Genomic DNA, 144,179 nt, shown 5'->3' on the forward strand with positions numbered 1-144,179 from the left:
CATATATATACACATACATACACGTAAACATGTGTGAAAAGTGAGCTTATTTTTCCCCCCAATTTGCTCATGTTTCCGTATTTTTTGACTTAAGTAAAAATATCAAGATGGCTCATATTTCCAGACCTGAAAAGTTTGGATTCACTGAAAATTGAAGCTAACAATGATGATGCTTGGGGATTTTTTTCACACTACATTCCTATGTGGAACTCTCCCCTGTTGATTAGTTTTAGCGTCTGCACAGGGGATTTGTATTGAGGGCCCAGGGTCGGAATGCTTCCTCTATACTGTGTGTGTACATGCGCTGTCGCGAGAGCCTTGCTAGATCTCGACTTGATTTTATCTGCATGTGATTTAGACTGTGAATGTGAAGTGGTGAATCTCTGACATGGAACTCTAAATTTCATGGAGATGAGTTATACAGATACAAAGAATCCATGTTGGATAGAAATGCTATGCTTTATGACATGAAGCCAAATTCAGACGTAAAACCGAATATAAAATGTTTTACCAATATAATACATTAGCTGTTACTATGGGAATCGGAGGAGAAGAAATTCAACTCGCTCTGGCCTTGTTAATTTCCATTTGGAGCTGCTGTTAATTTGGCTACATTACATACTGCAAACAAGGATCATAATATTTGGATATGACTTTTCATGACCAAAAACTCTGGAAAATTAAACTGTATATAATGTTTAATAGTAATCTCATCTCATCTGGGCAAGCACTTCACAGAGAGGTTAAATCACCACTCACAGATTCCCTAAAAGCTAGGGTCTCAGGAAGATCTTTGGGTATAAAATTCGGCAGGTTTAGTGCAGTCCTCACGGGAACTTTTTTGCTTAATTTGGAGACAGAATAGAGAAATACAGCTTTTGGATTCTGTCAAGATGTAAGATAGTTTTCCCGTCATGGTTTCTCTGCTTTCATAAAAACGATTTATTTTCACTGAACCTCTTAAAGCTTTTTTTTTTTTTTTTTTTTTTTGAGATTCCTGGATCATACGTACTGTTCAATTGGAAACATCAAGCTAATAAGACTGATCATTTTGACTCAAATCATACAAAAACCTTACGGGATTTTTCTTATGCTCAGAAGTTGCATTTTCTGTATAACTGACTCTAGTGCTGTCCTTCTACATCAGTAACTGTTAGCACTGTTCAGCATAAAATCAAAGCATGTTTAAGATATGTTCTTGGAGAAGTTTCTTCAAACTCAAGGCTAACCTAGTACAAAGGAAACCTTTGTCTGTGGCATTTCAGAAACAAATGCTGACAGCCTGAAAAAGGTGACACCCTTAAGATGACAAATAGCATGGCAGCTACAATTGCATTAATGTTTTAAAAGGCATCATTCTCAAGTTTTTAATGGATGGGCTTCAGATCCACCAGAACCCTTAAAATTAGGCAGTATTCTGAATGCAACAGGGAGGTGGATCAGATCAGCTCTAAAAGAAAAAACACAGAATTCTGGTTTTGTTGTATACAAGAGATCTAAAGCAGCAGAGTGCAAAAGAGCCCCCATCCCCACCCCACCTCAGGTAGATTGTTCCTATATATCCACATGAGAGGTCTTGGGTTCACTCTTCTCAAGTCTTACCTTGACGGATTCCCTTGGGAATGCTTTTCCACTATTAAAACATCTGTTTGCCCTCCCCCTCTTTCCGCTTCTCCCTCTCTCTCTCCTTGCCTTTCTTCCTTCTCGTTGTTCTTGCTTAAATGGATATTAATTTATTGCAACCCCCCTGAGTACCAAGCACGGTGCAAGGTTCTTGGGATACAGCCACGATCCAGCTCGGGCTCTTGAGCAAGCATGTTCAGCACTGAGCTTTCTTTTACAAATACCATGAAGGTGCAGAGCCAGGCATCCCTCCTACTCTATGTGAATTTGTTTATCAGATTGCTTCTCTCCATAGCGCCGGTAGCTGTGTCAGGACAGGTGAGTGGATGGAACAGGGCATGAGTACATGTGTGTCCACAGATGTGTGTGTGTGAAGGACTGTGACGGGTCCAAACCACAGCGGGTTTGGAGGATTTCCACCCGTGTCCTTTGGGGACCCTCTTTCTCATTCATGCGTGCCTTAAAACAGTGTCTGGCACAGGAACAAGTAGCTGCTGAGTGCCTGGAGACTGTGGGCAAAGCCCTGAGGTCAGCAGCCTTCCAGAATGACCTGTTTCTGTTCCAGCAAATTTTTATTTCATTCTAAATGCTTTAACATACAGATCTTCAGACCCCCTCAGTTTCTTTTTCCTCTCCTCTCTTTAATCAAGGTCTACACTCAGAAATCACTTACCTTGCCTCCTAAATCATCATCATAATAAAATAGTGACTGATGAATATCAGTCCCTTCCCAAATATCCCTTCCCAAAGGTATTTGCATCATAACAGGGAGAGGGATTTTCAAAACAAGGGCCAAGAGGTGGTACTGGATGTGACCCAGCATTCCTAACTCCTGGGAGCCTCCTGGGACAAGGTTGTCACTTCAGTCTCCAGTGTCTACTGGAAAGGCTCAGGGCTCCATGCAACACATGAGCCCGCATGCAATTCCCATTCTCGCAGCTAGTGGGGTTTCCACGGTGAATATTTGTATTCTTGATCCTCGAGTTCTGATTACAGCGTCAGGTTGAGCCTCTCCGTAACTTTGATTATACTTCCCTTCATCCTGTGTAATCAAGCTCAGATTGCTCCAGATGCACAACAGAACAAGCACAAGCACAAGGTGGGCAATGTACACGTGCGATGAAAAACTCTGCTTCCCAGCCTTTTGGGCTCCTGTTAACAACTATCTGGGAAAAATATATAATTTCTTTTTTGGTACCTCGGATCAGCAGGCTGCCCCTCTCCTGCGGCCAGATGCTGCACTATATATGCCATTGTTAAATACTAATAGTGAAACTTAAAAGATGTTCTCTTGCGAGACAACAGGTGGCCACTGCAACCTCCAGCTCTGATTGGTGGAAAGGCCACAGGCGCCCAGTGGCCCAGAGAAAGGGCCTCCACTTCTGCGTTTCAAGAACCTGCTCAATGGGGTGTTGTCCTGATAATATCTCAGCTCGCTGCCAATTTGTGCAACCCGCTGGGCCATTAGGGAGCGCCGCTGGGTTGTCAACGTTAAATGGAGACCGGGAAGAGAGGACCTAAGCTTTTTCGGGAGGGGGGATTGGAGTCAACCCAGGGACAATGTGAACAGTTGTTCCTTCCCTGAATACACACCGCTCTCTCCGGCGGTATCCAAACACACGTTTCGGCTAAGAGAAGAGCAAATACACACACTTTCACCTAATTGACGTTTATTTTTCCTGCTTGGTTCCAGAAACGTAATCTTGGGTGAAGGTACATACGCAGGTGTCACCACGCTGGAGAGCCTACTTTGGAGAACAGAAGAAGTGAAAAGCAACCCATTCGGTGCTTGTCTGAAAAAGTTCAGGCCGCGGGCCAGCAAAGTGTGCTCGGGAGACGAAAGTGTTCGCGAGTGTCCGCTAAGATATTGGAGAATTTCTCCCTTCCGGTTAAAGCAGCTTCCAGATCACCAAATTGGGGAGGGGGGCTAACTCTCACCGCCTCTCCCTAACGTTCTCGTCTGGCAATAAAGTCACTTCCCTTCGCCAAGGCTGAGGGCCAAACTCTCAAATTAACCCAAAGCAATAAAGGGGGGGGGGGTGGAGGGAAGGAGGGGGAGGGAGACACACACACACACACACACACACACACACACACACACACGAGATGTAGCTTAAAGAAAGAGAAAGAAATAAAGAGGAGGTGGGTGAGTGCAGTTTGAGGAAGTTAATCACCCAGAACCTTTTAGGAAAATGGGGACATTTTCTCTCCGAGAGCAGTGAATGATCCGCCTAGATCCAGTTACTCAAATGCCTTCCGAATACAAACAAGAGCAAAGGAAACACGAAGAGAACCGACACGAGGCTTAACCCGGGAAGCTTCGAGTCTGCCTACCTGTGAAAGGTCAGGCCCCAACACCCCTCCTGGAGAACACCACAGGTGTACCTGGGGGCCCGGCCCCGGCCCCCGGGAGGCCCTCCCGCGGGCTGGCTGCCGGGGAGGTGCCGCCGAGCAGGGGCCATTCGCGCGGGAGGGCGGCGGAGGGCAGGCGGGCCGGGGGCCGGCCCCACGAGGGACAAACGGGGCGAGGGGCGACAAGGGAGCGGACGGCGAGGGGACGCCGCGACGGGAGCCGGGGGCCGGGCGCCGCGGGGCGCGGCAGGGGGGCTGGGAGGGCCACACCGGGCACCGGGCCGGCGGCCGAGGCTTGGAAGGGAGCGAGGAGCGCTCCGAGGCATCGGGGACAAAGAGGACCGGGAGGAAGGGAGGGGGGCGAGGTGGGGAGCAGAGGGGCCCGGGAGGGGGAGCCGCGGCGCGCGCGACGGGCGCTGCCGGGCTGCGCGGGGCGCGGGGCGCGGGGCGCGGGGCAGGGGCCGCGGCGGGGCGGGGCGGGCCGGGGCGGGCCGGGGCGGGGTCGGCGCGCCCGGGGGCGGGCCGGGCCGGGGAGCGCACCGGCGGGGCGGGCGGCGCGCCAGCTGCCCGCGGTGGGAGGGGCGGAGCGGCGGCGGCGCGGGGAGGGGACCGGCGGCGGAGCAGGAGGGGGGAAGGAGGGGAGGGGCCGGGCCCCTTGTCTCCGCCGCTCCTCTGCTCAGTCCGCCCGGGAGGAGGAGGAGGAGCGGGGCCAGCCGCCGCCGCCGCCGTCCCAGCCTCGCCCCGCGCACCTGAACTCGCCGCGCCGCCCGGGCCCCCGCGCCGCGCCCCGCGCCCCGGGCGCACGGCCCGCGCGCAGCGCTGCCTCGGTGCCCCGGCGGGGCGCGTCCCCCGGGCCGCCTCCCGCTCTCCCGCGGCTCGCGTGGCCGCGCCTTTGTGTGCGGCGGCCGCGGCTCCCGGGCTCCCCGGGCTCCCCGGGCTCCCCGGGCTCGGGTCGCGGCGCCCCTCCGGCCGCGAGCCCCTCACGCGCCGCCCGCGGGCAGCCCCGGCCGGGCGCCCCCGACGGTGGATCTAGCGGCTGCGAGGAGGCGGGCAGCGGCCCCGGCGAGCCCCAGCCCCGGCCCCCCGGCCCCCCGGCCCCGGGCCCGGCTCCGGCATGGATGTGAGGTTCTACCCCGCGGCGGCCGGGGACCCCGGCGGCCTGGACTTCGCGCAGTGCCTGGGGTACTACGGCTACAGCAAGGTGACCGACCGGGCCGGGGCCGGGGAGCCGGGGGGCCGGGGGGCCGGGGGGCCGGGGCGGGGGCGGGGGCCACCTCCCCATCCCGGGCGCGGGCGCGCCCCGCTCTCCAGCCCCCGCCCGCTGCACTTTTCTCTCCTGCTCCGCTCCTTTGCCTCTGCGCCCTCGTCCCTGTCCAACTCTCCCACTCCACTCTTTCTGCCCCCTTCCCCCCCCCTTTTTGTCCCTCTGCCGGCGCTCGGCGCTCCCTCCCCGCGCGCCCCCACCGCCAGCCCCGCCGACTCCCCTTTGCTGCCCCAAAGAAGCGAAGAGCAGCCCAAGGACCGAAGGAGGGGACACGCTTGTGATTCTTTGTTGTTGTTATTAGTAAACACGGTCCCAGCGCCCCTGAGTTGGGGAGGGGGGTGCGACGCAGGAGTCCCCGATCTCGTGGTCCGACGACCTCGCCGCCCCCTCCCCCCTCCCCGCCCCTCTTACCTTCCCCTCGCACTCGAGAGCTGGACCCGGGGCCGCTCGGGGGAGGAAAGGAACAAACTTTTGAGCGTGCCCTGGATTGGGCGGGGGGCGGGGGGGGGCGAAGTGTTGGGACCCCCGCAGGTGGCCTCTGCTGCCCTCTGGCTCGGGCGCTTCGGACCGCGGGACGGAGGTGCCGGCCCCTCCCTGGTTAGCGCGAGCGGCTTCTCATCTTTCGTTTTTTGGGGAGGGGTAAGTTTTGCATTTCGGGGAGATCGGGTTTGGAGACGTCCACACCACGCGCGGGGTCACCCCACCTCCACCCGGTCCGCCCCGCCCCCAGCCCCCGCGCCAACTTCGAGGACCGCGCGTCTCAGGTGGGCGAAGGTGGGTCTCGCCAGGGCAGCGGGCGCAGCTCGGACCCGGCGAGTCGGTGCGGGAGGCGCAGCCCTGCGGCCGGGGCGGCGCGGACTCCCCTTCCCGGTCCTTCCTGAAGCCCCCGCGGCCAGGCTTTGGAGGAAACATCACCCCGAGGGCGATGTTCAGAGAAAGAGCTGTGCTCTGGATGGCCTGTGCCTTTTGAATGTGGTTTTTCTTTCTCCTTCCCCCCTGCTCCTCCCTCCTCCCCCCCCCCTTTTCTTTCAAATCGTAGTTTGTTTATGATTGCTTGGATAACAGAGGAGGAAATAAGGAGCCGCTGAAAGAAAGGTGCTATACAAAACTAATGAATAAATAACAGGAAGAGGAGGAATTGTATCTAGAGAGTGAGGAACAGTTTGCTGTGCCCCGTGGCTGATGGAGGCTCGTGTTCCTTTCTATTTGTTTATACTCCGTTCCCAACTCCAGTGGTGAAGTTTGTGAAAGACCATTGGGGTCTCTGTGCCTCACCCCTGTGTCCCCGTCCCCCAGCCCCGCGCCTGGCACCGCGGGCCTCCCCACCCCCCCACACACACCAAGTATACAACGGAGGGACATTATTCAGGGTGATTTAACCCTTTGGTGGTGCTGGGGGGCGGGGGCCGGGAGGAGGGAGTTCATTCTCTCAAAATTCCCAGAGTGGTAGGTTAAGCGTTGAAAGAGAAGCAAGAAAAGGCCTATGGCAGGGGCCTGGGTGAAGGTTTTCGTTTCTGTCCTCTGATTTTGGATTTACTCAGGTTATTAAAAGCGTTAAAAAGTCCCCCTTGTATGCTCAGTTAGGGACTTAGGCAGCCTAATTAAGTATGTCGTGTTTCTGAGAATCCACCTAATTGTTCCAGTGGGGTATTATTTATCTCCTTACAACTTGGCCTGTGTATGCAAGCCTTGGAGAACCGGGCATGCTCTTATTTTTGGAAGCCATTACCTTGCTTAATGTAACTACTTCTTTCCCTGATTTAAGATCAGCAACACTCGAATGACACCAAAATAGAAACCTTTTGTACTAATCCAGTCACTGCAGTGCGTGGCAAATCTCTCTGTTCGCTGAGATCCCAAGGGTACTTCAAGGGACCAGAGGAAATTGTGGGTGTTTTGTGTGTGTCTCTTTTTATTTATTTATTTATTTATTTATTTATTTATTTATTTATTTATTTTTTTGAGAAAAGCTATTTTGAGTCCATTTAAAGTCAGAACATTTCCTTCAGGAGGGTATAGAAAGCTCGAAACCTGCCGTTGTTTATTGAGATGCTTGTTCAACTTCAGGAGTGAGGATGCAAGTTGGTTTACTGTCATATTTTCTTGATGTAGCTTTTTGCCTGAAATAACCTGGTTTCTTAGTAATTCAGCAGTCTGGTGGTGGTACGTGCTGCGTGTACACCAGATTTACAAAAGTCAGGCACAGCACTTAATATTGGTAGAAATTAAATTGTACTTAGTCTAAGGGGTGTTTGCATTTAATTCCTTGCAGGTAAAAATACAATAATCTTTCATTCAAGTCCCAATACTTTATCTTCCTACTCTTAATTTCAGCAGTGAAAAACCCAATTTTATTCCCGGTAATTTTTCTTTATAGGGAGAAAGTAGTAGAAGAGGAAGTATTAACTTTATGGGTATAAAGCAGCAAGTGCTAATTAACGGTTTATAGCATTTTGTTTCACAGCTAACTTGTGTGTCTGAAGTGGTACTATTCAATGCAGATCTGTATAGAAAATGTAAAAACTAGCATACCAGGACATGCATCTATTTTGTTTGGAAATACCTGTAATTATTAATCTCTGAAGTCTTAACTTTCGATGACATGTATTATCATTCTGGAAATGATGGGTTTCAAAGCAAGTATGTTTCTGCCCTTTCTTGTTTTAATGACCATCTGGGAAACTTTCGAAGAAGAAATACAGAACCCTCTGCTCCAGGCTTAACAAGTGAAAAGTTAGTGCTTATCTTTAAATTTATTTACAAACCGTGAATAATAGGGTTTCATTCATTTCTGTCTTTAACAAACGACCAGAGTCCTTTGTATAAATTATATGTATGTATTATCTTTACATTCTGTGAGTATATGGATCCTTTTTAAATGTCAGCGTACAGAAAGTGTACTGTCTATGGAGAATGGATGAAAGAGTTTTGAGGGTTCAAAAGTCGTTGAAAGTAGGAGAATAACTTCAAATAAAATATAGCCAGGATCATTAAAATCAGTTAATAATTCATGAACCAGCCACTGATGTATAAACTTACAGTCATCTCTGCTTTCTAAGGGCTAATTTCCATTTTAATTTCAAGTGGAAAATCTACTGTTTGAACATTTCTTTTTCTGATGTGGCTAACAAACTAACACCTATATTTAAAAAAGGGGGGTTGGGCTTATGTTGCTCAAGTGCATTAGGGACCCACTCTGTATATACCTGGAAATTTTTCTTTCCCGGGGTCCTTTCACCTGTAAGAAGATAATATGCATCGTATCAATAAGCATGTAGTTGTCAGAAGTCGGCCACCCCAAAATAAACTATTGTGTTGAAGGTGGGTGTGAGCCAGGTGAAGTCACACAGTGTGGGTTACTAATGACCAAACTTTAGTTACTAGCTTTTCCTGCATATTCTTAGGTTGTTTTTTTTTTTTTTCAAAATCTGGCAATTGACTTCTTATCCTATGCAGAATAGTCTTTTTGTTGGTTTTACTCCATCAGTCCCAAAGCTTGCTTTCTAAATACTATATGTGTTATTGATCACTCTGCTTAATTAAGATGTTCTGATGTGAGTGCTTTTACCCTAACCCTACCTCCTTAGGGTTGGCCTCTCTACCTTGGTTGGCTTGAAGATGAGAAGACCTGAAGGGTCATTTGTCATTTGTCTATCTTATTGGAGACCATGGTTCGCATTGAGAATACACTGAGAGGGGTATTTGACTGAAACTCTTCTTAAGTTGATACCTTGCTCTGGCGTGAAAACCAATGATTTCATATCTAGGGCCTTGGTGTCTGGAGGTGTTGAATTTTGAGAGCAGATGGAGAGATTTTCATATGAGGTCTTCCAATGAGATATTGAAGCCATGTTGTGAAAGAGATGTAAGAGATGTAAGGTTTTTCTAAGGCCCATAGAGAAGGGGTCATAAAAGCAAAATGCCTCTAGGGACATCCAGTTAACCTATCCGAAGATAGGATTTGTGGTCAAGTGGAGAACATGGCCCATTTAAAGAGGTAGCCTTGTTCAGCACTTGCAGATTGTTGCCATGCCAACGTTCGGGCCCAGTATCCACATTTTGCAGTTATTTTTCCAAGAGAATGATAATCTGAGTTTTTATGTGAAATATCCTGAATTTTAAATGTTGGCAGCAAATTAACATATTATTGAAATCCTTATGTGGGACCCTTAAAACATGCTTGTGTACTGCTTCTTTACAGTTTTTGCAAACTCCTATGCAGATGAGGTTTGGAAAGTCATGTTTTAATAGGTCATTTATGGTTTATGTTCAACTATGTGGACAGTTCCACACTCCATGTCCCAACTACATGGACAATTTAGTTGAATGAGTGAAGGATGTAAATCTGACCACTTTTGATGTAGTTCTCATTGAATAATTTGAATTCCGTCATTCATTAATTTTAGGTCTGCAGTGGAATAGTTCTAGGTCAGGGGTTGGCAAACTGTGGCTCACGGGTCCCACTGGCCCGGTGCCAGTGTTCCTGTTTAGTTTAGAGTGAAGAATGGTTTTTACATTTTTAAATGGCAGAAAATCAAAAGAAATGACATTTCATCACTGTGAAAATTACACAACACTCACATTTGTGTTCATAAATAAAGTTTTATCAGAACGCAGCCCCACTCATTTGTTTATATATCATCCGTGGCCACAGTGTCAGAGTTGAATAGTTGTGACAGAGACTGCATAGCTTGCAGAGCCTGAAACATTTAGTATTTGTCCTTTTACAGAAACAGTTTGCTGACCTCTGTTCTAGATAATCAGAACACTTGATGGTACCAGGATCTTCCTTTGTTCAAAGACTTGACAGTAGAAAGAAAATCTAGTTAACAAGATGGTGTAACTGGGAGATTGCTATTCCAGAGACTGTTTTCCTGAATGTTTCTAAAATGTTTCTAAAATGGCTAGACTCTAGCTATGGTAGGAGTGGGGATGGAGGATTCTCAGGCTCACAGCATTACCCCAGACTAGTTCAGTAAGAGTCTTCCAGGATGGAAACCAGGTGGCAGTGTTTTTAAAGCTCCCTAGGTGATTCCAATGTGCGGCCATGGTTGAAAACTTTGTTTTTAGGCTGAGGATCCTCCTTTGGAGTAAGCAACCTTGAGGGGCAGTAGAAATAGGTAAGGAGATTGGTGATTGCTCTAAAGTAGACAAGACTAACAACAGAGTCATTGGTTCCAGGTTGAGAATCAGGGCCTTTTCAGGACCTCAGCAGGTCCCAAGCACTGTTGATGTGGTTCCCCTCCACATCATGTCAGTCGTTAAAATGGCTTTATCCACATCCTGCATTTACTGTGCTATGACATACTAGTAATATACCCTGTTGGAGTTGATGCTCATTAGTTGACTTATATTTACATTTTGTAGGCATCTGTTAGTTTTAATTTTGTAGTGTGTGTGTGTGTGTGTGTGTGTGTGTGTGTGTGTGTGGTGTGGCCAATTAACTTTTTCTCTCACGTTTTAAACATTTTCATAGGCCCCTGAGAAGCTCATACTTATAAGTGTCTAGTCTTCACCAACTAATGGATAAAATAGTCCTTCCAACACTAACTTGAAGGTTCATAAACTGACTATTTGCCACCCATTTTGCAAACAGGGAATAAATATTGATGAATACCCTGTGTCCACTAGAGGCTAATACATAATAAGCCATAGAAAATTAATTTTAGGCTTTTAAGATAAAGTCAATGAATGTATGTGGCCACAACATTTAAAGTAAGGTGTAGATATTTTAAGAACTATCTATTTTGGGTCACAGCTGTCAGGGGGATGCTAAATACTTGAGGACTTATTTTATCTAATATGTACCAGTAGTTTAAAAAGTTCCATTAGTTGTCTCTCTCTAAAAATCTTTGCATGTAAATCTAGATTTTCAGCCTTTTCCCTCCCTCCCTCCCTCCCTCCCTCCTTCCTTCCTTCCTTCCTTCCTTCCTTCCTTCCTTCCTTCCTTCCTTCCTTCTTTTCTTTCTTTTCTTTTTCTTCTTTCTTTCTTTCTTTCTTTCTTTCTTTCTTTCTTTCTTTCTTTCTTCTTTTCTTTCTTTTTTCTTTCTTTTCTTTTCTTTCTTTCTTTTCTTTCTTTCTTTCTTTCTTTCTTTCTTTCTTTCTTTCTTCCTTTCTTTTCTTTCTTTCTTTCTTTCTTTCTTTCTTTCTTTCTTTCTTTCTTTTCTTTCTTTCTTTCTTTCTTTCTTTCTTTCTTTCTTTCTTCCTTTCTTTCCTTTCTTTCCTTTCTTTCTTTTCTTTCTTTTCTTTCTTTTCTTCTCTCTCTTTCTTTCCAGACATAATCATAAATCTGGCAGTCCTGGACCTGTTCCCTTGCATGGCAACATGTTCCTCTCCACTCTGACTTTCTCATACTCCCTTGGAGTTCCTCTCAAGTCCCAGGAGGCCTTGAGCTTGAAAACTTTAAGAAGAGGTAGAGTTAAACAAGTGACAGATGTGATGCTCAAACCTAGCGAAGTGGGGTTGCCTTCACTGGAGAAATACAGACCCCAGTATTCCTTACAGTATATAGGGTAGTAGGTGAATGGAAAAAAGTAATTTGTTATCATATTACAGAGCAGTGTTTCTCAAACTTCAGTGTGCTCAAGAATCATCTAGAGAGCTTTTTTAGAACACAGACTGTTAGACCTTACCCCTAGAGATTCTGAATCCTGGGGTCTAAGCTGGGGCTCCCACGTGATGCTGGTGTTGTGTTGTGAGTAGCATGGCACAGAGGACTTCCCAGTGGTAAGGTAAAGAGTTTGTTCTAAGGGTTTGTCAGAATGTTTTGGGCTGGGATGCCTGGGTGGCTCAGTGGTTGAGTGCCTGCCTTTGGCTCTGGGTATGATCCTGGGTCCGGGGATCAAGTTCCGCATCAGGCTCCCCATAGGGAGCTTGCTCTTCCCTCTGCCTGTGTCTCTGCCTCTTCCTCTCTCTATCTCTGTCTCTCATGAATAAGTAAATAAAATCTTAATAAAAAAAAGAATGCTTTGGGCTGTAGGTAACAGAACACCCAACAAACACTGGCAGATAGCATTAGGACTTTTGTTTACTGATAAAGAAGTCTTTAGGTAGGCAGTCTCAGGTTGTTTTGGTTGAAGGCAATCACGTCTTCAAGGACCCTCTTTTTCTTTTTATTCTGCCATTCCTGAAGTTTCAGCAACCTCCTCATGGTCACAAGTTCGCTGCCACAGCTCCAGACATCATGTCCTCACATGATAGCATGGAACATGGAAAGCAAGGTCATGGTGGGGGTGGGAGTGATAGCAAACCTCTGTATATCTCTTAATAAAGAGTAGCTTTCCTGGGAACAGTTCTATTGGGCTCTTTTATTTATTTATGAGAAATGGATCACATGACCACTCTAGGCCAGTCATTGACAAGATTGCCATGATCAGCTTAGACTAATCTCATGTCATTCCCTGGGGGCCAGGCACATTGTCACATGAGCATCAATACTCTTATGCTCTATTAGCAAGAAAGAAGGCCTTTGGAAAGACAATGGCTCTACTACTGAGCACACATGAAGACTTTGGAGTGGGCCAACGGTTTGGTTGGAGTGAGTAAGAATCTGAGCTTTTGCCTAGATTAGGGTGGAGCCCGAAAAGAGGTTGGGGGTGGGGGGACCAGGGAGGATGCCACAACCAATGGAGTGGTGTGAGAGAATTTGAACTAAGATGTGAAACATGGATGGAAAGGAGGGGTGTGCACGGGCACTAAGTAGTGCATCTCCCTAACTTAGGAGGGAGACAGAGGAGCCAAGGTGACTCAGAGTGAACTGGAGCCTTGGATAAATGGTAGGACCTGAAGCAGAAGCAGTGAGGTGAGAGGAGAAGCTAGTTTTGAAGGAAAGCTAACGCTGACATTGGATATTTTGATGGAATATTCCCACAGAGACATCATGTAGGCACTTGCACCAGTGCACTGGAGTTCAAGAGAGCACTCAAGGCCCAGGAACCAAAATGGGATTCTTCCTGTATATAGTAGAGCAATAGAAATGCAGGTGACTCCCTGCCTCCCCGAGTTTCCAGATTCACCTCCCCACCTGGTGGGGCAGTGTGTCAGGAAGTAATGTGTGAAACTCAGAAAACTTGCAAATCCTGCTGTCTCATTACAATAATGGTATAAAAAAGGAATATTTGTGTGTGTACCCGTGCACATGTGTGCATGCACACATGATGGTATATTTTTTCTATCTCAATAGTTGTTTGGGAAGAAACATTTTTAAACTGTTGTTAAGTGGAGATGATGGAAAATTTATAAGAATACAATTTAAACTGTATCAGCCATTTATGAATGAAAACATTTCCTGTCTTTTCTTTATGTAAGGGGTACAATTTCAAATTGGATTTCATGATGTTAGCAAAGTCATGAATATCTTGGAGCATCTGTTTTGAGTGTGCTTGATGAGGAAGAACAGGATTTTTGCGAAGTATTCTTATAGATAAACGTATTTGGAAGATGGATTGATTGAACTCTTAAAAAGAAAAAAAAACCCAAACTCTGTTTAAACATAAGCAGAGGCTTTTATTCAAGGTCTGCATGAGCTTGATAGGCTTTATCTTCACCCTTCGTAGTAGATTATTTTCTTTGTTTCCTAGGTTTGTATCCTTAATCCCTTCCTCAAGGAGGCCATGTTCTCTTAAATATGTTCTATGCTTGTATGAAGCACATCAAACATGGGGAAATGGCCCTTCTCTTATGACCAACATTCTGTCTTTAATCTTAATTTGATTTTATTTCGTTTATAAAAGAATAATTTGAATGTCTTGGTAATCCAGAAGTTAAAACAAACTGGCTGATACCAGGAAGTATTTGGATTTTCTCTAAATACATATTTGAATGATACGATTTCCTTCTCTTAGAGATGCATTTTAAGGTAGGCCTTTTCTATTTTGCAAGTTGACTGTGGCCTTTTCCACACTGACTGGACTGTTTATATAGAAGAATTGTATTAGGGGTGCCTGGGTGGCTCAGTCGGTTAAGCAGCTGCCTTTGGCTCAGGTCATGATCTCAGGGTCCTGGGATCAAGCTCTGCATTGGGCTTCCTGCTCACTGGGGAGCCTGCTTCTCCCTTTCCCTCTGCTGCTCCCTTGCTTGTGCGCTTTCTGTGTCAAATAAAATCTTTTTTTAAAAAAGAACTATATTAAACGTGGTGATGGAGGTGAGTTTTTTTTAAATATTCCAAATTGATGTGATGTCAGTGACAGTACCATATTGTGAAAATTTGCAGCGATTTGCCCTCTACTTTGTAACGAGCGAGGGATTTGTTGTACTGTAGAATAATAACAATTTTACCCTTTCTTTTAAAAATTTTCTTAGTATAAGAGGTAGAAGTCCCAAATGCTGACTGAATAGAAAACTTTTATGAAGTATGTATGATTGGTTGGAAGTTGATTTCCTGGGAAAAAAATGAGGTAAACTTTACTAGAAATATTGGATACTCAAGCATACTCAGTAGATCCGTCTTGCTCCTCCTTTGTGCCTGTTTGTCTTTAATGAGAAACTCGACCCTTATTGTTTGGCTTTTATATAAATTCTGATAAAAATGTTTAATCAAGAGGTAGTTAAAACTGTTGTATTTGATTGAAAATCCTTTTGATTGCAAATGGGAAAAAATCCTTAAACTTTTAATTCAATAGAAAAGGGATAGTGAATTTTGTCTCCGGTCTGGCTGGACCGAGTTTCCAGGGATGTTATCACCACTTCCTTCTGTTAGCTCTGCTTTCATCAGCTTGGCTTCCCTGGCAGACTCCATTCAGGTAGTAGGAGGGTGTCCAGAAGTAGCTCCAAGGCACGTCCCCACAGCTCAGCCTCCCTGAGGGACAGATTCTTTCCTATTTGCTCGAGAAACTTCTCTGGATGTAGGCTCATTGGACAGACTTGGGTCCTCTGCCCATGCCCAAAGTCACATACCTCTCTCAGGAGCAGAGACAGGTACTACCCCTATGGGGATCGCTATCCCCATGGAAACCACGTGGGCTGAGAGTCTGGAGCAGTGCTTCCCCAAAGGGAGAGCAAAGTTTCTGCCTCATTGGGAGGGGAAGTGGAGGCGGGTAGGAAAGAAAGTCCATTTAAATGCTTAGTGAAGTAAAGCCTGCCAATTTTGAAGATTTCTGAGGACTTGAGTTGTCCATGCTTATTATTATTCTTTGTGGAAACCAGAAATAGCCTGTGTTTATTGAATAAGATACAAAGATTGTCACTTTTTAAGTATTTATTAGGAATGTGCTTCTTGTTAGGGGCTGACATTGGATGTGGTTCACCTTAAGAAACCTCTAGTTTAATAGGAGAGCAGGTGTGTGCATGTGAGCATTCATGAAATGTGTGTGTGTGTGTGTGTGTGTATGTGTATGTGTATGAGAGAAAGATGGGGGGGAGTGCAGAATATAAGTGAACCTAAGGAGATACTCTAGTAGGTAGAAGAGCTCCAGGAACAGATTGGTTAAGAGAAATGGCTTCTGAAGGGTGTTGTGGTCAAGTACAAGAGTTCACAGAGGCTATCAGGTTTGGAATAGGCAAGTAGGAAAAGGAGATGTTAGAGAAGAGAAGGCCAGAGAAGGAATTCTAGGCAGGACTTCTGCATGAACATGACAGGCTAGCCAGGGTCCCTCTGGAGACTTTTGTAGGATGGTCCCATGGGACAATGCATTTCATCTGTGTAGAAGTATCCTTTGGTGGGAGATGTGGGTGTGGAGGCATGAGCTTCTGTGGTCAAAGATCTGAGGTTTCACCAAACAGATCTAGTTAAGGATGTGTGCCTGTATGGGGGGGGGGTACATCTGCTTGCGCGTATAGGTGTGTGTTTCCATATGTGTATGTATGCAAGTTTGTGGTGTATTTGTATGCAGAGGATGGCCGTTTGAACGGAGTGGGGGGGAGGAAAATGAGAGTGTATTTTCAATACTGTACCTGAGAACATTTGAAGGAGAAATTAAAAACTCACAAACAGAGAGTGATTTAATGATGGATGGATGGTCTGTTGGTGTTGGAATGAAGGCTGTTGATAGAGGGAGATTAGCCTTGAAAGTCGGGTAACCCTTTCTTTGAGCTAGTCGAGCAGGAGAGGTTGGTTGAAGATTCAGATACACATTTTAGTGGAAAAGACATGGGGATGGAGAGACACGGGGACAGAATGAGAAGGAGGGAAGGAAGAAGGGAGAGAGGGAGATGAGAATGTGAGGGGGAATGGGTGGGGGAGTTGTGTGACAAGCCCAAGATCCACCCTGCCTATTTCTACCTGGGATCTGGCCACTACTCCCTCTACTTAAGGACTGACCGCTTAAGACCATCTGAATATCTAAAATCTACCGCTGCCCCGCCCCAGCCTCCTCTCACTGTTTCATCACTTAATTCATAGCATGTATCCCTGTTTGAATTTTTCGTTTATTCATTTATTCATCTATTTCCCATTTGCCTTTTTCCACTAGCATGTAAAACTCCGTGAGGGTAGGGACATTTGGTGATCACTGTATGCCTGGCATCTAGAAGAGTGCTTACTTAGCATGTAAAGGAACATGTGATATGATGCGAGCTAGAGATAAGTAAGAATACAGTTGAGTAGATCTGGTGATAGTTTAAACTTTGGATAAACGCATGTTGGACCTACTATGCACCGGATACTTGGAGACAGTGGGAGTGCAGTGGTGAGGAGTCACCTGTCCTGTTCTTGAGGAGCTGGCCTGTGGTTGTACTGATAATCTCTGAGAGACGTTTTTAAGCTTAAATTTTATTTCCAATTTCCCCTTTCAGTAGTTCCTGCGCTGCTGACAGGGAAGGAATGATGGGTGGTGAGGATGGGGTGGTGAATCTTGTTTACGCAGGAATGAGAGAGATACAGGGGTTGAGAGAAGGGGAATTTGAAAGGACTTTTCTCAATCCCAAGTGTTCAGGCTGGTCAGGGAAGATCAAACGGTCAAGGACAGTGAGACTTCAGTAAAAGGCCAAGAAGAGTGTGCTAGTTAGGATTGGCCAGCAGAAAAACAAAAAAACAAAAAAACAAAAAAAAACTTGAGTAGCAATGGCTTGAATGAGGTAGACATCACCTCTCTTTCCTCTAGTGAACTTCAGAGGTAAGTAGTCCAGAGCTGTTGCCACATCATAGACAACTGGGTGCCAACCTACCTCTGCCTTTCATGTGACCCTTGCTTGACCCTTCAGGGTAGAGCTCCAGTTGGCATCCATGGTTCAACATGGAGGGAGGTGATGGAGGGAAAAGGAAGGTTTCCAGGAGCTGTCACATGACACTTGCTTATTTCTCACTGGCCAGAACTGAAATGCATGACCACACCTCTGCCTTTAAGGTATCCAGGAAGTGTGGTCTGTATTGTGGCTGAGCCATGTGCCCAGCTACGTACGTCATTGCTGTGGAAGAAGAGATGAGTGGACAGAGACAAAGTATATACTTCAGCAGGTGCTTGGGAGCGAATGATGGGTGAGGTCCAAGAAACCCTTCCTGGGTATCTTCATGTTTGAGATTTTTATGTAACAAGTACAGCACTATATTTTGGTAACCTTTTTCAATATTTTAGTTTTCATCTGCTCTCTGGAGGGCCCCCTTTTGGTGATGCACCATGACAAGATAGCTTTTCAGTACTTTCTTCACTCGGGGTTCGTATTTGGGACATGCTTAAAATACCCAATGATTTATGTTCTTCTTTGCAGAAACTGCAGATCCTTATGTCCTGATGTCCTGATTTTAATTGATTACCCGTATTTCAGGCCCACATTTCTCTTCTTTTTAAAAATACCTCTTGAATTTTTATACTGCCATCTCTTCGGTCCTCACTGTTTTGAGTAGTTTTGAGTATGGGTCAATCTGCAATCAACGTTTTTTAAACTAGATTTTTTTTTTTTTAATTGATGCTTTTTTTTTTTTTTTTTAAATCAAACCCAGCCTACCTCCAACGTCACTGGGTCTCCTTCCCTAGAAACCTGAGTTCTTTATGCTCTTCCTCCTTGGTTCCACCACTGGCCAATTTTGTTAGTCCTTGACTGGTGTCCAATGTTGGCTATAAAGACATGTCCTTTGTCCTTGGCACCACCAACACCCTCAGTCCCTCCTCCTTTTGCTGTGTATGTTGTATCAGCCCCCAGGCAGCAGCATTTTTCACCTTGAGGGTGACTGAACTCAAGTTAATACCGTCCATTTCCTTGCTAATGACGGATTACTTGGGTCCTTGATGGGTTATGGTTTTGTTCATCCATTGATTCTCTAGGACATTCTCTACCACGGAGAGTCCAATACTTCTACCATTGCAGTCCAGCCTGTGCTATTCTCATTTTTAGAAGGGAACTCTGATCTTTCACTTTATGTGGAACATTGCTACTTTGCTCTCCCCTCTTGACTGGGAACCAGACTGTGGTTGATTTTTCCAGACCCCGGGGCAGGGTTTGGGGGAGTGGGGAGGGAGAAGAGCTGTTCTGCTGTTTGGGATAAATGCTTCCCACAGTGCTAATCCCTTTCTGACTGTTACATATTCTTGGTTTTACAGGCAGCTCCCTTCTCTCCCGTTTCCTTCCCACCAGTGCCCCAAGTATCTTCTAAGTGCCCCCCCAACTATGGATTTTCCAGGTTTCAGTTTCTCACCTCCCTTGTGATGGCTTTTGCTCGCTTCTCATTCCATCCACATTCTGATACGCTTCACATTTTTGTTTAACGCAGGTTTTCCCCCCCTCAGATAAATGTGAAATGAAGACCACTACAAATGGAAAACCCTATCACTTTTTTCACATAGAAGAAAATCCTGAAAATAAACACAAGGGGAGTAAACACCATTATCAAAAGCTTACTGGAGACCTTGCTTGCCTAAGGCTTTGCCCTCTGTTTGTTGAAAAGGGAGATTTGCAAGTGTGAGGAAGGTGTTGAAGACCCGTTAGCACCAAACTGAGACTCTGTCTTTGATTTCAGGAGTGCGGTGGGGAGAGCTTGAAAGGAAATTCAAAACAGAATGACTTTCTCAAGATGTAATTAAAGGCTCTCTTGGTTTGTTGTCTCTGTACCTCCCAGAGCTGTGTTTCTCCTACTGGGACCCATATGCAAGTCAACTAGGCCTCTGGATGAAGTGCAGAGCCACTGGTCTGGGGTGAGCCTGAAAATTGGCATTGCTTGTACGTTCCCAGGGGATGCAGGCCACTGGGCCCACTTGGAGTTGTAGAGTCCCAAGAGAAAGGACCATGCACATTCACTCGTTCACCTGACTCAGTGGGCCCCTGTTAAAACACCTCTCTGAACAGTTCCTCAAACCAGAAATCTTTACCAAGGGTTCCACGTCGTTCTACCCAGACCCTCCTTAACACCCTGCAGGCTACTTCTATTACATTACCAAAACTATCTTTCCACTCTTTCCCAGGGAGCTCCGCCTTGCCAGATCTCACTGCATTCATTCATGCAAGAATATGGAGTGTCTGCTCAGGCTAGATACTGCCCTAAGCCCTGCGGTTACACTTTTCTGATGACTTCTTGAACTCCCCTCTTCCCACCCTATTCATTTGTTTCCCCTAACCTCCCATGTCCTGGTTCTCTACAACTGTATATTTGGATGCCTCTGATTGCGTTTGCTCTGTCATCTTGTCTGCCTTCCTGCCTCTTCCCATGCACTTGGGGGAATACCTTCCCAAAGCTTGATGTCTTATTACCCTTTTGCCTCTTTATTCTTTCTGCTTTGTATGCGAATCTTGTTTTCTGCCTTTAGCTACTCAGTCTCTGGTACTGTTTGTATCAGTTACCTATTGCTGTGAAACAAATTAAACTTTGAGGCTTAAAACAAACAAGCAAGAAACTTGCCTCCTTCATGCTGCTGCCAGTCTGCAGTGTAGGCTGGGTTCCCTTCTGTGTTTGCAGTCAACTGCAGGTTTGACTTCGCTTCTAGAGGTTGACTAGCTCCAGCGGGGGCCTCTCCTTTCTCCTGCATGGAGTCGCTGTCCTCCAATATGCTGGGGTATACTCAGGAGCCCTCCCGGTGACAGCATTCTCAGGAAGACTTGAGCACTTGAGCCCGCAGACCTGTCGCAATGTTGCTTCTACCACATTCTGCTGTCCTGAGCGAGTGGAGAGGCTGCCTCGCTGCGTCGACTCAAGGGGAAAGGAAATAGATTTCCTTTTCTTCAGGAGAGGAGCTTCAACAATCACATCACAAAGGGGTGCAGATACAGGAAAGTGTGGAGAATTGTGGCGCTTTTTTGCACTTTTCCCCAAGACCTCAAATCCCCACGCCTACCTTGATCTGCTTCTCTTACCTCTTGGATGGTGGGCAGCTTTCTCCAGGCTTCTACCCTTTCATGGTCTGCTGTTGGTTCAAGTCCAGTATGAGCCGTGGGACAACCTGCTTCCCCACCCCCACCCCCCCATCTTTTTTTAAACAAGATTTTATTTTCGTTATTCATGAGAGACACACAGAGGCAGAGACACAGGCAGAGGGAGAAGCAGGCTCCCTGTGGGGAGCCCGATGTGGGACTGGATCCTAGGACCCCCAGATCATGAATTGAGCCAAAGGCAGATGCTCAACCACTGAGCCACCCAGGCATCCCCTCTATGTCCCACTTCTGGTTTAATCCTCAGAAGGATATCTTTCTATGCTGTCATTTTCCTCCTCAAAACATTTCCAGTCTCTGGTCTTTGTTCATAGCTTTCTCAGACTTCCCACCTTTATTGAGGCCACATTGACCTACCATTGGTATTACTATTGATGTGAATTTTTTAATATTGACTCATTTTTATGTATTTTTTCTTTTTTATGTTTTTGAAATAATTTATTTATTTATTTGATGGGGTGGAAAGAGGAGCAGAGGGAGAGAATCTCAAGCAGACTCTCTGCTGATTGCAGAGGATGTCATGGGGCTCCATCTCACAACCCTGAGATTGTGACCTGAGCCGAAACCAAGAGTCAGGCACTTATCTGACTGGGCCACCCAGGCACCCCTACACTGACTCATTTTTAAATTTATACCACTATTGCCTAAGGCAACCTTGTATAACTTGTAACATGAAAATACCCGTACAATAAATGCATAATTATGAACATTTTACAAATTTATTTATATACCAATTAAATTAGTCCCATATGAGTAATAGATATTGAGAGAACTGGCTACAGGATAAATCACTATGTCTTCAACCTGACATGAGAGACCTTCCATATCTAGCACCAAAGTTACTGCATTAAGGAGAAACAAAATTCCTTAGAAAAAAAGCTGGTGGGAAAAAAAAAGAAAGAAAAGAAAAATGCTGGTGAATTTTCTTAAATTCTGCTCAGGGTCATTGTAGTGGTTATATATCAGCACCACAAAGTAGGATTGCCTGTCTTAATATTTTTACATAGTGCATAGACATATTAGTTGTTTTGAAAATAGTAATTTGAAATAGCTATTTTTCCTGTCCCTCAAAGCCCAGTGTTCATAATAAATAACTTTCTTGGTAGCATAATAGCCTTGCCTTGTCTTCATTAATACATTTTGCAAGTATCCTCTTCAATTCTGGCTTGACTTAACAGGTTTCTAACTGCCAGTGGGCCAAAATCATATACTATGTATTCTTACTTTTATGGCTTGTCTCTATCTCAGATTCCTAGAAAACTCTGTAATCATGACATATACTGCTTTGATCATCTGAGCTTGTCTTCATAGTTAGGCATTTTGATGGGGTAAGATGGTGGATTGCAGTTACTTTTCCCCTTCCTCCACATTTCTTCAGCCTGCATGGTTATTAGGGAGAAACTTGTGGAAGTTCAAGGCACAAACCCAAATAGAGTTCAAGGGATTCTGATGTAATGAGAAATGATTCTAGAGTAATGAGAAGAGTAAGAATAGTGCTAATAGAAGACAAGAAGAGTGACAATAGAGGAGAATGATCTAGAAGATTCTTATGTAAGGGAGAAAGACAAAACAAAAACGGTGTCCAGTTGTGAAGAGAAAAAAGAGATGGTGTATTTTTAAAACATGAGGCCAATTCATCCTGAAGTTTGCAGATACTTTGAGAGACAGCACCACATCATTGCTTGATTATAGTTAACTAAAATTTCCTACCGTGACATAACCCATACAGGTTAGAATTCAACATTTGGGAAATTTTTTTCTGATGATAAATTTTGCCATCATGCTTAGTGATTGACACAGTATTTTTGTCCTTTGGTTTCTTATCAGAAATTATGGTCTTGAAGTAGGCTGCTCAATCTTTAGTAAAGCTCTGTTGTAAGAAATAATATATTTATGGCAAATGGGCTGAAGAGGACTCCGTGCCTCCATTCAGATAGGTATCCAGATAACCTGATCTGATGGGGGGCTCAGGATGGTGCACTGTTGTGAAGGCCCCCCCCAACAGTTGACTTCACTGGGTGTCTGTCGTGTATGGAATTAGCACCTTCACTTTGCATTGAGTAGAATTATGAACAATATTTTAGTGAACATTCTGTTTTTGGACTCTAGAGTATAGCCTATTACATATCAGAGTGTCCATTTTTATAGTGATTTACCAGAGAGTTTTCTTAGGTTGCTATATCAGGAAGAGCTGAAAAAAGTCACTTAGTTTTATCTTATGAGGATTATTAATCTTGTCATTCTCGTTTCTTTCCTGGCATTAGCTTCCAAGAAGCTGGGGTCCCAACATGAAACCAACATGTAACTGACCACAGTAGTACCTGCATTCCTGTGTACTGGCCATCCTGGCTTTAGTAATAACTTTCTTAATTTTATCTTTTCTTTGCCTTGATTCTTATAAATATTACCCCTCCTTTTAGAAGCAAAAATGCTTTTGAAAGTCACCCCCAGGTCCTTTGTGGAGAAAAGCAGGTTGTGAATAAATACTTAAAGTACTTATAATTGCAATGAATATGTTTGTATAGTGTCAAGAATACTTACCTTTCTACGAGAGAAATTTCCACTTAAAAAAATGAAAGTCTACTTGTGTCAGTGTCATAAAACTAAAAAGCATGTCCCCTTTTGGTCTTTTTTATAAGGATGAATGCAATTCTCAATTTATAGATAGCACTTCTTAGAATTTGTTTCTTATGGGTTGTTTCTGCCAAAATTATGGAATCTATTGAAATGATGAAAATGGGGAAATTGGTACATTCCCTGAGCCATTAAAGTTTGAGCTCTCTTATTATTTAAAAAATAGTGAATTCCTGCAAGTTCCTATCATGTCACAATTAGTATCTGTTTTGATTGAGGAAAATGTGGTTTTACCAAGACTGTGCTAAGATTAGCCAAGCATTGGGGGTCCATTGGACCAATTGTCAAGTGTTAACTGGTCTACACTTGTATCCCATGACCTATGAGTTGGTTTCCTAATGGTTGGGAAGAGTTTCCATCCTCACCGGGGACATTTGTCCTTTGAGAAAGCACTGCTGACTTGGCATAGGGAAACCTGCCTGGTGCTTTGTGAGCCCTGCTCAAATTAAAAGAAGCAGTTAACTTGTTGTAAAACCAGCCACCCTCTTAGATTGATTTCAAGTGACTCATGGCAATGCAAATGCACTTCACCATTGTCTTGGGGTCACTGTTTTGTTTAATCAGCTTCCTGAAAAGTGGAAAATTTTATTTTGGTAACTTTGGAAAGCAGCCTGATTGATTCCTGCTTAGGTTGCTGTTGGTTTTATTTATCTAAGGTTAGGCCTAAGAGGTCCTTTGGATTTTGATGACTTCAAATATCGAGCAGTTGGCAGGCTGGCAGGGTGTGAGGGCGGAAGTCTGATTTGAACCCATTTCCACCACTTTTTGGTGCTGTGATCTCCAGCACATTCCTCAGCCTCTTGGTGTCTTCATCTCTTAAAAATGGGTATTTTCCTCTGCTGGGTGCTGGATAAACAGTGGGGAATGAAACCGAGAAAGTCCGGGATGCCTGAGTGGCTCAGTGGTTGAGCATCTGCCTTTTGCTCAGGGTGTGATCTTGGGATCCAGGATCGAATCTCACATCGGGCTCCCTGCATGAGCCTGCTTCTCCCTCTGCCTGTGTCTCTTCCTCTCTCTCTGTGTCTCTCATGAATAAATAAATCTTAAAAAAAAAAGAAAGAAACAGAGAAAGTCCTGCCCCATCACATTTAGATTCTGAGGACTTATAAACCCGCTTACCACCTAGGGTTATTGTGGGTAAGAAACTAACTGTGTGGACAATCCTAGCAGTATTTACAGCATAGAATTGTTGTAAATATTGACTATAACTCTATATGAAGCACTTTATTAGTGTTAGCTGTTGTCATCATTGTTATTGTAAGATACTGTTATTATCCTAAGATCGGGTAAATTTCTTAACATATAGATAGATTGCCGAACATAGACAGTGGGAGAAGAATCTTGCCACAGAATATTCCGATGTTTTAACAGAACTCTTTGGAGGACTTCACACTTTGAGCACAGATAGGTAGACCCTCTGTTCTTAACATATAACTTGTGCAAAGTTTCTCAGCTTCGGCACTATTGATGCTGTGGGGCTTTCCTGTGATTGGCGTATGTTTAGCAGCACCCCTGGCCTCTACTTACCAGATGCCAATAGCACCCGCAGTTATAACAACCCAAAAGGTTTCTAGGCATTGCCAGATGTTCTTGGGGGGAGGGGCGGTATGTGCAAAATTGCTCCTGCTTGAGAACCACTGAGCTTGAGGAATATTTCAGAAAACTTTCTAGTTTTGCCATTTAGAGAGTGCTAACTGGGATGAGTTACTCCTTTGTTACAAAGGGCATCTGTCTAAATATAAGGCAGTTATTTCTCTAGGGCCCTGGTGGAACTTAAAGGAGCCTCCATCGTGGTGTGTTCCTCAGAATGGCTAAGAAGGCCAGCGTCCACTCCGAGGAGTGGGTGGCCACCCGAGAAGGAGGCTCCAGGGCCAAGCGAAAGAATCTACACACCTGTCTTGGCACCTGTAACTGTTTCCTTTCATTTTGCATCTCTCGAATTCTTTTTGGGAGATAGTAAAAAGGTCTTGACTTTTTAAAGCTGTGTGATCTAGAGGATTGAGAAGAGAAAGCCTGTGTTCATTAGAGAGAATAATTGACCATAAACTGGGGAATTGGCTCAATCCGTTAGGGTCTACCCGTGTCTCTAGGTGCTTGAACTAAGTCAGTCACAAAACTATTTGGGATGAATTGTGAAAACACTGATTACTAGCTGGTGACTAGTTCTGTGCAATGACTGTATTAGAATACTAGATAGCACCTGGCTATCAAGAATATCAGTTTCTCATCCTGTTTCTTTTCATTTGGGGACACACGGAAGTTGATTATTTCCTGTGTCTGGTCAATCCCAGTTTATCTGCTGCTTATTTTTTATTTTATTTTATTTTATTTTATTTTATTTTATTTTATTTTATTTTATTTTATTTTAATTTTAGCCTTGAGTCATATGAACCCTAAGGTCAGAAGTCTTTTCTTCATTTATTCCTTAAATATTTCTGGAATGGCTACCCTGTATGGTGTGGCTTGCATAGAAATTTAAGAAATCATCTTGGCCTTCCAAACTGGCTTCCAGAGAGCAGTGACCATATCTGTTTTGTTCTCTGCTCTGTCTACAGCATCTGGCACCGTGCCTGGTGTGTAGGAAAATTTCAACAGGTAACTAATTATAAGATTTCATGCTAATGTTCAGCGACCCTCGCTTAAAGATTTCATAGGCTGACCACTTTACAAACTTTTTGAACCATTGGCAGGATGGCTCAAGGAAGCTGTAGCATTACATTTAAAAGGACGAATTCTAAGAGCATGTATGGTGGTGGTCCAGCATTATTTCCCAAGCAGTAAATTGCAAAGTGTACCTGGTTGATCTTTTCCAAAGCAGTTGTCGCCATGACCCTTCCCTCTCCATCATGCCTGGAATTCCCAAAGGAAAGGGGGAGTGCTTGCAGACAACAATGTCCCCTCTCTGGCTGTGATCAGGGTTTTATTGTCAGGAAATCCCCCTTTTCAGGGACTTCATTGTCCGCATCCTCTACTAGCTCTCTCCCATCCCCCCCATCCTCTGCCAGCCAGCGATTTCAAGGCTTTATGGAAATGAAAAGTTGCTCTTCTTCACAAAAAAGATTGGAGGAGATAAAGTGATTAACACTTATTTTGTTCGGGAATCCATCCGAGCTACCATCCTTGAACAGTCATTTTGGCTTGTTGGAAGGGTAATCTCTTTCAGAAACATTGGACAGAATTGACCAATTCATTATGTATGTAAGTCTGCTTAAGAATGTTTAATTCAGTGAGCCCTCGTCTCCTGGCTTCTTAATCTCCTGCCTTGGCTATTCTGTTCTCTTTGAGTTTCTGCAACTCATTTCTCCCCTGATTATTGAATCTTTCCCTGGACATTCCAGGCTTGGTAGACTCTCAATGAATAGATTTATGGTGGGGGGGGAAGTCCATACTCTCTTAGATGGTTGTCGACTGAATTGTTCTGGGGTAATTAAATTGGGGGAACTACAAATTTAGGCAGTAAAGTATGAGAGAATGCCTAAGCTAGTGGGAATGTTGGAGAAGGTTTTTGCGGCAGTGGGAGATTTTATTTTATAAAAAGTAGCTGCCTTGGACCTCACGGGCAGCTTCTGTACAGCCAATTTTGGAAGATGTAAGTGAAAGCAAATGGACATTTGTTTCGTTATGGCAGACCAAGATCTTTGCCACTTACAAGTAGGAACGTGTAATTCAAATAATTGAATTTGGGGGGTAGCTTTCAATGGGAAATAGTACGTGTTTTTAAAGTTTCTCTTTCTTTTGCGTTTACCTGGCAGGTGTGTATTACAGTATTGCTGCCCTTATCCCCAGTAGAGAAGAAGGGAGTGGGCAAAATATAAAAATGATGGAAAACATGAGGGTGTGTGTGTGTGTGTGTGTGTGTGTGCGCGCACGTGCGTGCGCCTGCACTCCATGGGACTCACATAGACTTCCAGCAGGAGGGAAAGGAACCTGAAAAGAGGTCCTTTCTTTGGTTGCTGCCTTTGTGATTCATGGCTCTACTATCTTCTGATAGCAAAGAAGCCATGAGATAAATTCATAAATGTTGGACAGTAGCCACTGATTTGAAATTAGTGTGTGCCCCTCTAGGTGTAGCTGATAAAGTTACTGGTGGCAGGATGCACGCTTGCTAGCAAGTGACCAGGAAGCCTGAAGTAGAATTTGATTTATTATTTTATTTTGCTGGTGCTATACTGTCTTAGTAATTTAGGTAGGTACCCTGGGCTCAAGATAAGTTTTCTTTCCGTTTCCTTTCCAGTAGGAGGGCTTCAGGGAAAGGACAAAAGAAATTTCAAGGAAAGGAAGAAACAACTCCACAAAAGTACTCAAGTCTATTACATCATAATCCACAGATAACCCATCCCCCAGACATCAACTTCACACATCAGAAAGATTTTCCAATCACCTTATTTACTGTATCTGCGTAGGTGCTGTGGGATCAGCACACACACTCCCAGTTAGGTTTTGCAATTTTATTTAAAACACACACACACACACACACACACACACATACACGAGCACCTGGGTGGCTCAGTCCCTTAAGCATCTGCCTTTGGCTCAGGTCATGATCTCAGGGTCCTGGGATTGAGTTGCACTTTGGGCTCCCTGCTCAGTGGGGAGCCTGCTTTTCCTTCTCCCTCTGCCCCTCCCCTTGCTTGTGCTCATGGGTGCTCTCTCTCTGTCAAATAGATAAATAAAATCTTTAAAAAGAAATTAAAAAAATTTAAAACCCCTCCACCAACCTTTTTTCCCTTAAATATTTTCCTTTTTAGAATTTTGAAACCAGAATAGGACAAAGTAGACTTTTTTTCTTTATAATGGTCACCCCAGCTCAAGAAACCGATTTGGGGGAATTTTACCTCAGTGGAAGAACTTCGGGGCACATGCACTAAGGGGTAAAAGGATCATGCAAGGCATGTGGTCAGGAAAAGCAAAAATGGGGATTCTCAGAGAGGAGATGGGGGAAGAAAGTTGAGGGCAGATTTTGGAAGGTTCTGGGCTGTCATACTTCAGAGTGTGGGTTTTATCTTTTAGGTACCTAGTAGCTCAATGGGCATAAAGGGACATGCTGAGATTTCTGTTTTGGAAGACTAGAGCTGGCATGAAGGGGCCCACCTGGGAGAGGAGGGGAGAGAGGAGTAGCCAAGTGTTCTGGTCCAAGAGCCTAGTCCCTTTCAGCCCTCTGCGGGAGGAGGAAAGGCCTGGAAGCCTCTGTTACCTTTATGTCTTCTTCAGTGAATGCTGAAGTCTTCTGAAATCTCATTAGGAGACTTTGTAATCATGCACACGTACCCGTGGTGATTTGAAATCATTTGCATTTACTGCTCCATACATGTAAATCATAGTAATTTTAGGAAGAAAAAAAATCACAAACATCTAAAAAATTCATTTGAATTCATTTCTCAAATTCCATCCTTAATATACTCTTTTCTTTCAGACAATCTAATGTCCTACCAGAATTAAAAAACAACAACAACAACAACAACAAAAAAAACCCCTGAACTAGACCACTTTTAGGCCCTATTGGATTCAGCAAGTTATTAAATTTCACATCTTCCAGGGTTTTATTTTTTTCTGATGCCATAGTTCAAGATAATGTTTTTTTAATACTACATGCAGAATTCCAGAGATTCATAATAGCTTATGACATCTTAATGTCCACAGTGACATTCCACTGGTCATATCCAACTGTGATAAACAGCTCTATACTCCTCCATAAAGACGACAGTCACTGAGTAAAATGCAGGAAGATGCAAACAGTCCCTCAATCTTATGAATAATGTTACAGATCCTGAATGTTAATTTTGAGGAAAACACATGCTTAAATTTAAACTTTATGCCTTCAATTCATAGTCCTTTTATTCTTCCAGGGGAAAAAAATATCAAGCAGCTATACTTTAAATGAATTTAATGAACTGCAAAGACTGACATTTTCACTATAAAAGTCACACTTCATTTAATGAGTAGTTAAATATTGATGCTATATTAAAATACAGGCAGAATAAAAATGGCACAATGGATTTGAAAATAGGAATTCAGGATTCTTTTATGTTGAAAATTTCATGAACGGAAAAAAAAAAAGTATCGTTCATCAGAATGTCTTCATAAACACAAATAGCCTAGTAGCCTGCGGTGCATAAATCCCAGTGGTGCATAAATTCCAGTGGGGGAAACTGAGGTCAGACTTTCTTTTCAACTTCCTGATTCTCTGTCAATCTTTGTTGCTTAAGGACCCCATGATATTAAATGTGGTTCCTGTTTTTAAGGGGAGTGTTGCTGAAACTATAAGCGGTAGAACCTACCTTTCTTGAACTGACTTGGATATGAAGAGAAAGCAACTGTATATTGGTGACTGTTCTAGAAAAGGAAATGAGCCAGCTACCATCACTCCTATTGCTCCTGTGCTCAGAGCTCTCCAGTGGTTCTGATTCATTCACTGTAAGAGTCAGAGTCCACATGCAGGCTTGCGCTGCCTTAACTTGGTGACCGCCATGATGTCCTTGACCATGACATTTCTAGGCATGGCTCACTCTGCTCCTGCCACAGATGGCCTCTTGGTTATCACTGGAAACTTTAGGCGCACTTCCCCACCTCAGGGCCTTCGGTTTACCTCCCTCTGCCCCAAACCTTCTTCAGATACGTCCATGTCTTCCTTCTTCATCTTCTCAGGATCTTCTGGGAAGCCTTGTATGACCTACCCTGTCTGAAATTGAATCTTCTTACTTCCCCATTGATGTTCTCCATGCCTCTCCCCTGCTTCATTTTTCTACAACTGTTTGGTCTTAAAACCTACTCTGTATTTATTTTATTGATTGCCTGTCTCCCCCCATGTTGGACATAACGTTGTGAGGACAGAGGTCCTTGTTTCTTTTCTTCATTGCTTTGTCCCCGTTGCCCAGATCTGTACCTGCCATAGAGGAGACATTTAGCAAGTGTTTGCAGAATGCAAAAGATGAATGGAGAAAAGTGATTTTTGAGGCAAAAGTGGGATTTGCAAGGGAACTGTTCCCCATGATAGTTGGAAGTGAGGACCAGAGTGGCAGGAGGGATACCTGGAATATAGATCTGGTAACCATAGCATGGATGGGGTGACTGCTATGTTCCAGGTTTCCTGGGACTCTCCCAGTTTTAGCATGAAAGAGCCATGTCCAGAAAACACTTTTGGTCTTGGGCAGGCTGGGACAGTTGGTCACTATATGCATAGGGACTTATGGAAAATGTTAGAGTTTGCAGGAGGATAGGGCTCACAAGCCCACTGGTCATGGACACCAGGAATCATCCTGGCTGCACCTGACCTGCTTGTATATGGCTGGGGGCTGTGTTGAACAGGAGAACATCGACACTTCTGAAGGTAGTGGTTGCAATTCTGGCCAACAGCAGCTCTGGGGAGTTGTAGGCTGGTGTTCTCTGAGCTCTGATTTTTCAAGGGGAACAAGAAATTTTCATTCTGTGATAGTTTTTAATTTGTAAATGTTGGCAGCTAATCTGAAACTGTCTAAGGATTACATATGGCCTGTGGGCTGTCATTTGGCTACTTCTGCTGAAGTAGACCCAGACTTCAATTCATTAGGAGAGAGGGCCTGTGAATCTTAATTTCTAAGTGGTAAATGAAGAACATGGTGTTAACATGTATTGTTTGGAGAAAATAAATATCATTATTAGCTGTAGGTAAAGGTTTTGTGTAGCTTACATGGAATAATGTTAATATTTATGGAACATTTCCAGGATCTCTTCTGATCTCTACTGTACATGTATTAGTAAATTGAACCCTCAACAACTCTGAGGCAAGTTCTCTTATTATCCCATTTTACAGATGAAGAAATTGAGACTTGGCTAGATTAAATAACTCATTCACGGTCATAGGCTAAGAAGTTAAAGATCTGGGATTTAAACCGAACCTTTCCAGGACCTACGTTTCCTGCCACCTCCACCCCACCCCTCCTCCTCCTTGCTTCTCAAGTTTTAATGAGCATCAGAATAACCTGGGGGGGCTGGTAAAACTCCAGATCACTGGGTCCCACACTCAAAGGTTTTGATTCAGTTGGTCTGGGGTGGGGCCCAAGAATTTGCATTTCTAACAGGTTCCCAGGTGATGGGATGCTGTTGTACTGATCTCAGTTTGAGTACCACTGCTCTGAACCATCCTGAGGCCTCTAAGGGGACAAGAGATTATTGCAGAGAAGATAATGGTGTCCACCAGAGCTGTGCGCATGCAGTTGTCCTCAGCTGTCACACTCGCGTCCTCTGGCGATTACAATGTCTTCTGCAGCAGGCCTAGACAGAGGCAAAGCATATTTAACTGTCATCAGATGTGTTTTATGGGAAATGAAGCACTTCCTGGACCCTTGTGGTCTTAGATAGCTTCAGTTTCCTTTCCTGAATACTGGGGACCTGTTTCCAAACATCTGATGGAGAAGGTAGGGCTGGCCAGGGTCATGAGCAGACACAGGGATGCATTGGTCTAGGGCAGGAGGAAACTAGGTTGTGGTAAGCTTTTACCTTCAGTAGGATGTGATTTGATGTTTAACCACAAGGATGTGTCATCCAGCCATGTTGAATTACGTAGGAAGTGTTTTCTTTCCATTTCCCTTCTGTTCCCTCTGTTATTACATCAACGAGGAAAATCTCAGTTTAGTGACAATATATGTCTTTAACACTTAACACTTGCTAATCTCTTTTTTAAAGAGAGATTGAGAGAGGGAGAGAGAAGAAACAGAGAGAGGGATAAGGAAAGGAGAGAGCATGTCACTTAGTTACGGAACCCTTCTGTAGCTAGAAGTTTGCTAGAACGAAATAGCTTAGCTTATTTTACTTTTGTTGTACTGCTTTTGTTGATTATGCTCTATTTATGGCCAAGAATACAGCTTTCCCCCCCCCACTTAGGATATCAAGTTTATTTTTGTTAATAAAAAAAAAACACAATTGTTTTTATTCAAATGGCTGACTTAAAGAGAAATAAAGGTTCATGATACTTTATCCATGACTCCAAAATTCTAAAAGCTCTGAAAAACAAAATATTTAAAAAAATAAGTTTATGGCAATATGTTTGCAGCAAAACCAGAGCTGAGCTCACGTGAGACTGTCTTCGTTCTGTATTTATCCCCCTTTGTGTGATATTAAGACATTTTGCTGCAGAAATATTTGCGGGTTAGGAGGTACTGCCTCAGTCCACTAGAGGTATTATATAAATGATGGAATATGCCCTGTATTACTTTTCTAAATCTTAAAAATTCTCAACTATAAAACATATCCCAGACCTAAAGTTTTAGGGATAAAGAAGAATGTGGCAGTGCTTTTAAATGGCAAAATGCATAAAGGTATTACACAAATAATTGAAATTTGGCAGACACTGATCTAAGCTGAAGAGCTGTGATTTCAGGTGAATATATTAACATGAATGGAACAAACATGACATGTGATAGAGGTCTCAGCTTTTGCATGCTATAAACATTGCATATAAAAATTGGTAGTGGTTGCATCCCTATTTGTTCTGTCTTCTTCATAAGATAAGGTGCTAGTCCTGCTGCTAAACTGATCTTAAAATAAAAGCTTTCCAGGGGAATTATAGTATGAAAAAATTATACCACGTTCTTTGGAAAACTGAAGACATCCAACCAAGAGCCAGTTTTTAAATAGATTTAGAGGTACAATCTCAAGATTCTTTTTAATTCACTGATTACTCTAATGGATTTATTTTCTATATTTGGATTTTATACACCAGTACTTCATACATTTGGGTTTATCTGACATGTGATACCTGCATCCATATTTCAGTTTCCATTGGCCATTGACCATTGTATTTGTAGGTCATTTTATTGAGTAAGAAGTACTGTTGGGTGTTTAAGCGTGTCTTCTCACCAGAGAAGAAAAATGGCTGATTGCCCAACCATCTCTTCCTGCCTGCACTTGGTGAGCCAGAATTCACTTCTTTTACCCAACCCAGGCCAGCAGAAGGACAAAAGAGGCAGAAGTGGTAGAGAAGAAAGACACAGATGCTCACAGAAGATATAGGGAGGGGGTGATTGCCTAGCTCAGGGAGCAGAGCATGTTGACATGAGGCTTGGTTACCTGATAACCACCTATCTGATAGTTAAGACCTAATCTTCTGGTAAGGTTGACTAATGGATCTTGGTGGGCCAAGTGGCAGTGTGTTTTATCAGTTTGTGTGATGAATGAACTAGCCCTTACATTTCTAGTCTAAAGAAGATGAAAGTGATTGGGAGTAACAAGGTATAAATTTCAATATAACATGAGGGAGCTCATGTCGATTTCACGGGCTTTAAACCGTTTGTAGCCTCCAAAATATTTGTAGATAACTCAAGACAGCTTAGCCCATCCATCTGCCATGGAAGGTCATTCAGTGCTAGAAGAGGTTGGTTTTACATGCCTTGAGTGATACTGTTTCCCTTTGATCTTGTGATAGTTGTTCTCACTGTGAGGAAGGATTTCCTGATAACTGACATTTTGCCCCTCTGTACCTTCTTCTCATTCCTAAATCCAGGCTCACCAGTCATTGTCCTTTGTGTTTACACTCAAGTGTAAATTATGGTAGACAAAAATGGAAATGATTAACTCAACCACAGAATATTAATGATCATTGAAATAGGATTCAAATCAGAAACATCCCACCATGGAAGAGGATGTTTGGAGAAGCGATTATTCATCATGCTTGAAATCTGTGAGAAATATATCAAATAAAGTAGTTGTTCTTTTAATTTATATTATTCAGGTGAACCTTAAGCATTCTAAATTACTATAAAATACTCTTCATCTCTGTGCCATATAGCATTGCTACCATTGCATTTTATTAGAGTAAATGTAGATATTTAAGAAATATGTTGCTGACAATTCTTGTAAATATTAGAATTCTGTGTGGGAATATTGATATTAAAGCTGTATTAGGACTGATACCATTAGCAGCAATATAGAGAAGATGTTTTATTAAATACTAATTTCATATGTTATTTAACAAGTAGCCGGCTTTGAACACATTAATCTCTCTTTTTAATTCAAGGTTGATGGTCTGGGTCTTACATATTGTATCCCTGAATAGGCCATTCAATAACTATGCAAAATATCTATTTCTCCCATGGGTATTTGTGCTTTGATATATTCTGATCCTTATTAAATTTAAACAGGATCAAATTTATACAGCTCTGGCAGAGATTTATTAAAATACACTGAATGGACAGCTTGTGGGAGTGCAGTGTACTGTAATAACATATGCCTTTTACCAGAGAATAGTAATTATTGAGAATCAAATAAATCTGTAGGAGGTTAAGTATATATGGAAAAGATATCAATTGCAGATCTTCAAAACTAGCCTGAAATATTATTTGAAGATGTGTTACTGTGCAAAATAACGACCCTCATCCCTTCAGACTCTAAATATTTAGCAATATTTGAAATGCAGGTTTTTAGGGCTATTGTAAATTCCAAAAGCAGGGTGGGGGGTGGGGGTGGGGATTCAGAATTATCAGGGGTTACATGTGTTTAGCATATTCCATCTGTAGAGGCACCTGCATTTTACTTCACCCTACTTTTTATTAAATAAAATTGAAAGCACATGTATTATACCATTTGTAAAAAAAAAAAAAAAAAATAAGCCACGTATTTTTTGGAAGCTGAAATGTGTGTCTCCTTTGCTTGGGGGTTTGAGAGAGATTGCAGATGGACTAAATACAAATGTTTTCATACTTCCAGTAGTTTATATCTTTTAAGTATAATGATAATGGTCTGTGACTTTTGTGTTTTCCTACATACTTCCAAACTGGCCTTGACATGTTCACTCTGACCAAAAAGACCATGGCATTCCCAGTGTATTAGTTTGCATGGTATAATGGTCCTGCAGAGGACAGTTAGGTTTTTAAAGACTGAGCCTCTCTGTTCTTGCAGCGCTCCCCTGGCTCTAATATTTTATCCTTCATCAATTATTTAATTATGTTACATTAGCCATTATTCGTGCTTTTCTCTTCTCTCTATTTATAGATCCTCTTGGGGCCTGGCCCAGGGCACCCCCGAGGAGAAGGGAGCTATCGGTGTGGCAAGAGGAGGTTTTGCCATAACAAACCTGGCTGACCACTAGATCTTTTTCTTTCCAATATTTGAATTTCTTTCTCTGCCTGATTCTTACTGGTGTAGAGTTAGAGGCCTAGATGGAGGTGAGCCACTCTTCTTTCCTGATTAAAATAATTCTGAGCATCAAGTGAGAGGCTAGACCAAAGTGTCTTGCAATGAGGGAAACCTTTCAGGGGTGGGTATCTAGAGGAAGTGAGTCGAGACGCTTCCAGAAGTTCTCCTAATTCTACCCCACACGAGACTGAGTAGAATTAAGGGATAGTTAGGGCAGGGGCTGGGAAATCTGTTTTCTGCTCTGTATAGTGGTACCTAGCTTAATTTCTGTACTTCTTATTCCTTAATGTGTAGTGTGTGTACGGTTGTCTAGGAGAACACCATTTACCTTATGCATGTTTTGTGATATTATGTTGGGTCATAGTATTTGTGTGCACGTGATGTTCGAGATAGGTACTCCATAGAAATTATTCTTAGGAGTCATGGTACATCAGGGTTTGGAATTTTTTTTTTTTTTTTGCAGGGGAGGAGGATTCAGATTTATTGAGGTATAATTTATGTAACATTTGCCAATTCTAAGTGTGTAGTTTGACAAGTTTTGATAAATATGATAGTTGTGAACAACCACCACTGTGATGATAGAACATTTCTATTATCTCAAAGTTTCCTTGTGCCCCTTTGTACAACTTTCCCCTAAGCACTCATATGCTCTGTTGCTATAGTGGTTATGATATACATTTATATTTAAGGCAACTAATTTAGGCCAATAAGTATGTAAATGTTTAAATATATCCATATTTGTAAAACCTCTATGGATAAGCATGTGTCTGTTCTATTTCTTCAGTCTCTTGCTACTTTTGGTAATGTTGAGTCATTATCAGAAAAAAGGAATGGAGGCAGCCTGGGTGGCTCAGCGATTTAGTGCCGCCTTCAGCCCAGGGCGTGATCCTGGAGACCCAGGATTGAGTCCCACTTTGGGCTCCCTGCATGGAGCCTGCTTCTCCTTCTGCCTGTGTCTCTGCTTCTCTCTCTCGCTGTGTCTCTCATGAATAAATAAATAAGATCTTTACAAAAAAAGAAAAAGGAACATCAGAAATTTTAGTGAAGAGTTTCTATCAATTATAGCAAAAAAGCTTTTTAAATACCTTAAATTATTTGCTTCTTAAAAATTATAATTGTCTCTGTTACCAACCTTTCTATTTCATTGTTGCTGATCAATGAGATAGATTCTTTTTTTAAAGTAGGTTCCATGCCCAGCGTGGAGCCCACTGTGGGGCTTGAACTCATGACCTTGAGATCAAGACCTGAGCTGAGATCAAGATTCGGATGCTTAACTGACTAAGCCACCCAGGCACCCTTGAGATAGATTTTTCTAAAAGTATATAGGTGATGCATCCAGGTCCTTTTCTCTTATAATTATGAATTTTCATTTATACATTTACATTTATACTGGGAAAATATTATAATTTTTCTTTTATAGTGTGTTGTACAGGGCTATATAGATCTAGTTCCTGAAATTTGAAAACTAATTTAAAATATTAAATGAGATGATTTTATAATCTAAATGTATTAATGTTAATCTTTGTTTGGCTGATTTTCTTAACTGTTACAACCATGACCATGTTACATATCTATGTGAAATTTGAAAGTCAGTTTGCATTTGAGATCATTTGTAACACCAAGAGTTTGGACTAGATGAGCTTAAATGCCCTTCACTTCTGAAATATATAATTCTTGGAGGGTCCCTCCAACCCCGCCAAATATATGTGTATGCATTACATTTGTGTGTGTGTATGTGTATGTGTGTGAGTGTATAGAGATGTGTCTATACTGACCCTCCCCCCATGTGAATAATAAATGAAAAAGAAAAAAGAAAAACCCAAAGTATTGTGCTGTTGGTATTTTAGCATTATTAGTTCAGAAGATTGATTATAACAATAATTTAAATAATTTAAAAACATTTTAGATGTTGATTGTGTTGATGAGAAAGTGAAGAAAATGGAAAAGCTAATAGAGTTTTTTTTATAGTTATCTTTAATACCAAGGAAAAGGAAATTACAAGAGCAAAAAAAAAAAATAAGCTTCAGCTGGTTTTCTGTTTTACCTCCTTCAAATTGAGAGTAACATGATCACTAGCTTCATGAATGCCAAGCTCTTAAATCCTTTGCAGTAACAAGGGCATGTTTTACTGTTGTCAGAACTTTTGTTTGCACCTGGTGTTACACTTGATCACTGAATAATTGAGTGATAATGACTGTTATTTTTAAACTAAAGTATAACATCAGGGGAGGATGAGAAACACATAACGCCCAACTTCCCAAAGAGAGTAGGGAAAATATTTATAAGTGGAGCATGATAGAACCGTTGAGAGTATAGGCAGCCAGCAATGCAAATTCAGAACACAAAGCAGGGAATGATTTGCTCTGCAGCTCAAAAAATCAGACTCATTTCTTTATTCCATAAATATGAAAATTCTGACAAGGAAAAACTCATAGAAACTGGACACCAGTGAACAGGGAATTAGAAAACTCCTATTGAACCAAACACAACTATTCAGGACCAAGGACAGGGACGCGGGCATGCCTCTCCCCACTTAAAAAAATATTTTTTTAAAATAAACTCTACATATCTATACTTTTAAGTTATCCATTAGCTTCATTTATTTATCCAGCCACACCTAGTTAGTATCTACTGTGTGACAAAAAAAAAGATCAAAACTCTGCTCTCATGGAACTGTTTTCTCTTGTGTCCCTTTATAAAAGTTGGTTCCTTTCTATGTAGTTATGTGCTTTTTATCTTCCTCTGGGTCTTAGCTCTTTCAAGATAATTCCTTTCTCCCAAATAAATACCTGCTCTTAGATTCTCAGCCTACTTGTCTTCTTCTAGTATACCCATCCTCTCTCATAGGCTTCTGGAGTCTTCTATATCCAGCTCTATTGAGCTTGCTAGAACTTTCCTCATCTCACTTTTACAACCGTACTGTCAAAACAGTAACTATTTCCCCCTTTGTAAAATGCCTGTTCCAAAGTTGAATAAAGTGTGCTATGAGTAGTTTAGGGATTAAGTATCAGGATCTTACAGAAGACTGATCATATGGAGTTAAATTAGGAAGCACTGGTTCTTGATTTATGGCTGCAATGACACCCAGAAACGCAAAAGGAAGATGTAAAGTGTTTAATAAAAAAGATATTTATTTAGGTCACACTGATTTGGAATTTATTAAATTTGTATACCAGAGGGGCAATCTGATATAGTGGGAAAACACCTAAATTTGGAGCCTAAAAACCTTCTGTTTGACTCCCACAGTTGCCATTAATTGGCTTTGTGCCTTTGTTGACATTACTTAATATCTCTGAATCATGATTTTTTTTTCTTCAGCAATAAGGAGATTGTAATACCCATCTCCGTTCCATTGGGAGATTTAATGTATGTAAAGCATCGAGAAAAATAGATATAACTTCCCTGTCCTTCTTCTAAGTAGTTTTAATGAACCAAATAACTTATTTTCAAAATTCTATATTTTAGACTTTTTTTTAAAGATTTTATTTATTTATTCATGAGAGACACACAGAGAGAGGCAGAGGGAGAAGCAGGCTCCCTGCGGGAAGCCCGGTGGGACCCGGTCCTGGGACTCTAGGATCATGCCCTGGGCCGAAGGCAGACACTCAACCACTGAGCCACCCAGGCGTCCCTAGACTTTTTCAATTGACCTTTCCATTGCAGTTCTAGATCACTCTACTTTTACTAAGTAGAGTTAGCTTTAGAGCTAGAGTAGAAGCAATACTGAAAAAAACATGTTGCTTTTATTTTGGAAAGGAAATAACATTTACTGAACTATTATAGGATCCGAGGTACTCTGCTAGTAGCTTTGTGTTTTTTATCCGATTTTAACTACAGGAGAAATAGTTTTCAGTGTATTTTCAAGTTCTGTCTCATCTAAGCTTCTGTGATTTTCAGTCATGCCTTTATTCTTACAACAGCTCCAGTTTATGTGAATGTTTGGGAAGTATGGGCCTGGTCCTAGATACTTCTTTACATTGAGTGTGAAAGAAGAGATGGTTATTTATCATCCTTGTAACAAATATCCCATAAATCTCCCACTATCATAATATAGATTGTTTCTAGGACACAGGTTACATTGTGTATCTGATTGCTTGGAAGGTTACTGGTAGTAATGGCTCTCAGTGGGCATGAGTGAAATGGAAAACCAGTTGCCTTTTCTACAGTATACAACTTCCTTAGCAGTGTTTGTTGGGTAGGGCTGTGATCTGTTCAGCATTTTGTATTGGTGTTTTTAAAACTCCTAAAAGAATCCATTGCTGTCTATTTGCATTCTAGCCATTCTTACCTTTTGAAGGTAAGAATGCTATTGTACACTGCTGTTGTGCACAATGTGAGATTGTGTACCCGACATGATGTTTGGAACTGCAGAAAGAAAATTGATCAACTTTTGGATGTTAAGAGTGATATTATTTATTCTTTTTGCTTACCTTGCTTACATTATGTTCTTTAGTTCTTTCCTTCCCGTCCAAGCTCAAGTCATAATACTCCCTGGCATTCAACTTTGCTGAAGCCATTTTAGTGTGATTGCTTGCTTGCTTGCTTTTTTTCTTCTTTATTCACCTCCCCACCCCTCCCCTCTTCTCTTCTCCTTTTCTTTTCTCTTCTCCCTCCCCTCTCCCCACGCATCCCCCTCCCCTCTTCTCCCATCTCTTCCCTTCCTCTTGCCTCCATTCCTTTTCCCTCTCCTCTTCCCTTGGGTCCCCTCCCTCCTTTCTTTTCCCTTCTTCTCTCTCTCTCTCTCCTTCCTCTCCCCCTCCTTTTTCCTTCCTCCTCCTCCCCCCTCCCCCAGGCACATTCATTCTTAACTCTGGGCTTTCCTACTCTTTCTTCTGCTAGGCATTCTTTCCCCAATTCTTGGTTAAGGCTGTCCCCTCATTGTATGTGTCTCAGTTCACAGTGTCACCTCCTCCAAGGAGCTTTTCCTGTTTCCCTTTTAAAAGCAGCCTTCTACTAAGTCATTTTAAGTAACACAATCTTGTATTTTCTTTATCTGCGGTTCTTATTGATTTGTCCTCTATCTTTGCCTTTCCCCATATGTCAGGCTCCGGGACTTTGTTCTCTTTTGTTGCTAGCTACATCTTAAGCACATAGAAGAGCACCTGGCATCTGTTGTATAAATGGGCATATTGAGCGGTAACTATGCTCTGGGTAAATAACAGAACAGAGGCTCATGTTGGCTGGAATATTCCCAGAGTAAAGCTCTGGGTTATAGAGCGTTTGGGGTTGGAATCACTTTGAGGAGGTTGATCGCAGTCAGCTTTGTAGTTTTTCCTTCCAGAACTTTCCTGGCACTTTAGCAACTGTTCCTGGGGCAAATTTTTATTCCTTTGATTCAGTCAAAAGAAAATCAACTGGAACTAATATTTGTCTTTTCCAGAATGAGTCCTGATTTCTAAACTATGGTAATAAAAAATGACTTACTCTTTTCATAGTCAAACTATCTTAACGATGAACCAACAAATGCAATCAAACAAATCCAAGGCACAGGGATTGTCACTTTCAATGCATTATTGCACAGTTGATCGTCTCATTTTCTCTGAGGGGGAGGAATGGCAGGCATTAAGGTTTTTTTAAGTTGGGAAATAGGCAACATGGTGTTTGAACCTGGAATTCTCTGATTCCAGATTTGGATCTCCACTGTGTTCTGCTGCCTCCCTCAGGAGTTCTGTATTTCTCCAGGTAGGCAGTAGCTCTTTTGCTGGCTTTTAAATATTCTTTGAAATTATAAAGTCAAGTGGGATTTTATACTGAAGACTTCTTTTTGAAGGGTGCTAAATTTTTTGTCACGAGAAGATGGACTTAGAGGTCTCAAACTTTTTGACTCTTTTAAGATAATTCTTACAACAGTTGCTGGAAACCTGTTTTCTCAGAGTATATTTTACTTTTCTGGAACTATTTGGATTACTCAGAGTTCCCGATTCATTCTTTCGTACATACAACCTAGTGAAAAATGCAGATCTGTACTTTATTAGAAGGCAAATGCTTAATAGGAAAAACAAAACACCCCAATCTGAGTATTTCACCACCAATTAAAATTTATTTTAAAATATCTTCTCACACTCACTGTGCTTTTGTATTGCAAATAACCTTTTTTGGTGTACTTTACATTAAGTTTTTTATTTTAGCATCCTGAACTCAGAGCTTTTTATAAGATGCACTAGTTCTGGTTAATTATACTCCATATTCTCATGTTCACTCTCAGAGGGCCATAGCGTTGACATCTGGGACTTCCTCTGTGACCCTGTCACCATCACCCCTGGACACTCCTGAAAGTATTTTTGTTTTCTGAGAACCACAAGAAGTACAAGTCAATCTTGATTTTCTCCTATTCCAACACTTGGAATTCACTATTTTCCAAGGAGCTCTGATTATTTTAGTGGAGAATAGTATTAAGAGTCTAAAGTTTGGCTACCGTTCCATGTAAATACTCTGGAAGGGAGAAACTCCATTAGGTCATTTTAAGGAGAAAGCTAAAGAGAGAATTTTTTGTTAAGGCCATGAGTTCAAATAGCTATTTTCAATTTAAATCCAGTTTTACTAAATCCAGTTTTATTTTGTTCCAATATAAATTTTTAGATGTATTTCTATTCAACATACCTACTCTAGATCTTTCAAGCCTTCATGCTAAGTATGAACTTTTTGTTCTTTCTCTACTTGAATCTTTATGTCTCGTGCATCACTTTACTGACACAGATATTTTGAGATTATCTAAGCTTGTCATTAGAGAAAGGGGAACGATAAGTAAAGAAGACCTTGCATTTTATCTTGTAAGCGGCATCATTTTTTACCAAGGCTTGTATCTTTGTTCTTTCTTTCTTTCTTTTGAAATGCAACATGTATTTTTTGAGGCAGGAGGAGAGGAGGTGGGTTTCTAGGGGTTGGAGGAATATAGCTGATTTTGTACTTAGAAGCTCTTTCCTCCCCATTACAGATCCAAATATCTCTGGTTTCTGGGAGGTGGGATTGGAGGCTCCTTTTAGATTTGTAGATTTATCTCACAAATATTATGACTCACCATTATATCATGAGCTTGAGAACCACAACTATGGATGTCAGACTTTGGATTTGCCAATTCACATTCGGAGGTTAATTATATTAGTAGAACTGCTACTATCAACCATTGTGTTCAATATATAATAAAATAGTGTGCTAAAAATCTGTTCAACCAGCCTAGCAGTTACTGTGTTTCGATGTATTTAAGCATTGTGTGTGTTTGTGTGTACATAGGTAAAAACATATACACATACACAGTAGGCCACATTGCATCATCTGGAGGAATTGTGAGTGGGTGCGTGTGATTGGCAAGTGTGAAATTGAATTTAATATGAGATTCTCTGTCTTAGGTAAAATATTTGAAAGAACATTGATAGCAAAAAGCTGCCTAGCTCTGGAAAAATGGCTTATGTGTTTTGGGAGCAAGAGATCGAATGTTAGAATTTCATTTAAATGGCAAAACACTTCGAGGACTAACTGAAGAATTTGGCTTTAGTGGGAAAACTTTAATTTGCCTGTAACATGAGGTACAAGTTATTAATTGCACCAAAGATAACACACTAATTAAAAGGTTCATGTATAGTTGTCAGAGGTTAACAGTGCACACTGTCAGACTTGGAATAGAAACTAATTATATTATGTTCTCTAAATGGAGTATTTTTACCCACTAATGTAAGATACCTTATTATAGTACTGTTTTTTTCTTAGCTTGGAAAGAAATCTTTTAGATGTTCTTTGTAATAAAACTGCAATGATAAGCATTCAAACCAATGATGAGCTATATAAATAGCTTCGCTTGCAACATTAGCTTCAAGCATAGTTATAGAGATAATTCCAAGTAAACATTTATTCATACTTGTAGCTTAGAAGAAAAATACACAAAGTGGAACTTTCCTTTGGCTGTCCTGGGTTGCAGGAATGTCACAGCAACCAGGACTCTTGGCAATATACTTATGCTTCCTTTTGAGTTACTTTATTAATAACTGTCATCTTTTGATTATTCATATGTCAGATATTTGGGCTTATTCATTCTAGTATTGCATTTTAAGCCTCTTAATTGTTGTCTATGTAATATATACACGTATATAAAACTATATATGTGGATTAAAATGATGAAATATATTTTATATATGAGTATGATTAATGAGAACATTTAAAGAATAATAATAAAATGATCACCTAGTTACTCAACACCCGACTTAATTGAACGTTATCACTGGTTTTGAAGCTCCCCGCAGGGTCCTTTCCAGTTAAAACTCCCTCCATCCCCAGCCCCAGAGGTAGTCATCCTCCTGAATTTATTATTTCCTTGTTTTTCTTTATGGTTTTGCCATACATTTAGTTATTCCCCAACTATATATTGTTCAGTTTTACGTACTTCTCATCTCTGTAGCAGTGGGATTATGCTGTACATTTTCTTCTGTGACTTGCTATTTTCCCCCTCAATGTTATTTTTGTGATACTCCTCTCAGGAGATGCATATGGCTGTACATCTTTTGTTTTCACTGCTCTGTAGTATTCCATTGTACGAATACACCACCTCTGTCAGTGGACATTTGATGTGTTCCGAACATCCTGCAATTAGGAACAGTATCCCTACAAACATCTGAGTGTCTGTGCCCCAGAGCAACATGCAAGAGTTCCTTTCATCTGTTTACCAACTTAGGTTTTTGGGTAGGATAAGGCGCTTGACTAAGTCATGGTGAACTGTTGTCCAGAGTGGTTATGCTAATTTATACTCCTACCCAGAATGTATCTGTGCTGCACATCTTGACAAAATCAGTCTCCATAATAATGTCTCCCGATATTCATTGGCTTGCCTAATTGTCTAGTGAAATCAAAGGAAACTTCCTACAGAGTGAAAACTTGGAGGAGTTCTGCTTTGATGGCATATTTCTTTGCTTACCTTGCTTTGTCAAAAGCATTCAATATTTTTGATCAAATATTAAACATGCTCTGTAACTAACCTGAAACTTACAATGTTGTTGTAGGTATGCAAACTCCTTAGCTTGGTTGGGATGTAGCTGAGTTATCTGATTTACTTTCACTGTTTCCTGGGCTTTCTTCTGCTACCCAACATGGTCAGAAGTCATTATTTTCGAATAATATAATCCAGATACCAAAAAGAGGGGAAAAAGATATTAGCCTTCGTAAAATGTAATTAAGATCAAAGATAAACTGTGAAAAATCTGGTGTATTTCATTTCTTAGCATATGACTTCTGGACTTGAGTACCAGTTTTGGACTAACTGATCTCTTGGGGTTATCTGTGGCATTCCTTTGCTCCATTAACAGGTACATATTGAGTATATGTCATTTTCCTTAAAAACAGTCTTGGACAGAATATTTTCCTATTTCTTTCCTTGTTTGTGGCCTCTTTTGCTTACTAGAATATGTGCAAACAGTTCAGCCTAAGTGTTGAAATGAAGATGTCAATGACTTCTGAAAGATTCACCGTCCTAAACTTTATCACAGAAGCACACCTGATGGCAAAGAAGGTAGAGAACTCCTATTCTTCAAAGTCACGTAGCTTCAATAACTCTTTGGAGTTCCTTGTTTTATTTTTCTAATGCAGATTTTGTATTCTTTTATATAGCATCTCCATGTTTGCTATAATATCTAAGTCACAATTCCCTTTCTCTCCCCATTTTTTGAATAAAATTGATAGATAATCAATCACATGCAGTAAGTTTCCCCCAGTTTCCCCCAGATGGGGAAACTATCACTTTCACTCCATAACTTGGAAAATGTGTTATATGTATCTCAGGTATCTGTGTGCCCTAGTGATGGGGTGCCACACACCACAGATTTTAATAATAAATACAGGTTCTATGAGTCTCATCATCTTGAGGGTCAATGACCACTTTTTGGGAGCTGTGAACACAGTAGAATTCACACCTCTGTGAATAGCTTCCAGCTACTTACAGTCTCCATGATAACCTCCTTTGAGAATTTGACACAAACAATACTACATTCTAAATGGTAGCACTTCTTAGGTGAAGTAGGTCTAGAAGGACATTCTAAGGAAAGGCAGAGTTCTAAGGAGGAGAGTGTTAAGATGGGATTTAGTCATGTTTTTTAATCTTCACAATGATTGTAAATAGTTTCTCATCATTGGAGGCCTCTCCAGCCCTGTTCTCTTACCCCAATAATAGTCTTTTTTCCTGTATCTTGTCTGTACCCTCTAACCGGTCCTTAATTACTTAATGCACCTGACCAATATGCTTATGGTAATGAGTATCTTATAGTTGGGGGCTGGCCCCATGAGCCTGTAGTTATACTATAACACTGTCCAGAAACCGTCCTTCTTCAAAAGAAGGGCTATGAATTCACAACTTCTATTGTATTCAGCAGATACTTTATAAAGCCTCTAATTTGTCTACAATCCCATTTGATATATTACTTGATGGGTTAGGTTGAGATGACTTTGTGTTCTATCCTCTTTCTTCACCTTAGACTTGGCTTCCACCAGTTGGGAAAAATGTACCTCTTTATCTGCTCTGTGTATTTTTGTTTTTTGGTAGCTGGACCTTAGGGTGCATGGGTATTAGAGCTTGGGCATTTTGTGTGTTTCAGGCATATGTCTAGTAAGACCTGAAGTACTTTTTTGCATTGTTTTTAGCATGAGAAGTTTTAATTACACCGCACCCTAAATTCTTGGTTGTAAACAAAATAGCCAAAGAGTTTAATGCTGAGACCCTTCTCCTACAGTGATTGTAATTTTGACTAGAAGTGTCAATTCAGGGCTAAGTTAATAAAATTTATCACTGAGATTTCAAATAGGCTTAGATAAAAATTGAGACCTTCCTAGAGATTCTAAATTCGTATTGTGATATAAATTTATTAGCTCGTTGAATGTGATTTTGTCTGTTTTGCATTCTCTAGAAGGAACTTGGGGCTTATCCATGAGGCCATTCTCTGGACGCCAAAGCAGTTAGTGATTTTTGTGACAAAATCCAGTCATCAGCTTCATGAAAACCCAATCTAGTTATATTGTCTAGCATAATCTGTAATTATTCCCATGCTTCCAAATTATCAATCAATTTGTTTAATGCTTAGTTTGGAGACCCTGGCACTCAGAATTTATTATAGCTAAAGAAACAAGCAAATAAGTAATCCCTCTGAAGCAATAGATTAGCCAGATGATTATTATTTGAACAAGAGATTAATAAAATCAAAACTATTGGTGGCATAAATTAGTCATCATATCTTAACCATATCCATGACTAAAATGACAGTAGTGACGAAATGGTAAGGTTCAGAGATTCCTAGCTAGGCCTTTTGTTTCTGATCTATTGTCTTCCTTACCTGATCTTTACTATCCTGCTTTGTAAAAAGTTTTTCTTCTTTTAATACATCACCAGAGACTGCTGTTCCATCGGATGGTCTTTATCTCCTCTTCCCATTTCCCTAGAGGGAGCCCCCACCCAGCCTTTCTGTCTGTCATGCTTGATTCTTTACTTGCCCATCCCAGTAGATGTTCAAGAGCCTCCTTTATTCGCTCAGTGAAACAAACCACATCTCTTCCTTTCTTTGAATCTCCCCTGTGCTTTGAAATGTTGTCATGTGAGCAAGAGAGAATGTAGACCTAACCACACTCTCCAGCTAATGTGTATATGTGGGAGTATGTGTGCACAGAGACATGTCCTCATGCTCCCCGTTTTAGAATGGGAGCTTCTTAAGGGAACATGGTGGACTTTTTCATCATTTCTCAACAACAGAATTTATTGCACAACTTGGTTGGCCTACGCTGCCCTCCTGTTCAATTTTGCCAAAAGAAATGACTTAATCCCTGTATTTTCCTGACCTATTATTTGTTAAATATCTCATCTCCTGCTGTCGTGGGTAATCAGGCAGTGGTTCTGTTGGTTCTGTTGGTGTTCTCTGACAAATACCAGCATATGACCACTCGATTTTAAAAACAACAACAAAGCCGGCTTTGGAGTGATGTGTTATTGTTGGGCACATTTGCTCTTGAAGTATTGTTGTATGTCATTCCCATGAACGCATCCTTTGCCTCAAGTCATGCTGGAGATAGCAGCTCTTTTCTTTTACTTTTTATGTCTTCTTCGGGAGTTTGAGAAAAAGCATATGAAATTTTCTCTAGAAAAACTATCGATGCATATTTAGCATTAACTATAACTTTCTGTTGCCTTTCTCTTTCAGAAAACATTAGGTGTTTCAGGTTTTATTTTAACTTGGAAGCTAAGGTCAAAATTTGCCAACTCCCTCCATCCTTTTATTGTTTTCATTTGCTCATTCTGAGCATATGAGTATGCCCTACTTGGTTACGTTGGCATCGTGCTGGGTGTTTTGTTTTTAATATCATCAGAGATAAATTAGAAGGAAGTTGATAGGAATAGTTGTGATAGAGCAAGTGGTGGGTTTATGCTTTATGTACATTCACTTGTCTGGTCCTCACTGTCCATGACATCCTAAAGTCAGGACAGTCTTTATCTTGATTTTGTAAGTGAAGAAACTGACACTTTGAGATGGTTGGTCACTTGCCCAGAGTTAACACAGCTGGTGTGGAACCTTGCCCTTGTATGACATCCTAGTCCAGCTTTTTTCCTTCATTCTGCATTTTTATCCTTTCCAAATGTCTTTAATGAATACAGTTTTTATGATGAGAAACGCCTGATAAATATTAATTGTTAAAAGAAACTAAATAGATACAAATAATAATTTAAAGCATGGGTCAGCCAACTATGGCCCATGGGCTGGTTCCCCTGATTTTGTCAATAAAGTTTTATTGGAATGCAGCCATACTCATTCATTTATATACTGTCTTCTGTGCTTGCTTTCAGGCTACCTCAGGCAGAGCTGATAGCCCACAGAGCCTAAAATATTTATGATCTGGTCCTTTAAAAAAAAGTTTGCTGACCCCTGTTTTAAAATATTTTTTAAAATGCACTCTTATTTTTATTAGCAGTATTAGTACCAGCAAGTTATAATGCAAGAAACAATATTATTTGACAGTGTTTTCAAATTCCCAGAAACTGAATTACTGAGATTAGTCTTCAGTAGGATATCATGGAATTTTATGTTAGTTTCTCAGAAAAAAATTTGAAATTATTGTAAAAATACTTCCTTTGCTCTTATTTTTGTTAAGTGACATTTGAGGGATCTTTGTGTAGTTCTTCATTTTGACTACAATGTAATTAATTTTTTGGGTCAAACTTCAATACTAAAGATTTTATTAGAAGCCTTACTGTTGTTCATTAGACATGGCAGCGTGGATCTGAAAACTGTTTTCCTTTTCTTGAAGATCTGTTCTTGTAGGTTTGATTTGCATTGTATTTATTGCTGCTTATCATACTGGAAACTGGCTTTCTGGCTAATACATAAGGGAAGACATTTTAGAAATAAAGATTAAACTTGAAGCATGGGAGAGTGGGGCTTTTTCCAATGTTAGATTTTCCTCTTAGTTTTGACTGTGAATGCTTGTTCCCGATTGACTGTAGCTTTTATTTTTGTGTTCCTGGTACTGCACATGGGCTGGCTAACAGTAGGTACTCAAGAGATGCTTGTTTATATTATTATTGGAGCATTGGAAGGAACTTTAAGGAAGAAATGGACTTGCAGTGTCTCAGGATAGCATGTGTTGATAAGCCACCTGGGGGATGGTTTCTCCTTTTCCCCTATTGACCTGGCCCAAGTTTTATTTGGTGGATATTCAAATGACAGGAAGCCACAGTATTCCCCTTCCCTTTTCTGTTGCTTCCTTCCCTCGAGTAATTGTAAGACTTAATTGAGAAGAATCCATGCTACCCCAGGAAGGAAGGTCGATGGATCCTTAGTTGGTGGCATGATTGTCTCTTTTAGATCATTCTAGATAGGGAGAATTGTCCAAAGGAATCTGTTTCGGTTAGTGGCTTGGGGCAGTGGTTTCCCTACTATGGTTTCCAGAGCTCAGGGGGAGTGACCTTTATGACTAGAGAAAATACTAGTAATTCTATATTTTCAGTCCTTTCTTATTACAATTTTTGATGCTTTCAAATATGCAACTTTGTCAGATGGTAGCAATTGTGTATGTAATTTATAAATAAGTCAATCTGCATATGTTGGGGGTGGATGCTCATTTTTTAGAGAGACAGTACAGCGGCTCAAGAACGTGGGCTGTGGAGCCTGCTTGTCTGCATCAACCATGTAGCCTTGGTCAAAGTGCTCAGTTTGTTCTTCTATGGAATGGGTATAGCGATGATACCAATGTCTTAGGTTGTTATGATGAATTAATGAGGTAACACATGAAAAGGCTTTGGACTGTGTTTGGCACCATGGCAAGTAGCAGAAAAGTGTTAACTCTTATTATTTCTATGAACGTCTTTAGTAGAGGCATGTAATAAAAGTAACTGGAGACTACTTATGTAGAATTTAAGACCTCAGAATCCAACTGCTCTTAGTTTGAGTCCAGATTTTCCTGGTATGTGATTGTGAACAGGTTACCTAACCTCTCTGAGCTTTGAACTCTGAGCCTTTGTGCAAATGGAGATAGTAGTAGTAGTAGTAGTAGTAGTAGTAGTAATAACAATAATACCATATTTCATTGACTGAGGCACACATTTTCTCCCCATTGTAACATGTCTGTACTTGGATTTTATCTTACAATGTAGTGTCTTAGATTTTGTGAAATGTGATAGTTTATAGCTCCTAAGATAGTTGTACAGGATAAATGAGATAACGGGATGTGATTAGCATAATACCCAGTATCCAGAAGATGCTCAGTAGATATTGTTATTAAGACACATTGGCATATAGTTTATTCAAAACAGGAGATACCAATACAAAATGCAGTTGCACAAAGTGCAGAGTTTTGGAGATCAGCCCTTAGTATCTAGTAAGAGTGTCACCGTCTGCCTTCCCAAGTCTTGGAAATGCTTCTCTGGTGCCCTGCTTAAGAAACTTGGCAGCATCTTAATGTTCTGGAATTCTTTGTGAAGCATTCCAGTGTAATACCATTGGTTCATATGATCAAATGCTGCTGAGGTGGTACCAGTACTGGTCAATGAGCAGGGAACTTTTGATGACAAGGCTGTGTCAAGAGTTATGGCCTGTGCTGAGGGGGTGATGTGTGTGGGATGTACCTGTTTTATTTACATAATCCTTGGTTTTTGTTCACCGCATAGTGCCACTTCCTTCCATAACAGATGTTGAAACAGTAGAGGAAATATTCAGATACAGGGTAAAATTTGATGTGCTTCCTTTGCCCATGGAACATTAACGAGTTGTTTCTCTTAGGTCCCTTAAATATAGCAGAATGTCTTTTATTTGGAGAGGGAAACCATGTCCTACAAATAATAGAAAATCTTTTACCAGTTCTAGAATGTCCTGTCTTTGCCAAGGTGGAACACTTTTGGGCTGCAAAAAAATATCCATTCCTACATTGGGTCAGAAGCAAAAATTTACAGTTGTCACTTTGAAGCCGGGGACTCTTGTGTTTAAGGCAAAGATTGATGCTTGCCATGGTTTTGGCTTCTCTTAGACATCACCTACATCCTCAGAAACTAGAAGAGAACTGACTTGGAAGGAGCTTCTGTAAAGGGCCTTGCATCTTTACCTCTTACCTGGGGGGGACCTAGAGATGTTGTCCAGCAGCTTCTGTGCTCATGACCACCACCTGTCCAGGCAGGTCTGTGTTTGAAGCGAGAGGGAAAGTGTATTTTCAGCTTGGTAGCACCTCAGGTGCCAGGCGCATACTCTGCCTGTTGAATGGATCCTGCGGTGGGTCTTACTTAGATCCTTCCAAGACTGCTAGGGAGGAGATTGGTTTAGAAATAATCACGAGGTTTACATTCTTTTTGTTTTATTTATTTATCTTTTCATTCTTTTTATTTGGGATGCAGGACCAGGATAAAAGAGGGATTTTGACCAAAATCCCCAGGCAGTTTTACTTCTATCATTCCGTTTATTATGGATTTTTAGAATCCATCTGGTCCTAAAAATCTGGTTCCGGAAAAAGTGATGGATTCTTCATACTTTGTCTAGCATTCTTTCATTTATGGCTTTCTTTGAATCAGAAAACCTTGCCTTACTCGAGCACGGCTTTAGTTAACATTATGAGTATTTGGAACACATGCCATAAAGACAAACGAAAGGACTACCTCTCAAATAATTCACACGGACTGGGTTTTGTATGTCATTCGAAGTAAATACCGCCTGGCTTCATTTGAGCAGCTGCCTGCATTGCTAAGACTGGTGTGGGAACACCTAATTCCCTTCTTGCCTACTGGCTTTCTAATTTTTCCCCTGTGATCATAGTTATAAAACCTAATTTCCAGGGGGTCTTGTGAATCATATTAGTAGCTTTGTGTTATAATAGCAATTTTATATTGCATTGGTATTCATTTTCACTATTATGGAATAATCAAATCAGCACCCCTCTTATTATGCCGTTGAAATAGAAAATAATGGGACTGCAATGTAAAACCGCTAATGTGATGACACCCGCTCATTGTGCGAGGGTAAGAATGTCCTCCTTTCTTGTTCCAGCTCACTTGAAACTGTGATTGAGGAAGGAAATGGAAAGCATTTCTACATCTGTGATAAAGCCCCGCATATATCCTTCATTTGAATACCTAATTGTCTTTGTACGGCTCAGGGGGTGCATGTTGGCCACCCCCCCCAGGCTTCCCCTGCCACCCTGGCGATGCGCTGGCGAGCAGGGGGCTGCACGGACCCGTTTCATACCAGTTTCCCTTTTAATCATGAGTAACATTTGATGTCTCTTTGCATCCAGAGGAATTGTTCACACTCTCTTTCATGCTCATTGAGGCCTTCTTCTGGCTTTTTTTTTTTTTTTAAATGAAGAGCACATTTAGGCTACATTGTGAGAAAGTACAACAAGCCCCCCAAAGGTTCTGATTTGACAGGGATGTCGGGAGGCAGGTCAAGTGGCTGCCTAATGAAGATGAATGAAGAAAATTGCTGGTACCAGGATCACGCGGGGGCTCCGGCCCAGATTGTTGAAAGTGTGATGGAATCTCATCGCTCCATTTATCAGTGTCATATTTGGGCTAAAAGTGAGCAGTATTGTTCTCATTTCTCCCAGATGGATAGGTCAACTTTAATATTTATTGCTCTTGTAGAACATTTGTTTGATGTATTTCCATTAGCTAGGCAATAATAGAAAAGCAGTGGAGAGAAACATAAAACAGTTCTCTTCCTATTCAGTTGAAATACAACGTACACTAATGTGTAACTATGGCTTGAAGTGCCATTGGTTTCACCCCTTTTGGTTGATGACATGATTGTATATATTAAAGATTCGTGTGAAAATAATGGGGAGGCAGCATGAATGTAATATATATTGAGAGCAGCTGGTGGGGTATAAATTGTGTTGTCTTTTGATTTTCATGATTTGGCCATATAATTGGTGCATTTCTCTTGGCTATATATTAAATTCTTAGCCCACTATCATATTTTAGAATTGGGAATGATGTGCAATAGATCACATCATCCTCTGGGTTCTATGGTGAATCTCAATAAAGCCAGAATTTTCTTCACATTACAGAGCAAATTGTTTTCGCTCGCTGAATAATGTTGATTTTTTCTTTATCTCTTTGGAGGTGAAGACTATGTTGTCATAAAAAGTATTTTCTCCCATGTTTTGAATATATTAGAGAGAAGACCCTAAACATCCAAAAGGATTGGCTCCACAAGGACCTCTGGCTCCCAATTTATTAGCTGATGTTCACATTCTGCAGGAATCTGAACACGGGGCTATGATTTTATATCGTGGAGCAAACCTAGCTTTTCGTGAGGAAGGTGTTGTCTTAAGTGCAAAGCAAACATCCTAGCCATATGTTTCTATAATTTAAATTAATTTGGTACAGTCATACTGTTAATCTTTAGTGACTTGTTGATTGGCATTTTGCAGACATATTTCTGGAAGGCTCCCAATACCATTTTCTGCAGCCTTTCTGGCAGTAGCAAAGAGCAACATTTCCACAAATTGGAATCTTGTACAGTACTGGGAAGCGAGCCAAGATTTAAATTAGACAATCACCTCTGCTCTGTATATAGCTTCTATTCTTCGGCTGGAGGCAGAGTGATTTGTTTAATACAGTCAGCCCTGTAGCATATAATAGACTGATATATGAGTCACTCCTTGGCAATGTGTGTTTCTTAAATTTATATAGATTGAACAACTGGTTGGTAATGTACTTGGTTACAGTTGTACAAACAATAACTATTAGCAGGGCTGAAACGGGACCTGGAAACGCTGAACCGGGCCGGTGTTCGTGAGGATCCTGAAGCATTGGCAAATTTCAGAATAATTCCCCTTTTGAGGCTAAGGGAGACTCTATTTCATAAACATGAGTGCGCTTTTTTAGCGAAGTAGCCATAAAAGTTTTATGTGAGAGTTTTCTGTTTCTCATTTTCTATTTGTTTAAAATTGAATTGGGGAACCTCATTTGCTTCAAAAATTAAACTCAACATCCATCCGCGCTTGGGGCAGAATGATGTGGTTGCCAGGTTTGTGTGTTTGTGCCTCTGTGTGCGTTTCTGTGCGTGTGTGTGTGTGTGTGTGTGTGTGTATAATATTCGCTGTTTCTTTTAAAAGGACATTGGTAGAAATACAGATTTTCTTTTTTTCCCCCCAGGTTAGGTTGTCGCTGGCATTAACTGTTCCTAGGTTGAAAGAGATCTTTCTGAACAACAAAGATCTTTTCTTAAGGGAAAAAGCCTGTGCTCCAAGTTCAGTTCATGTTTATTTAAAAGATTAAAATCATTAGACCAGATCTCACTTTTTTGGTCCCAAAGAAAATTGATTTTGCTCCCCATAAAAGTGGGATCTGAAAGAGGATATTCAGGAATACGCAAATAGAGGCGATGTAGAAATCTGTTTGTGCAGCTGAACAAAGCAATTCTGTTTTTACCGCTGAACATTTACTTAGCCTTGGTGTGAAGATTTCTGAACAGAATCGTCACCTGTCTTTAGAGAGCACTTCTTTTGTGAGGCCAAGGAGATCGTTTTGATCTGAAATGTTTTAATGTCTTTTTTTTTTTTTACTTATGCCAACTTGAGCATTTATAAAATAACACACCCTGTAAATATTGCACAATACAAAGACATCTTTCAAAACAGTTTATAGTATGTTGCGTGTGCTCGGTGGAAGCCAAGCAGTAGTTAGTGGCAAATGATATGCCAATCAAAAATTATTATTGCAAGTATAACCTGGTATAATGCAGTATCTTATCTGAAAGTGTCAACTTGATATAAGCCAACTCTTTGTCTTTTAAAGTTAAGCTCTTGTTTGCCCTCAGTTAATTCTGTTTCCCAAAGGCTCATTTGAATTGCATAAAGGATAATCTACTTGACAGTTTTATACATTTAAACAATCTTGATTATATGGTATTTTCCATGTTTTTTTAAGCTCCCAGTTACTATTTTATGTAGGCTTTTAAGTCTTTAGTTAAAGAGAATGAGAAAAAAACTCACAGGTAGAATTTGATACTCTTTTTGTGAATAGCATTTGGTAAAACTGGATAGAGCGCCTCTTTTCACCAGCCTGTGGTTCACAATGGTAGTATTTGATCATTGTCGATGATGGGGTAGGGGTTATTGTCAAACTTTCTCAGATTGACTTGACTGAGAATAAATGGAAGCAAATGGGGTCCTTGAGTTTCACGATACTGAAATAAGGATTTGTGGATAATCTTCTGCCTTCCCCCCCCCCCACGATAATTCGGTGGATTTCTAGATGACTTTGGGGGGAAATTTTAGGATCCAGTGCCTTTCTGCAAGAATTTGGAGATTATGTATGTGCCAGCTGGGCTCTGGAAGGGCAGGGGTGTATATAAACACTGCGGTGGTTGTTAAGAGCACACCATCTGGCAACGACTCCCTTCAAATCCTGTGTCCACCACATGTGCATGTACTGTGTGACTTTTGAACAAGATACTAAACTTCTCTGAGAATCAGCTGCATCTGCAACCAGAGGAGACAAAACTACATCCCTCACTGGATTAAGGTCAGGGTACGGTGTCCTGAAATTTGCCAAAGAATGTTGCTGTTCCTATGGTCTCTTAGATGTTTCAGAGTGGAAAGGCTGACTCAGAACGCTAAATTTGGGACCTAGCTTTCCTTTCACTGCCAAATTATTTGATAATTATTAGTGAAAAGTCATATGACTATTCTCCACCTCTCCAAAGAATCTACTCTTCAGATTCATCTCTAGTGAATTTTGAAGGGAAGTAAGGCATCAGGGAATTACATTTCGAGGAATAGGAAGATCTTCTCTGTTTCCAAAAAGCACTTTTGGAACTCTTGACTCTTTCTTTGGAAGCTGGTATTCTGATATCTTCAAGGTACAAGGGGTTACATCTCTCCATCAGCTGATGGAGAACAGTCTTACAAAGCCAATGTCAGTATTACTCCCTTGTATAGATGAAGAAGTGGGAGCTCAGAGGATTTAAGGAACTTGTGGAGAGCTTCTATCACCCCAGCTGGTGGGTGGGATTTGAACTCCCATCCCCTGGACTGCAAACCCATGCCCTTTGCCACCACAGCAGGCACTATTCCTATTTTTAGGAGTCCTTCATGGAGGATTTATTAACCACCCCTCCTTGGAAGGTACTAAGGGGAGGGGGTGTTGTCATAAATAAGCTAATTAAACCCTTGTTGGCCAATTGACATAAACTCTTGTACTCACTGGCATGTGACACAGGTGGATGACTTGTCACAAGAAACCAGGCAAACTAAAAAAACCTTCTTCCTCTTCCAGAATCCTATGAGCATGTTGGCAAAAACTTTGCATATCTGATGTTAAAAGTTCTGAAAAAATATTTACTGAGTGTGGGGGGGGGAGGGGATTGAAAGACTGATGCAACCAGATGCAAGTGAATGCTAAAGTAAACAATCTGTATGTCCAGAGGATGATTTTTGGTGGAAGTTTTTGTTAGAGGGATGAACTTGGTCAGCGATTTGAAGGATATGAAAGACACAGGATGATCTAAGTAATGTAGAACCATTGAGATGGCCTCAGAAGTATGAGCAGTGTGAGTAAACAGGAGACGGTTGCCCAGTGAGAATAGCCTAATGGGTCTAACAAGTAGGCCCCAAATGTGAAATGAGGTGCACGTAGTAGAAATGAGGTGCATTTCTTGTTCACCTGTACAGTTCAGGGGTCATCTGGTTAGCAGTGAACCTAAGCCAATGGAGACTGCTCTCTCCCTTTTAAGTGCCAGTAGCCAGCTGGGATAAGACTTGAGAAAGCGACCCTCACTTCTCAACTCCTTTGGCCCAGAAGTGACGCCCATCCATTCTGCTCACGCTGCAGTGGCAGGAGCATGCCTGAGAGCTGGTTGCATGGCCTCACCACAGTGCAAGGGGTTTGCCAGTCATGCTACCCAACGGAAAGAGGAGCCTGGCTTTCAGAAAACAATGAGCTGGGCAGCTGGAGTGGCTCAGCGGTTTAGCGCCACCTTCAGCCCAGGGCATGATCCCGGAGACTTGGGGTCGAGTCCCGCGTCAGGCTCCCTGCATGGAGCCTGCTTCTCCCTCTGCCTGTGTCTCTGCCTCTCTCTCTCTGTGTGCCTCTCATGAATAAATAAATAAAATCTTAAAAAAAGAAAGAAAGAAAAGAAAACAATGAGCTGCAGCCACAAATGACAAGCAGATTTGTTTGCCAGGATGGGAGGATTCTTTTTGGGAGTTGGAAGAAGAGGTTGTAAAATTATTCCTAAACTTATGGGTGGAAAGGTTACGAGGGGGAGTTTTGGATGATCAGTCAGAAACGGCCTGCTCTCCTAAGATATAAAATTCAAGCTTTTCAATGTTGGTGAAGATAAACGTTTAAAGAGCACGTATCTGCAGGGAACACTCGAAAAGCATCTGTAGTCCTGACATTGAACATAAGGGTGTGGCAGTGACAAGAGCTGTGTGGGTAATTATGCACTTTAATGGATGGGAGTTCGGGAAATAATCTACTCCCTTTCTTCCAAATAAATTGTGCGTGGGGGGTACTTTGTAGGAATAGAATGGTGGGGGCTCAAGAGGTAGAAGCAAAGGCACTGGATGTTTGGAGAAGGCAAACAAGGCACAGTTGTTAAAGAAGATTCTGCGAGACAGACTGAGGTGAAAATAAAACATTGAGGACATTTCCTGGGGAGACACAGTGGGGTCGAGAAGGACAAAGACAGTATTTTGGGTTGTCAAACATTTATAACCAATTGTCTCTTTATTCCTGCCAGTAAGTAATTCTCTTCAGATGAGATTTGGTATAAAAAGTGCTTTATTGCTTTTCATCACCCTGTCATTTATTTATACATTTATTTTTTAACCTCTCCTGGGAACTCACCATTACTACTTTTATTTTATGGCCCAATTTATGGATATGCTGAACCTGAGTAAAAACCATAGCTCTCACTATTCCAAAGAGCTGGTTTCTGAGAGGAAGCGGGTCAATGTGCATGTATGTGTGTGTATGTGGCTGAGTGGGGGGTGCCCAAGGTTAAATATTTCTTGACATTTCCTTACATTTATTTCTCCCTTGCACTTTATTCTGCACAAGTTGTTTGCAATTCTGCTTCCGAATTCCTGTTCCCTTTGCCCCAGTGATAAGTCACCGGCGTAAGTCCCCTTTTCCTTTGCAAGACAGGAGTCCTTTGCAGATGTGATTATTTAACGAAGCCTGGAGAAGCTAGGTTCTGTCCACTTGTTCTGTGTTCAGTGAAAGTACAAAGTACATATTTGTTTCACTTCTAAGTATAAAGGGGAAAAACCCACCTGTTTTGCCTTCAGAAAAATTCTTTTGATCTGACTGTTCTCAGAACGAAAGCTGGGGTGAACTTTTTTTTTCAGTTAGGTTTTCTGATCTACCTTGTGCCTCTCATGAAAACAAAATTGAGAGTTGAAAGACTCCACTCTTGAGGAAAAAAAAAATGAAGACGCTTTTCATCATTCTGCAAATCAGAAGCAAAGATACGGCCTTTTATTTTTCTTGTCATATCCGATAACACCTGGTAATGTTGGGAGCCCCGACTCAGTTGGAAAGGGGAAGAGGGACTTGGTTTTGATTGGCCATCTGTCTTAGGTCCCAGAGACAGTATATTGAAAACGCAGCTTCTCGGGAATGTTCTACATAAAAGGAAAGCTAAGGAATTTTTTTGGTAGTTTTAAAAGTGACTGGCATCAGTAGCTCCATTAAACAATCTCCACAATATTGCCAAAATAATTTGACACCAAAATCCACTGTGCAGATCCATTTTGAGAAATGGATCTAATGTATAAAGCCGGGAACAACTGAGGGAGTCTTTTTCAAGGTCAGCCTTTGTCATGTCAAGGGGGCCTAGCTGAGCTGTTCAGATGGGAGTCCTTCAAAAGCCGAACTTCCTATTGCTCCTGGCGATGCGGCATACAGCCCTGAGCACAGCCTGGCATATGGCCGTGGGTGTCTTCTTTCATGAGAGACCAGAAACATTCAGAAAAGTTGCTAGGGGATGTTGAAACCATACTGACGCATCGTCTGATTTTTGATGTGAAACCCCAACCACAGTGTTTGTGCTTCAGTTTCCACTCTTTAAGGATGAAGATTACACTGTTAATGACCTTGCAGGGTCATTTGTTCACAGATGCAGGAAACATTTATTTAGAACCTACCAGGTTCCAACGAGTATGTCCAATACTCAGATAGTGAACTGAGAGGGAAGTAGTTGCCTTGAGACATTTCCAGCCCATGGGGAGGTCGAGTAGGTCAGGCAGATAATTATCCAAATGCATGTAAGATGGCACCTCTGAAGCTCAGACAAATTGGCACATGGCACATACTTGAATTCAACAAATTTGAGCTCTTGTTATATTAAGCATTGCATAGTAAGTTCTGTACTGGTGACACACCCAAAAGAACACCATTGTCCCCACTTACTTAACACAAATTTGAGGGGCTGCTAGGAGTCCTGAGCTATGAGAGACCAATGTGTCTCACAGAGCGGCTCACAGACTAATAAGGGAAAAGGACAAAGAGTCTTACTCAGTGTGAAAGGCAGCCCAGGTGTCTTGACAGCAAAACCTGTCACAATTGGATAGTAGGAGGAGAGAGCACTTCTAGGAGAAGTGAAGGATCATGGGAGTAGAGGGGGTGAGGTTGACAGCGAGGGAGGGGAAAGGTAGGGAATGAGCCTGTATAGATAAGGTGAGGTCCATTTGTTGAATGACCTTTTTGCCCTACTGAGGAAGAGCTTGTGATCAGTAAGCTGTGGGCAGCATTTGAAGGACTTTAAGCCCCACAAGGACACATGTGATGAGATTTCCATTCTGGAAGGCTAACCCTACTGAGCACCAATGATGTGAATTATGCCATGCCCATGCCTTGGCACACCATGTGGCTATTAAAAATCACATCTTAGAAGGTAACAGTGAGGAAAATGGTTGAGGAATATCTTTCAGCTTAGAAAGTATTAAATATCCACTTTGGTCCCAATTTTTATTTTAAAGACTTACACCATAGAGAGGAAAGACAGAAAAAGATGAAAAAGCATTATGCGAAAATATTGAAATGGTGTATAAGGTGGGGGTGAGAAATGCTTTTTCTGTTAGCCATACTATTCAGTATTATCCATTTGGTTTTACAATGTAATAAAAAGGTTATTTGGAAGATAAATTGAAAGAAAGGTTAACTCCAGACATGGATTAGAGGGAATCAAATCTGAACTGGAATTCAAGGGCTGCCTGGGATTGGCAATACCATTAGAAGAACAATGTGAAAGGTGTGTGTATGTGTTTGTAGCTGGCCAGATGACTAGCTGAATGACCTTTCATGGAAGTTGAGAGAAAGGATCATATTTTGGATAGAAAATATAACTGATAGTGAGTGGTGGGGTTCTTTGAGGGGAACTTGTCTGCAACTGATACAGAAAAGCAGAGGATTGATAAAGAAAAGCTGAGTTGGGTCTGTTGACTTGGAGTTGTTGGTAAGACACGCATGGTGATAATGCAGAAGGAGTTGGAAAATTGTAACTCAGTGCAATGACTGCTATTTAGACTGGAGAGCTAGTGGTGGTTGACACATCGGACGTGATGAATTATCAGAGCATGTGTGAAGAAGAAACTGAGAAGTCTTCAGGGGGATAAGAAAACTGTCTGAGAGTAACTGTTTCCAAGTGAAAATACTCTTTTTGTAAAAAGGAATGGTTGAAAGTGTCAGAGGAGGAAAAGTGATCATCTGAGACTGGGACACTGTGGGGAAGTGTCAATGGGATTTGGTAATTAGGAGTCCGTGGTGGACTTAATGACAGCGGTTCATTAAACAGAAGACTGATTGCAAGAGGGTTAGGGGGTGAATGAAAGCTCAAGGTGGGAGAATGGAGCCAGTGAGTAGGGATGGGGGATGGAGGTGATAACTAATTTCGGAGGGACTCACTGGTCTCAGTGTTTTTCCCCCACTTCCCCCATTCCCAGAATGAACAGGGTTGGAACATTTCTGTAAGTTGAGGGAGAAAGCAGTGGGCTGAGAAAGGTGAATTGATGGAGCACATGTAGATGGGGGTGGGATTTAGAGTAGCAGTTGGAAGAACATGTTTTTCTTGGCAAAGGGAAGGAGAAGGATGATTTAAGGTGCTGATTTTGGGGTGACAGGTGAAGAATTCAACTGATGGCCTTTGTATTTCTCAGTAAGGAGCTAAGTTCTTTAGAGGAGGATGGGAGAGAATGCTGGAGGAAAGAGGGGAGGGGACGGAGGGGAGGTTTGGTAGAGCTGTGCTAGGAAATGAATAGGAAGAGTTACTAGGGATTGCTGAGTGCTCATAGGGGCTCTGCTGAGATCAGAAACCTAATAATAAAAAGATAGATCATGCCTGTTGGGACATACATATTATTGGTGCTCATGTCTCCAAGGCTTATTTTAATCCTTTGTGTGTACATCTATGTGTGTGTGTATCTATTTATATATTCCATAATGAAAGCTCGGTACACCTTTGTTGAATAATTGAGTCAATTGTTGTAGATTTGCAGACCATTGAAAGGGGGGGTCTATTTCCTGGAATCCAGATAATATAATGTTAAGACCTGAATCCCTCTTCCTTGTTATGTTTTACTTTCATGACCTTCATTTTTTTTTTTTTTTTTTGTCTTCAGCTGGTATTTCCTCTAACACTTAAAAAAAAAAAAAGTTCATGGAGAATGAAAAGATAAATCCAAACACTTAACTGTGGCCCTTCTGTGGATAGTTAGTCCTGCAAAAAGAGTTCTGTGGGACAAGATGGTCCTTGCCCTTAAGAAGCTTCCAGTGTGGTGGGGGATGTGGGTGGTGGGGTGAAGCATAGGAGGAATTCCGTATTATCAGCACATGCTGAGTGCCATAAAAGAGATAGGAAGGAAGGGCTTTGAAGATGCGAAAGAAGGAGACAGCAACCCTGGTGGCCTGAGCTGAGAAGGGTGTCTGCCTGAGGAGGTGTTTGCTCTGCACCAGGATGAATGAAAGGAATTTCGACTGGAGGCCCTTAGCTGTGGGCAAGGGTGTGTAGGAATGGGGGTGGGAAGAAGCATTTCAGATGGGTAGTAGGTGGGGGTATGTTCTAGGCAGAAAATATATCCCAGGAGGCCACAATAGAGAAAGTTTAGTTAGTTGCTCAAGTCTGGGGACGTGGAAGTTTATCTTCTGCTTACTAGATAGAGCTGACATCAGAATGGGGAGGGTGGAATTCACTTTTCCCTGTTAATCATCAATTTTTTCTTTTTCCTTTGAGAATTTATTTCCATATTTTCTTAGCCATTAAGTCTTTGGTTCTAAAAATTGTAGACTTGTAAGAATTCACTTTGCCTCCCAGACAGTTTAAAAGAGCCCCGACATCAACATTCACCAAAACCAAATTGCTTTGTGAGGAATGGTTTCAGATTTTATGAGAAATTTCCTCAAATGTCCAGTTACTATTTCCTGCCTTAACTTGAACTATAAAAGCTAGTCTGATCCTCTTGTTTTTAAAACAATATTGAGAAGACACCTGACAGTGGCAGTTTCTAGCTTACAGGTGTCCCAAAGACAGAGACTGTGCTTTTAATCCTGTTTCTTCTAGTGGTTATCGTTTTTCTCTGAACACATCTGGAAGTTCCTCATACTTAAAGTGTGGGTGTCAGTAAAACTGGAGAAGAGAGATTTCTTATTCAGTACATGGGTGTTTAATTTTGAATTGTTCCCTAGATTAGAATTCAGTCTTGAGGTTGGAGTCTACCTGTAATACCTTTTAGTATATATGTCCTTTTCCTACCAGTGAAAGGGTACTGGGAAGGCTGGTTTAACTCTCTTTTGCACCATTCATGATGAAGGGGATGTCCTTTTCTTTTTCTTTTTTTGTGATCTGTAACTCAGCTGGTTCAATGGCCCCTGATGATTCAGGCGTTGGGGAAGGAGGGAGGGATATGAGGTAGAGGTGTGACCACTGCGTGGCCCTGTGCTTACTACCACCAGAAACCAACCAGTTTCTGGAACATTTAGCACTCACAGTTCATAGGCGAGTGAGGCCATTTCACTAATCCCAAAAGGTACATCTCTGCGTTAAGAAAATCTTTTCGTCCATTTGTTCTAAGGAAGCTTCCTTTACAGAGATTTTTCAACTTTTGTTTATTTATTGTGGGATAATTTATACGTGAAGGGCCGTAATTGCTTACTATCTTTTCTTCCATAATCAACAGGAACTCAAGATGGGTATTCACATTTTGTTTATACAGTTGACCCTGAAACAATGCAAGTTTGAATTTCATGGGTCCACGTATATGTGGATGTTCTGGGTAAATAAATGTATTTTCTCTTCCTTATGATTTTCCTAGTAACATTTTCTTTTCTCTAGCTTGCTGTGTATTGTAAGAATATGTAATAGCGGTGACATGCAAATATGTGCTTATGTTGTCAGTAAGCCTTCTGGTCAACAGTAAGCTGTCAGTAGTTAAACTTTTGGGGGGAATTAAAGTTATACATGGATTTTTGACAGCATGGAGGCCACTGCCCCTAAACCCCCATATTGTTCAGGGGCCACCTGTATGTGTCATTTGTCCCTAGCCACAGAATGCCTTTTTGCTCCTCCACTTTTCTCTTCTCCCAACAAACCTGGAGTTCAGTATCTGAGGTTTTTTTGGATATGATTCTGTGTTGCAAGTCTGTCTGTCTGTCTTTCACTATTCCTTGAGGGCCTAGAGTCCTGTCCCTCTCTTTGATTGGTTTCGGTTCTGGGCTTTGTGTGAATGGAGAAGTGTCTTGGTGTCACTAACACAAACAGATGCACTTCAGCCTCCTCGTACTTTGAGTGTCTCAATATTTAACATCACTCATCCCCATCTTCTTCCTGGAGTCTTCTCCTGACATGAGGAGTACTGCCCTCTCTAAGCTGCTTCTACAATCCTTGTCACTTTAACAAGCTCCTTTACTGGATCTACATCCAGGTTATTTAACACTCCAGTTCCTCCGGGCTCTGCCTTTGGCCTCCACTGGCCCCACCCTGTAGGGTCTCTCTCCTTCGTCTCATTCATGTTCCTGGCTTCATTGAACATCTGCACATCTCTCTCTCTCTCTCTCTCTCTCTCACACACACACACACACACACACACACACACACACACACAATCTCTATTCTACACCTTTCCCTGAAACTACAGGCATCTCTTGGTGCCTCAATCCCAAAACATTTAAAATGGGCCCATGATTCAGCCCCTTTCCCCCAAGACAATGAATGACATTGCCTTGTATCAAGTTTTGCAAGCTCCAAATCTAGCTGTCTTCCTTGATAGCCCCTATTCGCTCTCCCCTCTCAATTCTTCAAGTCTAGGGTCAAAATCCTGGGACTCTATTCACTCCTTAATTTTCTCCTCACCCCTGCCATTATCTCCTTAGTTCAGGCTGCCATCATCTCTCATCTGGTCCATTGGATTATTTTCCTAGCTGTGTTACCAGCACCTATTCTAATCCATTCCGCACCCTATGTCTTTCTTCATGGCAAACTTCACAGGTGACATTTCACCACATCTTTCTTTGTTTCTTTCATTCATTCATTTTTAGAGAAGGAGAGAGAGGGGTGGGGAAGGGCAGAAAGAAAATCTTAAGCAAAGTCCACACACAGCACAGGGCTCAGTCTCAAAACCCACATGATCATGCCCTGAGCCAAAATCAAGAGTTGGATGTTTAACCAACTGAGCTACTCAGGTGCCCCTCACCATATATTTCTATAATCATTTGATTACTCTCTTATTTCCCTGCTCAGGGCTATGTGCTCCATGAAGACAGGGACTTTTTTTGGCTCATATTGTATATTTAATACTTCAGCAGGCTGCCTGGCAATGTAGATATTATCGGAATATATTTGTTGTTAGAATGAGTATAAATGAATGAACAGTAAAAATTGATCATTGCTGTTTTTTTATTTTTCAGGATTTTTATTTACTTACATGCTTTAGGCTGATAGGGATTAGGGAAATCCTGTGCAGTTCCATTGTAAATGTGTTTTTCTGATTACAGAACTAGTAGGTACTAATTTTAGAAGGCTTACAAAAATAAAAGAAGAAAAATTATATCATGCTGTGTGTGGTTTTGAATCATGGTGTTTATATCATGCCCATTTTCCGATGTCATTAAAACCACTTCAGAACTGTTTAAAATAAAATCAATAAATTTGAGACATCCAACCTTTCTAGAATGTTTATATTTGACGCAGTTAAACTCTTAGAAAGACCTCGCCTAGTACGTGAAGTTTCTCTGCAGATTCCTGGAGTCCATAAGATTTGATGAAAGTTAGGCTCCATTTAAAATCTATTACGTTGTGTTTCATGTCAGAGATACATTTTCCACTTCAGAACTACTGCTACTTAGTGGAGGTCCCTGTTATTATCTGAACCTTTCATTAATCACATTTCTCAAGAGCAGGATGAGGATTCCTTGGTCAATATTTGTCAGAGTGACGCTTTATAGAGTTCCAGGTGAACACATAAAGCATGAACTTCGGGTTCTGCCAGTAGAAATGGAATCTTGTCTCTTTGGTTAAGTCACTTTTCTTGTTTTCAAAAATGCCCTGACCAGTAGAGGAAGCCACTTTAAAATCAACTTTGAAAAAATAAAATAAAATAAAATAAAATTAAATTAAATTAAAATAAAATAAAATAATAAAATAAAATAAAATAATAAAATAAAATAAAATAATCAACTTTGCCCAGCAAGAGATGCATAGGCACGTGGAGATTTCCTCATTTTCACAAGGTATACGAGGCAAGTTTGTAATTATTTGAGGCTGGAAAGAGATGAACCCTCTGTATTTGATCTGCTCTTCTCTTCTGGTCATTGCCAGAGTCAAGAACTTTGACTTAATATATTTCCTGTTATCCGGAGGGTTTATTTTCCCATTGGGGAAATCTGATCTTTTACATTGAATTTTCTTCTGTATGTACTTCCTCCCCTCCCAGTTGTTCATTAGGATATTCAGCTTCATCTCTTTATCACCTTATGAAAGTTATTAAAACCTAAGAGTGAAACAGTTTGGGCAATAAGCATGGCTTTTGAGGGCATGGTCTTTCTGTGAGCGCTTATTTTTGGTATGGAGTGTTTCCACAGCCCGATGGGGAAGGGAATAGCTTATGGCCAGTAGCAGATGGACACCCCTCATGGAATCTGTTACTTATCCCAGGGGGCCCTATTATACAGGGTTTGTTTTCAATATTAATCTTGATATGAAAGCAGCTGCAGTTCTTTAAAAAAAAAAAAAAGATCATACCTCTAACATTTTTATGAAGGCCGAAGAAATTTATAGATAGGTTTTATAGATGGATCTTACTTTTTCCCTCAGTTATTAACCAGCACTGGGAAATGTGTAGCAATTTTTCCTTTGTGCCATATATATTCTTCCACTAGTAGCAATGAGGAAAAAAAATCTCTTTCTAGGAATAAATGGAGTCAGTACAGGTTGGTAATGTGTGCACTTTGTAGAAGAGTCACTATAAAAAGGCGCTAACATTTTATTTTAAAGCTAAAGGGTTTGTCCTTTTGTAGTAAAGTTCCTAAGCAAAAATTTCCTCCCCAGATACGTTGCATTTTAACTGGAGTGTATCAAGAGGGTGGGGCAGTTTTTTAGAAAGTATTCATAAACTGTCTTTAGCTTAAAAAGCAGCCTCACTAATATCCTTTTATGATGGTTTTAAGAATTTTTTGCATCTGTTTTCCCTCATTTTTGGTCACTTTTGCATTTACAGCTTCATACAATTTTTCCTTCATATCGTTGAGTCACTCCACTGGAATAGAATTGAGATTTTGCTGAAGTGCGTAAAATTTGATATATGTTTTAAGAAGAGCTGCTTACAAATTGCTGTATAATCACATCTCTTTAAATTCATGCAAGGAAATGTTAAGGTAATCTTGACTGTATTAATATACAGCGACTTTGTGGGCTTCTAAGAATAAAATGCCTCCTTTATTTAGGAATACTTAAATTCATGATTATTTTATATAAAATGCTAAAATAAGCTTGAGCTATACACCAGATTAACATTGACATCTTGACTGAGTTCCGTTATTTGTCTTCAAGATGAAAGTCAACAGCCACCACTTTGAAGGTTTTTTTTTTATTTTATGGTTATGTTTAAGAAACCATTAGCCTCATACTCAAAGTAATTAAAAATATAGGTCTAGGGGGAAAAAACCCCTCTCTTTTTAAAGTAAACACATTATGAAATCTTAAATTACAGATTTTGGAATAGCTGGTTAGAAGGAATGAAAATTTTCCTCCCTCCTGCCCCAAGACCTTATCAGAAGTGGGATTTAGAGTCTTGTGTGAGCCCTCTCCTAGTAAAAGATTTTAGATTAAAAAAACAAACATAGCAGGTAGGATACAGAAAACCAATGAAAGCTGTATGATCACCCATCTGGTAAAAGTTGTCCCCACAGAATTCGGGCAATCATAAAATCATAGAAAGATGTATGTAGTCGAGATTTTCTTGCAGTATGAGCAAAAGCTCTCTGCCACCATGCTATAAAACTCTAGCCCAGCCATGCATCAGTAGCCAGGACAGTGCCAGTAGTTTCTTATATTCTCATTCTTAACAAGTAGTTGAGACTTTTCCTTAAACTTTTGGAAATAATAGATGTGAGTTAATAGATATGAATCATTAAAATGATTGTATATTATATCTGTTTGAGGTCTTCTTATCACTGATGGTTTTTGAGTTAAGTAGGCTTGCAGCATTTGGTTTATCAAATATGATTGAGACTGGAAAACAAACACATGAACTCACAATTCTTCAGGAAGGATATATGGTTTTGTTACTCTTTTTTATTTTTTTTTTATTTTTTATTTTCAAGATTTATTTATTTATTCATTCAGAGAGAGCGAGAGAGAGGCAGAGACACAGGCAGAGGGAGAAGCAGGCTCCATGCAGGAAGCCCAATGCGGGACTGGATCCGGGGTCTCCAGGATCACACCCCAGGCTGCAGGCGGCACTAAACCTCTGCGCCACCGGGGCTGCCCTGTTACTCTTTTTTAAATGCTTGCCTTAGAATAACATGTTACACTCTTTCTACTTCTTGATTTATTTGCAACAGGAACAACAACAAAAAGCAACTGAGTATTTATGTACATGGAAAAGCTTCCTAGCTGACAACCAACTAGTTGATACATATTTGAAACACATTTAAGTGATCCTTGATGGCAGGCAGTAATCTTGTAAGTAGATCTATCCAAAGTCAGCATAATGCCCTCCTGAAGAAAGACCACTGATGGTGTTTGGATAGTGCAGAAACAATAATCCTGTAATATTTATTTTTAAAATACTTGGAATATCTTTTGTTTATGCTTAATGTACAGATTGATCTATATCAGGGTTTCTCAGTCTTGGTACTGTTGACGTTTTGGACAGGTTAATTCTTTATTGTGAGAGCTGCCGTGTGCATGGTAGGATGTGTAGCAACATCCCTGGCTTTTACCCACCAGATGCCAGAAGCACCCTCTAGTCATGACAGCTAAAACTCTTTTCAGGCATTATCAAATGTCCCTTGAGGGGCAGAATTGCTTGTGGTTGAGAGTCTGTGATCTGCATACCACTGCTTCTATCTGCATATCCACATCTATGGCTTTATCTGCATGTCTGTGTTAGCATATTTGTTATAGGCACCTGAACACGATATACTTTAAGAGCACAACATTTTATACTTTAGAGATCAAAGAACAGAAGACCCATTATAAAGTCATGGATGTTTTGAAAGAATTCATGATAAAAAAAAAAAAAGAAAGAATTCATGATAAATCATAATTACGGGACCAATTGAATTTAGAGAGTGTGTGTTTTACCATTGGTCAGTAGAATTTAGTTATTGAACTCAAGAAATGCTGTCATTGGTTAAAACATTTTCATTTAAAAAAACTGAGGGGTATTTGGCTTCATTTGTTGTTCCTTTTTTACATTTGAAATTTCATATGGTGTGCAAGGAGTGCAGCCCAGGAGACTTACTAAGGGTATTCGGTATAAATAGGTCACATCATTAGAGACCTTAAAGTTTGTTTTCAGTGGAAAGTCTCTGAGGTCCTTAGTCATTTGCAGCGTGAACCACAGAATCTGGAAGTAGGAGGAAAATAACTCTTGATTTTATCTTCTCTGATTTTCCCTTTCTGTTTTGTTTTAAGACTTGGCGGTACTTCGGCAAACCGTAACAGTGGTTCACCTGAATTCAATGTGGACTGTATCACGTGTACAGAAAAATAACTGGCTTAGTTACACATTTTGAAACCCACTCAAGCTGCCAATCGGAAGTACCCCCGATCTTGCCCCCGAAGCACTGCCTCATCAGTTGAGTACCTACTATGTGCCTGGCTATGGTGCTGCAGTGGCCAATGAGACTTTTACAGCCTCTGCCCTCAAGGGAGATGGATGTAGAAGTAGATCACTTGAGCACAGTGCAGAGTGATGCGTAGACTGCCTTGTTGCTTGATGCAGGGGAACTCAGCGCAGCTGGCAGGGTGGGGAGGAGGTGTAGGGGCAGAGGCAGGGGCAGGTGGTGCCAAGAAAGACTTTTCCAAGGCACTTCCTGACCATCCTTGCAGATGATACCCACTGTGCACATCAGTGGATCTATTTCCTATAGACGAATTCACACCAAAGTGCCCATGACAAGGGAGAGCTAAGTTGTTATTCCTCCCAAGGATATTAGAACTTACCGGGCAGCCCTGGTGGCTCAGCAGTTTAGCGCCGCCTTCGGCTTGGGGTGTGATCTTGGAGACCTGGGATCGAGTCCCACGTTGGGCTCCCTGCATGGAGCCTGCTTCTCCCTCTGCCTGTGTCTCTGCCTCTCTGTCTCTCTCTCTCTCTGTGTATGTCATGAATAAATAAATAAAATCTTAAAAAAAAAAAAAAGAACTTACCATGAGACCCAACCCTTTCTAAACCCCGGTGATGTGCTACTGGTCCTAGAAATCTGCATGTGACTGTTGAAACTTTGGGGGCCAGGGTCTTTCTGGTTCTCATGCTGACACCAAAGAAAGTGGCCACCTTTCCCATCCAGAGTAATAACTTAGCTATCATTTCAGTGATTTTTCAAGAAACCAGAAAAGACCGAGCATATCTGTTTTACAAGTTGTTGTCATGATATAAAAGATGCCCACAGTTTGCCGGAAACAATAGAAAATACACAGAACAGACATTAGTCTTACTTTCTGGAAGTTATACTCTGACTCTTATCTTCTGCTTATTGTTAGCTGACCTTCCCTCACTTTTGTGTTTGGCCTTCCCTCCCCCGACAAACATGTGCGAGTCTCCTTTTATCCCTACAGCATGTTCGAGCCAAAACTCTCCAAAGTATACTCTACTTGCTGCCTCCTGTTTCAACCTCCTTCTGCCCTCTCTGCCAAGAAGGCTTGGCTCCCCATCTTGTGGTTGGCCAGCCCACTTCTATGACATTAGGCCTTTGCCCAAGTAGTTTTCTCTACCACGATGGTCTTGTCTCACAGGCAAGCTCCTACATATCCTCCAAGGCCCCACTCAAATGGCTCCTCTTCTCTGAAATCTTCTGCTGACTTTTCATGGGGAATGCTTTGCATATTTCCATATACAGTAGCACCTGTCATGTGGAGTCTGCGTCTTACATATTTTTTTTACCGGTATCCATCATTATCTCTTTTGTATTATAGGCACTTAATAAATACTACATAAAATACTTCCGTGACCCATTTATTTTTCTCAGATTATCAAATTCCTAGCTTTCCAGGCTCCTCACTCTCAAACTTTATGACATTTACCAAGTGCCTCTTCCATAGAAGACCATTTGTGGGTCGAGGGGGGAAGGACTGTGTCATCTCACTTTTTACACAGCCCAGTCCCCCAGAGTTCTATTCTTCAGTCCTCAGAAATAAATAAAAACAAAAACAAAAACAAAAAAACCCAGAAATTCAGAGTGGTAACATGCAGCAACTTACCGGATCATATCCAGCTTATAAGTAACAGAACTGGAATTTGAACTCGGATCTCTCTGGTTCCTTCCTTCACTCACACATTCAACAAATATTTACTGAGTACCTCCATACCACAGACCACCCGTTGTCCTAGGGCCAGAGGAAACCACATGTGACCAGTCATTAAGCAGAAACCTACATAAAGTAAGGAGAGAGGGGAGAGTGGCCAGGTCAGGAGGACAGTAGGTACAAAGGCCCAGAGAAGAAAGTGAGGAGTAGTCAGGGGCATGTGGTTGGGACTTAGTGAGGAGGGAGTTTGGAGAAGCAACTGGCAGCCAGATCATACAGGAACTTGGGTTGTGCTCTAAATAGCAGTGAGAAGCCATTGGAGCTCTTTGAAGAGTAAAACTCTCCTGCTCTTCAGGGCTCTCCAGAGCCCGGCTGCCCATTACGTCCCCCAGCCTACCTCCCCCTCTCTCAGTAATGGCACCTACCTGCAGCCACAAGGTCTCTTCTTTGTTCTTTGAATGAAGCCTGTGCATACTTAGGTCTGCAGCTTTGCACACTCTGTTCCCTCCACCAGGGACATCCCCTCCTCCTTTCTCCTTCCTTGATTCGAGACTTGTTCTCAGAGTGGCCATTCCCACGTGGTTCTTCCAAATGTGCGTATCATTTGTCAGCATTGCTCCGTGACTTGGCCCTTATGTTTAGAAATGATTTTTCTCGATCACCCTAACTGGGTTGACAGCCCTTAAAAACAACAGGAGTATCTTCTATCTCTTGCTGTCTTTGGAAAGGTTAGGTATATTCCCCACATGTATCCTATTAGTTGGCATCTAATTGGCGCTGGGTTCGGGGTTTGTAAGGCTTTTGGGGGGAAGGAGAAAGAAACCAGAATTACACCAAAGATGCGGCCCCTTAGCCACATATGTATTACCACTGGCTTATTTCTGTTGGTGTGCGTTTAAGACAAATCGGGTCTTTCTTTCCTCATTCTTTGAATACTGGTGATGCTGGGCCAGTCCCAAAGATTGCTCCATTTTTGTTAAAAAGAAAACTTAATTTGGGAAGCTTAGGATCCTCTCCTCTGCTTTATTTGTTTTTCTGATATTAAACAAGTGCAGTTGGGTTTGAGAGGGTGTTGTGGGTTTTTTTTTTTCCTTGCCACCTCTTACTAGTCCAGATGGTTATGCAATTTACAGACTCAAATGTGTCCAGATCATGAAAATCCAAAGGCCTCCGTGTTTGGGTAGAGTCCATATGTTTAGGCATTGTTGTTCCTTGTGTGGGTCCACAGAACTTGTTGAGAAAACTAATAGTGGAACTTGTATTCCCTAATTGGTCCAACCTAAGATGTTCCCATCCTTCCTTCTAGAACATGAGGGTGGGAGAGGGGCTGATGGTCACCTCACGGACATTTACAGTTTCCTGTAAGTGACAATGGTAAGAAGAGATTGGAAATAATTGAGCCGAGGCTTTATTGCTCTAAATAAAACAGCTCATGCTACATCAGCATTTCAATGAGATCATCATTGGGCGTATGGAAAGGTTTGTTTAAAAAAAAAGAAACCTCCATGTTAGTCTAAAATAACAAGGCTGGTAGTTTTCAAATATTAGTGTCTCCTTGAGTTCCTGAGAACCTAGTTAAAAATACCAGATTTTTAGGGCCCCACTGCCTAGAGATTCTGACACAGTAAACTTTGGGGAATCAAATAATCTTCATTTTTAACAGGCATCTGGTTAATGACTGGTCCCTAGCACCACACTTTGAAGAACTCTGGCCCAGCCTATAAAGCAAACACTTTTAAAAAAAAAAACAACAGTATTTTAAATTAGAAAAAAAAATCAGCTGTCAAATTGAATACTCAGATTCTTGCCCCCTTGATGTAAGATTATTAGCTTTCTCTTCTCTGGACTCTACATCTACAGGCCAGAATCAGTATGGTTCCTGCAGCGTGTTTTCAACCACAAGGCACCCCTACTTCACACTCCAACCTCACCCACCCAGGCCTCTATATCTTCTATAAAAGGGTTAGTGCATTTTCTAGAATAAAGCATTTTTTTTTCAAGCTAAGCATCCCTAACATTTAAAATATTAATTTTATTAGCATATAGAATTCTTTCTTATTACCACTTCTCTCCCAGAGGTGTAGTTCTTCATGCTAGGACCTGTGGTGATAGATGCTTGGTTTCTCCTTTTGGCTTAAAGTTCAAGTGCGTATACTGTGCTTGGAGAGCAGTTCTGCATAGCAGCATTTCCCATTCCAGAAATTAATTTATTTGTTCTTTCACTCAATACAGATTTGTTGAACACCTACTATTTATCAAGCTTTCTTCTTGGCACTGGGACGTCAATGTAAACAGTGTAACACATGCTTATCCTCATTAAATTTACATTCTAGTTGGGGGAGAAAGACAATAAATATGTTACGTGGAAAAGTGTTACCGAAAAAAATCAAAACGGGGAGAAGCAGTAGAAAGTGCTGGAGGAGGAAGAGGGCTGCAAAGACATTTTATAGGGTAGACAGAAGGTGACAACTGAGTAAAGGCCCCAAAGGAGAGAAGTGAGCGAGCCCTGAGGATGTGGCCGAGAATGACAGTTCAGGTAGAGGAACCAGCTGGTATGAAAGCCCTGCAGTTGAAATGTGTCTGAGGTCTTCGAGGAGCAATGGAAGCCAGCAGGGTTAGGGTAGGATAAGCAGGGATGGAAACATTGGCCAAGGGTCAGAGAAGAAACCAGGGCCATTGTGAGTCTTGGCTTCTTCCCTGAGAGAATAGAAGGCCACAGAAAGTTTTATGCAGATGAGAGATGGGATATGACCTGGGTTTTCAAGGGATCTCTTCAGGTCTGTGCTGAGAAGAGACTGGTGGACAGCATGGTAGAGCCAGCAGGACTGCTAGGAGGTGACCACGGTGACCCAGGAGGGGATGGGTGACTTGGGCCTGGGTGACAAAATGATCAGCTGTGGGAGCGTAACTTAAGATGAGCCAATGGAATCTTTGATGATTTGACGGGGGAAGGGAGGAGGAGTGGATTCCAGAATGATTTTTTGGCCTGAATCACCCGGAAGTGAGTCATCTCTCCAATCAAAGGAGATGGGGAAGACTGTGGGTGGAGCGGGTCTGGGGAGAAGCTGAGGAATTCAGTTTTGTGCATATGATTGAGCCGCCTATTGACATCCAAATGCAAATGCTGTAGGCAGTTGGATAGAGGAGTCTGGCACGGGGGAGATAATTATCTAGGAGTTTTTAGCATATGGAAAGGCAAATAATATTTTTGAAAGTTTATTTTCTTAAAAGAAATCCTGCTTTATATTTGAACCTGTTAATATATGTGCGCATATGTATATGTATGTGTATAATTACACATATGTGTGTACATAATCCTCTCTTTGTATATAATTGTATATACGTAATTAGCAGAAGTATGTGTGTGCGGGTATCTTCTTCTAATTATATGTCCTAGTCCACTGTTTGCAGTTTGTTTCCAGGCTGTTGTCGAACCCATAACCTTTGGTACAGACTGTCTTTACTCACGACATCATTCTTTGTTCCCGATGTGGCACTCCAGATCGACCCCTGAGAATCCCCAGTATCCCCAGTATTGTCACCTGCTATCCTGGGCTTGCATTCACTCTTTTGGGCTCTATATCTTGAAACAGATTACCACTGCTGAACATGGTTAAAACTTGATTATCTCTGGTAAGTTCTTTTCCATGGGGTAGTTAGCAGAGCCTTTGAGAGTGTGTGAACTTTGCGGCATGGCCTTCTTACCATGTGACCATGCTTGGCACACTTGATCCATGATGGCACAGTTCATTTGTGTAAGCAACTTGACAGATGTCCTTACTGAGGCATCAAATTAGATGGTGTCTGCTAACAAATCTAATGGGAAAAAAGAAAAGAGAATTCGAGGGATTATCTTTTTTTTAAGGATTAAATTTGTGCCATTTAGCTGTTTGATACCTTGTAGTTAATGCTGCTTTATTAGAAGCCTATACAATTCTTCACATGGGTGTCAAAATAATTTCAGTGAAAATGATGTTGTGTGGATTCATCAAGCTGAAGTATTCGTCTTGTGATTACAGATGGGTTTTTGTCTGTGCTGCTCTACTTTCTTCCAAGCCTTTTGCTGGACAAGCTAGAATTAACAATCTCCATTAATTTACTTTGGCACTTCACACGGTTAGACAGGCCATGAACACGATGGTCTTTAATAAATTTTTTTAGAAATCCTGCAATGCTCCTTTTTAATTGATGTCCTTCATAAATTGTATTTGCCAAAGCTGTAATTATTCATCAAGCAGCAAAAGCAAATCTACCTCTAAGTACAATGAAGATGTTCTTTTGTGAAATTATTAAGATACAGAAGTTCGACATGCAGAGTAATTTAGTTCTGCTTTATAATTATATCTTTGGGGATTATATCTTTGGGGATCACATCTATTAGAGCCTATCAAAGTGGAAAGGACCGATCATCACCAGTGTACTTATAAATGCCCCTGCCTCGTAGTGACCATTCCCCCAATATATAAGCTCTTTGAAACAGTTGGAATTGGCCTCTTTCTTTCATAATGTCTTTATATGCTCTTTGCGCTAGGTAAACTCTTTCACCCGATGTTCATTGATTGTTTTGAAATACTTTGTTTCAATTCCTGAAATCACATTAAAAACCATATATTGGTCGAGTTAGGGGATCTTCGAAGGAACATCAGTGGAGAGCTACCATCTAGAAAGTTTAGAAATTAGCCAAATTAAGATGACCCAAATGCTTAATTTAGAAATTCTTATTTAGGTGAATTGCCAAATGTGTAAACTTTACCTTGGTACAAAATGAGGATACTGACTTTGGTAAGGATTCAGGGGAAATAAAGGAACATTGTCAATAAAGGCTGTGGAACAAGGTTTTCCAGAGTGTTCCCATAGACTGCTGTGGGGGAAACCCAAAGAAGTGTCCCATGGCAACTCTAGGGGGAAGAGGGAGGTTTACTCTCTCCCACTTAAAGAAAAATGTAAACTCTATCCAGATAGGAACTTTGCCATCTTTCTTACCATTTTGTGGTCAGTGCCTAGCACAGTGCCTTTCACACAGTAGGTGCATAAATAAATGTTTGCCGAATGAATGAGCTGCAGGACTTCTCAGAACATTTAACTGAGTGCAGCAGGCTCTGTAACTCATCAAAGAGGGGAGGTGGTCTGCAGCCTTTCTCAAACTTATGGGCCTTGAAATTCTTTTTCTTTTCTTTTTTTTTTTTTTGAAATTCTTTTTCTTGAGAAGCATTCTCCTAGTCTGAGGTACCTGGAAATACCTCCTGTGAAATTCTAGCCTTGGGTCAGATTGATAAAAATAGTCTTAACATTGAATTGATCACTGAGTGAAATAATCAAGGTTTTATGGTTATCAGAACATAGTGATACATATTGTGAGGCAAGAGGGATGCCAGGCTCCCATGTTTACATCTATGATATGGGGCATTAACCCCTAGAAGCCTCAGTCTGTTTATCTATAAAATAGGGATAATAATGATTTTTTTTTTCTAACTTGTTCTGGGGGAAAATAAATTACATTTAGTCATAGTTGGAAAAGGTAAATAATTTCTCAGGGTTTATAATTATTACTATCATTATCATTCTTGATATCATCTAAAAAAAGAAGTGACAAAATTGTTCCAGTTAAGATGTGTGATTACAAGACACTGAAGTTACAAATGGGATCAACCTTTTTAACCCCTCCCCCCACTTCACTCAGCATTATGAGTGCTCATAATATGCCCGGCATTGTTGTTGGTTTTGGGGGAGACAGCAGTGAACACAATTAAAGTCCGTTGCCCTCATGGAGCTGGGGATTTTTTGTAATATATTGTGTTTACCGATGTCACTGTCTCTCAGAACATAAAGCAAATTTAATTGTACACAATTCAGTTAAAGTTAATTGTTCTGAGGTCATTATATTAGAGATCTGCCCCAAAGGATCACTTTTTCTCTCAGAATCAGATCTGTTCGTACACAAAACGAGTAAAGGAGGATTCATAGGTCACATTTTAAAATAAAACAAATTAAATTAAGCTAGCGTTACCAGCTAAGGTAAATCAAATGGAAAGTGGCATCCCTTTCATCCTGATCCATTTAACCACGCTGCCAAAGTTAGCAAGTAAAAACACACCATACCCAGTTGTAGTTGAACCACAGATAAATAGAGAATGCTCTTTTTTAAAGGATAAGTATATCCCAAATAGTGTGTGGGACATACTTATACTTGAAACAAAGTTGTTTATTTGAAATTTAACTGGACACCCTACATCTTATCTAGCTACCCCTCCCACACTACACCAGAGGCCCAACCACCTGTGCAGGGAGAAAAGACTGTTCCCCACGCAAGTCAATATTTGAGGCCATCTTTGAAGGGCATATTTTTACCCCCAACTGCACAGAAACCTTGGCTTCTATTTGAAATGATTTATAACTGTTCCCGCCTGATCACCAAGTGTTTCCAAATTAAAAGCCATTAATTAAGGCCTGATATAGATACAAAAGATATGCAAGGAGTGCTTTGTAATTCCAGCTCGGTACTTCAGGTGAGAGCTTTTCAAATTACGTGGACCACTGGAGCCACCTGCTTGACTAAATGCAGCGCGGCGGGCGCGTGGCTCATCAGCGCACTGCGGTGCCAGCGTTGTTACTGATTTTTCTCATTTCTCCAGGGCAAATACTAATTAATGGATACAATTCACAGCTGATTAGCTGTAGTTTCTTCAGTAATTACATTCGCATACTAACTGTTCAGAAGAGGATTTCTAACCCAGTTCTTATTTCACTCTAAGCTTAATTTGTTTTTTGAATTGTTTAGGCCCTTACTTTAATAGCCATTTTATTTTTCTTTGTTGTTTTAGGTGCTATTAGATAATAAGTGAGTTTAATCTTAAAAAAATACTCTCTGATAATGAGCTGCTTTCCTTAAATGGATTTCTAATTCACCAACAAAACCTACATTTAAATAACGCTAACGCTGGGATGCAGGCTGCCCAGGCATTTTGGGGAGGCAGGGTGGGTGCCCGGAATGCACAGCATGACCCAGGTTCTCATAAGTACCCAAAAACAACATTCGGAATGGAGACCTGAGATTTTTATCCTAGAATCATTCATTCACAGAAAATTCCGAGACAGAAACCTATGCTTTCTCTTACATATAATGAACATTGTAGAAAAATGGAGAAAATATGTGTATGTGGGCCTTGCCCATGCGTGTGCACCTGCTCACATATGTATCTTGCTTAATTTTAAAATTATTTTTAGGAGCGCCTGGGTGGCTCAGTGGTTGAGCCTCTGCCTTCAGCTCAGGTAGTGATCCCGGGATCCTGGGATCGAGTCTCACATCAGGCTCCTCGAAGGGAGCCTGCTTCTCCCTCTGCCTGTGTCTCTGCCTCTGTGTGTATCTCTCATGAATATGTAAATCTTTTTAAAATAAAAACTTTTAAATCATTTTAGTGGGATATGATGGTGTACAACACACTGTACATATATCACGTTTGCACCTTGATGAGTTCAGAGATAAGTGTACATTGGTGAAACCACCCCCACACGTCTTTTTTCTATCACATGCCTTCAGAGAAACTAGATACAGGTCTTTCTCAAGTGCTAACAAATACATCTTTCAGAAATCCTTATAAAGATGTTTATCCAAATGAATCTGAGGGCTCATTGTGTGAGTATGTATTTAGGGGTCGTTTTACAGGGTGGGATTTTGCTTCTGTAGACCATAGCCGCACTCCAGAGCCATTAGAGCCTTTCGTGTAAATCCTGCTCAGTTCTTGGATCCCTGACATGATAAAGTGTAGCATGTCAGTCCCACTTCTGTGCACGAATCTTACAGGTTCAGAGTCAGGGGCCAAGAGCCCCCTGGAAATGAGTGTTGTGTTTGCTGAGAGGAGGATTATGTGGGTCTTCCATATCTATGTGTCTATGTTTATTCTCTGCATTTGTCTGTCTGTGTATCTGTATTTCTCTCACTCTCTCTCTCCTTGGGAAAGTTATGCCTTTTACTTTAAATAATTAACTAGCTCTATTTATATTAGAGAATGGATATATACATTTCACCCTTTGGAGACCAAAGCTGTGTGTCATTTGATGCACTGAAGGAAGGAAACAATACACATTATAAAAAGAAGGGCATTCGTTTACCATTTAAAAATGGTGAAAATAATACAGCTCCAAATAATTATGCTCACAGAGCCCTTCCATATTGCCAGACTGATAACAAAATGTTTAAAGCAACAAAATGTGCCTACATATACCATCTGAACCTGAAAATACATTTCTGGCAAAATCCAAGTTTTACATTTTGATAACAGGTCTGTAGCAGTAAAGAGCTTATGTCTGAAATGCTGATACAGTCTTATTTGTGATGGTATGAATGGGCTATTGTGTTAGGGAATTAAATAAAAATTGCCGTGTTCATTGGATCCTGCTTATTTTTTAAACCTCTTTGCACTTAATGTTACATTGGGAGATTAAATATCACTGTTTTCAACAGCTCTGATGGATATAGATATCGTTTTCAACTCTGTTTGGAGATTTAAAAAAATATTCTTTAGTCTCATTATTTATTTATATTCATGCCACACCCCATTCACGAGAAAATAGAATTTGAGTCCTGAGAATTGAATTCCATTCCCTTTATTTCACATTTTAACCTCCCCACACTTGTGACATCTGTTCCTGGAAAGTACGCTATGAAATCCCAACATGCTCTAAAAAATGTGTCAAGGTGATTTTCTTGGGAACTTGGCCTTCCACCTTCTGACAAATGCCAGTTGAACAAACCACACCCACACGTGACCAGTTGGCCAACTGTTTGTAATTGTCTCCCTTTGTTGCCAGTCTTGATGAGAAACACCACCATTTTCCAGAATTATCAAGTTAGCTTAACTCTGTGCTCTGTTTTCTGAAAGAAGCAGCCGACAGCATGTAGCACAAAACCTCTGTCACAGTTCACGTTTGGTCTGAGGAAAACCACTCTTTTATCTCATGACACCAGCATTCTTGCCAAATCCCATTCCAGTATTAAGTAAACCACCAGGATTCTTGATCTTTCTGCATATTAACATAAAACAATCTGTTTTCTTTCAGTTTGGGAGTAACAATAATTACATGAACATGGCTGAGGCAAACAATGCTTTCTTTGCAGCCAGTGAGGTAGGTGTCTATCTTCATATGTCGGTTCATGTTTTGTGTGTCGTTTAGATCATTTTAAAAGGCTTGAAGGGAAAAGCAAAGCATCGAATTTATCTCTCTTATGTGGTGCAAGGTAACGACTCTGGAGGAGAAATGAGAAAAACCTTTTGGAAAAGAAAATGACCTGACAAGTCTATCACTTGTCTGGAGGCTGTTACAAACTGTTAGTAATTCACACACGTCTCTTAATGGAAAGAGATATGTATGCAAACGAAAGTAAATATGTAAGAAAATACATAAAATCCATCTAGCCAAATTGGTATCTGAGCAAACTGAGTGGTTATTTTTAAAGCTGGGGTGGAAGTGACTTTCAATAGAAAATATTTCAACTTCACCTAGCTCTGGGGATACTTTCATTAAGATGCCATGGTTTGGGAGATAAGGTGGCAAAATAGTATTATAGTTTCTTGGGTCTTCAGTGACAGTGATGTGAAGTGAGTGTTTTGTTTTCTTGTTAGATCCCCACAGCTTGTTACAGTGCCCGGCACATAGTAGGTGTTCAATGAATATAATACAGAACGAATGAATGAGAGGATATGCTCCAAGGCTTGGTTGGCATGGCAGGGAAAACTGGGGGGTGGACTCCAGAGGCAGCATCACCTGGGCCCTGGGTCGGTCTACAGTGTCCCGGCACAGATGGAACAAAGGTCTTGTTGCTGTTTCTACTACATTCCCTGTTTACTGACTTTAACGGCTGTGGCCCGGGCTCATTGGCCTGCCCTTCAGAAAAACCCTGATCTTGATTAGATGAGGAAAACAGTTTCCTTAAAAAAAAAAAAAAGGCAAACTGTGAGATTTCAGATTTTAAAACAAGAACACACAGGTGAAATTGGTCCAAATGGGATATTTCCTCTTGGGGTTCCCGTAATCAAAAGTCTTCATTTTCCAAATACATTCAAATATAGGAAACTGAACTAGCTTGACCCCAGAGGATGAAAATCATAATGGCTTTGTAAATGATCTTGGTACAGGGAAGCAAGTGGTACGAAAGAAATTAACTTTGAGAAATTATTAGAAAAAATGAGGAATCAAGAATTAAGGGTATTCGTAGATTAATCATTTTTACAGTGACCATCCTCTCTCTCACCAAGAAGACGGCTTAGATAAGGGATATTGTCTGGCACTAGCTGCTGTGTTGTTTGTGATAATGAACACAAACCCCATCTGTAAGGACAACATGATGTTTCATTCTGTAGGATTTTTTCCCTACATTTGAATCAAACATTGATGAAAGCTCTACTGCCAGCAGCTGTTCAGAGACAATTTAATTCCAGCTGTGATAATTCACCGTGTCAGACATTGGCTGTTATATGTTGATACAACAGTTCTCCAGATTTGCATTTTTATCAAAAGGAACAAATGTTTTGAACATTTCAGTACAGATGGTATTTAACCATGTACATACTATTTTAACATGTTCAAGGTAAACACTGAAGAGTCAATATCTGTAAAAAGTAATCATTATAGACTCTAAATGATTAACCTGATATTGGTCGTATGCCAGAGTTGCAAAAAAGTCTGTGTATTTTTTTGTTGGTGGTGCCATATGTGGTTATTTTATAATCTCAGATATATCCAGTGTTTGGGGTTACTTTTTTCTCTAAGGAATGCTTAACTTTATAGTTCATATATTACCTCTCTTTAAAAGTGGTTTAAGATTTTAGCATTCTCTTGGTTATTTATTAGAATGTTTTATTGTTTTATTAGGTTATGCTATAGTAACATACTCGATTCTTCCCTTAAAATTAATTTGTTTTTTAAAAAAATTACACCATAGGGACCTATTATACATAAGACATCTCTCTGCTCCTTAACAAAAATAAAATCGAAAGCCTCCTTAGTTTTGACCGCCTAGCATAAGACCTGCTTTATGGTAGAGTTTAAGAGCTAATCTTACACAATGATTTTGCCGTACATCTTTTCTTGAACAAAAAATAAAGCCCAAGTAAATGTTAATGCACCACATTATAGCATGTGCCTAATTTCCCAATCATTGCATTAAAAGTAAATTTATTTGTTTTTTTAACATTTTAATGAGTGCAAACTAATTCAGGAAGACTTTAGGTTTGAATGCTGTAAAGTCGAAATTGTGCCTGAAACCAATTCCCTTCACATAGATATTGCCCTGTAGATAACACCACGGGGACTAGGATACTCTGAGTTTGAAATTCACACATTTGCTTTATGTTTTCTGTCTGTGTCATGATTACCCTGACCATTTTTAAAGTACTTTAAATATTTATTGAAATAATATTTCAAGTGTTAATTACAGTGGTAATGAAAACAGCCAAATGCCACATATCAAGAATGAGTGTTTATCCGTATTGTTAATGTGATATGTTAGATTTCATTAAGCAGTAATGGGGTAGCAAATGAGTCACAAATTACAGTTGCATCTGTTACTAGACCACATTAGTGCCAAAGTAACGGCAAATGCAGCCATAGGGTTATGTTCATTAGCCAACCATGTTTGTGGCCAATCCATCCCTTTGTGTTTGAGAACTTGGGGTACCATCATAAGACATTGACATCTTTTGGGGGTCAGGATTAGAATAAATATGTCAAAGAATCTAATACTTCATTCTAGCTTTTAAATATGTTTTTATGCTATAATGTTTTGCATATATTGAATCTGCTAGGAACTTCAAGATGTTCACTGGTCCCACCATAGCCAGCCATAACTTGTGACCTCTTTATTTCTGGTAAGATGCAATTAGCAGTTGACAGGTTCTAGATACAAGGAATGGTTTGTTTGTTTTGTTTTGTTTTTCTTTCTCTGAGTTTGTTTCTATTCTCTCGCAAGTGGTTATTAAGTTATAGCATCATTAATAGTTTGAAGACTGATGGTTTGTAGTTCTTAATTCATTCTCTTAACCAATTGTAGCAGGTTCAAATTACCTTGCACCAGTTAATTCTTTAAAAAATGCTACTAATAATGCACTATAACTTTGATCCTCTGAGCTAGAACAAAAAAATATGACTCCTTCACCTCACTAGAATATCCTAGATATTGACCTGCTCTCTCCTCAAAATCCAAGTTCTATTTTAAGAAAGGTGGTTAGTGTAGTAGAACATGGCGGCCCTGATTTACATCCAAGTAGTACATTATTTGCTTAGGTCTTGAGAAGTAACACTTGTCTAAGTAAGTGAGCAACATCAATGGAGTTACTAGTACATCTCTATCAGTGTATCTCTGTGCTCATTCTGTAGATAGTCTTTTGTTGTTGTGGTTTGGTTTGGTTTTAAGTGGGCTCCACAGTAGGTGGGGCTTGAACTCAAGACCTTGAGATCAAGACCTGAGCTAAGATCAAGAGTTGGACACTTAACCCACTGAGCCACCCAGGCGCCCCTGTGGATAGTCTTTCAGAGTTGAAGACTGCCAGAAGTGTTCTGATAAATACGTATTAAGATCGTCATAAAAGAAAATAACTCTCCTTATAGTTTAAATAAAAACACTGGGACCTTTTAATATATGCACTGATACTCCTTATATAAAATTTTGTATTACAAACCGTAACAATTTCCATAGAAGCGTTCACTGCACTTGGGAATATACCGATAAGGAAATTAAAAAAGCAAACTACAAATTTAATATTACTTGTTTTATATGTTGTGGCAGAAAGTAAATATGTGTAATGTTCACTTCTGGATTAATGTTGTGTGTGTGCACCACAAAATCGTCAGCATTTTATGAAGCATGTGGATAATGTAAGCGGTTTGAGCTGTTTCGCTAACATATCAATAAAGTGGCAATTTGTTATATAGCCAAATCTAATGTCGCTGATGCTCCAACTAACAACAAAGACAGATGTTGCTAATTAAGTACGCATTAAAAAACTGTTAATACTGATACTCCATTAAAACCATATGATAATGAGACTTAAATCTTTAATCAGAATGATCAGCAAAACTTTATATATGGAAATCTGTGTTTAAGATGTTTTCATTTGAGAAATAAATATTTGGTGTAGCTATGCAGTGTTTTTATGCAAAATCTTTCTTTTTCCCTCCAAGGAGAAATAAAACAGAGGAACAGAATATGAAAATAACTATATTTTGTTTCCTTTTAGCAGACATTCCATACACCAAGCCTCGGGGATGAGGAGTTTGAAATCCCCCCTATCACACCTCCTCCAGAATCAGACCCTGCCTTGGGCATGCCCGATGTTCTTCTGCCCTTTCAAGGCCTCAGCGATCCATTGCCTTCCCAAGGAAGTGAATTCACACCCCAGTTTCCCCCTCAAAGCCTGGATCTTCCTTCCATTACAATCTCAAGAAATCTTGTGGAACAAGATGGTGTGCTTCATAGCAGTGGATTGCATATGGTAGGCACTACATTTATTGCTTGAAAGTGTTTTTTAATCATTTGCACTTCTTATGGTAAAGACCTGAGAATTCGTGGTCCGGAATGGGCTTCTCCCCTATTTACCGATGGATCTGAGGATTGTTCCTCCTCGTGCCATTTAAATGCAGGGAGAAGAGGGTTATGGGTTGGTTGATGACCATCAGCAACCCCGTTGGAGGATGGATGACCCAATAAGATCCTTCTGATTTGAAATAATTTTCAACAAACCTGAATCATTGATTTGGAAGTAGCCAATCTTCTCTTGGCTTTGGTTTAACACAAAGATGTACTTGAGTGGAAAGTTTGCCCAGGAGAGATTTTAGAAATGGAGGCCCTTACTGGGTACCTAGGTCTTTTGCATTTGTTGGATTATAACATAATGTCTATGATACATGATTTGCTCCTACCTCAAATGAAATATCAAACTGTGATACGGAGAAAGGGAAAAAAGAATAATTGCTCCTAGCCAGCAGAGGAAAATAGAGAGTGGGTTATTGTGTGAAATATACCTAATTGTGTTATTTATTGTCATAAACATGGAATAAGGCACTCTAGAGAGCCAAGATCACTAATGCAATAATTTTGGTTCTATTTTTCTTAGTGTGCAATTATAGTCAGCAATCACCAGAGTAAATCTGCTTAAGTATTTTAAAGTCTTCTGCTGGGATTGTTTTTTTTTCCCCCATCATAGTATATAATACATTTGTGTCTATCTAGGTGAGGTATAAGCAGACATCTTAAAACAAGATTAATAGTTTATAGGGCTTTTTTTTTTAACCCTGATAAAATGAAACAGATGTGTTGGTATAACAAAAAACAAATCCTATTGCTTGTTTACATATTTCTCTGCACATTAGGACCATGCCAGTGATGTTTATTGGTTTCATTGTTAATTCCCCAGATAACAACAGATGATTGCAAAATATGTAGTGGATTAGCGGTGCAAAGATTCAGCGTGCTCTCTGAAATATAAGATTACTTTCCCAAATAGGATTGTGGCAACATAATTTTCTTTGCTTGTGATCTTTTGTGTTGGAGCTGAACATCAGGGATTTTATTTTTACTTTTTTTTTTTTTGTCAGAAAAGAATGCAGTGAACAGTCGGGAAATGGTCATTAAGTATTCATAAATGTTCCTCACCATCACAAATAATTGTTTCCTGTGGACTTTCTTACATTTTTGTCCCTTTGACACTGGAATGAAGGGTTCTGTCCTCTGTTTCTCCAAGTCAGGCTTGCAGCGTTGTGCCTAGAAAAGCATAAAAATAAAAAGGATATTTAGTCACCAGGGGAGTTTATCAGGGTTCACCATTATTCATAGATGCTCAGCGAGCTCATTGAAGTTGCAGAAATAGTTAAAAGACCATATAATGCATGCTAAAATGTGTATTTTATTAAATTGGTAAATATTTATTAATAATATAAGAATCTGCCTTTAAATTAAACATCTGATGAATTACCTTGCCTTAAAGCTATAAAACTGTTATTGCTGCTATAAAAAAGTGTAAAGGAGGCATTTTGACTATGAAATTTCATTTCATGGTCAATTGAATTTACTATATTGGAAAGAACTAAAGATGGAATCATAAAATAATTATGATATTCACATACACTTAACAATGCTTTCACGGACTGGCCTTGGGAGAGAGGACTCAATTTTTAATGCTTCTTTTGTAATGTATTGCTAATCACTAAAGCAGTTGAATTATTTCATTGATTTTTAAAAGTATAAGTGCTTTAGCTAAGTGCAGGCTGTTGTCATGGTATTTACGTGGACCTCATCACATTTATTGGGTGCCTTTCTGAAGTTTTGCTGAACCTGAGTGATATTTATTTTGGCTTGAAACAAACTAATCTTGTTGAAAATCCTAGTAGAATTTCACCTTGAAGAAATGTCATGGGATTTTAAATCACAAATGTTAGAAAAAATAAAATGTACTTGGACAGAATTATGATGAATACAATGTGTCGTTGGCTTTGTTCTATGTACTACCTGACATGTTCACCTATAAACTTGAATTCAGAATCGCCAGAGGCATGGTTAAAAATAGGCTATGTCAAGGTTCTTCTATATCTCCCTCCGGGTACCGAGTTGGCTGGCTACATCATAATACTCCACAGCAGCTCCTCGGAGATTTCCCTCAGGAAAGTCACCAGAAAAATAATAAATAATACTTTATACATCATGCATTCAGCTTCCCAGTGTGCATTGGACATTTCAGACCTTATGCAAGTAAGAAGTTTTATTATCCAAATGAATATGGCTGTCTGTTAAGGATTGCTGTGGTGAATTAAGACTATCCTAGAAGGAGAAAAGCCAGCTTGTTTATGTTGTATTGAACCAGCTTTTCTTCAGAGCTTCATTGGTTTTCCTTTGGAAAGACTGACAATTTTGTCACATTACCGATTAGCTGCATTTTTGTTGGCAACAAGCACAACCGTGTTTAACTTCCTTAAATTTATGCCACTATATTTAAAAACAGAGAGCAGGAACAAAAAGGACAGGTTAAAAAGAGTCCGATGATTAGCATTCACATCTCAAAATATGCAAATAATGCCCTCGTAGTCAAAAGCAAATTGTTGAAAAATTGAATGTCGAGGCATTTGTGACTTCAAAGAACAACCTTGATTTGTGTGTGCTGGATGTGTATATTTTAAAACAAGATGCGACTGGCCAGTCCAAACCAGCAGTATATTTGGGTTAAAAAATCTTTACCTCTAATCATTATTGTCAGTTCAGATGCTCATCTGGAAATTAGTTTAATCTCCAAATGATTGCGATTCTAAAAATCTACTACATGCGCTCCAAAGGGTTTGGGGTGTGTGTGCGCGTGTGCGTGTGTGTGTGTGTGTTTTAACACCTCTCTATAATCTGCCCAGCCTGCTGAGTAGCATTGACATCAGTAGTACATCAATTTCAGAAAGTGGATTATTTTTACTAGACAGCTATTGTGACATATTGGGTCAGTCATAAATGAAAGATATTCATGCAAGCATGCAATACTTGTAATGAAGTCTCACTCTGACCTTCTGTATGATTGATTCTGTAATTTAGTTTTCTGAGGCAGTGCCTGAAATGAAATGAAATCATGTTGAACAAGTTTTGAATACCCACAGTGCACCAGGAGAAGAAAAATCTGCAGCCCTAGAGGCTTGAGAGAGCAGCTGAACGATTTATCTCTGTGCTATTATAGCCTTTGCCAGCGTTCAACATTTCTTTTTTTTTTTTTTTTTCTTATTTGGCTTAAGTACTTAATTCTGCAGGTAGCTGTAAATGGGAAAATAAAATGCTGTTCAGATTTAAAATGACAGGACAGGAGTATGTGCAGGGGACTGATAAAATATCTTGAATAGAACTGACCTTTCATGTAGCTGAAAGTTACTGGGGGATTCATCCTCATAATTACCATATAGATTATTTTTATTTCTTTCCTGCAATGAAACATTTCAGAGAGCAGTAGTGCTGATTGAATGAAAATTGAACTTGTTAACATTCTTTTCAGCTTAGCCTGTTGTACATAACAGAAGGTTAGCTTTGATGAATTTCAAAATTCTCTTTGATATCCAAGAAACAGACAGTAAAATAATTGTCTCTAGTCTGATATTTTGTATGCCCCCCAAAAGAGAATTTATAAAACACACTGATAATTCACATACTTTTTCTTCATACATTATATTTCATGTTTAGAGGACTGACATTTTTCTGTTTGATATTGCTTTGGATTTAATTGTGATACCACATATTTATAGAAAATGAATGCTACTCTGGTTGCTCTGGTAATATCAAACATGGTGTTAGGAAATTGAAAAGGCAGGAAGTAAGGGAGGCATATTTGAGTGTGGAAGTTTCTGTACCAGTTAAAGAGAAAGAAAAGGAGAGATAAAAGTCCTATAGAAGACATGCATGCAGAGAAGAAAATTAAAAGCTTTTAAAATATTCATAAGACTCTTAAGTCACACTCTGGACAGATATCACTTTTAACCAGAGAAATGGGAATATAGCAGAATAATACATCGAAAACTACCGGGCTTATTTTCAAAGTTTTTCTCACAGTCATTTGTTATGGCTTTGTTTTCAAAGTTGAATTATTTTCGTTTTCACAAAACAACTTTCATGCCATTTTTATACTTAAAAAAAATCTTACATTTAGAGAAATAGCAGACTTTCAATTAATACATTGTTTTAGCAATGTTGCTTAATGTGTTACAGATAAAACAGTTATTTCATGGATCATTAATGTGTTTAATGCGTGGAACGTTCTATTAAAACAAGCCCTTATTATTGTTATGAACATGTTCATTGCCATTGTCAATAGAGTCTGCAGAGCTACATTCCACAGGACAATTGCCACATAGCCATTGGAGGTACCAACAGTCTCATACAAATTGAATGATTACTTCAGTTAGATTTATTTTTGGTCACAGTATGGTAAAAAAAAAAAATATTTTTATTCTGAGTTAACAGTAGAAAAGACACAAGTTACATAAGCAAAACACCCACTTTGGGTGGAACGGGACCCATATGTTTCAAGTCCAAATCATAAAATTGAAATGGTATGAACCTTTACCAAATATTTGCTGAGACCAATAACGTGTCGTACGTTGTTCTTAACAGGTAGAGAGTGTTTATATATACTGTTTACAAAGTTGCTTTCATGAATACCAGTGTCTCTTCCATGTCATACAAAAACTCGGAGGCTGATGACTGCTTTAGAGATGTTTATTGTCCACTGTCACTTTTAATTTAGCAGTTACTACACCTGGACAATTGCATACCCAAAACACACAGGCCGCAGACATTTTTATGAGCTGCCTTTTCTTGTAGAGCAAAGAGCTTTCCTTGTACCATGTGTAGCTTAAATAAGTATTCTTTCTTCTCGATCTGTAAATACCTATTCATCCTGAACATATGAGTGCTGTGTTTAAGGCTGAGTTGGTGTTAGGGTCATCTATTAAAAGGGGAGCATGTTTTAGACTTCTGTTAAACCCAATGAGCTTTGTGTGAAGTGTGACATGTGATCACTTGCTTGATTTATAACATTCAAGGAAAAGTGGAGTTAGAAAGTTATGATTTCCCCGTATCTTGTTTTTGACATAGATCATCTGTAGTTACCTACTATCTGGTGATACCATTAGCACTTCCTAGGGTGTCAGGGACAGTAGAGATACCATATTACGTCCTTCGGATTGTCAAATGAAACTGGCTTGAGGCTCATTTTTTTTAGAGGGGTGAGCATTACATCTGTGCTCTTGCCCCATTTCCTTTTATTCATGTCACCTGTTGCTCTTTGAAATGGCCTTCTTTGCTCTTACACAACCTGTCCCCTCCTCTGGCCTGTCTCAGGGGATGCTGTCAGGCTCACGCCTAGAACAGCACCTGGGATGGAATATACTAGGCTCTCAATAAATATTTTATTTGTTGAACATACGAATAAATGAAAGAATGTGTATTTGCCGTTAAGAACATACCTTGACTACTAACTAAAAATGAGGAAGAAGGGGTTTGAAGTATAAACAGCTGTAAAAAATGGAATTCGTCTTTTCACTTTTCATTGAGGCTTGAATAAAATAAGCATGGAGCTGACTCCTTGGTAAAACGAAGGAGTTACAGGGTCTTATGAGGGAAATACCATTAAGTGTTTTATGGTAAACTCTTGGAAATTTTATTTTGCTAAGAAACTATTAATTAACTTTTGGGAAGACTGTTTTTCACAAAACAGTCATGTGTAGGTATGTTTGATTATAACCCTGAGAGTAGCTATTAAGTAAAAATTATCTATTTCAGTGCAGATATTTTGATGAAGTTAAAGTTTGTGGTATGTAGGTCTATAATTATCATTGGTATGCATTTGTCCTAACTGTTTGTTTCAGGGTTTAGTGCGGTTAGGAATACCCTAGCTGTGCATGACAGTTGATTATTGTTCACTTGGAGACAAAATTTTAACGTTGCTATAGGACGTAGATTAAATAATTGAGCATAAAATTACCGACCTGAATTTCATACTTGTAGTTCTCTGATCTTTATTAATACAAAGCAGTTTTTATTACTGATAATTGTTTAATTGCTCAATTTCTCAAGAAATGTTGATTAAAAACACCCCAGTGCAAATGTGTTTAGTCACACTCGCTAATATATTTGGATTATTTGCTTCTTAATTAGATGCTATCCTCTATTATGAAAACCTACCATTGGATCGTTATGGAGAATAATCATTTATAAACGTGCACGGAAGGTGCATATTAGATGTTTAAAAATCCTTTATGGTAAAATCAGCCCAGATGGAAGTAAGTACCACTGTCATAAGAAAAAAGAAGTAAAATACGATAATAATGTGCCATATCTCAAATAAGATGTCAATTGGAAAGCCTCTCTCTCACATTTGCAAAAGAAACCAAGACCCAGTACTCAACAATGCCATTATGTACTACTAAGCATGCAGCACAAAGATATTATAATAAGTGCCACGGGTGGGAGGGAGGGCAGTCCTAGTCATGTACTGAGAAGATGTCATAGAAGACCGGTCTCTTGCTCCAGGCCTGATAGAATGAGTGAAAACAGATTATAATATGTAGAGGAGGTTGAAATTTGTTGCCTAAGAAAGTGAGAGCAAACTGCCCATTTCCCACCAGACACCCCCTCCCGGAATCCCCACATATCTTTATATGAAGCATGGCCGAGGTGGTACCCCATTGTGATTTACACAGTGGGGACATTTTTCACCTTGCCAATTTCTTTCAATCTTGATTAAGTCCAGGAGAAAGTCTCAGTTTGGGGCTAATAAGTCTTTCACACCTCTTTTATCCTTTTTAAATAAGAGAAAGCAGAGGTCTGGCTCAGAGCCTTAGGCAGGCCCCATATTTAGACAGACTACAACAGTGTTGTTTCCTTTTCTTGGTCTTTATTTGGCATTCTGTTGATCCAGGTGTCCCCTGTTTTTAATTTGTGCTAGTGATCCAAAGTTTCCTTTTTAGCATAAAATTATTCAGATTTTAATAGTTTACTCAAATGCTTAATGTTCAGTGATAGACTGGATTTCAGGCAATTGAAGAAAATGAAGGACTGCTATCAGAAATATCCATTCCATGGTTTCCTTTTTTAAAACAAAGACAAAGGGGCTCTTTTATTAGGTGGAGAGAGAAGCTGGCCTCAGGTGAGCACTCTTCACAGCAAGACCTACACAAACCATTAAGGCTTTGTTGAATTGTACTGATAGGCAAAGACAAGGCAGTGCGCATCCTGTTATTTTGTGAAGTCCATGGCCTGCCCATTTAGAAAGACTTGGGTACTCTTCAAAACGTAGGTTAGTGTTAGGGTACGGATTTATATTTATATCGTTTATATTATAATCCAATTGTCCTGCCATTGATTTAGATGAGTTGCCCTTGAGGTGTGATCAGTTAAGATCTATTGGAATAAATAACCCCACTAGATAGGTACCCAGCCTTTATAGCTACTGTGACATCCTTCTACACTGTGAATAGAATGCAGACTTCCTAGGATAGAATACAAGACTTGTCATTTTATGGCCATTCCTTGCATCTCCAGCTTCCTAACCAGACTTGCTTTTCCTGGCCTGGTAACACTGCCCTTTCCTTTATTTACTCGTGTGCCAGGCCTTTGCACATATTCTCTGCCTTGGATGCTCTTCCCTCTTTTCTAACTTAATAGCTTTTAGTCTCCTTTTATACCTCAGCTCTAGTGGGTTACCTCCTCAGGAAGCTTTCCCTGATTACCCCACCTTGCACAATTCAGCTCATTCCCACTTCTCCCATCCACTCCATTTCATTTATCCTCTCATCTATACCGACATCCTTTCCATTTCTCAGGCATGCCAAGCTCTCTTCCACCTCAGACTTTGCACATGCTGTTTCCTCTGCCTGGAACACGATTTCCTTCCCTTCCTTTTCTTGTTGGCTCCTCCGCATCCTCCACAATCCATCTTCCTAAGATGTTTTCCATTATATTTGTCTAATAAGGTCATTCTCAAATGAGGGGGATTTTACCCTCCACCCCCAGTGGACATTCGCCAATGTCTAGAGACATTTTGCTTGTCACAACCAGGTTGGGGAGGGGAGGTTCCTGGCATCTAGTGTGGCAGAAGCTAGAGATGCTGCTAAGCAGTCAACAATGCACAAGATACTCCTCTCTCAACAGAGAATTATCCAGACCACAGTGTCAATCCTGCTGAGGTTGGGAAACTCTTACCTAATAACATCAGAGGACAGAATGAGGCCAAAAAGGGACCATGAGTTTTTCCCAAAGGATGAACAGTTTAGGAAATGATACAAGTAAACTCTAGGTATAAAATATAATTGTGAAAGCTACCAGTGTTCAGCTCTTATGTTGGATATAATCATGGCAATCTGTTATAACCCACTAGTTGCTTTGATCATTGGTAACTCTTTTAAGACTGAATTTTAATAAGTGAGAGGTAATGATTTTCAAAAATGCATTAAATTTCCTAGGGCTTTATCTATGACTCTATATTTCCTTATGGTGTCGTGACTACTGGGAGAAATTGCAAGCTATTTTTGAGGAGTATATATGAATTATTCTTGCCTACGCTTTGTCAGAGTAAATTTATTAGTCCATTCTAAATTAGGTTTAATTTGGGTAATGTCGAAAGAATCATGTGCTAGTTTTCTAGTTTTTAAGGATTTGAGCATTGGTATATTCCTTTCTCTGGCTTGGCACATAGCAGGTGCTCAGTAAATACTTTTAAACTGAGTTAACATCTTTCTTTAAGTGGGAGTCCTAAGATCAAAGTAAGTGTCTTTCAAAGGTTACCTTTTGTATGGAAAATGATTAGAGCTGTTAAGAATCACCAACTTCACCAAAGTGAGTTGTTAATAATTGGCAGCCCTAAAGGAACTTGAATTTGTAAAGAGTCCCTTTTACCATTAATCTTCTACTGTAATCCTCACACATAGGAAGTTTTTATGGGCTAGCTGGAGACCATGGCAAATGCTAACACATTTTGATGCATCAATTATGTGGTTCAGGAGTTACTTGAAAATACTTGTGAGATCTTTGGTCTATTGTCCTATAGGAGATAAGAAAGATGGGGCCAGCTTGATTGCAGATGTGAAGGCTATGTGTGGATGGCTCGAAGTTTGGAGATGGCCTAGGCCCCACCACCAGTATGCTTCAGGAATGGTCTTCACTCTGTCCCCACTTCAGAAAATCCCCATTAGTTCTCTCTCTTTTTTAAGTGAAGTGTTATGAGCACTCTTGATTTATAAAGTAAATGAATACAGAGTGCTTTCACTGAAGGGGGGCGGGGGTGATGGTGGTAGAGAGCCCGGGGCCCTATTCATCTCTCTCTGTCAACATTTGCCTTCACTGTTGGGCCATGGCTCCCTAGAGCATAGTTTTCCCATCAAACTAGCTCTGTGGCATTGCAGGTAGAATTTACAGAGCTGATGAAGCCAAGAAAACTTACTTCTTGGCCTTTTGTTTGACCATGAGCTCCATCTGGAATGCTGTAGATGGGATAAGTCAAACAACTATCTGTATGTGCTGATTTTCATAGGTATTGGAGCAAAGCAACTTCTGTGTTAATGAGAAAGTTGTGTAAATCAGATCATCCTATTTCATGGTCATGCCAGTCAATTTATTCTTTTACAGTCAGAATTAAAATACTTAATTCAAATGGACTTTGGAGTTTCCTTCTAAATACTTAAAACATCCAGATTTAAATAAGTCTGAAAGGACTTTTAAAATGTATTCTGAAGAACATAGATGGAGTGTAGAATTAAAAATAAGATAGCTGGGATCCCTGGGTGGCGCAGCTGTTTGGCGCCTGCCTTTGGCCCAGGGCGCGATCCTGGAGACCCAGGATCGAATCCCACGTTGGGCTCCAGGTGCATGGGGCCTGCTTCTCCCTCTGCCTATGTCTCTGCCTCTCTCTCTCTCTCTCTCTGTGTGACTATCATAAATAAATAAAAAATTAAAAAAATATATTAAAAAAAAAGATAGCTTAAGGGGGGCAGCCCAGGTGGCTCGGTGGTGTAGCACCTGCCTTCAGCCCAGGGCGTGATCCTGGAGACCCGGGATCAAGTCCCACATCAGGCTCCCTGCATGGAGTCTGCTTCTCCCTCTGCCTCTCTCTCTCTCTCTCTCTCTCTCTCTCTGTCTCTCATGAATAAATAAATAAAATCTTACAAAAAAAAAAAAAAGATAGCTTAAGGGGCACCTGGCTGGCTCAGTCAGTAGAGCACATGACTCTTCAATTCAGGGTCGTGAGTTCAAGCTCCACGTTGGGAATGGAGCCCACTTAAAAAATAATAACACAACTTAGAAAAAATAAAAAGAAGAAGATAGCTTAATTTCCAGCAGTTGGAGGGTGGAAGTGATGTAAGCAAACAATGGTGGAACTTAAAAAGAACATGGAAGAGTAGACAGCTCAAATTTTTGAGGAGAAAAGGCTAAATGAGTGGTAGAATGCTAATCAAAAAAAAAAAAAATAGAACAAACTGATAACATAAAACCCACTTCTGTGATACAAGTTTGCAGAGGGACACCTGCCAATAGAATGTGATATTTTAGGAACATTGGAAGAGGATATGGTTATTGTCAGCGAGACAAGAAAGAGTGGGAGTGTTCTGGTACATGTGACACATTTCCTCAGGGATGCCACAGCAATTTAATAACTCAAATTATTAAGAAATTGGATGTTTATATATTTAAGATGAAACCCTAGCAATTAGATACATGATTTTAACTACTCATTGGTCTTCTTAGCTTTTCCTGACTAAAGTGTGTTTTTTATTCATTTTGTGTTTTTATAAATGGAAACATTTAAGATGCTCTCCTCTTTGCCCTTCCAGTTCTACCCCTTATAATGTAACCACTGTTAAAAGTTTAGATACTCCTTTTTTTAAAAAAGAGGGGGTTAGGGCAGCCCGGTGGCTCAGCGGTTTAGCGTCTGCCTTAGACCCAGGGCCTGACCCTGGAGACCTGGGATCGAGTCCTGCATCGGGCTCCCTGCATGGAGCCTTCTTCTCCCCCTGCCTGTGTCTCTCCCTCTCTCTCTATTTCTCATGAATAAATAAATAAAATCTTTTAAAAATTAAAAGAGGGGGCTATGCTCTGTAATTACTTTACAATTTGTTTTTTCAATTATGGTATCTTGGCTATCACACTAGGTTACTAGTTCTCAGGTGGAAAATTTTTGTCCCTCAAGGAACAATGCGTGAAAGGTATTTTTGATTGTCATGACTGCTGGGGTGTGGGAAGTTGCTGTTGGCATCTGGTAGAGGCCAGGGTTGCTGTAAACCTCCTACAATGCAAAGGACAGCCCTACAACAGAGAATTATCTGGTTCAAAATGTCAATAGAGCCAAGATTGGAAACTCTGTTCTAAGTCAATACACATAAATCTAATTCATTATTTTAAAATGCTACATAATACTTTGTAGGACAGTAGGTCATAATTTATTCAACTAGTTTCCTATTGATAGCTAGGGCTTCTTATTTAGCGGCATTTATATATTTAATATTAAGAAACCAAATGCTCCATTTTAGATATTTACAACTCATTTGTTTCTTTAAAGAGCAAAAATATATCTTATCAGAAAGACTCAAAAAGAAGAACACTTAAAAATTTTTAGGCTTGTGTATAAAATTAGATTCTGGGTCGCTGTGAGTCAAGAGAATTTGGTTTCAGTAAAAATCACAGACTCACACTAAATGACAAGTCTTAAAGTAAGTTGTTTAAAAGCGTGTCTTCATTTTTTGATTCTTTGGAATTAAAACAAGAAAGGCAACAACTCTAAAGTCTTTATATGACTGCCAAAAACAGAAGGCCACTTTTGAAAGGGACTATAGTAACTTTCAGAGAAGCCCATTCTGATGATCACTACCTCCTCCTTATACATATTTTTAAAAATCCATTAATCCATTAAATCATGGTGGGTTGAACGAAAGAAAACAAAGCAGGTTTAAGAAGAAGAAAGTGATATCCAATCCTAAAGACATTGAATGACTTCCAGATGCTACTGACAATGTAATTCAGAATTGGAATGACCCTCTGGTTAACCGCAGAGGGTCTTAGAAAAAGGGTGCCCTGAAGCAAACAGATGTTGGCTCTGTGCCTCCCTAAGCCCATCCTCTGTACATGGTCAGATGCACTTCTGGAAGGATAAAATAAAGAACGGATTCGCCTTCCCTCACAGAGCTGGGTAAAGGGGAATGGAACCAGAATGTGTGTGTAAGAAGGATGAGGACCCACTGGTGAGCCAGAAAGGACTGAACCTCTGCTTCAGCCGTTTCTTCCTGGTCCGTTTCCTCAATAAGCAAGAAGAGTTGGAAGTTTTCTTTCTTTGCCAATAGTCTTTTATTATTATTATTATTTTTAAGTCATCTGCGGACAGTTCCAGAGCAAAATAGCTAGGCTGGATAATTTGGGTTTTGTGTTTTTGACTTTCAGTTTTGGGGCACAAGTCCTTATAGTTCATGAATAGGACCATCATCCTGGAGACCTATCTAAGGAACTAATGCTAACATTTTCAGCTTGTTGATATTTGGGAAAACTAAGAGTTTCTCACCCCACCCTTGTTGTCTGTTGCCTTTTTAGGACCAGAGCCACACACAAGTGCCCCAGTATCGTCAGGATCACTCCTTGATCATGAGGTCCATCGTCCATATGACTGATGCTGCTCGCTCTGGAATCATGCCTCCCACTCAGCTCACCACCATCAACCAGTCTCAGCTCAGTGCCCAGTTGGGGTTGAATTTGGGAGGTGCCAGTATGCCACACACGTCTCCTTCACCACCAGCAAGCAAATCGGCAACCCCATCCCCTTCCAGCTCCATCAATGAAGAGGATGCTGATGAATCCAACAGAGTAAGTTGACTGCCTTAGTTATATCACCTACTGGAGAATTTGGAATCACCCCATGCTGTGTCTTTGAATTTCACTCATGGTATTATCTTCTTTCTCTTTGTGGATTTGGCTATCATTTAAATTCATGATGGTTTAATTTTTTTCTTCACTCTTTTACTTACTCATTTTCTGTTGAAAGGTATATTCCACTGGACATTGGGAGATCTGGCTTCTTCTACTGGTTGCAAGGCTTTGAACATGTCACTTAACTCTTGTAGGCATGATTTTCCTGTTCTGTGAAGGGAGAGTTTACACTAGATCCCCCAGGAATTCTGAAGTGCTCTGCTTCTAAGTTAATGTTCGTGTGGATAAGTTTCATCCAGTTAGTTGGCCGAGTCACTGTCATATTGACAGCCTTGCACCTTCTATGATGTGTATCACTTAGTAAGTTCTCATCATTCCACATCTCTGCTTTTGTCGCGGAGATGACATACATGGTTTGTAAAAATTTAGTTGCTGGGAGGACTTTTCTGAATGCTTAGAAAGGTATTCTGTTTCATTAAAGTTACTTATCCTTGGCATACAATTATGCATTCCTTACTTGTAATATTTTGTACACCTACTCTGTGCTGGGCCTTTTACCTGGTTCTGGGGATATAAAGATTTAAAGAGAATTACTAGCTGTGGGTTTCTGCACTGGGGATGAAAAGCAATGTTTAATACTAGCTCCAGATGTGATTAGAGGTATAATTGATGTATCTGGTGTGCTACGATTGTAATCGATTCTGCTTGGGGAAGTGATTTGAGGAAGACTTTATTGAGAAGGTGATATTTGAATTAGGTCTAAGAGGATACATAAAAGTTTGTGAGGCAGAAGAGAGAGGCCAGCATTCTGGTCGAGGGAGCAATGGAAGTACATGTCAATTTATGAGTATCATGAACAGTTTGATATGAGGAGGAAAGAAATAGGAATTGAAGAAAGCAGTAGCTGAAATGTGGCAGCCTTTCTCCTGCAGGTAGTTGAGAACTGATTAATTATTTGGATAGAGGAGTAGCATAAGCAACTTAATGCTTTAGAAAGATGGCTTTGGCTCTAGAGGGAATGCATTACAAAGGGAGGAACAGGAGGACAGGAAACGGATCAACACTTGTTATGAAGTGTTTCCTTTTAGCACAGGAGTGAATGGACAGGAAGTACCAGATTAGTTGAGACTTGTAAGAGGGAGAACCATGCAGTTGTGGTAATCTACTGGGATTTGAAGGAATGAAGGATAAGTGAGATTTTAGTATGAGAGCCAGCATGGACATTAAGTACATGAGAGAATCAGTGCAGAAAGAGGAGTGTTAACTTTTTCTCCCATGAAGAAGATGAGAGTTTGGCATAGTATGGGTTGAATTCAAAGCACCCACATTTGAGTCTAGAACTCAGTTCAGTGGAGGTGGTACTGCAGATCTGAGGATCATCAGCACAGAGATGTGAAGACATGGAAGAAATCAGCATTTCTCAGAGTGTGTAAGGAGCAAGTCAGGGCCAGAGCCCTGAGCATCATTTATTTTTAGGTAGCAAATGGAAGAAGAGGAAGTAGAGAAGGCTGAGAGTGAGGAGGAGGAGGGGAAGGGAGGTTAGAATATACTGCAGGGATTTGAAGATGGAGGGTATGATCTGTCCCAACATGGTTAGCACGCCACCAGGCATCTTAGTACCCCACTGGACATGTTAGCACCTCACTGGAAATGCTAGCACTTCATTGATGTGTTAGCATCCTACTGGACACAGATTGGGTAAATGCACTAACAGTTACTGCTCACACTCACAGGGATTTCTGTTAAGGTGAAGTGAGAAACAATAATTATAAAGAAACTCGAGATGTGAATGAATAAGGCCCAGCTGAGTTACAACCGGCCATAACACAATTCAAATGGATTCCTTCCATTTCACTCACCATTCCCACTCATCTTCTACTCCCTTTTGTCCCACGCTGAAATTGTCCTGGCCAAGGAGAAACATCTGGGACTCCTTGCTTCCTCCATTTTAAGCAGAGGTCTAGGTTTTGTGTAAAGGCAAAGAATCCAGTTTGTTATCTTTGAAGCAACTGAGCTGAGAAAGAAAGATTAAAATGATCGTTGATGGTGTCTCTTTGGGAGAAAACTCTTTCTCCACCTTTCCCGACTCTCTTCGGTCAGTTACATACAGGTTTCTTTAGAAAATTAATTCTGAGCTTTTGTTTAAACTGGGAGATTCTTCATTTCGGGTTTATTCTTAAAAGGTAATGATGATTAGGGAAAGTCATGGTTGTCCAAGGGAACTATCAAAGGTTGTCACCCCTGGAATGCTGTTTGCAGAGAGCGTGAGACCGAGCTCTTCTTCTTTTGAAAAGGCTGCCCTGGAAATGACTTTCACCTTGCCATCGGTCAGGGCATTGTTGGTGAAAACAGTGCCAGCTTGTCTTCCAGGAAAACAATATTAGTTGTTTGACTCAATTAGAAAAATCTTGTGTCTCTGGATTTTTTTTCGTGGGGCTAAAGCAGTCTTTTTTCACTGAAGGAAACGGTGGCCCCCATTGAAGCTCTAATTGAAAAGCATCTGAGTCCCTTACAAGTTCAGATTCTTTAGGTAGAATTAAACAAGTCTTGCTTATGCTGAGAATTTAGGGAAAAAAGTCCATTGAAAGTTACTGAATTCTTCGTGTGAGCTAATGAAAGATGGCATTTTGGAGAAGAGCTGAGATGTGGCTCACCACCCTGTGAAGTGTGAGAACTACTTGTATGAATTACATATGTTATCACTCAGGTGGAGCGTGTGATCAGCCCACCGAGAGGTGGACTCTCAGGGTTCCCCAACACTCTGAGGGTCCAGAGCTCTCAGAGACCAGTTACTTCTCAGTTTTCTAAGAATTTTAGTAATTGGATTATGTTCCAAATGACTCTCATTCAGAAAGTAATGATGCTCTTGGAAAGTTTGAATTTAGGATTCGAGACTCAAGGCCATTAAAAACCTATCTGTTAGTAACTGGAGTCTCTCTGTTGATCTTCCTCATGGGCTGGCTTTTAAAACCGATTTTGTCAAACATTTCAGCACTCTCGATGGAAGTTAACTTCAGTACAGTCATATTGTAATCAACAGGGATACCACAAGGCTGATCCATCTTTTTTCCTACTTCTCTAATAAGTATATTATATGATCATGGAAATTAGATGATGGGAGTAGCAGGTGAATCTGGAGCTCAGTGGTAGATAAATGTGGGGAGCTATACCCGTGTCATTCCTGTGGCTTTGAGCTCAGAGAGTTAAGGTAAATATATGTGAGGTATTTACTGTCCCTACGGCAGTGTGCTTCTGAACAGAGTTACTTTCCATATGACTATTTTCTTAGCAGTCTTCTTTTTAGTTTTGGTGATTTTAAGTATCAGTGATTGCTCTTGTACAGGTTTTTAATTTTATTTATTTTTTTAAGATTTTATTTATTAATTCATGATAGACATCGAGAGAGAGAGGTAGAGACACAGGCAGAGGGAGAAGCAGGCTCCATGCCGGGAGCCCGACGCGGGACTCGATCCCGGGACTCCAGGATTACGCCCTGGGCCAAAGGCAGGCGCTAAACCGCTGAGCCACCCAGGGATCCCCAGGTTTTTAATTTTAATGAAGAATATTAGTTTCTTCTTTATCTCCAGCTAAAGGAGTTTTGCATTTTTTATATTTCTTGTTATCCTGTTCTTTTGAAAGTTATCATTACTTAAAGAAATAAAGATGACCTTTCTTTTATTGTACAGACTTAAGGATTGTAGCTAATTTCCATTGGAGTCTCCATTCTGGAGACCCATGAGCAAGGTAGCATTCTGGTAAAATAAAAAAAAAAAATGAAGCTTCGAAAAATTGATTCAAACTGATCATGTATATATATATGGCATGTGACTATGGCAAGGTTCCTCATTTAAAATATCTGAATATGCTCATATCCCAGATTACTTAGATTTACTTCTAAAACTTCTGAAAATATAAAATATTGTATATGTACACATTAATGCATATATATATATACACATATGCACACACTTCATTGCCTGGTACAGAGTGTTCTGTTTCTCATTACTCATAATTGCTATTTAGAGCATATGTTGTGAAGATATTGAAGATACTTCTGGGTCTCATTAATCAATGCTCTAAATGCTAATCTCTGCTGTCCAGTTAACTCAAAGAAAACTCACCCCTCCCCTGCTTTTGCCAGGGATTGGTCTGTTGATGAATCTGCTGACTAAAACCTTAAAAGAACAGTGGCGGACCTGGGTAGGTCTTGCCACCTTCTCTGCAGATGTACATTCTAGGCAGTGAATTTTCTTCCTGCTTTGCAGGCCATTGGAGAGAAAAGAGCTGCTCCAGATTCTGGCAAGAAGCCCAAGACTCCAAAGAAAAAGAAAAAGAAAGACCCCAACGAGCCCCAGAAGCCAGTGTCTGCATATGCCCTGTTTTTCAGGGACACACAGGCTGCAATTAAAGGGCAAAACCCCAATGCAACCTTTGGAGAGGTCTCAAAAATCGTCGCATCTATGTGGGATAGCCTTGGGGAAGAGCAAAAGCAGGTGAGGTGAAGAAGATCCAGCACACGTCTGTATATGAAAAGGTTTCCAGAGTATTTCATACACCTTTTTTTTTCTTTTTTTAAAAAAGATTTTATTTATTTGAGAGAGAATGTGAGGGGGGTAAGGTGGGCAGAGGGGTTGAGAGAAGCAGGCTCAGGGCTCCATCCCAGGACTCTAGGATTGTGCCCTGAGCCGAAAGTAGATGCTTCACCGACTGAGCCACCCAGGCTCCCCTCATACTTTTTCTGAGTGAACTTTCACTTAATCTGACTATTTCTCATCAGGACCTTTCTAAGCTATGGAATTTAGAAACACAGTTGTATAAATCCAAGCCCCTCCCAGCTATATAGATTTCTCTGCCCCCCATCTTAAGAGTATGTGTTCAGAACCCATTCAGAGGAGAAATGGGGAAATTTGGGCAGCATCCTGCACACATGAACTTTTGAAGATCATCTTTTCATTTTAAATAATGAGGAATTTGCCCTCTTTATTCAGAAAGGGCACTACAAAGGGATTAGGTCCATCCCCCACCCCTTGCCTTTTCTTTGATCATCTGTCTGGACCCTTGTGCTGTCCTGGTGGGTTTCCAAACTTTGAAGACCAACCCTCCCCCCCCCCCGCCCCCCCACGAGTCTCATTATTGTGACTGGGCATTTGAAATTTTATTCCAAATTCATTTGAAAGCTCGACCATATGAGAGGTATGGGGAGACTAGCCAAGCTGGTGGGAGATAACTTCCTTAGGGGCCTTGACTCCTGGGCCTCCCCTTGGGGTCCTCCGCACAAATGAAGAGGAAGAAGGGGTTCCTTGCTCCTTGCATGAAACTCCCAATGACCATTTGTAGGAGTGGACGTTATATGTCCTCAGTCAGGACATATATTACCTATCTTAGTAATAAAATAGAATAACCATCTCAGGAATGAAACGTGGAAGAAAACTCTTGATTTTTCTTTACAAATCATGACCTCATTCCTACTAGCTTGGGATGATGCAGCTATAGAACTTGCCCATTTGCTGTGAGCTTATTGTTTTATGTGGCACAGTGATTTTCTGCCCCAGAAATGTAATCCTCAGGGACTGGCAAACTGCTACATCTTTTAACTCTGGAGAGAAAGATGGTTGCGCTTTGGTCTAACACACAGCCATCAGACACCATTAAGAAAAGGAAGCGCACATCACGTTTAACAAATTGGGATTTGTTTATGTAACTCATTGACCTCACTAATGGAAATTTCTTATCTTTTAACTATTTCTGGCTTTTTTTTTTTCTTCAAAAGAAAACCAAGGTGTTTTCATCTTTTTCTCTTGTGTTTTAACACACCGTACCTGTTGTTGGTTTTTTAATCCTCTGATTCAGTGCCAGTGAGAAATATGGATAAGGGAAAGAAGACACTGATGGAGAAACTCGTGATTTTCTGTAATTTGAACCATTTGTAGCCAATTTGACTCTTCTTGCAACCTTATCTGCTGCCTGAGCATGAGGCCCTCAGCTGTTTCTCTCAAGGCATTTGTGCTACAACCGGAAATCTTTTTTCATTTATAATCGTAAACATCAAAATTGTGCTCCCAGTGGGGATAGCAGGGTTTTAATATTTCTGTGTGTGAGTGTGTGTGTGTGTGTGTTCATATTTAAAACTCAAAGCCACAGAGACCAGTGATTTAGGTGAGTTATGTTGTGACCTCATTTGTGCAGCCGTCATTTTGTGGCTGAGAATTTGTATGCTAGAGGTGGTGCTAATTGTGGTCTTTTTTATAGGTTTATAAACGGAAAACAGAAGCTGCCAAAAAGGAATACCTGAAGGCCTTGGCTGCATACCGGGCCAGCCTCGTTTCAAAGGTAAACCTGTGCAGGGAAAGCCAGTCTCTGAGTCACCATGTTGAAAACAAGCACCCTCCATCCCCCCCAACACACCAAGCATTGAAAACATAAAGGCAGCTCCCTTTGGAGTTGACCCAAAAAAGGGATCTTGAACAACTCATAAACCTAACTTGTTTCCATTAGAGGTGACCACAGTGATGGCACACACAAAAAATAGGAGTTAGTTTAAGCTGCTGAGTCTCCAATGTTTCCAGAAGATTCACTGCTGTCTCTTTCTGTGTGTTGAAACTATTTAACAAACACCAATATGAAAGACAAATCTTCAGTAGCCTCTTATTTTTACTCTTTGTCCGGGATTGAGATCTGTGAGAATGTCCTCTATTTCAACTGGGGGTTGTTTGGTCCTATTTGGGACATCCTATCATAAATTCTCCAATTTATTGTATTACTGTAATAGGGGATGTTGCATTTTGACCAAACTGTTCCACATCATATAAATAAATAAACCTCATGATTATTTAAAATAAAATTATGCTCCAAGTACTTAAAAAAAAAGACATGTATATGTATTATACATAGAGTATAAAATGGACCCTGATGTATTATAAAATGCGCCAGTATCCCAAAGCAAATGTCAGCCTAGATTATTATTACCTTGATCCAAAAGGAGCATGAGCTATTAGGTTATATTTTAACATTTAATTAACTTTGTCTTTAGCCTTCCTAGAATTTAGAGAGGCTTTGGGGAGAATAATTTGAACTAATGTTTTTGTTCTTGATGTATTTCCTCTGGCAACTGGGGATCCCATTCCATTGTCATGCTTATTGCCTCAAGTACCACATTGGGCTACGGGGCATCATCCCTGTTGCTGGCAAAGCCATTTAAACAGAGTTTAATTCCTTTTTTTCTCTCTTCACCTGAGCTCTTTCTTTATATTAAGATCTACCCCTGGCAGCTGCTCAAGTCAGATCAGGAGAGGTCCTTTTTTTTTTTTTCCTGTCAGCAGTGAGGACACTTTCCCCTTCATTAGAAACAGAAACATTCATCAGGTCAATAGCAAAACCTTTTTCTGAGATGCTGAAAGACACACATTATAAGATGTACCAGTTCTGGCCTCAGATTTGCATATTGGCAGCAAATGGCCAGATGTGTGGGCTACAGATGTTAAGAATGGAGGTATATAGTTGGCTGATTAGATAGGGTGACACAAATAGAGGAACAGTGTGCGTGTACTTCCTAAGTGGATCATTTATTCATTCATTTACCCAGAAGTAGGAATAGGTGATCTTGGTGCATTAGAGCATGAAATATTGACCACACATGGATTTCAGCCAAGAGCCAGTATCTCAAAAGGCACTCGGGAAAGAGCAACCACGATTGGGCTAATTGAGCCTATGACTGATATGGAAGGGATACCTTTAAAAGTTATACACTGGGTACCAGAATCGGGATTCAAAAGTATCACCAAATGGAATTCAGCGGTTCCTGAAAACCAAGAGGATAGAATTTTAAAGAGTTTTAAATTGAAAAGGATGAAAAAGAAAAGAAAAGAAAAGAAAAGAAAAGAAAAGAAAAGAAAAGAAAAGAAAAGAAAAGAAAAGAAAAGAAAAGAAAAGGATGTTTGTTGGGGGGCTTTTGGTTTTTTTGTTTTGTTTTGTTTTGTTTTCATTAAGTTAGTGTAGTTTGAGAGCATCCTTAATTGATACTCAGAGCCCTGGCAGGTAACTAAAATAGTCCTTGAAGCATAAGCGCAAAGTAATTTCAGTCTGAGCCAAAAGTGTAAAATAGCTTCTAATGTGGTGATCTCACAGGAAGTAGAATCTAATTGTACAGTGTGATGATTAGACCACATCTGAAGAATTGGTTCCATTCTGGAGCCCATGATTTAAAGAGAGATGGTAACCAACAGAAAGCCCATCTGGAGGGTTGCCTCCATGATGGTGAGGACTGAAAATCAGACCATATTCAAATAATTAAATGGATCAGGGATACAAGGATTCGAGGGCATGTGATCTTGGTCCTCAAGTGAAGGGCCATCATGTGGGAAGCCTAAGTTTGAACTCTGTGCCCCAGATAGAAGATCTCATCCATTAAGTGAGGTCTCATCCAGGAGGTGAGGTCTCGTCCAAGAGGTAAGGTCTTGTCCAAGCAGTGAGGTCATAGGCAGCAAAATTTCAGCCTTCATTAGAATCATAAATAGGGTTGCATTATATTTGCACTTAACTTATGCCCCTACATTCAGAGCCTAGGCCCCTTCTCTTAAAATGTGTCTCTGCTATTACTTTTAATCTTCCCAACAACCAACAAAAATTAGTAAGAGCTTAATATTAAAACATAAGGGAGTAAATGGAGCAGGCAAGCAGGGCCTCTTTCCACTCATCTGCTCATTTCTATTTGCTTCTAGGGTGGCATCTTAAGGGCACACTGGGGTGATTGCCCAGGGGCCTAAATGTGGACTTCCATAGTAGTTTCATCCTTAAGACTACCTGGGTAATTTTTAACATTAGAGTATATAAGAATTATTTTCATGTTTGTACGGATGACCCTGTGTATTTTACCTGATGGGTGATTTAACTTTTTTTAAAGGTGATCAGTGAGTCTTTACAGGGTTTCTTCCTACCTTAGACTTAAAATGTACCCCTCCAGTAGGAATGCAATCCCACCAAACCTCTGCACAAAACCATCGCTGTCCACCGATAGATGGTGCTTCCCAAAGATAGTGTGTTCAAACAGAAGCCATCAACAATGGCTTCTCCTACATGAAGTGATTTTCAATACAAGATCACCCTTCAGTTTCCTTCTAATGGTAGATTTTTTAAATGTGAGTAATAAAAACCTGGAAATAAATAGTATCCTTGAAGAGAGTGACTATCAGCTGGATGCCTCCAAGGTGCTCCCACTAACCCCCTCCCAAAGCACCCAATTTTATGAAGAATAAGAGAAAAAAAATAGAGCAATCATGGCAATCATTGTTGTATGAGTAAAAGTTTTTATTTTTGTGGAGATAATTATAATTATTTAAAAATAAATAATTATTTTTAGCACAGAATTAATAGGTCATTTCTCTCTATGTTAAGCCTCAAATCAGATCACTTGTTTATCTTATGACAGCTTATTCATCAGCCAAGTGTTGAAATCTGGAGATCTTTGAAAATATTGGATAAACTAAAACTTTTCTTAGGTTGTAAAATACTCTCATTTAGTATCTCTGAGGAATTCAGTTACATTTTTCTTATATTCAGGTGAGCACTTGTTATACACAGCCATGTAAGTACAGAGCCTTGATGTTTTTGAGTAGTGGTTTTCTGGTCACAGTAATTGTTAATTCATGAAAATTGCTAACATTTACTAAATGCTTCTGTGGGCCAGGCACTATTCTAAATTCTTAACAAACATGAGTTAGTTTAATTCTCGCAACCTCTGTATAAGGCAAAAGCCATAAAACCCCATTTTATGGGTAAGGAAACTGAGGAACAGATGGGTGTATTAACTTGTCCAGAGTCACAGAGTTGTTAAGTGGTAGAGTGGGATTTGAACTCAGGCAGTTGCTACTCTGTTGTCTTTCAATATGATTCTTAGTGATGAGAGTTAGCTCAGACTTAACTGCTGAAGACATGTTGTTCTTGAACATGTGTATCAGTTACCTTTGCTACATCATGCTGTGTAACAACCATCCCCAAAGCCCAGTGACTTAAACAGAACAGCATTTACCTCAGAGGGGGCCAGGGAACTGGCCCAGGCCCGGCCAACCTCCATGCAGACCAACGAGCAGGGCCAGAATCCACTAGTCCTGCTCGTTGGTCTGCATGGAGGTTGGCCGGGCCTGGGCTTGTTCACGTATGTGGCAGTTAGCTGGCTGGCTTTTGAGTGGTGACTGGGCCACGTGCCCCTTTATCTCGCACATGGTGATGGCAGATTCCCAGAGCGACTGCAAGAGCTCAGGGCCAGCCCAGATCCCAGGAGTAGGGAATTTGATGCTACCTCTGGGGGAGGGGAAGCTAAAAAGTCACATGACAAGAGACTCTAGTACAGGGAAGAACGAATTTTGGCAGTCGCTTTTTAAAATCCATTTACAATACTTAAAAACATTTAAATAACAACCAGTCCTTGGGTATCTTAATATTTGGGGATTTTCTCCTCCACGATGCAGGCTGCTGCTGAATCCGCAGAAGCCCAGACCATCCGCTCTGTCCAGCAGACCCTGGCGTCCACCAATCTGACATCCTCGCTCCTCCTCAACCCTCCGCTGTCACAACACGGAACCGTGTCAGCCTCCCCTCAGACTCTCCAACAATCACTCCCTAGGTCGATCGCCCCCAAACCCCTAACCATGAGACTCCCCATGAACCAGATTGTCACATCGGTCACCATCGCAGCCAACATGCCATCGAACATTGGGGCCCCGCTGATAAGCTCCATGGGAACGACCCTGGTGGGCTCAACGTCCTCCACCCAAGTAAGCCCTTCCGTGCAAACCCAACAGCATCAGCTGCAGCAGCTGCAGCAGCAGCAGCAGCAGCAGCAACAACAGCAGCAGCAGCAGATGCAGCAGATGCAGCAGCAGCAACTGCAGCAGCACCAGATGCATCAGCAGATCCAGCAGCAGATGCAACAACAGCATTTCCAGCACCACATGCAGCAGCACCTGCAGCAGCAGCAGCATCTCCAGCAGCAGATCAGCCAGCAGCAGCAGCTGCAGCAGCAGCTGCAGCAGCACATCCAGCTGCAGCAGCTGCAGCACCTGCAGCACCCGTCCCAGCCTTCGCCCCGGCAGCACTCCCCCGCCACCTCCCAGATGACATCGCCCCTCCCCGCCATCGGGAGCCCCCAGCCGGCCTCCCAGCAGCACCAGTCGCAAATACAGGCCCAGACACAGACTCAAGTACTGTCACAGGTCAGTATTTTCTGAAGACGGCCCGCGGCGGGCAGGTGCAGGTGCATTCAGAGGCGGGCGCCCGGAGGAGGCGGTGGAGGAGGGCTTGCCCGCCGTCCGCCGCAGCCTGTAAGTTGCTGTTGGCGATGCCGAAATGTGTAACAGATCACATGGTCCTCTCAAGTGTCTATTAGATAGGCAATAAGAACACAGTGTAGCTGAGTACCATCTCCTAGCTGACTATAAATCACTTTGTTCCTAAACAAGAGAAGCTGTGCTCTTTTATGTGATGCCTTTTTTTTATTTATTCAGGCTATATACCTACAATATGTGAATCAAACCGTTTAATGAATCCTGGGACATACTGAGGACTGTAACCTGGCCTCTCTGAGTCATAGAAAATGGCCTTATTTCCCCAGAAGTGAATAAACCACACTTCGAGGCTATTCGAACTTCCGGAGCCCTAAAAATAAAAAGCACAGTCGTAATTACCTGAAATACGGAGATCCAGTTTCATACAAACATTTGTATGACGTGAATAGTTGATGGCATTTTTTTGTCATGAAAAAAAAAAATAATGTAAATCACAGACTTTTGCCAAAGCTCTTATTTTTTTTCCTAAATCTCTCCAGAAAAGAAAAAAAAAAATGCAAGTGATTAGATTCCATTACTGACTCATTTCCACTTTTTTTAACCCATGACTTCTCCAAATCAAACCACAGTATATGTTGTAACGATATCTATGGCCACTGTTAGCCCATCATACTCATTCCAATTAGAAGAAAAGAATGTGAATATTATATTCTGTGTTTTGAGTGACAAGTTTCGAAAAATAAAAACACTGTATTTTTAAAAAGGGAAATGCACTTAAATGAAAACAGTTATTACAAAAAGTTAAGATTTAAAAAAAAATGCAAGAGTTTTTATTATGATGTGATACCGGTAGAATATTTAAAAGACGCACCACATCTGAATAATCAATGTAAATATTTTCTTTCAAAGTTGTAAGTTTTCATATCATGTGTTGTAAAGTTTTCATAAACGAGGCTTTAACGTAAACACTGGTGACATAAACCATTCATTGCTACGTTGCTTATTGTGTTTTTATGCTGTTTTATACTTTTTTATGAGTTATGATAGCAGCAATTAAGTTGTTTGTATTTTGCTTAACTAAAACAAAAATGCTTTTATCTTGCTATAGAATAAACACATTTCAGTAAAAACCGTGGACTGTATTTTGATGCAACAACCAGGAAAATGTTCACTTTTCAAATAAAATGATATGTCAAATTTCACTTTGGGTTCCTTGAATACGTATATGATGGGAAAAGACGCCACATACACACCAGCTTTTACTCGGGCCAAAGCATCATCCTCTGTGTTCATTTGGAAATAGGATGTTCATTGCTAAGAATTTGGATTGTATGGCCCAAGCCCAGGACCTCTTAAAAAAATCAGAAATATTTTTTTAATGATCCTTTTGTTAAGATGCAAGTGGCAAGGTAAGTACAGAGGAAGAAGCAATTGTCTTCTGTTTGGGGCTAGAACTAGCCGGCATTGTGTTGTTATTGCTATTAAAAAGGACGGTGAAAATAATTATTTCAGTGTTCATTTCTTCCCCCCCTTTTCTTGCTCTGTAGTGGCTCCTCTTTGAGAACAGTGTGACCACTATCCCCAGTTGTCTTGCATGATTAATTACAGCATCTGTCCTGTCAGAAGCTATAATGAAGAGGTCTTGATAAAAATTGCAAATTACCACTGGCAACAGTCTTAAACTGCTTATGATAAAATGAAAATTAAAAACAGCAAGTGTCAACCCTGACCAGAATCCTAATCTGGCAAAAATGAAGGTGTGGGTTATGGTGTCCATAGCTCCCGTGTGCAAGGCATTCAGAAATAATGGGATATAGATTCCTCAAAGTTGTTGTTGTATTTCAAAGAATATTTACTGTATGTTGTGGGCTATGAATAATGAATTTGGCTTTCAATATTTCATAATCCTCTCGTACTCTGTATTATGTACAAATATTGAACAGCAAGAGATTCTAATTATAAATTTATAGATTTCTTGCTGCAGAAAAATTTATGTCTAAATTGAAGCTTTTCATAAGATGTATTAGTTGACAGGTATCAGTGTTCAAACAGTCTTAGAATGATGCCTAATCACATCTACAAGGAGGCAATTGTGTTCCACAAAGAAATGATCTGCTTGCCTCAGACCCATCAGAAGCCGAGCTGATGGTAAGAGATTTTCTGTGAATTGAAACTAACATTACATAACAATAAGAACCATTTTATATTCTGTTGTGAAACCTTTAGACAAATGTCTTCAAAATTAATTGCTAAACTACATGTGACAGTAATTGTGTATTAGTTCTGTCATTGTCATTTTGAAAACCCATGAAGTATTGCTTGGAAAAAAATGTCACTAGTGATAAGACTTAATTGCAAGCGAAGTCTGTTTTCAACTGTTTGCGGTTAGAGGCAGGTGTTGTAACATCTCTTAAATGATTTTATAAATCTTGGGTTTTATCACATTTGATTAAATGCTGCTAAGCCGCTGACGGTCAATTTCAAGGGAAAAAAAATAGTTTAATTACTACAGTTTAAGAAAATTAATCATCAGGCAAAACTGTATGTTTAAAATGTCAAAAGGCTTGAATCATGAAAACAATTCTCCAACCCTGTCACCAGATTATGTTTCTCAGGATTCGCCAAAGCATATTATGAATCAACTTGCATTTCAGTGTATACATGGGACTGATTCCTATTCCTGAGACCATCAGTAAGTACCTGCTGTACTTCTTTTTTTGTTGTTACAGGTCAGAAATAAGTCAGGGCAATGAAAAATAGGCATGAGAAATGTCGTATCTGATTAGTGGGCTTTCTAAATGGTGTAACTACCTTTCCTCTTAAATGGTCTCGAGACATTAACAAAGCGCCGGTGGACCGCCCACCTCTACCGAGCACACCTTTCCTCTCCCCCTGCCTGGTGCCCATTATTTTATTACTCCGGCTAAACATGTTCCCTTTTTTGCATTAACCTGTACTGCCGTATGACGGAGGAGCATAAGGAGTTTTCATTTTTAGCTGACACGGGGTCATTAGTTCTCAACTCAAAGAGCAAAAGCTTAAATGCCTTCGTGCAGCATAATTTCTGCCATATATTACCACCTGACGGAGGTTTGAAGGCGTTCTGGACAGATGGATTAATATCTCAAGTTTAAGTAGAAGTCCTCCGCTGTGTCCATTCAGCAGGCTTCAGACCTCTGAATGGTTTCTTTCCCGTAACTCACTTCATGGAGCATTTTTCAGCACTGGACTTCAATCTAACCTTTCCTTCCCCCCCCCCCCACCCCCTTTGTTTGGCTTTTGTTTTGCAACAGCTGTTATTATCGGTTTTGGTCAGCTGTGATTGCTGGAGGCAAAATAGGACCAGATGGTGTTTTGCTATGCATGAATGGCGAGTTAGAGGCGTTGAGATTGAATAGGCCAAGTTTGAATGGTGTCTGTGCACCACCTGCCTGCCTGGGCTGTGGCATACACATCACAGTAGCATGATCCGCCACCGATCTACTAGAATCGGATGGGAAAGTGGGGCGCTGGGGTGGATTTTCCCCATATTTATTGATCTTCCATGCACTCACAGAATAATGCACTGTACAGTCAATTTGAGTTAATTGGATATGACACAGCGTGGGCATGTAATCTATCACTCCAGAATTCTGGTTTGCTTTAAGGATTTCATTGCTCACACAGACACACGCAGTAATAGCAGAAATTAATGGGCTAAGTAGACAAGTTTTTAAAAAAAATGTCTAAAATTGTAGGCTTAAGAGCTGGAGGTTGAGGTTTTGGGAAGGGGAGGACATGGCATAATGATACCTGTGTCAACTAACAATGCAAGGTAAAGAAAAGCTATGACCCTGGTATGTTTAGACAGCCCTCCTATCTGGCATTTATAGGAAATGTGCCTTAGCAGGAAAACTACACAGATTCACAACCAGATTCATATTCTCTTATTTTCTAAAATATTCCTAGATAAAATTTTCTTCTCATCTCATCAAATATGGTTAGCTTCACCGACTATCTGAAGTAACCTTAAAGACAAATATTTTCCCTGAGTGTGAGTCAATGAATGGTTCAACCCATGTTGCTTGTGATCCTACAGGTGTGAAGGTTATGAATATGGAGGGGAAAAGCTTAACCACCCACGAAACCTGGAGTTAGATATGCAGACAGGCAGCCCCATTTGCCTACGGCCCTAATTACTTAAATTTAGCTCTGCTACATGTAAAACATGGCAATAGGTCCCAAAGGACACACAAAAATAAACAAGACCTTCTGTTTACTTTGTATATACTTGAGATTTTCCATAACAGAGGTTCAAAAAATAAAATAGTAAGCCATCTTCAACATCAGGAGCTTTTTATTTTTTGTATTGTAGTGGAGAAATATACCCACCAGACAGAATGATGAGTGTATTAACAAGAAACAAAGCAAATTTTTCTGAGTAGGATTTGTGGGGTGTATTTTGTTTTGTTTTGGTGGGCTGGTTTTTTTTGTTTGTTTTTTGGGGTTTTTTGGTAGTCTAAGAAATTGAAAAATTTTTTTAAAAAGGGAAGAGATTGCAATTGGTCAGGGGTATTAGGGAAGGCTGCATGGAATCATGGTCATTTAAGATGTGCCTCGAAGGTTGGGTGGGATTTCAGCAGGCCACGATGGTAGTCAAGCAGGAGATGTCTCCAGACAAGGGGAGCAGGAGAAAAGCCGTTCATGTCGAAAGCACAAGCGCCATCAAAACAGCAGCAGACAGCATAGCAAACTGGATACACAGTGCTACTGGGAAGGTGAGCAGGAGAAGGTACTAGAAAGGAAGTTAGGAGTTAGGTTTGTAGGAGGTCTTATAAGCCCAGCAAGGAGGACTTTGGCTTAGCTCAGAAAGGACTAAAGTCCAAATGAGGAAGATATGATCAAGATTGATTAAATGCACAAAGGATTTTATCAACTGACTTCTGAGAAGGGGGAAATCCAGTTGGCGATAAAGCAGAAAGAAAAATGGAACAAGATTCCCATTTGAAAATGTGTCTCGATATTTTAATTATTCACATACCTAAATAAAGCTGTCACTTCATGCTCCCCTAGCCTCACCCCACTCCCACCTTCCCAGTGCAAGAACACACCAACCACAAAGCCAAAGTAAGGCATTTTTTGGCAACAACTGTAGAGTCAGCCTTATCCCTACATTAGCATCAAGAGGGAGATCATTTTTCTGTGTTTCTGCTGTGAAAAGAAAGCTATTTTCACCACTGGTGAAAAGTACCTCTCAGTGCTTGAACTCAAATGTGATGAATGATGAAAAGAAGCCTGTGCTTTGTTGCTGAGTAAAATCTCAGGCAGGCAGCACTGGGAGGGATGTTGGTGATGGTCTCGATTTAATTTCAAAGAAGAACCTTCATAGAAAACGTGAATGTGGATGTACACTTCTTAGCAGAGGAATAATGCTCTTTTGTAAAACATCTCATTATCCCGAGCATTTGTAGCGTGCTCTGCACTTTTCAAAGCAGTTCTCTCTCTAGATAGGGCAGGTGTTAACCTCATGTAACAAATTAAGAAACTGAGGCACAGAGCAGGTTGTAACGGGTTCCAGTATCTCTGCTTATAAGAGGCACAGTCAGAACTGGAATGGAAATATTCTCATTGTAGCTTTCCTGTTATTTCATCTTCTGACACTTGTATATGAACAGCATATCTAGGACATGTATTTAGATCTGTTATGGATCAGTATACAGGACATGTGAATAAATACGCGTGTGAATAGAGGATAGATGTAGATAGACAGCGAGGGATAGGTAGGTACACACATGCAGACCTGGATGACAGAAATGCATCAATACAGAAGAGAATAATAATCCATGTTTTCCTTATGGCCAGACAGGCAGTAAACCAGAGCGAAAGCCACCTCGTCTGTGTTCTCCATGGGGCATAGTGCCACATGGCAGTTTTTCCAGTGTGAATAGTTTCCAGTCTGATTGTTTTCTCTACCGAGGTCTCTCTGTGATTATTTTGTATTTGGGCAAACAGCTTTGACCTGTGGTGGTCAAGTGTTAAGGCTTAGAGGTACCGCAAAAGTGCCAACGCGTGATACCGCACTACATGTGAAAAAAGAAGGGAAAAAAAATCAGGTTTTAGGGAAGATTTAGATGAGTGAACATCAGGTAGCTGTGCATTGTTATGCATTATTTAAGGCATCCAGTGAATCAATACTGAGCATGAGAAATCAATGACCATATAGGGAATGCATCTCCTTAGGGATTATGCAGCAGCGGCCCTACCTACTGCTTTGTGTGTTCCCGCCCCATTTCCGAGATGACAGCCCCCTGGCCAAATGGGCTGTGTTCCACCACAGGCCACCACTTGTTAAAGGAAATACGGAGGTGAGGACCTCGCTGATCCTTTGTCCCCTGTCTGCAAGATTTGATTATTGCCATAACCGTAAATGAACAGAGCTCTAAAGCTACCTTGCAAGCAAGTCACTTGCTAAGATTGACCAGAAATGAATGACATTTCTAACTTCCTCACCCTGAACACGAGGCAGGAGCATTCTGGGGAGTGAATATTCGGGGCCTTTCATATGCAAGATGTCTGAGTGACTTACACCGAGTCAACAGGGTCCTGGCTATTTTGAGATCCAGGGCTCATGCTTCTTTTCAGATTTTTGGCCTACTTTTTCTTTCTGGTCAGTTGCCTTGCATCCAAGAACCTATTGTTACCAAGTAAGATTCTTTTTGATAACAGTCCTTGTGATATGTCATCCCTCTGACATGCAGAGAGAGTCTTAATTTTCACTTTGTCACAATAAGAGAAAGTGATGCCGTGTTCTAAACCCGCCTTAATTGGTAATTTGCAAATCTGATACAAGATCTTAGTCCAAATCATTCAGGCCTGCTGTTCCACCCTCAGCCCTCTCTGCTCATTCTTAATCCTCTCCTCTGTAATTGCTATTGAGTATGTTGAATCCCAGGGGACAAATAATAGCATCTGAGGAAATTACCTACATGTAGCCCAACCTCGTGTGTGCTTTTTTGGATGCCAAATTAAGACATCCATCTTTGCATGTTTGGACAGTTACCTGGAAGGACCAGCACCATTTACTCCATAATAACATTTTTATAAATTGTGTCCAAATGCTGGCATACCTAGCATGGGACTTTTTAATGATGTTCAGAATATTTTGGCCAACAAATGTGAGGAGGGCTATCGCTCTCTTCAAAGCAGAACGTAATTCCATGGGGGAAATGCACTACCCTTTCATATGCAGAAAATGAAATCCTTGCTTAAGCTATCTGGAGGTAGAGATTTCTTACCCGGAAAAATGTATGTTTTCTCACAGTTTAAATCCTAGAATCTTAGTGAGCAAAAGAGATTGGGACTATTACCAGAGAAAATTTTCAGGATTGAAATAGGCCAAGAAAAGGTGGCAATGATACTTGCTTCTAGATCATCAAGAGCCCCCAAATGGGCTGCTTGGCCTCAGGCAACTAGAAGACACAAGCAACTAGTCAAAGCAGAGTGACTTTAGAATAGGTGCAAGTGATCTTTTTTGGATTGGGTTTTCTTCTTTTTTTGTTTTTGTTTTTAAGATGTATTTATTTTAGACAAAGAGAGCATGAGCAGGAGGGGCACAGGGAGAGGGGAGAGAATCTCAGGCAGGCTCCCCACTGAGCAGGAAGCCAGAATGGGGCTCCATCTCACAACCCATGAGATCATGACCTGAGCTGAAACCAACAGTTGGACGCTTAACGGACTGAGCCACCCAGCACCCTGGATTGGGTTTACTTCTGTGAAGAAATGTATTTGTCAGTTATGCCTGAAGTTTGCTTATTGCTGAGGAACATATTATTTGTCTACTGGGGACAAAATACGTGCTTTGTTTATATTTTGAACCAAATAGGAAGGTCAGACTCTTGAGAAGGTAACTTTCTACAGAGGTTTAAATTCTTGAACCAAAACTGTTCCAAAATCAGAGTCACTTTTTTTTTTTTAAGCTGTTCTCTGTAATTGCTAAAAATTTTTACAAAGTGAGGGGCTTCTTCTGGGGGAAACCTTCATTTGGGGGTTTCTGGAGGAGAAGGCTGGCACCCCAGGACCTCACTAGCACTTCCTCAAGGGAAATTCAGGAGGCACCATTTCGTCGACTTTGGATACTTATATCACTGCCCCAGTTGCAGGGAATGAACACAACTCTGACGAGCATATTAAGCATATTCAGTGCTACACAAAAACTCTGCAGAAGCGTGTCAGCGGTCTGCACACTTTGGCCAGGATTCCTGCAAAAAGCCTGAGCTTACAGGTAAGTAGGCTGTATGTCAATGAAACAGAACGCAGCCCAGGAAGGAGGAGATCTTTGGATTCCTGTGGTTTGTGGGGACCCGAGCAACAGCCATGAAACTGCTTGGCCCCAGAACTAATAAGCTGCATTTTGTAAGTCTGTATTCTTAGAACAACTAAGAGTTTTATGTTTGATACAGATGGTGTTTATGTGGAGTATACGAGCTCAGCGTGAGAAGTAGTCATAAAACAGACTGGGGTTTGGTATAATTATTCACAATTACTATTGTATAATTGGATGCCATAACTATTATATAAAAAATATTTTAAGAAGTAGACTCTGCTCATACTTTCATAATAGTTCTTAACAATAAGAGACATATGCTGTAAACATCGTAACATATTTTATGGTGTTTACAAACTTCTACAAGGTTTGGCAAAGTTGCAAATATAAAAGGCCAGGTTCTCTTTCTTGCATCCTTAGCAGAACCAGTTCCCCTTACTCGCTTCCACTAGCAAGCCACCTGGGACTTGAGGAGCCAACTGCTGCAGGCCACTTACATGAATGGATAGTTGTAGATATATCAATATTTTAGCAGTTAAAAAAAAAAAGGAAAAAATGGGTCTGTGCTGTTGAAAGCACCCAGTTCTTCAGTTTTTTCCAAGCAAAGTTCTGTTATGCCACATTGTGACAACTGGCGCATCGGCATAATGCTTATTTTAATGTTTCTGGATAGAATTAGTGAATCTACAGACATCAGATCATTATACACATAAACTCTTATGTCTTCTAATAGGAAGAAAAGATGAGCCTGTGTCCCTATCACCCCCAAGCTACAAAACAGGCACAAAGAAAAATTCATTAGGGTTTTAAGCGAAACTTCATTTCCTTTTAATTGCATTTACAAAGCAGGTCCGTTTCCGTGAGCGCAGCAGCGCTTCTGGCCCGGAACCGCAGAGCATGGGAAGTAAACTTCAGAACAAACTACTTCAGTGATAGTCTTAGGTGTAAAGGACATTGAAATCGATGCAGCTCTCTCCGGTTGCCCCCCTCACTCCTACTCGTGGGTGGCATTCACTGCTGAACTTTTGCCTGATTCTTGAGGGTAATCACTGCACTTTGATGACTAGAGTCTTTTTCACAGTAATATCGGGGTTTTCCAATGTTCCTGTGTTATCATCAAGAAGTGAGAAGCATCTTTACCGTCTGGACACCTCTCATTTCCGCGATTCCTAATACGGAGGAGTGAGTGCCAGGCTGGAGACTATTACTCACATAAGCTCACCTCCTGTGGCTATGATGACTCTGCCCTTGCCTATTTATCTGCCAGGTAACAACAAGCATGGTGTCTTATGCCTCAGCAGCCAGGAAGAGTGAGAATAAGCTCCCTCTTTGTGACAGAGGCCCATACTTAATGTTCCAAACCTAGATCGAAACAACCTGTGTCAGGCGTGGTTTCCAAGAGGACTGCTTCCAGTTGTCCTCCTTGGCCCTGGAGGAGGCAGGCAGTGAAGCACAGCTTTGGTACCCCGCTGCATCACGCCTAGGTGTACTGCTCCAGCCTTCCAGAGATTCTCAACTGGCCTGCTGTTTCCTGCGCCTGGAAGATGGCCAAGGATCTTCCTGACTCAATGAGAGCAGCAACACGTACAATAAACTCTGGGATCAGGTTCTCCTGCAAGAGAGAATTTGAATGCTCAGCAAGCAAGGATGCCTAGGATTTTGCCTGCTTGGACCTACACGGGCACACACTTTTTTTTCTTTTTTAATAGAGATCAGATAAATGTGCATATGCATGTATGGACTGCCAGGCTTAGCCAACATATCACAACTGTTTCTTTTATTTAACTATATGGGACCCCTTTTTACCAACCTGGCTTAATTCTATAGTACAAGCGGCCCAAGGGACGGTTAATGAAGAGAACAGTTGTTCCTTCTGAAGTTAGCCTCGGGGTTTAGGATTTTATTTCCAGCACCCGAGCTTCCATTAACAGCTCGCTGTGAATGTACTACCTATTAATTATTCTCACCTTTTCATGTTTACAAATTTTACAGTTTTTCTCTGAGCTTTATGAAATGGAGTATCTATTGATTTGACTTCTTATGTTTTATCCCATCATCTTATTGGCTTATGTGTAGGCATATTAATAATAATAGTATTGTCATTCATGCATGCATTTGTTCAGCAAATAATGACATAGTGCCTTCGCTCATGGAGTTCTATTCTGATAGGGAATATTGTTTTATTAATTCAGTAAGTATTGGGGTACTCACTAAAGTGCAATGGAGAAAAATAAGCAGGGAAGGGGGATAGGGAGGATGTGAAGGGGTGGGTGGAAGGTGGACTTCAAGTTTGAATAATCCAGGAAAGCCTTACTAAGGGAGTGACAGTGGGCAAGGGAAGGGCTCTGTGTCCCCCTAGGATACAAGCATCCATGCAGATAGAAGAGCAGAATAGTGAACCCAAAGACTCAAGGCAGCCAATGTGGCTGGAGGGGAATGAGGGTGAGAGAAAGTAGATGAGATACAAGTGGGAAGCAGAAAGACAGCTGCATAGGGTGGTGATTCTCAATCATCACAGTGGGTCACAATAGCCATCATTTTTTTTCCTTAGGTGTGATCATAATATGGTGGTTATGTTGAAAAAAAAAGACAGAGTTCAACTTTCCAAGCTTCATACTGATAAATTTGTGGAAAAGATGAGATGATGTCTTCGATTTATTTGCTCTGTAATAGTGTAAGATGGGGGAAGTGGATGGGGATATGGAGGGAACGGCATTGGATGTGGGTTGAGAGATGTGGGATCTGGGTGCTGGGCACATGGAGGTTAATGTACCATTTTGCCTAATTTGTGTATGTTCAAAGTTCATCATAATCCTGATAGAAAAAAGAATCACTTGGGGAATCTTTAAATGTAATAGCTCCAGGAATTGGTATAAATGATTTTAGGTACAGCATCTACATTGTTTTGTTTTGTTTGTTTGTTTTAAGCCTCCCCAGGCTGTGTTAATTTCTTGTTCATGTGAGAACCACTGGTATGGGAACATTATTAGGATATAGGCTTTTATTCTGAGAGAGGGAGCAAAGATTTCCTATATCAAAGCAGATCATTCTGGCTGCTGGGTTGAGAATAAACTAAAGGGTGGCAAGGGCTGAAGCAAAGCAATCCAGGTGTTTATGGACAGAAGTACAAGATGGTAAGGTGAGGGCCGTGACAGAATGTGGGGCACATAGAAGAGTGGAAAGGACATACATATTTTCACTCCATCCAACCATTTCTAGACAAAGAAGGACATTTGAAAATACACTAGGATATCATACTAAGGGAGGCTGATGGTATTTCAGGTTTTAGATGGAATACAGTGAGTGAGAGAGATGGCCCAGGGAAAGACACACAGCTGGGCAACATCACTTGCCCTTTAGGACTTTCGACTTCCTTTTCCTGAACCAGCTGTGTTTCAGTCACTTGCCCAATCTTTGCCTTGACTGGTTTTTTAATGGGCAGGGCAGAGCTGGAAAAGTTAGAAAGAAGAAGGACTCTCAGGGTCCAACACACAGGAACTTAGCATCTCCTAAACCATCTTTCACTCACTTGTGAACGTACAGAAGGCCTTGGAAGGCCAGCCAAACCAATCGACCAGCCTTTCAGTGACAGTTCTGGCATGTTTTCCCATATGATGGAAACTTATAAGTAGAAGTGGGGCATTCCCCACCTCCCTGGCCTGTATCTTCCAAATATTTCTCTGAGATATCCTCTTCAGCAAACGTTGTTTAATCCACAACTATATATTGAATATGCCTTCTGTAAGGCTCCATATTGAACTTAGTGGGAAAATTGCCCAAGATGTGAATTGTCCTCATTCTGATCCCCTCCTCTTCTTGAACCAACCACTACACTTGATATATACAAATAAACACAATATAAAAATAAACACTTGACAATTATCTAGTTTGTTGTGTAGGTTGCTACTGACTCTGAAGTTCATGGAATATAAGATCTTACATAGAAGCATTCACATTCCCTCACCACCAAGGAAAGTGCTCAGTCCACAATGGATCCCTAAAGATGTTGGTTGACTGATTTTTAGATAATTTTCATGTGAAATCAATAAAAGGACTTTATTGGCTTCAAATAAAAGAGTTCTTAACTTTTAATCAATATCAACTTTATTAATAATTCTTCAGTTTAAGAGTAGTGCATTCATAACGGTTATTGCAGGGGGATGCAAGATGACTTCAAATGATCTGACCCAGCCTCTGGAGCACTGGGATAGTTTCCCAAATCCAGGTTAACAAAAAGCATGTGTAAAGGGAAGTTGAGTTGGTTAGATTTTCCCTTGGCACCTAAGAATTTCCCAAAGTTGACCACGACTCTTAGTGCTATCTCAAGCTTAAACCCTTTGGCCCATGCCCATCTGGCTAAGCAGAGGGCGATGCCAAATTGACATTGAGTCAGCTTATCTCACCTCCGAGAAAACCCAACTTCTGCCTTCCACGGTGATATGTCTCTTTGCATCACCTCAACCCTTATAAATAACACTTGCTACACAACACTTAACCCTTTTAATTGTTTTACATAGAAGTGATTCTGTACCTTATGTGCATATGAACATTGTCTCTTTCTTTGTCAACTAAGCCACTTTTGGTGGAAGGACAATGCTTCCTACTTCTTTAGAAGCCCCACAGCAGGTGCTCAATAGATAGTTTTTAAAGAAATAGAATTAACAAAATGCATTATTGTGTTCATTCCTGTTTTAATTAGGACTCTCAATTGTGGGAGATTAAAAACCCAAATCAAATTGGCTTTGGGGAAATAAGGGAATTTATTTGCTTATATAACTGAAAAGTCCAGGGACAGAACTGGCTTCAGGCACAGCTGGTGCTAAGAACACAGACAAGTCATTAGGGCTCATTTTCTCTGCCATCTACTGTGTTATCTTCATCCTCTGGTTCCACTCATTGACTCCTGGAAGCACCGGCTTCCAATATCCTTACTGCTGGCATTCCCAGCAGAAAGGGGAATGTCCTCTCGAACCAACTCAGTAAAATCTCCTTGCGTTAGGTTGGTTCTGATTGGGTCTTGTGTTCAAGCATAACCAATCACGGTGGACTAGGGTAAGGTACTCCTCTGATTGGCTAGGCTCAAGTCACCTGTTCATCCCCAGAGAGGCTGGATTTAGCTCCTCTAGAAGTACTTGGAGTAAGGACAGTGAACTATTCCCTCTGGAAAATAAGAAAATTATTGCCAGAAGAAGAGCAAGTGGATTCTTTGTGGCATTAACAGTACACGTAACATACTTTCTGCAAAAAGAAGCCCTCTCAGAGAGTTGGCTGACACAAAGCATCTAACAGGAGTCTGGGAAAAGGGTAAACTTGCCTTTGGTGTGTGCCAGCATAATTAGTTTTGTGGCTTTGGGAATGTGTTCGCTCTTGCTCCCAGCCTGTCTTTTAAGTGAGGGCATTGTCCAGAGTCAACCCATAGAGTCCATCCCATAAAGTGAGGCCGTGTGACCTGCCTATTGTTCAGAATCCCTGTCTGGGGTTTTATGTATCTAAAATAAGGAAATAAGGAGATTCTTCAATGCAAAACCCACCAAAACATCCAAGCTCACTTGTCTCTTCTCTTTCGTTTCCCTGTGTGACTGTTGAATAAATGATTGAACATGGGACAGCACTTATCTTCCTAACAATAGGCCTGCAAACATCCAACACTGTCAGATGCTTTTCTGGCATTTGAAAGTACGCCTGCAGCAAAACCATCTATTGAATGTTCACTGTGACTAAGACCTTGTGGACAAAGAAGGCTGTCTGTAAAGATGCCATCATTTGGCAAAATCCCTCTCTGTGGGGCCTCCTGGGGGAGGAAAAGCAGAAGACTTGGTAGGTAACCCCCCAAAGCAGGCCAAAGACGGGGGTGCTGGGGATTTCCCAAGCTTTTACACTGCCTTGATGCATTATGTAGAGCACAACTGGGATGGGGTCCAATTCAAGGACATTTCAGGGTGCGATCCTGGGAGTTGGGAAGTGGCATTGGCCCCCTACAGTGTAAGTGGTGTCCTGGATGTTTCATATGTCACTGGAAGGCTCCGTGTCTTGAGTTCTTTCTACTTTATGCAAACTCCTGTTCCAGACTGGATTTGCCAGTGGGACATTTCCTCAGTACAGCTATGTCTCATAATTTTAAAAACTGCTGAGATGATATTTCAGACCTCAAAATGAATTGTAAAGATCTGGTCATGAATTCTACACAGCTTTGGCTTATTTTATTGCTCAGAGGCACCTCTTAGTGGTGGTTTCCCTTTTCTTTGTGATTTCTCCTTCTCTGGCACTATCTCTTGATACATTGGACAGGGTCCTCTGACACAGCCTTTCTGGCCAGAGCTGATGGACCAGGGACACCTGTCCTTCAGTGAGCCAATCAGATTAGCCCTTCCCAGAACTTGCCAATTGGAGGAGATCCCGGGGGCCGATGGAGTGGAATTAATGTTAGTGCTTTGCAGTATTTCTGTCTTTTCTGTTTAGTATGCAGATTCTAGGCTACCCCCTGAAAAACTCTGATTTGGCATGTTTGGAATGGAACCAGGAATCAGTTTTAGCAGCACTTCCAGGTGGTTCTTACCCTCCCATTGATTTGAAAAATACTTGGAAGTCTAAGAATTTCTGCTCTTGTTGCTTCATGGTAGGTTGGTTCTTCCTTCCCAAGTTCTTGAGCGTGTTCAACTCTTTATTCTATAAATAAACTTAACACATTGTCTTTTTTCTTTTAAATTGGCTAGAGTTAGTTTCTATTGCTTACAACGAAAAGACTACTAATTTGGAAATATATCATTCCTTGAGGGACCAGCCAAAGGGCATTGCATGTTGTAATCAGAAGGAGCTACAGATGAATATGGAAGAAGTAGGTGAGTTAATTAAATAAAGCCGCCAGCTGGTTGAAGAAGATTCTATGCCATGGTATGCCCTACATTCATTTGTCTCAGAAAAGAGAAAAACATAGTAAATGAGGGACTCTGACCCTTTGAGCAAATGAACAAACTGTAGCTATTGCTTTTGGAGACCTCTGTGACCTATTATTACATGTCTGATGCCTTCTTTTGCTTTCTATCATTTTATTTTCAGAAAGTCCCAACACCCCCAGGCTTTTCTGATCAATATCCCCTTTGTGTGGGAATTAAGTGTTCATCTTTAGATGTAACATTGATATATGAGATAAACATGTGGCTAAATTGGAAATGCACCAGGATGCCCTGTTTGACAGCTGGATCATGAAAGGCCAGTAGGCCAAAAGCATTTTCCTTGAGCACATAGTCAGAGAGTTCTATTTTTGTGCAAAGTCTCTTAATTCCCAGGCACTGGTAGGGAGTTTCCACCTGTTCAAGCGAGGTGAGTCTGTTAAGTGCACGTGGATGTTCTTGCCAAAGGGCCAAACTCTAGCGGTCATGTTACATGGCTGGTTTATTACTGAGCCAGAAATCTCTAACTAAACTTTAGTCTTTAGCACTTGGGGATTTGCAGCTCAGTGCTCTCCAAATTAATAGCGATGCAATGGGGACACCTGGGTGGTTCAGTGGTTGAGCTTCTGCCTTTGGAGTGATCCCATGTCCAGGGATCGAGTCCCACATCAGGCTCCCTGTGGGGAGTCTGCTTTTCCCTCTGCCTGTATCTCTGCCTCTCTCTGTGTCTCTCATGAATAAATAAAACATTTAAAAAATAACAATGCAACAACCCGCGATTTCCAAAATGGGTATTCTTCATAAGAAGGAATCTCTTTTCATATGGGATGTATGTATGCATATTTTAGGGTCCCAGAGTAAGGGATGTGTGCAAAAAAAAAAAAAAAAAGACAGCCATGTCTTGAGTTCTACAGCACTAGTATACTTTTCTCTTTCCTCTGTTCCCAAGAGCTAAACCTTACAAAGAGCTTTCACTATCCCTTTCCCCAATATTTGGTTTGTGGGTGGGATCCCGGGTCACTCTAGATTTCCCTAAAAGTACCGGTTTGGATTTGCAGCCCGAGATAACTTGATATAGACTAACAGTGTCCACTATAGTACATCAAACCTTTCTTCTTATTTCTCAATCTTGAACTGCCTTCTCGTCCCCTCACACTGACAGCCTGCTATCAATTCCAGCTGGGAGAACATAGCCTGGATATTTGGCAGGTAATTAGTTGGCTATATATCAGCAAGAGCTGGTCATTTTATTAAGCATGTTCACATCTTGTTAGCAGTTCCTCACCAGGGCCCATCAGCATTGTGGCAGCTTTAGTTCGCTCATCTAATATTAAGTCCCCCGGGTAAGGAAGAATTGAGAAAGAACATTCCAATGGAATGGTGTCTGGTGTTCTTATTTTGGCCTTGCACCTCGGGATCTAATAGCAGCTGTATGACCCCACTGTCAGGAAGAAGTGCCATCTGATTTTATTGTGAGTCCCTACCCTACTCCCCATAAGTGTCGTCAATTAAAGTTGCTCACAAAATACCAGAGTGAAACTGACACCGTGAGTTCTGAAAAGCTTCAAACCTTTGATTCCTCCTCTGCTATAGCGAGACTACCTGTAGAGCCACGCTTATGGCTTCCTCCAGCTTTGCTGCTGGTTTGACAAGGTTGATGTGTGCCTTAAACTTTGTTAGGACTTATCTATTGCTCATGTGTTAAATAAGGATATCACTTATGGACAAGGCCAGCTTGAATTTTGGGGTCCATCTTCTCCTCTTCCCCATATTCATAGTGAAGTAAAATCTGTAGAGTTGTTTGCTTGCCTAGTGTCCATTCCTCTTACTTTGGTATCTGGATCCTGTTTCTCCTTCGTCTGTGTGGCGTGGGTGCTGCCGACTATACTTGGCCCAAAGTTAGACATGTGAACCTGGCCTGGCCAATTGGAGCATCGTATCTTACAGGCCATGGGAATCAATTTAGAGGCAGGCATGGGATTCAGTCACAGTCTAGGTCTCTAGGCAAGGGAAAATCTCTATTTGTTACTTAGCTTGCTCAGGAGCAAACATAAGGTTATCACAACTAACTCTAGGAGAGATACTCCCATCAGGGAAGATGGCATCCAACAGAGGATGGTGAAGCCAAGAGTTGCAAGAGTAAACCTGAGTGTGGTGATATGACTGAGGTCTTGGGACCCAGTTGGGCCTGCGGCATAAACAGGACATCTCAATTATTTATGCCAATCAATTTCCTTTTCTACTGAAGTCACGGAGTTGGGGTTTTGCCACTGGTAGCATGAATCCTGACTAACACCCATACCTCTTTTCATCCTATTTCATAGGCCAGCTTTTCCTTCCTTTCCCCACCCCATTATATGCATCTCTGACAAAATCTGCTCATCCTTTCACAGGCACCTGCTTCCAAAACTGATTTTCTGATACCCCAGTGGAAATGAATTGCTTGCTTCTCTCTTTTTCCACCTAAAATTCCCTATGGCATTTTGCATACTCACAATTCATATGCACATTTCCACTTATTGGAAGCTTTCTGGTAGTACGGTGTCTTGCACACTTTATTCAGTAATATATGGAATTGAAATGAGTTTCTTTGGAAGTTGTGAGGAAATATTAGGTGACGAGTGATGAGTCCCCAACACAGCATTTCCCAAACTGATCTGTGGAATACTGGTGTACTTTGAGATACTTGAGTAACAGGTGCTCTTCTATAAACAGGTCTCATGGTCCAATAAACCTAGAAAACTTTGTTGAGCAAAATTGAAATTTGATGCTTTTTGGAGCCTCTATCACCCTAGTAGAACTATGAAACTCCAGGCGGGATATGAGGGATGCGGATATAAAATGGTAGAAATACCACTCAGGGTCCAGACAGGAGACAGAAGTCATATAGTAGTTCAGACTGGGAAGGCTTAATGTAAAATAATTATTTGTTTATTTGTTTGTTTATTTATTTATTTATTTATTTATTTATTTATTTATTTGAGAGACAGTGAGTGAGCAGGAGGGGTAGAGAGAGAGGAAGAGAGAATCTCCAGCAGATTTTCCACTGAGCACAGAGCCAGGCTTCATCTCACGACCCTGAGATCATGACCTAAGTGAAACCAAGAGTTGGACACTTAAACAACTAAGCACCCAGGCGCCCCAATGTAGGAAAATTATTAACTAGTACCAGAGGACTGGCTACCAAGGGATAGAGAGAACTCTAAAAAATACAGGAAGGAGTAAATTTGGGAGAGGGCTCCCCTGGGACTGAGATTCACAGCTCACTACAGGCAGTACGGCTCAGCCCACTGCATGAAAGAGAAGTTCATGGAAGGGCCACAGCCCAAGCCTGCAAGCAGGAAACCACCCACTGAGATGCCAACAGATCTTACCTGGAAAGTGCCCAGTGGGTAGTCTTGAATCGCACCTCAGGTCACCTGTCCCAAGGAAAGAAACCCTTTATAGTCTTACTTTGAAAATGGACATGTCTTAATCTTTCTTGTTTCAGATGTCTGAGCATAGACAACCATCAGTAAATATTTTAAGTTGCCTGAAGGCAGTGAACATGTCTAATTTTTTTTCCTCTCTGGGTCTCACAGTGCCTTGAAGAGTGCCTTGTATCTCTTTTCTTCTTTTCCAACTTTACACTGAGTTAGTTATATTTCTTAAAGGCACTAATTATAGCTTACCTTGCATGAATTGTGTTAGAAGTTCAACAAAAATTCTAGTTTAAATGCTATTTATTCTATTAAGACTTCCAAGACTCACCCAGCTGGACATTTTACTTCTTACTTGTGATTAAATTTTACAATTTTTATTTAAATGTCATTGCTTTTTGTATACATTCCTTAGCCTTCTGTTCTAGGGTAGTCATAGGAATAGCTGACTGACTTGACATCTTGGTAGTCTTGATGGTGTCTGAATGATCACAGCTAATACTTGGAGAATATTCCACTCCCATAGGATTTAAAAAGGAAAATGTTTGCTTCCGCTGTGTAATAACAAGTCTGCAGGTGAGGGGTTCCATGGCTAGCTTTGCTGTTTAAAAAATGCAAGTAGAACCCTAGCTCGTTCTGTTCACCTACTCCATCATCTGCAGTTTCTCGGTTTTCATACTCAGATTTGTCACCTCAAATTCACAGATGACCATTCTAGGCTAAGGATCAAGTCTTCATATAAGAATATCCAAAGAAAAAAAGAAGGGAAAAATGAAAGTCTCTTACCTCAGATCCAGATCACATGATCATGCCTGGCTGCCAAGGAGCCTGGGCGGATAGGGAATGGGCACTTGTAGCTCTGCCATGGGAAGGGAGAGGGGGCGGGGAGATTGCAGTGCCAGTCAAAAGGCAACCCATGGTGTATGCTAGAGTAGATGCTCACTAAACATTTGCTGAGTGAGCGAATGTTTTTAGCGTGCGCTTCTTTTTCACTGAAGTATAGTTGACATAAAATGTTATATTATATATTAGTTTCAGGTGTACAACAGTGATCTGACAATTCTTTAAATTTAATTAAGTAACATATAATGTATTATTAGTTTCAGAGATAGAGTTCAGTGAGTCATCAGTTGCATATAACACATCACATCATGTGACCTCCTCAATGCCCATCACCCAGTTATCCCATCCCCCCACCCGCTTCCCCTCTAGCAACCATCAGTGCATTTCCTACAGTTAAGAGTCTTATGGTTTGTCTCCCTCTCTGATTTTGTCTCATTTAATTTTTTCTTCCCTTCCCCTATGATCCTGTTTTGATTCTTAAATTATCATATGATAATTATCTTTCTCTGATTGCCTTATTTCGCTCAGCATAATACCCTCCAGCTCCATTCACATCATTGCAAATGGTAAGATCTCATTTTTTGATGGCTGAGTAACATTCCACTGCATATATATGTCACATCTTCTTTATTCATTCATCTGTCAATGGACAACTGGGCTCTTTTTCATATTTTGGCTACTATAGACATTGCTGCTATAAACATTGGGGTGCAGGTACCCCTTCGGGTGACTTGACTATGCTATGCATTGTACAATACTCACCATGATAAGTGTAGTTACCATCTGTCACCATACGAGGTTATTACAATATTACCTACTATATTTCCTATGCTGTACTTTCCATCCATGTAACTTATTTATTTTATAAGTGGATGTTTGTATCTCTTAATACCCTTCAGCTGCTTCACCCATTCCCTTTCTCTACCAACTACTAGTTTATTCTCTGTATTATTTTTAATGATTTTATTTATTTATTCATGAGAGACACACAGAGAGAGGCAGAGACATGGGCAGAAGGAGAAGGAGGCTCCCCATGGGGAGCCCAATGCATGACTCGATCCCAGCATCCCAAGATCACGCCCCGAGCCGATGGCAGACATTCAACCACTGAGCCACCCAGGCGTCCCTATTCTCAGTAGTTATGAGTATGTTTCTGTTTGTTTGTTTCTTTTTTTCTTTTGTTTTTTAAATTCCACATATAAACAAAATCATATGGTACTTGTTGTTCTGTGCCTGACTTATTTCATTTAGTATAATACCCTTGAGGCCCATCCATATTGTCACGAAAGGCAAGATTTCATTCTTTTTTGTGGCTGAGGGATAATCCATCACACACACACACACACACACACACACACACCTTCTTTATCTATTCATCTATCAATGGGCACTTAGTTTGCTTCCATACTTTACTTCTTGTAAATAATGCTGTGATAGACAGAAAGGTGCATATATATTTTCAAATTAGTGTTTCATGTTCTTGGGGTGAATACCCAGTAGTTGAATTAATCAAAGGTGTGTATTTCTTACATTCCTGTTATTCACAGAATCTCCACTCTAAGTAAGATGTGCTGGATGAGCCAGATGTGGGTTCTACTCTCCAGTTTCTTGTTCTTTAGCAAATTGCTGTCTTCACTTGTTTCCTCATTTTTCTGTCACTGAAACAGGATGCTACTAATACTTAACTGGTATGAGTAAGAGTCAGAGGCAACAATGGGAAAACTGATCTAGTGACATTTTATGCGTGTGAGATTCTTTATTTTTTCACTAAGCATTCCACAAACCTCTTTATTCTTCATACATGACTCAATCATCATTCACATTATTATTTTTCACAAATATACACTGGGTCGATGTGGGAACACTTACAAATTAATCTCGCTGTGTATTGTGAATATTCTGGCTCTGCCAGGTAAGGATTTTTAGTACCGTGATTTATTTTAATTTACTGGCGTTCTTTAAAACTTTCATTTTTATTATTTTTGCCTGTGATATTTAATAGATACATTTACTTTTTTTCATGGAAATGGTAACAAGGGAGGATCGTAAGCACTGTGGAAGGCTTTGGGGAAAAGTAATTTGGGTTTTATTATGCCACATAGATAATGACTCCATTAGAATGTAAGCTTCGTAAAAAGAGATTTTTGCTGTTCTATCCACCATTGTTTTCCCCAGTATCTATAACCATAGTGACTACTCAATAAATCTTTGAGTGGATAAATGAGTAAATAATGGTTTGATAACACCTGCTCATCAGAGGTTCCCACTAAGGTTATCTAGGAAAGCTGTTCCCCAGGGAGAATTAGTAAGAAGTCATTTCAAACAATTATTAAGCAGAAAAAGGGGGTGAGATAAAAAATGTACACAAACGTTTGACACAGACTTTATGAAGTATCCCACTATCCACTACCGATAAACATTCTTAGGTATTTGTTGAAGGCAACAATATGGTAAATGTGCGTATTAATCCTTTTAATATTTCTGAGAAACTAATAAAATGCAGACTATGGGACTCAGTCTAGGGTGGTGGGCAGTTTCTGACTTTGGAACTGGATGCACTGAAATTAGAATCTGAAACTTGCCTTCATTAGTTACTAGGTCTGTGATCTTGCTCAGGGCTTGTTATTTCCTTATCTTTAAAAGGCAATGATCATTTTTTCTTGGCAAGGAGACTGTACAATAATGGAAATGTAGTGTGTCAGGCACAATGCTTTGCTCATAAGGGTCCACTGGACCCTTGGTCTCATTATTTTAATGAGATCAAGTCTTCTTTCTGCTGTATTAAAACCTCATGCAGCCTAACACTCTAATTCCTTCTAATGACCTAAAAGACTTTATATACTCTGGCCCTTGACTCTCTCTCTGTTCTGACTTACTACCCTTCTCTCCTCACTCACTGAAGGGGCCATGTTGGCCTACTTTTTATTCTTCCCATATGCTAAGCTTGTCCCTGCCTCAGGGCCTTTGCACTTGCGACTCCCTCTGCAAATTGTGCTCTCTGAAAAACTGGCTCCTATTCAGCTAAAATGTCATCCCCTTAAAGAAGCCTTCCTTGACTTCTCAAATGAAATCCCCATCCCACATCACTTTCTATTAAATCACTCTATTTTATTTTCTTCATGCAACTTAGCACTCTCTGAAATGACCCCATTCATTTATTTGTTCACTGGATATTGCCTGTCTCTTTCCACTAAAATGTGAGCTCCCCCAAAACATAAGCGATACTCGTTTTAGTTTCTGCTGAAGCCGTAGTATGTGGAATAGCACCTGGCACATAACATAGGGCCAGGGAATATTTATGGAGTGGATGCATTGTAATTAGTCATCATCTTCCCTTTCTGACTATTTGAACAAACATAACTAAATCAGGCTCAGTTTTTGTTGAGATTTGAGTGTAAAATGGAGATTTTTGCAGGGCCCACCTGATTACACTGAAAATTAAAGAGATAGAGATGCTCAGAAAGAGGGAAAGTCTTGAAGAAAAAATATCCAAACTCCTTTTTCCCCAAAGTAGTGCAACTAATTTTCAATGTTTACTTCGGGGTTCCTTTTCCGCATTCATTTTTTCCCCTCCATCATCAATCATTGTCAATTTGAAAAAGTACAATACTTAGGGTCATTTATCTAGACCTATTGGAGTCTAAAATTATGCAGCTTCAGTCAAATATATGTGAATAAAGACTGTCATTTCTGATTAATGACATGTGACTTGAATGTCTCACAAAATCATTTGTGCCATCCAAGCTTTACAGAAAGGTTATTATGTAAGGTCTTCCCCTAATGTTTCTGCTTTTCCCTCTAAGAATCCTAGAGGATCCAATTTCTCAGTAGGAGTAAAAGCAAATGTTTAATGATTTCAGTTACAATTGTTCCTCAGGTCCCTGGTTTGCTGGACCAAAAGTATTTTTTCAAGTTGAAAATTCTCTTCCACTGGATGGTTAGGCAAGCTTATGATGTTGCTGTTTTGCAATTTTTGTTGCCAACATAGCCTTCTCTATTATTGAAAAAATAATCCATGTAAGACACTAATCTTATTCAGTTGATGCAGAAAAAAAAAAAGAGTTGGAAAACATGCCAATTCTTTGTCGATTACACGTGCCATGATTCATCAACTCTCTTCTTGAAGCATAAAATTCCACTTCAGCGTAGACCCAAAAACATGGAAAAGAAACATTTAGAGAGCAAACTTTGAAGGAGAAAAATCCAGGGCTGAAATAATAAAGAGAGAGAGAGAAAGAGAGAGAGAAAGAAATGTCCTCTGAAGTGACATTGTATCACCTACCTCTCCTCAATGGTATCACACAGTCCTCAGACCATTTCCACAAAATCTCTTCGAGAATTCTTTTCTGTCACCAGGAGTGTAAGAGGAGACCATTAGCAACCAGCAGTCACATGCTCCTAAAGTTTGACCGAGGTAAGTGGCCAGGAGCATGTGTTGAGGGATGGGAATGCTTCTTCCCTACCCATTACAGGTGGAGGGATCACCTCAGATGTGGCATTTCTGGTTTTCTTCTCCTCATCCTTTCCTTGGGGAGACAGAGGGACGTTTTTTTTTTTTAAGATTTTATTTATTTATTTGAGAGACCCAGAGAGAGAGGGAACACTAGTGGGGTGAGGGGCAGAGGGAGAAGCAGACTGCTGCTGAGCAGGGAGCCTGATGTGGGGCTCTATCCTGGAACTCCAGGATCATGACCTGAACCCAAGGCAGATGCTTAACTGACTGAGCCACCCAGGCTCCCAGAGAGTGACATATTTGATTGTAAATACGAGGGAATAGCTGAGAATGGTAGACTCAGATCTGACCTTATTTCTCTTGGAAGTGAGCCATCCACAAGGGATGTGATTTCTCTGCTTCCCCTTTCACTCTGGGGGAAGCATCTCTGGTCCAGTGCTGCGGAGACTAGGTAATTAACTCTTCCTGATGTGAGCTCTGGTATTAGTAAACTCAGGTGGCTACCCTTCCAGACAGCTCACCTTCCACCTTGATTCCTATTCTTTTAATAAGTTGAACTTGGCCTTCATCTTTTTTCTTTGTTTCTTCAGCTTCCACAGAATCCAAGTGTGGTTGGGGGATGCTCTGTTTTCAAGGACCTCCCTCAAAGATTGGATCAGGGTGTGGCCCCCTTGGGTCATAGGCAGGAGAGTGACAGAAACTCACAACACTTGTATTAAAAAGTCCATTAGCATCTTGGTCCCATTGTAAGAACCCTCTGCATAATAAACATCTCCAATTCTTCTTCTTTTTTTTTTTTTTGAGAAATGTCATACAATAAATTAAAGAGTCCCTACTATGTGCTAAGCTCTGTTTCAGGTTTTGACATGAATGCAAAAGAACCATGAAACATAGATGGGCTTTGCTTACAATATTGTACTTTGGGGGGATTCCTGGGTGGCTCAGCGGTTTGGCGCCTGCCTTTGGCCCAGGGCGCGATCTTGGAGTCCCGGGATCAAGTCCTGCGTCGGGCTCCTGGCATGGAGCCTGCTTCTCCCTCTCCTCTGCCTGTGTCTCTGCCTCTCTCTCTCTATGTCTATCATAAATAAATAAAAATAAGTTTAAAAAAATATTGTACTTTGGGTTAAATAGTTAAAACTTTTAAAAAGGCACACTACTTCATAAAAAGCTGAAAGTGCTTATGGCTTGAGTGCTGTGTGTTTAGGAGAAAGGGGACAATGTGAAGACTAGGGTGGATGGGGAAGACTCCTGGGAAGAGATGGCACTAAGCCTTTAAGGATGAAGAGAATCAGAATAATGGAGGAGTCACATTGGCCATGGCGCTCTTGGTTGCAAGTGACAAAAATCAAATTCAGGCTGGTGTAAATAAAAAAGGGAATGCCTTCGCTCACATCTGAAATGCCCAGAGGTAGCACTGTGTTTAGGCACACAGGATCCAGGGAATCCGGTGGTATTCTTTGAGTTTGGTCTCTTGATTTATATCTGCTTTACCTTATATTGGCTTTATTCCCAGGAGGGCTGTCTCTTTGGTAGCAGGATGTCTTCCAGGATTTCCAGATTTAAATCTCATCAGCAACCCCAGCAAAAAGTAAATTCTTTCTGCCAAACGGTTCCAAAAGTCCTGGAATCCAGGCCCATGGACTCTGTCTGATTAGGTCATATGTCCATCCCTGAAATAGTCATTGTGGCTGCCTGACCCTGTCAAGCAGAGGTTAAAGTCATGTGGGTTGCAAGTGGGAGAGTCACTTCTTCATGGAAATTTGGGGTGCCATCAGCAAGATGCACATATGAACAGGTGTTAGCTAGACAAGTGTAAGACGTGGCTGTAAGAGGTAAACCAACAAGTATATGGGGGGAAATGCTGCTTAAAAAATGTTCTAGAGGGGGTCCTGGGTGACTCAATTGGTTAAGCATCTGCCTTCAGCTCAGGTCGTGATCCCAGGGTCCTGGGATCGAGTCCTGCTTAACAGGGAATCTGCTTCTCCCTCTCCCTTTGCCCACCTCCTGCTTGTGTTGTCTCTCTCACTCTGTCTCTTTCAAATCAATAAAAATAAAATCTTTAAAAAAATGTTCTATAAACATGAGCAAGTATGGGGCTCGGTACTGGAGTGGGAGTTGAAGTAAACCTTGATTAGAAGGACATCATGAGAGGGGGAAATGCATTCATGAAAGAAGGGAGGAGAATAAAGACTGACTAGGATGTAAAATTAAGGCTAGAGAAGCAGAGTGGACCACAAGATAGAGGGACCAGAAGTTATCTAGAGCTAGCTTTCATGCAGTACGGGAAATCAACTGGCCATTGAGAGATGTTAAATATATCTTCTTTAAACATTGCACACACTGCTTTCTATGTCATCTACTAAAGAGACCTCCTTATCTGTTTTCCTTTTTGGAGCAAAAGGCAATGGACTTACCAAGATGCATTCCTCCTGAGTACCGTGGGGTAAACCAACCAGGCTGAGCCCTCTTCCTTGTCCAGGGACTGGGGTAGGGGTGGGCATGGGATCCAACTCCTCTCCTGCCAGGTGAAAAGTCTGTCGAAGGAATTTCTGCAGAAAACGTTCTCTTTCCCTAGAAAAAGACTGTTCTTCCCTAGGCTGAGGATAAAGCCAACTCTGGGAAGACGTGAGAACCTAGATCCTTCATGTCACTGTCAGGCTGGCCAAAGTCCTACAGTATACTCTACTTTGGGCTTTCTGTTCTGTGGCATGATAAATATCTTTGTTGTTTCAGCCCAATTCAAGTTGGATTTTCTGTTATTTGCTGAAAATATGGACAAGGCTATTTATTATAAGGCATTTATTTATTCCTTTATTATCCACACGATAGGATCTTCATTAAAATACAAAAGGAAAAGTTTCATTATCACGCACAGGGTATATATTGGTACCACAGTCTCACGGAGAAAAAAGACTAGAAGGAAATTGAACAATATCTTATTAGGACCCTTTTAGGGATCTAAGTATGAATGGTGTGATTTTTTTTTTCTTTGTGTTTTTTTTTCAAATGTTATATTAGAGAACTTGTTACTTTTATAAAAATTAGATGTAAGTTTATTTCTTCATGACCAACTCAAATTCAATTAATCTGAATTTTGAGTAATGGACTATTTTTGATATTTTAATTTTTGAGCAATTCAGAACCCTTTTGATTTCAAAAGGTTGTGATTAGACATCATTCTGAAATGTATGAGTCACTTTTCTCTCTTTTAAATCGTGTAGTAACCGGAATGCGATTTTTCTTTACTGATGGCAAATGTCTCAGACTTCAGGTCATTTTCTGAAGGTCAAGGCCTGGAGATACAGGCTGAGCTGGTGTTAGAAATTAAGCTTAATGTATACTGACTGAGTACTGCCCTGGAAATTGCCTTCCTGCCCTGGCCTGCAAATGAGTTCCTCAGAGTCACTTGTACTCTATTATTTGAATGATTTCATATTTCTTTTTAAATCAGTTTCCTTTCTTTTTAGGAAAAATCAAGTAAAAAGAAAATGTAAATCACTGTCCTACTATGAAAACTGGTGTCATTTGGGATAAATAGAAAGCAACCCCTAGGGATAGCCCAGATAAAATTTAATGATACTGATCATATCCTATCTTGCTACTGTGGAATGCTAAAGGTTCTAAGCTTAGATCCTGGTCTGTCTTTATTTAAAAGGGAGATGATCACAAGTTAGATGAGATGGTGAAAAGTCTGTTAGTGTGAAACTGAGTCTTCTTGGGAAGTGAGAAGGGTTAAAAAGGATGAACTTTCTTGCTAAGAGATTCAGTGATTTAAAATTGCATTCCAGTGCCATTTAAAATCACGTTCTCCAGACCACCCAAAGCGAGTCATCTACCACTTAATGTGTGTCACCAGTCTACCTGCTGCATGCCACATTTTAGGAAACAATGAAGTACATCGCTGGCTGCATATTCAAAGCAGCCAGAGGGGATCCGCTGCCCGTGCTTGCACACACAGGCGCACGCACGCGCACACCCAAGGTTCTCAAACACCACTGTGCATCAGATTCACTGGTAGGGCTTGTTGAATCACACAGTTTCTGACTCCCCAGGTTAGGCATAGCGCCTCAAAATCTGCATTTCTAATGAGATCCTGGGTAACACTAACACTGACACCAAAGACCACACTTTGGAGGACCTGTGTGCTCAGTGAGGGAAGAGCCAACGTATTACTAACTTCAGCACAACGTTGCCTCCTTTGTTTTGTTGAAGCCGGTACGTGCGGGTGTGTAAGCAGAGGACTAGAGCAGAGTCGAAATCCAGATGAATTAAAATGCACATCGTTTTTAACCTTTACTCCCGCTAGGAGTACATCAGTTCCTACAAGTTGATCTGCAGCATAAAGTAAATAGATCTGCTTGGAGGAAAGGTCAGTACACATGTTCTGCTACAATGTAATTTCAGTCTATTGCCCTGTGCCCTATTACTCAGTCTGGTGCAAGAGATACAATGGTGAAAAGCTTGAATTTAATTGTCTTTTCTCTACTAAAAGCCTCTCAGGCTCACAGAATATTCATGAGAGCTAAGTAGATGAGCTGAAGAAGAGACAAGCCTGCCCAGCTCCAGGGTCACACACGGCGCCCCTCGGAGGCTGCTGCTCCTGGAGGCCCTCGTGGGCCTTGGAGAGGCCTCCCTGTATATCTGGAAGCAGCCCCCAACTCTGTCCTCCTGCCTCTTCCCTCGCTGCACCATTACCGAGAACCCCATCCTAGGAATTCTTGCAGAAGGAAGCTCTGAACCCTCCTTCCTGCGGGCTGCTAGCTATTTGCCAGCCCTTCTGCCGATTATGGAACTGTATTTGGTTTCTATGACTTAATCATTACTTTAATTTCCCTTCATACTGTTCTGAAGAACTCTTTTTGAATGAAGGACACTCAGCATACTCCTAGCGCTCGCCCGGAACAGACACAGCTAATCAGAATGTGTAGAATTAAATAAAAGAGCAATTATGGGAGGCTGTGATGTGTTATAACAGATGTACCAAACAAGACTAGATCAACTCATTGCTCGGAAGAGAAATAATTTATTAAGGCCGTTTTGGTACAGATCTTACAAGCACAAGTGGAAGCATTTAACAGGGTAGAGGAGGAGAAAAAAAAAAAAACCTAAAGACTTGAAACATGGAACTTCATAAAATGATTCCAGATACTACATTTATCCCGTGTACTAATTTCCGTTCGGGTGCATGTTTTTCCAGATTCTTCATTGTTCAGTTCTTTCTTGAATTACCTGTCCATGGGAGCTAGGTCCCTCCTTGGTTCAAATGACCATGAAGGAAAGGTCGCTAAGGATAGAATTGAATCCACTGGGAGATAGCCCCAACTTTGAGAACCTGGGGTAAGCCTCTGGTCAAGTTACTCACCTCTCCCTGTTTTTTGGGGTGATTCATGGTGTGCTAGGTGGGAAACCCAAAGTGAGAGCCCATGAGCATCTGCTATTGGCAGTAGCTTGAATTCAAGGCATCTTGCTTCCCCACTTGCTCTCAGGGCCCCATCCACTTCTAAGGGATGCCAGCCTCTCTCTCAGGGAATGTTTTCTCTAAACACTGCCTGGGTAAAGCAGCTGGGTACTTAGGGCTCATTAGCTAAATTAGATTTATTTCGATACCAGTTTTATAGAACTTAGCTTTTGCTCTGGATACAAACTCTTGCTAGGCAATGCGAGGAGGGGAAGAAAAGGTAGAAAGCAAGTTTTATGTCCTCCAGAGGCTTATGATTAACTAGTAAAGACAAGACAAGCCCATACATTTCCAAATTTGAGAACAGTTCCAGTATGTCACTAATTGCTATTTAAAAAAAAAAAAAAGATCTAATTAATTGTTCATGAACAGCTTACAGGCGAGCATTTATGATGCTTTTAGGAGGAGATTACTTAAGTAAATAAATATATACATAAAATAAGAATTTTTATAAAACCTTGCAAAAGTGTATATGATTTTTTTCTCCAGGTTATTCTGCGTCCACAACGAGACATCACGCTTTTTGAAGATGAGGAATACTCCTCCTTCTTCTGTGTCCCTTACCAGGGTGTTTAGGACAAAGTTTTCTTCCATAGAAACAATAAATCTGCTGATTTAATATAATGGCATACAAAAGCCTTGGCTGTCTAGATCAGAAGTAGCACAAATCTCAAGTATGGATAATGAGCAAAGGCTTCTTTCATTTATTTTTTCTTCTTTTTAATAGTTGGACTGGCACAGAATGAGGTCAGAGGGTGTGTGAGGGATGTTACAGTCCTAAGCGGAGTCCAGGCACAACAAGCCACACCAGAACAGACCTGGTTTTCAGTCCAAAGAGTCAGACTCCAAACCCCTGAGACTGATACCAGGTTGAGTTCTAGAAACCCTTAACCACTTGGGTTGCCAGGATCCCCCTCCATAAAACAGGCCCGACAATAGTCCTTACCCTCGTTCCGCACGTGGATTTGGTGATCAAATAATATGCGAGAAACATAAATAGAAGTTCTGATCCTGTACAAATAAATAGAAACTGTTGTTTATGATAATAAAATGGAGAGAACGGAGCACACATTTAAACCAGCATAAACCAGTTTGATCAAGTCCGGACAGTTTGGCAGTTTCAATAAATCTCACGGTTTTGTGAAGTTTCTATTGTTTACTTGAAAAATCATAACATTTTCCAAAAAAACAAATACAGGCTCTTTAATTTGGGCTGCCTCGCGGAATGAGGCGTGCAGATGGTTAGCAAATGGGCCGCTGGATTACCGAGAGGCAGCTGGATTAATCGTCCTTTTCATCAGGCTGGGCGATCTTGGCTGGGGAAAACAGGGTTGTCCCGTACTTGCCCTGTACCTGCGTGTGCCTGTCGAATGCCACAGGCATGAGGGGATCTAGAATCTGCCCTCAGCTCTGCTTTCTGCTCCAAACCAAGCCCTAATGAAAGCTTGGAAAAGGTGAGCCATCTGCTGTGGGGTTTCGCCTCCCTGACATCTCTTCCCTTCCAGGACCTCCCAGCTCTCAGCCCAGGGAAGGTCATGCGACCTTGGTCTGGCCAATCAGAAGATTCTATTGTTCAGGCCCTTGGAGGCACCTCACCCAGGGCAGGCGGTCCAGGGCCAAAGGGACGCAGTTCCAGAACTTGCATCCAAAGCCCTCCTTCTGTTCGCGCTAGAAGGGTGCAAGATTGGAACTCCCAGGGGCCAGGCATGTGGGAGGCTTGCCGGAGAATGGGGCTGGTGCTCAGGGAGGCAAAACCAGAGATAAGGACACCTAACTGGCTGTGGTGTTAGGCATCCGGATGTGGCCACTCATCAGCAGGTCCATCCTTGGAGTTCACATGACAGTAGAGCCACCACACACTGCTCAGAGGCAAGAGGACACCAGGTGGTGGAGAGGCCCTATACACTGGGATGTGCTTTATCCTCCTCTGAGAAGACAGCCTCCCCCACTCCCTGTGGCCCCTCCCTTCTGATTGGAACCAGACAGTTCTAAATTGTTTGCTGTTTGCTCTTGAGGTCATTTGGCATCTGAGTTTGGACTCCCTGGCAGACTGACTTATCCCTGAGGGCAGGGCCTTTGGGGGGACTTGTTTTGTTTCTTCCCTGGCCTACAGAGCTGCCTCAAGAGTACAGCCTCAAGATTTATCTCTGCTGGGATGACTCTAGGAATGGGGACATCTATGCAACTCTGAGAGGACAGCGGCTTCTTCCTGGGGCCTGTGGGTAAGCCAGAGCGGACAGTTTGCTTGAGGTTAGCCAAGATCCTTAGCTTACCAGCCACAGCAGACACAGTGAGGAAACTCTGCCTGAGTTTCTTGGGGCATCCCAGATCCGAGGGCAGGGGGCAGAGGGGTCTCCTACTTCCTTCTGCCTTTGCCATCTTGTCAAGAGTTACATCACCACCTCTGCTTCATAAAATGTAACCCCACGAGACTGCCAGTGCTGCCCTGTGTGCGTGAAGAAGCGGGTCAAAGAAGACAGGACCCCTCCACAACCTCATCTTCTCAGCTCTGGATCAGGATGTTCACCCAAGAGTCATGGAGTCATGGGTCATTTGGTTTCTCCCTATTTCTCTTTCTATGGGGCCCTCAGTCAGATCATTCAGGCTGACAAAGGGTCAGAGGCTCTGTCATCACTCCGTTACCAGGGCTTCTTTCTCCTCTTCCCACCCCCACCCCCACCCCTGAATCACTTCCTCTTCCTGTAGCCAAAAAGCAAGAGTTCTGTTCACGGTCAGGGATCCTCCAGTGGATGCAACCAAGTCCCAGGGTCACCCGAGCCAGGGCATTGGTATCTTAACAACCAGTAAAAAATGGACCTTAATTATTGCTTTATAAAATGTCTCACATGGATAGCTTTGTTCATGCTTTATAATGCTGTGGCGAGTCGGGAGTCTGTGAATGGTATCTGTGATCAAAAAGTTTGTAAGGGGCAGAAGCAAGTTTAGAAAACACATCTCCATAAAATCATCTCTCTTGCCATAGCATCACCTTCTGCGCCAAAAGATAGATACCAAGCTCATGCTTCCCTAATCCTCTGCAGAGCTTTCTTCTTTAGCTTCTCTGGGTGGCTACACGGCCCACTCCTACCCTGGTCCATCTGTGGAACTTGGAGCCATTTGGGCTAGAAATGCAGCTTGATCTCTCCTAGGTGCATGAGCAGGGCCTCTAAGGTCTCTCAGTACCAACCCTAAAGGTTCCAAGGACTCCAGGAAAGGGTTATGGTGGGGATGGTACCCATGGAGCAGCATTCCTCTCTCGCCAGATGAGTTGTGATTATTACGAATGATAAAGAGGTTCAGTGCCTTATTATTTTTACTTTTAAAAATTGTGAAGCAAATGTTTCTCTCTGCACCATAACTGATCATTTTAATTTCCTTGCTTTTGCTATAATAAAAATTGACGTTAAAGGATGCCCGAGGCAGGGTAATGAGAAAATGAAATTAGTTTTTCAGTTGACTGATCAAAAGCATTTTATATGTGATAATAAACAGTTTATTTTACTCTTTTGCTTATGACATAATTAATGGCAAAAATATTTTCCTGAAATTCATATTGTCTGCTGAACTCTCCTTCCAAGTTTCAGGAAAATAATATTTTTGTAATTCTCTAGACTGGATAAAAAAATAAAATAAACTTTACCATTCCCTGCTGAGGAGAGTTTATAATCTTTGTTTAACCCTTCATGATTTGTGGCTTCTATTGGGCCAATCGGATCAGGGAAGATGCTTGTCTGCTATATTTCCTTCTCAGGGGACAGGAATATTTTTCTTTTGAAAGTGGAGTCAGCCCTCCGCAGTGGTATTTCGTTGGATTGCTCTTCCTTAAAGCCTGACAAGCTCAGGTTTGTTAGGATTAAAAGGCACAGGTTTTAAAAAAAATGTAGACAGGTTGTAACCCAGTGAACTGATTTGGAACTTTTCTGGTTTTTGGTTTTGAAAAATGTGTTGCTTTTCTCCACTTAGCAAGAGAAGACAAAGATGGATTTGAATGAATGGTGAATTGGGATTTGAAGGCATGACTACTAATCAATCCCAAATATCTCCTTCCCCATGCGTAAGATTGGTATTCAAGTTTAATTTAGCTGTATCTCAGTTTCCTCATCTGGACAACTTCCTAATTTGTCTTGACAACAGTAAAAGTACCAATAACTAGGACCTTGCTATGTGCCAGATGAGCCAAGATGTAAATGCCAAGACATTTCTTAAATCATGGCTTGTACGAAAATTGCAGTCAACCTGTATCGTTAGCTTTTACTGCCTAACACCTACTCCAAAATGCAGTGGCGTAAAACAATAACCAATTTATTTAGCTCATGATTCTGAGTTGGCCGGGTGGTCTTTCTGGTCTTGACAGATTTGGCTGATCTCTGTGTGGCTCTCTCACATTTGCCAGTATTTTGGCTTACAGCTGGATGGTCTGGGGTGGTACCCTCACCTTTCTGGTCGTCAGCAGGCTGGATGATCAGCTGGGACAGCCACTCTCTGTTCCATGTGTCTCTTCCCCTCTCGCAAGTTAGCCTGAGCAAATTCACATGGTGTTCTCAGGGTTCTAAGTGTGGCAAGAGAGAGAAGACCCCGGGGTACAAGATTTTTAAGTATCCACTTGACTCAACATTTGCTGTAATCCCATTGGCCAAAGCAAGCCAAGTAGCCTACCCCAGAGTCCATATAGTAAGACTACCCAAGAGAAGGGCAACCTGGCAGCCTCTTTCACAGAAGTGCTACCACATAACCTAAATAACCATCAATACCCAGAACAGTTGATTCAATTAGGATTCATATTTACTCTTGGCATAGTCCCTGAATATGCTGTCCTTTTTGTTTGGAATGCCGCTCGAGACCGCTTCCTTGATTTTTTGAAACCTATCTCTAAATCCTATCTCTAAAGCTCTCAGAATGCTGTGTACCTTCCTCTGGAACCCTTCCTACATTGGCAAGACAATGTTAATTTGCACAGTTATCTTTTTTAAAATTTTTATTTAAATTCAATTTGCCAACATAGAGTATAACACCCAAGGCTCATCTCATCATGTGCCTTCCTTTTTTTTTTTTTTTTAAGGTTTATTTATTTATTTATTCATGAGAGGCAGAGACACAGGCAGAGGGAGAAGCAGGCACCTTCCAGGGACCTCGAGGTGGGACTCAATCCCTGACTCAGGTCAGGGATCACGACCTGAGCCGAAGGCAGGCGCCCAACTACTGAGCCACCCAGGCGTCCCATGTGCCTTCCTTAATGCATGGTTAGCTAAAGGGTATTGGTGATCCCACCAGACTGCAAGCTCAAGAATACAGGGACTGCACCTTATTTTTACCTAACACTTTATCCTCTGCCTGCCAGGGCATGTGGCATAGAACATAAAAGTTTTGGGACGTCTGGGTGGCTCAGCGGTTGAGCGTCTGTCTTTGGCTCAGGACATGATCCTGGAGTCCTGGGATCTAGTTCCACATTGGGCTCCCTGCATGGAGCCTGCTTCTCCCTCTGCCTATGTCTGTGCCTCTCTCTTTGTGTCTTAAAAGTTTTGTTAAATAATTGTTTTAGATTGTCTTTAATTTCTCTCAGTGTCATGTAGTTGTCACCAAAGAAGGCTAACATATCTTTCATTAGATTTATTACAAAGTAAAAAAAAAATTATTACAAAGTGCTTGATGTTTTCAGTAGATTTTTAAAAATTCATCTTTTTCTTTGTTTTTGGTAGATCGTAATACAATTGCGTTGTGTGGCAACCTTGTAAACAAAGACCTTGCTAAATTCACTAATTGCAATACTTTGTAGATTCTTTTTTTCTTTATATGAAGTTATATCATCTATGAATAATGACTATTTTATCTCTTCTTTTTATTTTCTTATTATTGTGCCCATGACCCTCATTACCATGTTCAGTAGAAGTGATCTTGAGCATCTTTATTTTGTTGATGATCTCAGAGAAAAGTATTCAGTGATTTGCCACTAGAATGAGGTCTGTTAAGTATTTCTTCTAAAATTCTATAGCCAAGTAGAAAAAATAGTATTAGAAGCTCCATGTGCCATCACCAGGCTATGACAATTGGCAATATATTGCCACTCTTATCTATAATCCCACATTTTTCTCTGCTCATAAAATAGTTAAGTATATTTTGAATAAGTAATGAATTCAATGGCATTCTATGTAACCATTACATATATAGTAGATCAATCTGTATGGACATTGAAAGGTGTCTACCACATGGTAAATAAAAATATATATATATGTATATATATTTATACACACACATACACCCACACATATCCTATGTTTTCCTTAAAGCTACGTATGTATATCTCCCTTTAGGTGTATATGCATAGAAAAAAGAAGGATATTCATCAAGCTAGTAACAGAGGTTACCTCTGGGAAGTGAGAGTGGTAGGAGAGGATAGACATTGTTTCTTTTTCTTTATACACTTCTGTGTTATTAGAAT

General features: G+C 40.9%; 1 protein-coding gene across 8 annotated transcripts; it reads left to right on the top strand.

Annotated features, from left to right (window-relative positions):
* The first annotated feature begins 3,736 nt into the window (after positions 1 to 3,736).
* On the top strand, positions 3,737 to 109,580 carry TOX3 (TOX high mobility group box family member 3). Of its 8 annotated transcripts, none has more exons than XM_077898447.1 (8): positions 3,737 to 3,966; positions 79,741 to 79,806; positions 83,916 to 84,170; positions 96,767 to 97,036; positions 101,365 to 101,592; positions 103,349 to 103,429; positions 107,563 to 108,306; positions 108,598 to 109,580. In XM_077898447.1, the coding sequence occupies exons 2-8, from the start codon at positions 79,762 to 79,764 to the stop codon at positions 108,631 to 108,633; spliced, it is 1,659 nt and encodes a 552-aa protein (XP_077754573.1). In that variant the 5' UTR covers positions 3,737 to 3,966; positions 79,741 to 79,761; the 3' UTR covers positions 108,634 to 109,580. The 8 variants fall into 8 exon arrangements, with proteins under 8 accessions (XP_077754573.1, XP_077754574.1, XP_077754567.1 ...); XM_077898448.1 differs by having other exon boundaries at positions 3,738 to 3,966; positions 83,919 to 84,170; XM_077898441.1 differs by lacking the exon at positions 3,737 to 3,966 and adding an exon at positions 5,013 to 5,176.
* The last annotated feature ends 34,599 nt before the right edge of the window (positions 109,581 to 144,179 follow it).

The sequence above is a fragment of the Canis aureus genome, chromosome 5, assembly GCF_053574225.1.
Source record: "Canis aureus isolate CA01 chromosome 5, VMU_Caureus_v.1.0, whole genome shotgun sequence".
Taxonomy (NCBI): Eukaryota; Metazoa; Chordata; class Mammalia; order Carnivora; family Canidae; genus Canis; species Canis aureus.

Excerpts from the sequence above, each read along its gene's own strand:
- TOX3 (XM_077898441.1), top strand. The coding sequence starts at position 5,090 with ATGGATGTGAGGTTCTACCCCGCGGCGGCCGGGGACCCCGGCGGCCTG. Across the intron at positions 79,807-83,915 it reads CTTTCTTTGCAGCCAGTGAG|CAGACATTCCATACACCAAG; the intron begins GTAGGTGTCTAT and ends GTTTCCTTTTAG. Across the intron at positions 84,171-96,766 it reads ATAGCAGTGGATTGCATATG|GACCAGAGCCACACACAAGT; the intron begins GTAGGCACTACA and ends TTGCCTTTTTAG.